At 37.4% G+C, this 144,179-nt stretch overlaps 1 protein-coding gene and 1 long non-coding RNA gene across 2 annotated transcripts; one reads left to right on the forward strand and one right to left on the reverse strand.

Annotated features, from left to right (window-relative positions):
• Positions 1-7,892: 7,892 nt before the first annotated feature.
• Positions 7,893-72,188, reverse strand: LOC308065156. The gene is made up of 2 exons (XR_013928686.1): positions 23,595-72,188; positions 7,893-19,769 (listed from the first exon to the last, which is right to left on the reverse strand). It is a non-coding gene; the product is annotated as an uncharacterized lncRNA (long non-coding RNA).
• SLC16A7 (solute carrier family 16 member 7) lies at positions 19,764-101,013 on the forward strand. The gene is made up of 5 exons (XM_080390781.1): positions 19,764-23,580; positions 72,195-72,437; positions 95,050-95,193; positions 96,769-97,581; positions 100,114-101,013. Exons 2-5 carry the CDS (start codon positions 72,224-72,226, stop codon positions 100,383-100,385), a joined length of 1,443 nt encoding a protein of 480 aa, XP_080246907.1. The 5' UTR covers positions 19,764-23,580; positions 72,195-72,223; the 3' UTR covers positions 100,386-101,013.
• Positions 101,014-144,179: the final 43,166 nt, after the last annotated feature.

Raw genomic sequence — 144,179 nt, forward strand, 5'->3', positions numbered from 1 at the left:
AACAAAGTATTGAACTTTGGGAGATCATAAACAGTCTGAAAAAGATCAGCTAGATTTGAGAATGAATCCAATATTTATTTAAAATTTGAGATTTTCCTGAACTCATCTGCCCTTTATACATGTCAGGTGATTGTCTTAAACATTAATATCTCTATGGAGTTACTTCTCTTTATATAAATGACAAAATATTCTTGGTTGAGAAAGGCAAACTAAGAAACTGTTCTGAAACTAGAATTCACTCTTGTGAAGGACCACAGTAAGGTTGAAATCTCTTCTTCAGTTAATAACTATATATGTGGAAAATGACATGCAACAGGAGATGTAGAGACAGACCTTTTCTGATTGTATAGCTGTCTCATGTTTTGGGTATTAATTTGAGAGAAGAGGCAGTGAGGTTCAAAATATATTCATTAATGGAGGATGGACAGGTCTCACTTAGGAAAGGAAAAGTATTTTAATGAAAAAGAATCTAGAATGTATGTTGTTGTGAATTATTTTTTATTGATTTGAACTTTTCAATAAACTGTTCCCTCAGAAGGATCCTCTCCTGTTCCACTTACTGCCCAAAAGTTTAGTTCTGAATTCATGAGAGTTTACTAACTCCTTGGAACAAAAAGCATTTTTGCTTTCTTTTTTGCTTTCTCTAACTTCAGTGTTGATGTCCCATGTATATACTGACACCATACTAATAATACCACAAAAAGCTACAAAAATACCAAAAGCAGTCTATAATAATCTGAAAAAAGAGAAGTCCAGAAAAGAACGATGTTAAATAGGGTAGACTTCTACTGAAAAAAATTTACAATGAAATTTGCTGTGGAAGGCACTTTTTCTCATTAGCAAGTAAAAGACCAAGACATTTGTTAAGATGAAAGATAATCTTTATTACTTAATAAAAAACAAATGTAATAGTTGCCATAACAAAAGGGACACTCCAAGAATAAAAATACCACATATTTCATATTTCTGATTTTAGCACAAACATAACTTCTCTTCTTTATACTACAAATCACTGCACATTTTCCCTGGTTCTTAACGGATATAGAGAATAGTAATGGCTTGGAATAAAATAACTTTTATATTCAGTGCTTAAGAATAAAAAGGATAATGTTCATTAATTCTACTCAATACTCTTCCATAGCTAAATCTGCACTCACTCCTAATGATACTTTTATTTTCCTCCTTGAACATAGGACTATGCTCTCACTGGACCTGGTCAAACTCCCGTATTTTTAAGTTGGACTTTTCCTACTGAACGTAAAAAGTTCAAGTTTGCAACCATACTGTGTTGTGCATAAATATACAATAAACGGCATATTTATGTACCTCATTTCACATCAGCTTTATAAATTCAGTTTAAGATACATGGCAATGCTAAGCTAAGAAAGACAAGAAGCAAAAATGTGTGGTAAGGGAGTACGGGGAACAAAATGTCTTTCTGTCCAAATGTTGCAAGGTGATAGCTATGCGTGGCAAACAGCTGACAGAGAAATGCCTCACAGTTCTTCCATTAAGAATATGCAAATGGTTAATACAAAAAAATGTTCCAGACCATTAAGCGTGCTAAAGTCAACAATAATTTTATTAAATCCTTCCAAAATCTGACAGGAAAGCTATGCAATGTCTGAAGGACAAATCGTACATACTTACAGTGGGGTGGTAGCATCACGAACAAACTATGTTAGAAATTAATTTCTCAGGTAACAATAAAAATGGAAATCCTACAGCCTTAAAGAGATAAAACCATGCAGGAAAATCATACTTACATATACAATGTGGTATTTTGGCTGTAGTTGGGTCTTACTACAACTAACTTTGAACTTTAATTATAATCTTTGCAACCAGGTCTTTGGACTTGGATTTTAACACTGACTTTTTGAAGAATAGGAAAAAGCACCATGGTTTGCAAGGAAACTGAAAAACTATTTCATTAACCCATGACCTGTTAGCCGTTATTACTATTTCATATCTTCATATTCTATTATGATCACACTGCTCTGAAAACATGTTTTCTTCAAAATAAGCAGACATTGTCCAGAGATGAGCAGTAGATACAATATACAGACTCTCCTCTCTCTGTTGCTATTGCAAATGAGTGCCAGAAATAGTTTTGCATCCCTAATTGGTACTGTTTTTTTCACTTGTTCTTGTTGTTGTTGTAGTATAAACTGCTGTCTAGTTGATTTCTCCTCTGTTAGAGATTTGTGGAATAAGATAATGGCCAACAGCTGATGACAAATTAGCCATCAAGAAGTAAAGTGACATCTGATCAACGTTCCATCTTTATAAAGGATTTCTTCCAGACAACGTTGGAGACCAAAGACCTACCATCTCTATGCATGCACCAAAACAGTCCTTGAGCTGTTATATGTATATTTTATATAGATGTTATGTCTAAGTTATAAAGATATGGATGCTGTATATACAGCAAATAAACAGGGACACACACACACACATATATATGGCAGAAACACCGGTAGCACATTACTGTAGCTGAGGCAGTCACTGTAAGCCATCTTTACAATTAATGGATGGAAATAGACATCTCAAGGGCAACTAATAGGAGCAATTTTGGATTAATATGTTAAGGTGAGGTGAATCTCTTGTAGTGTCTATTTTCCCCTATTGATTAGACAACATATCTATGGTGAACAGCTAAGGCTCAGGTGTCTAATTTTCAAACACTTAATTTGGAGCAAATAAATGTAATCCTAAAGAGTATAATGGAATATGCTGAATTATTTGTCCTTTTGAGAAACAAACATGCCTAGCATGTACTATGGAAGTTATATGTCTGAAGGGAAAAACAATTAGAATTTGGAAACCTCAAGGTCTTTATTTAATTTTTCACTTGTCCTAAGCAATTTATTACTCTTACCATGCCACACAGCCTTCTCCATGATTTTTACAGATATGGAGATTTTTATGTGTTTCCATTTCCAGAAATTCATGAAATATTTACAATTTGCAAATACCACTTTTACGCATTGGTGTAATTACATTTCCTGTTTTGCTCTATATTCCTTTGCTAATAAATCTTATCACTGTGATTCGTTTCTGACCATTAATGAGCATCAAGCTTAGATTGCCTGAGAGCTAACCAAAAAACTCCCAAGATTTCTTTCCAAGTGGAAAGAGTTACACTGATGCATGTCAGTGTATCTATAGCTAGGATTACTTTTCTTCCCGTGTGCATTTCTGTGCAATTATTGGTGTTGAATTTCATCTGCAGTCTGTAACAGTCACCTAGATCATTCTTCAGCTGCTCAGAATCACCTTCAGAAACATTTTGGTACAATGCTTGTAAGTCCATCTGCATATTTTTCCTTTTCTTTATATTATGTTCTTCTGAGGTTTTAATGTGGGGAAGTAATTCACAAACAGAAAGAAAAAATGGCTATGGAATTGTTTGTTCAAGTTCATTATTATGTAAGCCATTATTTAATAGATCTTTCTATCAAAGTACCTGCCCCTTAGTTTTTTCTAATTGCTTTAATTACCCATCTGGCATAATGCAATTTTTACTATTACCAGGATTCATTAACATATTAGACAATCTACCAATAAAAAGCTGTGTCATAAGATACACGGATGTTTAACATGAAGCTTTGCATTCACAGCTTAAACAATATATCAAGATTGTTTTAATAATGCTTATAGTGATAGCAATTAAATCCTTAGGAATTGCTAGCTTGTTAATTAGAAATATCAGACCTTTCTTGGGTATAAAGGTACTGTTTCTGTAGTTTTCACAACTTATTAAATAAATGTGGATTCAACTGTTACTGATCCTGTACATTTTTTCCTTAGTGATGAAATTCAATTCACATTACAAAATAAGAACGTTCTAGAAAATAATGGTAGATTTATTACCCATGAAAAGAAAGGTCAAAACTATTTGTAGAATGTGGTTATCTTACACAGGAAGCAAACAAAAGCTTCACTTTACATTTCTGAAGTTGAGGGCCACTGATTTGTTTACTGAGAAACATCCATTGAGATGCTTTTCTTGGGTACAGCCATAACGTGTAAAAAAACTGGTGATGTGCAATACTTCAGCTGATCTATTAGCTAGCGAAAGAATGCTGTGACTATACAGCCACATAAGCAGGAAAAATGCCAGTAAGTTTGCCACAAATACTTTCAAATACAGTATGAAACTGTTGTGTCATCAAGGAAGATATCTGCAGTCAAATATTAATTCCCAGTTACTTGGAAATGCAGCAGTTATTCAAATAAAATACAGGGCCAAATTCAGCTACAGCATAACTAGGCTTATTTACATAATTACAAAAAATAATAATTTCTCCTCATTGGAGTTTCTCAGAATGGGAATTCTGCTCTTAAAGGCAAAATGAAAGCGACATTTTAATTTCTGTTCTGAATTGCATGGAGCAGGAGGTTGAATGCGGCATCATCTCTCTGATGTTGAGCTGTCCCTTTCCTTTTTATTAATCTGTGTTTTCTCTCTCCTCCCAAAAATGATTCACACTTGTCCTGACAAGGCATTCAGAGCCTCCCAAACACCTTGAGTCAAGACATCTGTTGTGTGAATTGTATTCTTTGCTTTGTGAAGGCAATTAATACAAAGAACATTTCATCACCAAGTCTCACAACAACCCCTTCCAGTCCTTGTCAGTGCATTTTGGCCTTCTTGCTTCACCCACAGTGATATTTGTACATGTCATCTGACCATGTTCTCTTGCCTTTTAAGATGCAAGGACATAGAAATGTTTTCCAAATGTCGCTGTCAAATAACACCACCTGTGGAGAGTGCCTGATAACAGTACAAACCAGTCCGTCTTGCTATCTGAAAATATCACATAAGCCCAGCAAAAAAAGAGCTTTGGCAGCAAGTTGTTTAGTTCCAACATGGATTTACTTTTCTATAAGAATGAAAAAGATGCTTTTATAGCCGTGTAGGGCCAATATTTGCCTCTGTTGATTCAAGGTGGAGAACTGCACATAGGTGAGGAAATTAATTTAAATTATATTTCCTTGTGATTTAGGGTTGCCAAGGCAGCAAATCACAAAACGGTAGCAAGCAGAATCTGGATGCAAGCCATACTCTTAATAAATTACTTGACTGGGTGGCTAAGGCTGATCATCATCATCTCATCTATGCAGATCAGAGATCTTTTATGCAAGGCAGTTTAAAAGCCTTTTAATACAGTATACACACACTTCACTTAAGCTAAGTTTATTGAGTTTTGTGCTAGTAACCTGCCATCAAAAGAAGCAGTACAGCATCATTTATTCTACTCACAAAGGAAACCCAAATTTCTCAGGTTCATCAGTACGTGATTATAGTCCTTTGGGCTACATTCTGAAAGAGAGGTCCTTATGGTACAAAGCCCTCATGCTAAATCTGTTCTCAGATCTTCATCTTTAGATGTTAATGCAAAACATAGAGCTGCTATTCAAGCTTTTCCCACTGTCATTTTTGCTAGTAAATAATGTCCTTGATTCAGTACCTTCGCAGCTTTATATGGCTGTCAAGGCACTAAATAATGACAGGCTAGTGCTCCTGCCACAAGTACATAGACATACAGTGCAGGGATAGTCAAAAGAATTAAATGTGTTAAAGTTATACCTCATCCCTCCTTCCCTGACTTGTTTTCTTGATTTCTCAGCAAATATTCTCAGATTTGCTCATCCCCTTGAAAAATTAAAAAGAATATTTTTCAGAGTCACACTATGAAACCATGTCCATGGGATTCTAAAAACAGTGGGCTGATGATTTACTTTGCAATGACAAAAGGCTTGGTCACCACTTCTTCAGACCATTATCCTGTGAAGTACCTCTCATAGTCTCTTAAAAATCATAATGGAAGTAAAAGGTAAAAGCACTGCATGGAGAATGAGCTGCCAATGCAGTCCTTTACAGATCTACATTTCTATTGGAGCCAGTGCACCTGGCTGAGGGTGTAATCTTGGCACTAAATTTGTCTTATTGAAATAAATAGTATAAACTTGTAATTGATAATCAACTATAATGTTTTAAAAACTGATTTAACATTCATTTCAATAAATACAGCACAAAACCAACAACACAGAGTGTTGTGAGGTAAACGACACAAAAAGATTTTTTCAAGGAGCAACAACAATGTTCTGCATTTTTAAAACACTATTACAACTGAATTTTAATATAATTGCAATTATTTTGCTCTTCTTCAGGTATCACATCATTATACAATATGTATTGTTGCTTTGTTTTGTAAACCTGCCACCTGCGAAGACTGTTGTAATTTCTGTTGCCATTAGTAAATTGTCTACAATCATCTTCAACCAAAGATACACAAACAATAATAGTAAGAACAAGAATGTAGTATAAGAATATTTTGGCAATCTACAAAATTATCACTTAGAATAAAATGATAATGTGAAAATCCATAAACGCAGTAAGCAATTAAACTACTGTATTTCCTTGTTTATACTTTGAATGCATCTGGATAGTTATTATTTTATTGTACTTTATGGCCACATTGCCTCCAGAACTTTCAAAGAAACAGGATGACATGTATTTTCATAATTTTAAAATCAAATAGATTTGGAGTCCAGAGTTGGCCAAAGATGTATCAGTTCATTTTTAAAAATCAAGTCATTTTTCTGGTTTTTTGACATATATCTAGACTCATTTATTACTTTGATCTTCCATTTGAAGCAAACACCTGAATAGTAAGTATCACAGTATTACAGTCAACAGTCCTTCTAAAGTTCTATTGTGGAACTAGGTTGAAGGTGTCATTGCAGTCTTTGTTGTAGATATGAAAGCCCTACTCAGGACTCCTCTTCACCCATTTCTGTAGTTCTGGGTTTATAACATGTTTGTAGTTCTTTCTTTGCACCTCTGTGATCTGTTTTTCTGTTTTAATTTTTTTTTTCTGGACTGGTGTCCCTGCAGCATTCCCATTCTAATAAAATCCACAAAACCTGTACATGCAGCACAGGGTAAACTCATAGTTTACTTCAGCTGTGAAGGGGAAAAGCAAGTCTTTTCTGCTACCTTTGTTCAGTACTTGTTATTGAAACCAGCCTGATGTTATCTGCCTCTGTCTCCTTATCTAGTCATGTTTGAACATTTTTATTTTTCTGGATTAGGGGAAAATGAGCTCAGCAGTAAAAACTTATCTCAATTGGTTATGTCTACAGTGCTAAATAAAACAGGACTAGAGAACAAGATCAAACCCTGAACCCAACCACTTATACCACTTAATTATTAACATACTCTCTGACATGGTTTTCACCTGTACCATCTGGTACTCTCCTAGAAAATGCTTGGGATTGCATGAGCCAAGAGCCACTCCCACACCCAGAGTTTTCTTCACCCTGCTACTCCACCCTGCTATCCCCTACTAACCTACTACCCATCCCACCCACCTCCAGTACTATTTCAGAAAGTCTTGTATCTTAAATACACCCACAAGCCCTGTCTATGATACCCCAGAACCTGTAACAGATACCCTCAGTAACATGCCCTAAAAATGACATACTGGGATACAATGTTCTCTATATTATTTCAAGCATATTAACTAAAAAATAAAGAAAATGAGAAGTCGTTATAACTATGTGTCCAAGGATACCATCCCAGGCACAGGTTCAAGGTCAAGAATATTGCACAGATGTGGCCATTCTGTGTCAGTTGGCCTTAGAGCTGAAGAGCGTTCCCTGGCTGTTTACAAATACAGGTGTCACCACTTGTTGCTGCGGTGGGGACTCCAGTCAGTGCTATTGGTGATGCAGAAAGTTACTGAACCTTGCAAGTTTTAGCTATTTATAGGTCATGCATTCTCAGCATGGAAATCTGGAGGAGTCTAGAAGTCTGAAAAGGCTAAAGGAAGGTTAACAGGTATGTTTGACTGATCATTTTTTAATTAATTAAAAAAAAAAAAAATCTAAAGAGGCTTCCTAAGCATTTTGGATTCAGGTGCTAAGTCCTTTCCTTAGGCTAAATGCACAAACAAACAGGGCTCACCTTTTTTAAAACACGCCTGATACTACCTACCATTGAATGTAGCCCACTTTAGAAATATATTGCAAAGAATTATTTATTTCCCTTCAACTCCAACAAACCTGAATCCACAGCTTTCACATCTCAAGCAAATGCCCTCACAACAAGTCTATAGCTTAGCTTGGGGCTGACAGTGATACCCAAAGCATCCAGTTAGAAAATTTAGGGTTGGATCTCTCCATACCAGGTGAATAATTTCTGTTGTTGTTACTATTATTATTTTGTTTTAATCCCAAACTGAATTTCATGTGCATAAATTATCTAGGGAGCAGTGATTAAAACACAGGCATATTGCTTTCCACCTGATTGTTCCAACCTTTAAACAACATGCCAAGTACATGCACAACAGTAATCACATCTCTTCCCAGCCATGGTTTCTGAAGGAAGCAGTTGTGGCTGGGCATAGATTGAATCTGTGTTGCCAGTTAATGAGACTGTCTGATGTGCAGAAGTCACAGAAGAGCAGGTGCTTTCTGAGATTTAGATATTTGATCTGTTTCAGGTATGGAAAGCAGTGAACCCAAAATTCAGTCTAAGAGCATCATGGAAAATAATTTTGAAAAGTCTTAGCAACAGACCTTGCTCCATCAAATTAATATAAAGGCTACTATCTGAATTAGAATAGCTGCAGCGAATCTAAAACTCAGTGCTGAAGGAGATCAGAATTATGTTCTTGGTTTGCAAAGGAAGATGAAGGGAAAAAAAAAGTGCTGTGAGGGAATCTTCCTGGCCTCTGAAGGCAGCAAAGCATCACCAGCTTTGAAGGGAATAGCTACTTGGTTTTGGCATAATTTTTACTGTGTGCTTCCAAACAAGTTTTGTGCTTGAGTCACCTCAAGAATATAATTAAATCAAAGGTTGACTACTGTTGTGAATAGCCTCAATCAAGAACCAGTATAAACTTGATAAATTAATGAAGGTGATTGTATCAGTACACTTAATAATGGTCAGGTTGATCTAACTACATAGCGCAGTGAAGGAAAATATTTCACTCTCAAATTCACATCCTGAGTTCTTTGAATGAATAAGTTTTATCCTTTCATGAGTCAATAAGTAGCTAATGGGTCAATTAATTAAGGAAGCAGCTTGCAGCTTGAAAAAAAGAAAAAGAAGACGTCTTCAAAAAGGTAGGTCAGAGCTTAATGTAAAAAGAACTTTGTCAAAATAAGATAAAGATAAATATGTCAATAAGGAGCGAATGAACCGAAACCTTGGACATGGTTGATATTGTATCCCATTTGAGTATAAAGAGATCATGACACTTATCAGAGAGGAGAAGTTCCAAAATGCATCTGTCTGAAGCAAGGGAGTGTGGAAAGAAAACATTGAGGAACTCTGGGAAGAAAAGTTTATGTTAATATAGATGCCTAAGCCTCAAAATTATTGTAACAACATAGACAGCAATAGCAGAAGACTTAACCTGATTGCCAAAGATATGCTTTAAAATACTGTTTCTGAGATGTATAAAAACCAAACATCTGATGGTGCTATATATGCACACTTCCTCTCAACAAAAGTTTAGGTTCACAGTAAGAAATTTTCCTGACTTTCCTAGAAACCTTAAAACTGCACAACCAAGAGTTCCTTTACTTAAAAAAAAATAAAAAAATTACATTATTGTTGTTTCAAAAAAAAATTTTTATAACATTATAGGTTAAAATGACCTCTTGTTTCCCTTACCCATTTTGATTTAATCAAGACTCTTACTTTATCTACAAAGTTTTAAACCATCAGGTTATGCAAAACCACCTATTCTTAATTTTCTGAGTGCATGCCTGTAAGTGTAGGTGGCACATGGAGAGGAAGAGTTTTGTATTAAGTAGGTGCTAATGTAGCAGGAAATAGCATCTGTTGTAATTCTGAAACACACTGAGAGACATGACAAAGAAATCAAAGTCTGTCAAAAATAAAGTCAGGGAAGTCACTAGACCCCATGAGCAGAGGACTAGAGGGAGTGACTGCCATACTGCTAAATTGCCCTTGTTCTACAGTCATGTTCCAAATTTGCAATACATCAGCATCTTAACATTTTTTCCTGAATCTGCATTTATGCATTTCAATTTTTTAAGTCAAACAATTTAATTCTGTAACTCCAACGTTTGGTGCACTTGAGAAACTAGAAATAGTTCTTCTCCCCTTTCCTGTAACTGCAGTAGTTTAGTGACATGATGCAAAATGAAACCTATGCCATACCAAACACCCTTATTGTGCTAAGGGTTCCCAATGGTATCCCTTAATTTTGTTCCATCACAACCCATTGAAGGACTGCAGCTATGGCTTTTGTCAGATGAGCAGAGATGAGTAGAGATAATGATGATGTTGATGATGATTTGACAAAGTATAAATTCCTCAAAAAATGCATTTTCAGTCACTTGAAAATGATGTGAGTGCAAGCCAAATGTGCTCATTACCAGAATTTTGAAAATTTCATTACACACAAATGTAGAACTATCATTACGCCTGCTTAATCTAGTGCGCCTGACATTCATGCAAAATTTGGCAGTCCCTGCTTAAATTCCCAGCTTTTTCCTAGATCCTAGGTTAGCATCCTAATTTCAGAGTACAAAGCAGAAATGGGAGATCAGATTTACCTTTTACTGCAGGGGTCCTCCAACTACGGCCCACGGGCCGGATACAGCCCCCCCAGGGTCCTCAATCTGGCCCCCGGTAAATACTCCTCCCGCACCGAGGGTTGGGGGGGAACCAAGCAGCCGCAGATGACTGCCTGCCACTGCATCCGCGCACCGGACCCCTGTTTTACTGTGTTGTTTTATATTAGTGTTTTAAATCCTGTGGCTCTTGAAAGGTTTTCTGAACCCAATACTATCAAGCTCTTGCTCTATCTGACTCAATGGTGATGATTTACACAAAACGGAGTACCTCCAACACAGGGATATCCTACCCACAAATTTCCTAGGCATTGCATGCTTCACATAACACCTGTTATGGTGCTTGTCTGAACTCAGATCTGTTCTCTTTCTGATTGAGGGTAGGAATCTGAAACAGTTTATTTCATAGGTTAAATTAATACCTTCTTCCAAGGCTGTAGATATTCTAAGAGTAATGCACAAAAGAGAGAAGATAAGACTTCTGTTATTTCTAGAATTTTTCTTTTCCTTACAAAACCATTCACAGCTTAGCAGTTAGGATTAGAGGAGTTTATTTCCTTAAGATTTAATTCCCCTAAGGTGAACTGAAAACTAAACCTAAACTGCACAATGCAGGTGGACAGTCTAACACTCCAATAGAAAAAAATGTGTGGTTTTCTCCAGCAGCTTTGTCTGAGTCTGGTCCATCTTCACCTTTGCTTCTTCTTACCTGCGTTCCAAAAAAATGGTTTGCATAAGGCCACAGAATACTTTGATATCAGACTGATTGATTTTTTTTTTCATTGGTCTGGGATCTAAAGTAAAAAAAAAAAAAACGCACAAGCAAAACAAAAACCAAAACGCTGGCTTCTCAGAATAAAAACAATTTCTATTGCTTAATTTAGAAGCTAAACTAAAAAATCAATTCTTTGCACAGCCTTAAAACATAATCAGTTTCTCATTGACATAAATGTGCTGAAGTACACAAGTAAATTGAAAAGTATATTCCTTTTTTATTGCTGAGATCTGTCACAAGTAATTTTAGAATCGATTATTGATCTTTCATTATCAAGATTTAGAAAAGCACTCGTTTGCTAATCTGGGCACTTCTGACTTCATTCACAATAAAAACATTACCATAACACCACCGAAGTGAAACACACAGACAGACAGCAATAAATTACCCCTAATACTATCCCACTATAGAGAGAACTTTTCCCCATCAGAATTTTTGGTAGTTTTTTTTTTTTTTGAGGGGGGATGCCTGCTTGTGGTTTATTAATTTTTTTTCTTATTTTTTTAAGCCAGTTTCTCTTCACCTCTTTCATTTAGGGTATTGACAGGAATGTACAACAAAGAAGTAAAGAAGCACAGTTCTTTAAGATGCAAAATTAATTGTATAGTCATATATGCATAACAAAACATGAATGTTGGTTTATAAACAACGAATCAGTCTCATTGTTCTTGCTCAAAACAATTATCTATAATTTTTCTATCTTTCCTTTAAAAATTCTCACTGAGAAATAAATGGAAATTGAATTCATTACATGTAAATCCAATTTGGCCTCCTTTGAAAATCATGCTTTATTTTGTTTGATAATTCTAAATAATCAGTATCACTACAAGAAGACTGGTAGTTTGGGGGTTTTTTTAATGAATATTACTTCTTTTACTTATTTTTATAACTATGGTTAGCTAAATATTTGATGAAGGCTGTAAGAAGCAGAGAATATAGTTTTCATATGTGGGAGAAAAAAACCTCATGAAATACCAATATTTCCTATCAAAGCAGAACATAGTTGAGCATGAAATATTTCCACCTGTGCCAAGTCTGAATACACTTGGCAAAGAGATGTTGCATGCAGGAGAAAACTGTCTTCTCCACGAGTATCACAGATTGGCTGCCAGCTATGTGCAGGTCTTTGGTAGCAGCGTTGCTGGCCTGGGTTCATTAGCTGTAGCTTTGGACTTGTAAATGCATAAAACGCTCCTGCTCCTGCAGATCTTTATGGGGGTTCAAGCCATCTGTAAGTAGACTCTTTGTACCTTACACAAAATACAACTGCAGCAAAATTGTGTCTTTTTTTGGCTTCCGTTGTTACTGCATCTACACTACAGAGTCTATTCAAAGCATGCTTTTCAAGTAATAGCCCATATGGAGTACATAAAAGTAGTAACCTGCAGTTAAAGCATAGTGAACTGACCAACAAAGTTTTAAATCTTTATGTTTAGGGGCATATGTTGATGGGAAAGCTGAATCGGGATGAAATTTCTCTTACTATGTCTAAAGTAAAATCGGGAAAGCCAACACAATCCATGTCTTCACCATCTTTGTCATTGTTCAGTGTTGGGGACTACAGGAGAAAGTCCATTGCTCTGAAAATTCATAAGTTCTCATGTATAACTTAATGGCTCTTTGTTTTTATTTTCTTCAGCTTAACTAACAATGTGGTTATCTAGTGCAGAACTATCAGCCACAATTGGAAGGCTGTGATAAGTCATTGTACTATATATAGGACACAGAGTGAATATAATGAACTATTGAGCAGTCAAAAATCAGCTAAAGGCACTATGATAAATCTGTTTTGAGTCCACTGATCGTTTTTTCCCTGAAAAAGGGTGGCAATATGCAAACAAGGGAAAAGTTAGGATGGAAGTAATTTTGACTTAACTTTAGATTTTTTAAACTGCAAGTGTTTATACCTGTACTAATACCCTGGGTTGTCTTTGTAGTCAATAGAGACAAATGGGCAGTTCTAGAACACAATTCCACTGACTTATTTTAGACTTTTTTTGATTAAATTGTGTCCTTCAGATGCCTAGTTCTAACCACTGAGAATAAGGGTAGCCTAGATGCTTAGCTCTAATGTAGCTGCTACATTCCAAAAGTCCCATTTGGTCATATGAATCTCACACAAAATAACTGAAATTCAAAATGCTCCACCCCCCCCCCCACCCCCCCCCCGCCAACTGAACTCTTCAATGTGCAGTGTCTGGGACCTTGCTGGCCTTTCCTATGACCTTCCTGCACACACAGAACACTACAAGCCCTTTGAAAGGGACTGCTGTATTTCACTGTATCTGTCATCACAACAGATACCTGTTTGAAAGATAAAGGATAGGCACAGTGGCTTGCGATCATAGATGACAGGTCATTGTACCCATTCTTCTGCCCTCAGCCAAGATCAGACACAGTTTTTATCAAATGTAAAAAAATGTTTTTACATTAAAGTTGTTAAATGGTTTTATGAATTATTACTGAGCAAAAAATAACCATACCAGGAAACCTGACTCTGTGATGTTCAGCTACCTCAGATCTGTGAATAGGTAGGCTCTTGAGAATAAAAATCCTGACAGAGCTGTATTCAAAGGCTTTGGCCATTCTAACTGCAGTAACTGTAAAATGTTCCTACATTCCATTTTATGGCCATGCTGCTTTTATAAAAAAACCTATATCCATTGTTCCAGCAATTTGTATGGGACAGAAATATCTGTAGATCTATCTGGTTAATGTGCAAGCTAATGGGAGCTACAGGGTAATAGTCTGCCCTTAATTCACTGACTTCTTTCAAAGATCCAGCTCTCTGTGCAACCTATTCATCTACTAATGAGTCAAACCATTTCTGAAGTATACAGGCACCACTTCCAGACTTGCATTTGTTTGCATCTCCCTGGTTTTCATCAGTGTCAAAGTGCTGTCCACAGCATCAAGCTAGTCTATTTTAAGAAGTACTTTCAGAAAGGGTATCCTTATCAGGAAAGATTTTTGGGTTTAATAGGGGGAAAAAAATACACACAACGTACAGCACACATGATTTAAAATTTAATGAAAAAAATTCTATTGACATAAAAAAGTATGTAAGGGCTTTTCATGTTGGATACCAGAGGTCTATAGCATATTTTCATAATGGAAAATTGAAAAGATTTGGAGGACTGGTTTTGATATCATCTGTATCCATGGCCAATCCCACCTACCTGAGTATGTCTTACACAGAATAATGGGGAGAGTTAGTTGCAGACGGCTGTGCATCCTCTGCAGAGATCTTTTTGTACTGTATTTCTTCCCCTCCTTTCTGTTTAATTGTCTGGTTTTCAATTGCTAGGCCTTTGGGTCAGGGTCTGCAACTATTTTGTGAAGCAATAATATGCTTTATAAATAGGATAGGAAAAGTAACCTTTTTAGCCAGTGGAGATGCGCACAGCTCATAGATTATATCTGAAAAATGTACCTTCAGAGAGAAACAGGCCTTTTGTAAATAGGTTCAAAGAACAATTGAAGTACACCAGACAGAGTATACCATCATGACAAGGGAGCTAGTTGGGATACTAAAAGCAATATACCTGAGCTCACAAATCCTAGTTCCCAGCCAAAGAATGATAACTAGGATTATTTTTGCATAAACTGAAACATGCCTGTGAAGGCATGGCCTTTCTTTAATAACTCTGTATATTATGTATTTGAGGGCACAGATTGTTATGTACCTATTGTATAAATTTTTTAGAATTAAATATGTCTCAAAAGATACTATTTTTTAAATACTTTGGTTATGAGAATTTCTGTTTGAAAAGTTGCACAAGCAGCTTCAAGGACTTTGTTTCCAACTAGCTGTTGCAATTCTTGTCACAGTATATAAGGTTCTTATATAGCTTGTTTGTTCTGTATTAGAGCAGCTTATATCTGAGATTTAAGTCCTCCTCTTTTTGGCTTCATCTTCATCTGTTCAGGAATGCTGGCTGGCTGCCACTGCCCTGCAGCTGTCTAGGCTCTGTCTCTGTAGCTGTCCTGGGTCAGTAGCCACCCTGTGTAACCTTAGTCCAACCATACCTTGAATTGTGTCCTTTGCTATTGCTTTCTGTTTTTACTTGATGGTTGGATTCAAACCTTCTCTCTGGTATATCAGCTGCTGAACTTCAGATTAACCCAATGCTCTAAACCAATACCGGTTGTTGGTGCTATGAGAAGTAAAAATCTTTAGGCTAAGGCAGAAATTACTTCCCTTTCATGATATATACAATCACTGCAAAGGAAACAAAAAACTATGTTTACAGGAAAATATTTTATTCACATGGAACAGGTGAGAAAGACACTCAGACACCAAATTCAGAATAACCTTCTGCATCAACAAATACAGGCTACCAACTCAAATAATCCTGTTAATATCTTAAAAGTATTGAACAAGCCTTAGAGATTCAAGAACTGACATCATCACATTGATACACATTTTCAGCATAAAGGAACATAAAAATTACCCAAGATTGCTTTTACTTGGCCAAATAAGCATTACCAGTTTAGAGGTGTATGATGTGCAGTCACAGCCAATGACAAGAGAAGATTTGACAATTTCACAGAATTCTAATTTATCTTTGGAAGAAACTCAAGAAAGTTCTTCACACTATTTTTGTCAGAAATTTAATGATTACAGTAGAATATTTTTCCAGTTTCTGGGAGTTGCGTCATATAGAGAACTGTAAGAGACAGAAAATTACAGTACATTTTACAAGATGCCATAATTTTGCTCTGAGTTCAGATGGAGCCTAGAGAACAACTCATCTCATTCTGAAACATACGCAAAACAGCTCGTCAGCTGCCGAGGCACTGAGTAGGCTCCCCAGCTTGCATCAACTGTTGTCTAGAACAGGAGTTTATAAGTATAGCTTACACTTGAGCTTTTCCATATAGATGTCTAAGGCATCTTAATCTCCACTGAAGTCTCACCCTAGACTACAATAAACTGCTGTAGAATTGAAGCCATTTGATAAGAAGTGGATATTTCAATAAAGGATATCATACCTGTGTATCCAAAGACATTACTGGCAATAAGACAATGACTGACAATAAAATGGAAACATGGGAAATAAATTTTTATTACTGAATTTGTGGAATAAGTAAATCAGAACAGTGTGATCCCAGGGCACTAGCAGAAGCTCCAGCAGTCCTAATTGTTACAGAATAAGAGAGTCACCAAAAAAGCATGTGCAAACACATAGCTGCCATGCCACATATCTGCTGGGGAAAACAGGGTTTGAGTTAACAGTCTGAAGCCTTCCCCATAAATAGAGTTGACTTCTGCTTCCTCATACTTTCCTGAGGAACCACACACGTGTCACGTGGTTTCATCTTCAAAAGTCTCCCAGTCTCAATTTGTGTGTTGGAAGAAGGGCATGTTGGGTATATAGCCCCCAAAACTTAAACATATGGCTACATATGAAATCTTTTATAATACCTTTAGCTTGACAATCTACATCTTTGACCTAATCAGTAAAGCAAGTAAATACATGACATTTTGAGGATTTTTACAGCTCTGAAGCATGCAAAGCACTAGTAATCCAAACATACTTCTATTTCTTAGGTTTTACCCACTTTGGGAAAACATGACTATCCCAGAGGAGAGTTGCAAAGTAAATCATGATTTTAATAAGAAGACATAAAGCAAGAAGTAAAAGCTTTTCATGTATGACTCTGATCATATAGTCCAGTGCTTTCAACACAATGCATAACAAATGAAGGTACTGAAGATGAATTGTACATTCAATACACTCACAGCATTCAAAATGTTCATGACATTCTGTAAACCAACTCAGGAGTTGGGTTTTCATGTCACCTGAGTGCAGAATGTGATCCCATCAGAGTGTGCTCATTGACGCTTAATGTTTCTGCAAACCAATCTACTCTTAAAGGCCTTATTTAAATTATTATACCTGCAGGATGATTCGGATGTAGTTCCTTAGGCATCCCATCTCACATATAATCAGTGGGTTAAGTGTGTCCATGAGTGAATTCGGAAGCTTTAAGGAGGAAGCCTTCTCCTTTCCACTGACGGCACAGCAAATATCTTTGGGAACACTCAGCTATGAAGTTTGAACAGTTATTTAGCTTATGTTTCTATGTAGAACAAACACCTTCATCCCCTGAGATTCAGAGCACTAAATTAATTTTTGAGCACAACCAGATAATGAAGGATGCCTCCTTCCATGCACAGTTAGGGAACTTGACCAGAAACACATGCAAAGACCTCTCTCTATTTAGACCTCCTATAGCAGTACCTGAATCACAGAGTTATGTAGCCTCAGGCTGAGTTGAACTATTTATTCACCACTTTTCCTGTTGAATCTGGATCACAGCATAGCAAAAGACTGAAATATTCAAAGGCTTCATCAGAGGGAGAAAAAAGTATAAAAGATCTGTTTCTATCCTGATTACAAGGATGCTTCCCTGCGATTGATGGTTTCTTACTTCTGGCTCCATATATTATCTTAAGTATTATTTGCACTGTTTAGGACAACATGTTCTCAGCATCTTGTTAGTTGATAATTACTAATATACAGGACATATATTAAGGCATATGTATTAAGGCATACTCTAGAATTTTATCTAATAAGCAATTTTTTGGCCATTTCTCCTTCATCTTCTTTTGAGAACAAATAAAAATACCTAAGTCAGAAAAGGAAATTCTCCTGCTGCCTAAGAAGTTTGTAATCTAATTAAGTTAGGCATAATTTATAACACAACGGTAGTAATTTACTTGTTCTAACAAGTTGTGTAACATTTAAACTGAGAAATTGGCCCAGAGTCTATCATTTGAATTATACTGGCACAATGGAAAGATGAATCAGGCCTCAAAACAGCAAATGGCCATTTTAAACTTTTCATGTACGTAAGCTGTCATGTATGTAAACTTTGATCTTTTCTAATTTTAGCAGTCATAGAATGAGATATGAAAGGAAAAACACCCTCAGCAATCACTTAGAATCAGAATCTACAGAGACGCACGAGTAATTCATGCCCAGTGGCATAGTAAAACAAATATTAAACCAATACATAACAAATAAAACACGTACAACAGTTACTTTTTAAGAACTACAGAGACTGTTCAAAGGACTCACATTATTTATGCAACCAGTAACATGGACACATCGAAATTTTGTTAATGAGTTTTGTGAATTTTGTATTTTTCTTTCCTGGTTAGGACTTTATTTGACAGTGATAACTAATATTCTGAAAGTATTTGACACATGTCTTGCTTTATGCTCTTTCAGTGTAACTCTTTTGGTACAGACAGATATTTTTTAAAGCATTAAAGCATCTTTCAAAGCAAACTGAGCAGCAGAAGTATTTATTCCTTTTTTTTTCTTGTTTGTTTGTGTTTTTTTTTGTGTTCCGCTCCACAGGAATTCTCATTACACTGACATCAGCTACTTCCTGTGGTCCACCTGAATGGTTTAACAAAATAAAGACAGATGTCAGTGGAGTAATTTGAGCACTCCTCTGGTGGAAAGATGGCACTGATAGACTTTTCTGTGCCCATTCTCACAGAAATACTTCCTGATGCTATCTCCTTACCACCAATATAGTCCTACAAGATCAGAACCCAGCTGAAGTTATCACATGGTATGAGTTTCCTTGCATGTTCATGCAAGGTTTCACACTTTCCATAGCCAGGAATTCGAGAATTATAAGAGTGACTTGAACAGAAAGGTGTTTTGTAGGACTGTTTTAGTATATAGATACTAAAACCATTGCATTCTTTTCCTCATAGACATGGGTCTTTCCCTCTCTGTGCTCATGGCAGGGAAAGCAGAATGGTTCAATTATTTTAAGTAGAAATTACACAAAAAAGAAAACACGAGGACTATGCTCAGTATGGCAGGAATACTACATGATGGTTGTGGTGGCATTATAGACATGGCAGCATGGAGGATACGAAGTGGGTGTAACTAGTTTTCCATTCTGGTAACTGTGATTTCATGAAGGGTCATGGTGCTCCTGTCTTTCAGCAGCATGATCCTTCTTCATTCTACTGCAATAGTGATTTCTATAACTGAATATGTCAAACTGCATTTCCAACAACACCTTGAATACTACTTCAGAGCCGATAGGCATGAACTGCTACTGTATTTTCAGCAGTATTAGACACAGCACTGCTCTGGAAGTTGAGTTCATCAGTGACCTACCTGAGTTGTTACCTCCCCTCTAGAAGAGAGGTTTATTATCTCTCCCAGGTTTCCAGATTGCTTTTCTATTATCTATTTATCTTCTACACTTCTACTGACTACCTGCTTCAGCTGATAACTGCCAGCTGCCTCAGATTCTCTGTGATGCCTGATAGAGATCTTTTGCAGTCAAGTCTATTGCTGTAGTTACAATGTGCCGTGTTCTGTGTCCCCGGGAGCTGTAAAAGAAAAGAATTTTATTGGGGCTGGAATAGACATGGTTGATGCTTATAGAGAAAACTGATATCAATAGAAAGACATGCTTTGGCTATGTTTTATCATTAGAATTCTACAGTCTAATATTTATATGAATTTTATCACAAAAATTGAAGTAGACCTATCTCTTTCACTAACAGAACTAGGATTAAAGTTTTATGCTACCAACAGAGCTATTGGTGTGTATGAATGAGGGTGGAGACACAGGCTGAGAACGATTAGTTGTTGATATAAAGCCTACATTAGTTATTTATAAAAATTATATATCAATATAATTTTGATGATAATACTCTGTATTTGCTGGAGATGAGGAGCATGCACACCACACCAGCCTGCATATGGACATGAGAGAAGTTTTATTAGCATATTTATGGAATAGAAATCAACACAGGAAAAAAAACCAAACCCACACCATAATCAGAATGTAGTCTTATGTAGGCCAGAATGACACACAATCACAAACACACACCCTTTAGGTCCAGACTCTACAACTAGAAGACATAGACAGCAAAGCAGCAGAGAAATCGAAGCTTAGAAGAGGACCTGTAAAATTCTGGGTTCAAATGAAACTGCATGACAAGTGACTTTAAGCAGAATGCAGACACCAAGCTGTATCTGAACTTGTGCAGACTGTAGGCCAGAATCACACACCGTTATAACTGCAGCTAGCCTATGTTCAGGCTCCGCCTCGGGCTAGAAAACGCGAAACGTGATGAAGCACACAGTCACAGTAAGTCAATTAAGATGCATACACCTTTTCTAAAGAGGGTGTTCTGAAAAAGAGGTATGGAAAGAAGCTGCATGATGCCCATATGTATAGACAGAAAAAATATATATGTCTTCATAACGGTTAACATATGTTAATATAATATGCTATTTCTATATAAATATGTTAATGTATGCAGTAGTAATATAAATACAGATTTATTATATATAAACACAATACATCCATTTGTACTGCACGTAGCAGTTATACATGGGTGTGCATCATGTACTATGTAGTACAGAAAATACTGTGATATACCTTATCACACATATCACCATGTAAAAGTTGTCTATAATACATATTGTACACAGTTATAAATTAAAAAATATATATTTATATAAAATTATATTTATAGAGCTATATATAAATATAAATCTATATTTATTCTAGTTAAGGCACATCAGTGGAGGAAATAGAACCATGCAGTGAAAAACAGTTACCATTTCTATCTTCATGTATTTATTTTTCAGCTCCCTTTGAAAGTCACTTTCCTAACATTCTATAAACTAGTATGTAAACTGTAATATTACAGTGTAAAAGACAATGTACCCCATGCTCTGCATTTTACAGTAACTGATGTCCTGTACAGGCTATGATTTTCCTCTGGGCATACAAATGTACTTGAATATGGAAGAGAGTTTAACACCGGCTGTAATGCCAAGTATACAACTTTGATTTCAGCTCTAGCAGCTTCTCTATGAAAGATCTTACGTCAGATTTCATCTTAATTTACACATTTTTTATCCTGTAATTGTAGGCCTACCTGGAAGTGACAGTGTGTTTGACCATGGGTGTCTGTACCCAAGCTGCCTTTGCTTGCATGCCCAATAGTCACTGCTCGTTTGCTCTTCCCTCCGCTCGGCTTAGTTGGTCCCCCTTGAGTGCTTGTTGGTCTTCCAAAGCCTGTAGTACAACCTGCTGCTGGGCCATACACTGTGACCATGAGGATGCAGGACACAGGCTCCTTTCACATACTTGCACAAGAGATGACTGACACCACCATCTAAATTAATGCAGCTGTGACTTTCACGAGCTGCCCTGGCAGTCACCATGGACGTTTGCTCCTAAAAATGTCCCTGCACTCAGGTACGTAACTATTACTTGGCTTATGTGATGTCACGAAAACAACTCCAAACTCTTCAGTCTGTTTCAGGAATAAAGATGTTTCCTGTCTCTACCAGTCTACTACTTGCTGCTCCTTGTGACTGCAGTGCCAGAATCTGCCCAGAGACTGTAGTGACCTGGCTGCTTTACTAACATATGACACAGTATTCTCTCTTGAATCTGACGAACTTGCAGTGGAAGCAGATGATACATAAATTATAACAGTAATATCCTAAAGCAAGAAGGAATGATAAAATGTTACATTACTGACATTTCTGGGTGTGTCTCCTGGTTTAATGATTACAGTTTGAAACAGAATAATGCCTAACACTTCTCATATAAAAGCAAACAGATTCACAAACAACGGAGCCAAAGAAACCTGATTTCTACGAACTTGTGCTTCAAGATGGCAGTCCTCTATGGATGGATTTTTTGATGTGTAATAGGTATTGCCACTCATACTGCAGCTTTTTGAGGGATGTCATGCTCCTTTCCAGATTATTTTTTTTAAAAGTTTGTTCATTATGGCTGATGCTAGCTAAGGGATTAAAATGTTATTAATGGAAAATAAACAGAAAACCCTGTCAAGTCCTTCCTTCCTTCACTAGCAGCTCAGAAAACTGGAGTATCGTCAACTACAACCCAAGTTCTCCCTCCTCCTGTTCACACACAAGGAGGTTCAGCTCCTAAACACGTCTGTAAAGAACCTCAATGCTCTGGCTAAGTGAAACACATGCAATAAAGTGTTTTTGTTTTTTTTTAAATAAGATCACATGATAACCACATTTACTTTTGTACATGTTTTGCGACATAATGCCAACAACTGTAATTAATCCGGCCTCCTCACACTACTTTAAATGTTGCACATAATGTGCAACCTTTACCCATGAGAATAGGCATGTTGGCAAAGGCTTTAATCATGCGATTATAGGATTACGTTATATCTCTTTCCTTACAGGATTTTAGCCTTAAGGACAGAATTTCTGGAGAATTAAGTGGCCACTTTCATAAAGATGTTCATGACAGACGCAAAACAGTTCCTGTAACTTTTATTTTTTTTAATGGAGAGAAAAAAGGGGCAAAGGAATTGGTGACCAAGTTTTTAATCAACAACTGATTGCCAACTGCCCAAATTTCTGTTCCTGCTTCAGAAGACGAAGGCGCCGCGTCTAGCATAAACAGGTCTCTGTTAACTCCCCCCGCCCCCCCCCAACAGCAGCAACGTTTTGATGTGACTTTCCATAACTTTTTCCGCGGAACAGCGAGTGCAAACAGCGCTGTGATGCGCAATACTTGGCATCCCCAGAGCCGAAGAGGAGGAGAACGGGGTGGGGCCGGGGCCGGGGGCTGGCCGCGTCCTGCGCCGCCGGCAGCGAGGCGGAGGGCGCGGCACGCACCGGCGGGGGGCTCCGCGCCCCTCACTGCCCGGGGAGCGCGCACAGCCCCGGCCGCGCCTACGGGCGAGGGGGCTCGGCGGCGGCCCCGGGCAGGCGGCCGGGTGGGGAGGGCTCACGGCTCGCCCCGGCGGGCGCGGGGGTCCGGTGCTGCCCGCCGCGGTGCGTCCCCCCTGCCGCGCTGGCTCCGTCTCCCCGGGCCGGGCGCCGCGCCCCCGCCGGCCCCGCGGAGCCGGGTTGGGCAGCCCGGGAGGCGGCTCCTCCGCAGCTCCCGCCCCCCCGCGCCGGTGCTGAAGCGCCTCGGCCGCTCCCCGGCAGCACCCCCGGGACAGCGGTGCCCCGTCGGCCCCGCAGCAGCACCCGGGCCTCCCTCCCTGCCGCTGCTCCGCTGCCCCGCTGCCGAGGACACCTCATGGGAAATAAATAAATTAATTACCCCACTCACCCCCGCGGCAGGGAGAGGAGCCGGCGGCGGCCGCGGGATTAGATCCAGCCCGAGCTAGAGACCAGGTAACGTAACCTACCCGCCAGGAGGGAGGAGGAGGAGAAGCAGCGAGGCCGCTGAGGTCGCCCCAGCCGGGGAGGGCTCCGGGGGACGGAGAAGGGGCTGCCGCAGCCGGGCCGTGCCGGCGTGGCCCCCGGCCGGCGGCGTGAGGGCGGCTGCCACCGCGCCGTGCGCGCTGCACTGTCAGTCACACACGCACCCACGCACACACGAGCCGCCGCCCACGCAGGGACGGACGGACGGACGGACGCCGCGGGGGGCGCAGCCGCAGCCCCGCCGTGGGCGCTGCCCCCCGGTACCAAAGCAGCCACCGCAGGGAGACGCCGCCCGCCCCGTCGCGCCCCGCCGGCCCTTCAGCCCGCGGCGCCCCGGGCCCTGACAGCGGGGCAGGGAGGCGGGCGGCGGGGCCGGGCCGAGGCCGCAGCTCCGGGGGGCGCGGCGCCATCCCGCCCCCTCGCCGCTGCGCGCATCCCCGCGGGACGGCGAGCCGGGCGCCGAGGCCGCCTCTGCCGCATCCCGGGCGCGGCGGCACCGCCCGCCCCGAGCGGAGCGGCGGTTCGGGGCGCCCCCGCCCCGGGGGCAGCTCCGCTGGGAAATGTGGGCGGGGAGCCGCGGCGGCGGCAGCGCGGCGAAGCCGCGCTGCAGCGCTGCCGTCACCGGGAACGGGCCTGCGAAGAGGCTGGTGTCACGGCTGTGTGGTCGAGGTGACCTTGGGAAAGGTGGGTCCCGATGGACCCCCTGCTGCGCCGTGCCAGCTGCAGCACTAGTCACCCTGCTCTGGGCTGCGCCAAGCCGGTAGCGCGGGCGTTATCTCCAGGCTTTAGTCAGTGGTTGTGTGCTGAGCTCCCAGTGTAGCTGGTGCCAGAGCCAGGAAAACGCTCCTCCATCGTTCTCTTTACTCGACCTCTGCCATCACACAGTGGACTCAAGGCCCATGAGGGAAACGTTCCCAAGAGTCTCCCTGGCAAGGGGCAGTCATCCCAAGAGAAAAGGAGTTCTCTGTGCCCTCAGAGACCTCTGTGTCCTGGGTTCCTGGTTGTCAAACTGGCCCGTGCAAGACACTGCAGCAACCTTAGATGAGACTGAGAACTTGCCCTGTTCACATTTCAGAGACCAGGGTGTCCCCTGGTACTCCTAGGAGGGCACGGTACCTCTCAGGCCTGCAGCGATGCAGAACAGACACACGTTTCCCACTGCTTTTCCAGTCAGGTGGATACTTAAAACACAACAGAATGATGTTTAGAGATGTATTAGCATTTTTCAGAAGCTGTTTTGGGAAAAAGAAAGAAACTGAAGGAAGCCAATGCCTCATGGAGGCTTCCATCCTTGTTTCATTGGTCTCTATAATAATCACTCCTGTTTCCATAGTGACATCCATCTCTGGCTCTCAAGTTACTTATCAAATAGTAATGAAAGAGGTGCTTGCAGCTTCCGCTGCAGGAATGGGGCCATAAACCTAACAGCACACCAATCGAGCCAACAAAATATTGCCTCAGCTTTGTCTAGATGAATCATGATACAGAAGTTAGTCTTCAAGACAGAGGGATGTAGACTGATATTTAAAGGAAGGAGGAAACTGACAAGTAGTTCAATAAAGTGGTAAATGCTTTTATGTACAAGTATTAAATCTGGGAATAATGTGTGATTCCCTTCTTATTTTTAAAGACAGTACTCTCCTCTCTCCTTCCATTATTGTCTGCTAACTTTGAATATCATACTTGAGAATGAGTGCTCAATATCTACCGCTTCCATATGGTAGAATAAATTTGGAGGGGAAATTATACTCCAGATGTTTCTATTATTTGTGCAATTTATTACAGAACTGTAACTCTGTGTATCTGTAAGGGCCCAGCTAGCTTAGGTTGCAACGTAGTGTTTATGATGTACGTGGCTTCAGAGCAAAACAGCTAATCATTCTGAATAAGCAAAGGATGGATGGAGGTTATGGATTTTCTTTTATGGCAGCAGTGAGTAAATCTGGTTAATGAAGTTAGCTTCATTTTATTTATATGGTGGAGGTGTGGAATAGCCTAAATATCAACTGTGGTCTTCATGGAAGGTCTTCATGGATGGCGGAAAGCTGAATTCACAGGTTTTATGGGTAGGAAAACTCGTTGGGTTATGTAGTGATAGGACTGAAGCGAACAGGTATTTTACATGTAGAGGGGGAGACTTTGAAATATTATAAAGTGATACATCAAAGAAACAGCGTTAGTTAAACATTGTGGCTCTACAGCTGCAGTAAAGAGAATCAAAATTCTGTTTCAGCAATTTTCACTGTAAATGAATGCATCATTAATAGTATATTAAAACAAGTATCCATTCAGGTCTTTAACCTTAATTCTGTCTGTCACTTCTCTGGAGTACATATTGCATGTTGTATTTAAGCTCTCTCAGCTCTTGCTATGGCAAAATCCTCATTCTAGAATCTGAGTTTTATGGAGGCAGGACATGCTTTGGGCAGCCTTAAAGGAGGAGCTGTTATTTATGGACAGGCAGGTTATGGGAGGGAAGAGAGCACTTCTCCTCGAATCTTAAGCTGATGTTTTTTAAAACGTTTTTCTTTCATTACTTTTCTTTCTTGGATTTGGTTCACTATGTCATACTTCTCTTATTTCTTTATATATATATATATATATATGTATATTTCTGGCACCCATTGTTTTTCTTTTCATTTATTCTAGAAAATAGTCCTCTTTGGTATCCTTTGTTTCTTAAATAAATTACCTTGTCATTTTTTTATGATGAGCAGGTGGTTTTGCTTTCAGTAACTCTGGTTATTATCAGAGCCCTTCCAGCTCAAGAAAAGAGACCAGCTCACCTGATGGTTTTTTCCTATTGCAACATCACAAGATGCTTTTAAAGAGTTGCATTTTTCCTGAGGAGATGTTTGCTTTAGCAAATATGGTGTCTGAACATAATTCTCAATTAACTGTACCCTTACACCATTTGCTGGAGTTAAAGCTGTCCGTTTTCTTATATGAGCATCAAGAAAAGAAAAGTGTTCTTGTGCTATGCTAATAATCTGTGCTGTTAAATGAATTTTGTGTTTCAAGGTCGGTGTGATTATGAAAATGTAATTATCTTTTGATTTTTATTTTAAAAAGGTTAGGTCATAGCCATTAATCATTGATATGGAATAGTACTCTTTTCTGCATCTGTTCATGTAATATATATGGCCTAATATTTGCACAATACCAAGGAGGAGGTTAGATAGGAAAAGGACCTCACTGACCAACCGATTTATGTGTCAAACGAAAAGTGAGATGCAGGCTGCATCCAACATACGCATCTCAGTCCAGATATGCATTTCTTGACTTGCATGTATTGTGAGACGTTGTGCCAACTTTCAAAATGTTATTGTGAATCTTGGAACATTTGAAGAAAAGTTTGCATTTTTCAAACAAAAGTAATTGGGCTGTAGGAGTAAGGGGGTAATATTCCATGACTTGAGGAGTAGAGGATGTTGGGCAGGCTGACTTGGGAGCTCTATTTGGCTTTACAATCTGTCACATCTTTCTGATATTTCTTACAGCTGTTGGTCTTACAGTCAAGCAATCAAAATAATGTTAAGCTTTTATTGAAGAGCAAATGTCTAGCTAACCAGGTCATGGTGGATGACAAACTGGAAAGGGTCTTCGTTTGGTTTTTTCCCCCTGTAAATCTCAATATTATTAATCCTTAATATTTGTATGTATGTGTGTGTAGATTCATCATCATCAGCTCGTTCTTTTGTTGATTATATTTTTAATTTTAGTTTATGCAGTATCTTTAAGTAGTTCCTTTGTTTGTTATCTTCAAGGTCAAGCCCCCAGTTACATGCTAGTATTTTTTTCATTTCTGGGACATGGTGCATTCCTGTCTCATGACACTTGCAGCAATATGTAATCAGAGGTGTGCATTAAAAACATCTGCAGATAAAAAAAATAGCATTTACAAAAGGATAGTAACATAATAGGGCAATTAAAAAAGTTCCCACAAATGAAGGAGAAAAATTAATGGGAAAGAATGGGGCCTTAGCATGATACACTCTTTCCCTTTGTGGTTGTAAGACTTAAGATGTTAAGAAATGGAATTACTGTTAATTCACAAATCAGGAAGCACTAGTGAACAAACTTAAGCCATTGTTTTTTTTAGTTTAGTTGTTGATGCATTTTCTTTCAACTTGGTGAAAGTGATTGCTGAATGTGAAGAATTGAATGTGTTGCAGTTCCACCCAAAAAGCAAGCAGTGCTCTGAGTAACAGTGTAATTCATATAGAAGTGGCTAACTTTAGACTGTAGGAAACTTACACTTTTAAGTCAGCTATTGACAAACTGCAGAAAGCCCAAACATTGTAGAAGTTGATATATTTCAGAGTTCATGAATTTGATATTCTTTTCACATGTTTACTATGATTGGCAGCATCTGATTTCAATGGTCAAAGCATAAAACTGCATGGACTGGAGTTGCCCAGACTTGCAGGATTGTTTAAACAGTGTTTGCTTTCTTCCAGCCTGAGTATTTGTATCCCCCAAAGAACACTTCCCAGTTGTTTTGACAGCAAGCTTGGTAGTTACTTCACTTTATCTCTCTTTGGGGTTTTTCAGTGGAGTACTCTGCGGTAGGTGATGATCAAGGTGGTGTGGGAATGCTCAGAAAGCACATTGCACGGAAGACAGCTCAGAACACCTCCTGTATTTCATGGCTTTTCTTATCTTTATATATTTTTAAAATTTTCTGGTCTTTTAGAATAAGTCATCTTCCCACACCTGCTAGCAGACTCCCACTGCAGCTTCAGGCATGACCATTGTGTAGTGCCCTCCCATTGTACAGCCTCAGTGATTGCAGACTGTTGGCAGCACTTGCAAGTTTGGCACTTAGGGCTAGCACATGTGACAAAGCATTATAATGGTGTTCAAAATGTGTTTGGCATCAAAGAACTTTCGGTGTTTGCTGTCACTACAGTGGTGGTAATGATAGTGCAGTGATGTATGTTGCATGTGTTCCGTGCAATAGAAATTAGTAAAATCAGTCACAAAACAGCACTACATTATCCCAACAGATGGAAATGACTTTTTTTTTTTTTTCATAGAAATAGATTAATTAAGGTATTAGCATTCATGCTTGCCACTCATCACTTAGACACACTTGCAGTCTATGGTACAAGCAAAAAGGAGACAAAAAAAGATGAAATCTCAATTAGCCTCTTGTATTAGTTTCAGATTCATAGTGTCAACTTCAGACTTGTACTTCTCAGTGCTTGCTTTCTGCATTCAAGAAATAGAGACAAATACATATTTTACAGTACTAAAAACATGTGAAGAAAGAAACCAAAAAGAACTTACCATTTCTGTGCTGACAAAAATGGCAAAAGCATACACACAAAATGTTTATTCGATATTTTTAAACAAAATCAGTTCCTACTGTAATGCATTTGATTAGTATTGCAGATAAAGAAACACACTTTTAGCACACACTTTTGAAATTACCTGTATTAAGACTGGGTTTTTTAAGAATACAAATGAAGTGCTTTGTGGCATTTTTTTCAAATCTCTGGGATAATGATATAAATACTTGGCAGTGAAAGTTAGAATTTTTGAAGTGACACAGGAGTTCAAACTACCAACTATAACAACTTGTCTTCTGAGAGGCATAGCTGCTTTTCTCTGCTGACCTTATTGAGAGATGGAAATTGGAAACCTTAAATTGTAGGATGTCTCAACAGTTTGCCATGCTATTGAATTAAAATGCCGTAGGAGTTGCGATTCCCAAAATGAGTTCCTATAGTTTGTGTTCTTAATATGGCCCTCAGGGCAGGTTCAAAAAAGAAAAAAAGAAAGAACAAGTTAATGGTGCAAATAAGCTCCGCATGGGAATGTAGATGTCTGATTTCTTAACAATTGGAATTTTATGTGTTAAATTCCTTGACAATTTAACCTTTGCTGAGTACACTCTCCACCGAACAAGTCTTTTCTAGAAGTTAACTGCTTTTGCATGTTATGCCAGGGATGGATTTGGGTCTGCAACTGGGTACTGGACCCTGTGTTCTCAGCAATGTTGTTAGAAATGGGAATTGGTGAGTTGTAAGCTGCAAACTGGAACTGAAGACTGGATTCAGGGGCAGAGAAAATGTGCCTAGGACAGAGTCTCTAGCTCAGTGAGCAAGGGGTTGCATCTGGGAGCTGGTGAAGAGAACAGACCAGGCTGTGGAGGGAAATTAGTGCTGGAAGCTGAAGAAGGCAATGGGCCTATCATCCCATTACCAAACCTTTTTTAAGATGTACAGCTTTATAAGAATTTGTACATAGTGTAAATCTAAAGGCTTCCTTCCCTTCCTCAGGAATTTATAAGGTCTCTGCTCATTGTATCACACAGGGGTCCTAACTCCCTGTCTTCCATTAGGCACCCTCTTTCCCTTCTTCTCACCAACTCTACAAAAGGTGAATCAGGGGACTCAGTAGCCCATGATTAGAAGCCACAACACCAGATTTTAGCAAGCAATGACAAAAGCTTGTGTATTTTGAGACCTCTGGGTTGTATATTTAAGGAAAATAGGTAGAAAAGAATATGTTGTAATAGCCTGTATTTACAAAGCATGAAGTATGCACTGTATTTGTGAAGAATAAGAAAAAAGGAGATCCTGTTTTCTTGTTCATGTGCAGATACAATTATGTTGGTTAGAGGCATAACATAGTTTTTGTTCTCCTATTTTTCTGATGTAGTTACCCAGAAAGAGATGTCTTGATGTAGTTATGCTGGATATGAGGGTTATTTATTTCAATTTACCTTATTTCCTGATTCACACGTAATGATGTATTATAACACTAGAGCATTACGACTGCTGTGCATGGCCTGTTACAGTTTTAGCTATATTAGAATAGTGAAAGAGGTTTATAAGCAGAGCTAATGAATATAAGGGCCAAACTCAAATGCAGTAGAGAAACCCAGGAAGGGCATTTAAAACTGAGACCTAAAAGCACTGTGGTGTTTTCTCTCAGTCAAAGAATATGTCATTGTTGCTTGATTGGCATTTCCTGCTTCTGTGACTCCAGGTCCAAACTTGAGCTCCCCTCCTCTTGTACAGTTCCACTGGGTTAAAAAGGGTTACTCATGGTTCACACCCAGTAATGGCTGAGAAGACTCTTGACTGCTTCTGAAGACTCAGTTAGTCTGTCTTCCGGATCACTTGCTTTGGCTTGCCTGATGAGTTTAAATGGAAATTATTTCTCCTAATGATTACCAAAATGATTTTTTTCTGTTTCCAAACAAATACTTTCATGTGTCCATCTTCTCTGTCTCTCTTTTTCCATCTTTCCTTCTGTGGGAGCATTTTCCTTCTCCCCATTTATCAGAATAAAAACCTCAAGGTAAAGTATCAAGTTGTTATTCTGCTCTGTTCATCCTACTGGCATACTGGGTTTCCCATACTAAACCTGGAAACTGTCAGAGACATGCTTGCTTGTGGGACAGCTTTTATATAGCACAGATGATGCTTCTCCATGGTAACCAGTATTTATGTTTTATCATGCTATTTTTGTCTTTAGAGTTACAAATGTTTACATTCTTTGCCCTTCTGTTTTTTAATTCTGCCTTTCAGGTGTTATAATTAGGGTAAACTAAAAATGTAGCCTGAGAAGAATGACAAATGGAGAAGGTGAAAACAGAGTAGAAGAGAAAGAGACGTTAACGTGAGGAAATATTATTTTGAGGATTTTCACAGAGGCAAATATCTTCAAGCTAGAAGAAGTGGAATAATGTGTCATACTTTCAGTCAGTGTGGGTTTTAGTTCTCTTCAGATTTTTAATTTTTATTTATTTATTCTTTAGAAAGCTTTAAGAGAGAATATTGATCTCTGCTTTTATGATTTCTGTGTGATAATTGATGGCCATAGCAAGGTTTTGTTGTTGATGAATAGCTGTGTAGTCTGATCACCAAATGGGTGTCCATTCTTGGCAGTGTTGTCATGTATACCAGTAGATGCATAAAACAAGATGTTAATAAAGAAACGAACATGAAATATATGAGAAAAAATTAACAAACAATTGAGAAGTGCAGTTCTCAAACATTAATATTGCAACCTTAAAAATAAAATGCAAGTGCTGAACTTTATGGTCTTTGTTTAGCCTGGTGGTTGAGAATGTCTTAATTACAGGAGTATTTTTCAAATAATGTAAGATGCATTCAAAGCCATTACACTTAATACTGTAAAATTAAATAAAGGCTAGAAACATCATGTTGAGTAGTGATGGCCTGTCACCTCAGTGGGAGACAATATGGACTCTGCAGTATGGATTTGTTTGGGTGCTTAAGCAATGGGTGGGCAGAAAGGGGATGGTTCCTGACTTAAAGCTTGTGCAGCACCATGAAGCCACACAGCAGCATGCAGTCTGGTAACGCATCCCACTGCGCCTGTTTGTTAGGCTGATCAGCATGTGCGCAGGTGACTCTCTTTAAGTGTGAAAAAGGAGCTCGGACATGTGAAGTGTGAATATGACACTTGTATGTGGCTGTGTCCAGCAGCACCCAAATGCATATGGGAGTGTTGATCCTGTCGACAGTTCCTAGCTCAGAATTATTTTTGTGATTAAGAAAGTAATAGTGGCTTCCACCGTTTTATGCAATCTGGAAAATACAGTCATATTGTGATCATAATGTAACAGGATACAAAAGCCTGTCCTTTCCATGATTACAATAGGTTCTTCTGAATGTGATAGCATAGAAAGGTGTAAATAAAACAAGATATTCTTCCTTCACTAGCTAACCAGCTTGCACTTCTGGATATGCTTTAGCATTGCTGAAATATTGTATACCTAAAATGGTGACTGAAATTATATTGTTCTGAATGCAAATGTATTTTACCTATGAAGCCATGGTATTTTTTTTGTTCTTGTAGCTATTTCCCGAAAATTTAGCAAAGCTACTGTAGTGACCATGCCAAGCTTACTTTTAAATTATTATACTTAAATTGCTAGTCTAATAGAATAGCATTCTTACAGAATACTGAATGATATGTTTATTGAGGATTCAGAATATGTTTTTAATAAGGTAGTCACAAATTTTTACTTTTCCTTTTTTTTTTCCTTTCCTCCCATTAACCAGTTTTATCCCAGGTGTATAAATACAACAGTTTTTGTATGCAGCACAATAGTCTTGTGAAACCTAAATTAGCCACCTAAATTAGGATCTTTAATTTCAGTGTTACTGGATCCTGGGTAAGTAGGTTGTTATCTCTTAACAACTGAAGCTTAAATCCTACTTTTAAATCAGGCCTCTCTTCTGACTAACACTCATACAGGATGACATCAGAAGTTATAACCGCATGCTGAACGGCCTATTTTATAAGTATTTTGAACAACAGTTGTTTGATAAGCAGAGAATATCGCATTCTGGTGTAGTCTCAAGGAAGCATCTACTTGTTTCTTGTTATGGCAACTAATTATACATAAGTGAGTAGATAGTTTTCTAATAGAAATAATCGTGTGTATGTATACAAATACAAAAAAAAAAAAAAAGGAAGAAATATGCAATATGCCGTATAGTAGGAGATTAGGTAGGGGAATGAAGAAAGCACTGGAAGAAGTGCAGGTATATTCGTTTGATGTTTCTGGAAGTTCAAGTGTTGCAGTGTGGTTTTTACAGCTTATATTGATCTGTCGTGAGTACCATCTATACATGTGGATGTATTTTCCATATGAAACTTTTGACTCCTTTGGAACACTTCTGTGACCACGTGCATAGGAGTAGTAGATCCTGATGGATAAAAAAAGAAGAGCGTTTCCTACAAGGAGACCAGTGTGAAAGAAAGCACGTGATTGATGGAGGGGAGCCTGCAAGCTGGCAGTACAGGATTGTGAGGAGATGTGGAACCTGCACCCAGTAAGAAAACAGAGGGATCGAGTGCTTGGAGAAGACAGACATTTCACTGACATTGCTTTGACTTATCATGTGAACTGGCAGAACTGAATGGATGATTCTTTGGTCAGCATGTAATAGTAAATTTAGCCTCGTAAAGAATGAAGGACTCCTGTAATCAAGGAAGTTTTCACTCATCCAACCAAAGCAGAGCAGGGTCTGTCTTCCAGTGCCAAGTGGCTAAGGTTTTTTGCTTTATAGCTATTCTTGCTGCTCCGAAGGCGAGTTTGAACTGTTTGGTCAATCCCTGCTGGGTATATTAACTTTTGTGTTTGTTTCTGTTACCCCATTGAGAGGGAATGGTTTGTATTTGTGTTCCTAAAAGATTGGACCTGAATTATTTAACCAAACCCCACTGAGCATGGAACTTTTTGTATTTGGTTGAACTTGTGCTCCCAGGGTCATTTTCATCTGGTTCTCTGACCTTGCCAGAGGGAATCCCTGTTTATTTCTTCATTTGGTAGGACTGTTTATCTGGGCCCTGCTGAGGATAGAAATGGGCTGTCTACTTTCTGCTGCAAATGGGAACCATGAGGCACTATCACTTGTCCTAAGGAGAGAAGAGCTTATTTAAGACTCTTTTTGATTTATTTTCTTTTTCCTTCAGAGAATTGGTAATTTCTTGTCTTGGGAGGGTGTTGCAGTGATTCTTTAAGCTGGAGTAGAAAGGGTGGTGACAGCAGTGAGAAGACACAAGGTCTTGAAGGTAGAGGAAAAAGGAAAGGTATGTGATATGAGCTGTCAGGCTGCTGGGCTTTGGTTCTCAGGCAGTTCAGCCATGCACCAGCTTGTGTTCTGCCCTGCTTTTGAGGAAAGCCATAGTAGCATGAGCTGCCTAAAAAGACCTCTGTGCCTCAATGTGGAGGGAATACAGAGCACTGGCTTTAATTTCAGTCCGAAATGCAGCAGCGTAAGTATTAGAGCAGGTTGAACAGTTCTGTTGTGGACCATGGGCTGACTTTTGAGAGGCGGTTTGTGTTACTGCTTGGGGTTACTATCTTTAAAAAATACATGCACAAAATAGCTGCTATAGAGCTAAAGTGAACCTGTACATTGATCTGAATCTTTTACCTGTGGGAGCTAAAGGTGGTGTATTTATCTCAAATAGATGTACTCTCGGTGGCTTGAAAGAAGCTGATTAGTCCAGAGAGCAAAAATAAGTGAGCTGTAAGGGAAAGGTGCTGCTGTTGCGGTATTCAGGCCAGCTGGGAGTTGCATAAAATTTAGCTGTCTCCTGAGGAGCCTCAGTTGGCAGGATTTATGTGGATTTCTGCCCATAAAAATAAACCTGCTTTACCCTGGTAGAAGCTACAGCCAAGAGTTGATCCCTCAGGGGTGAAAGCTTCTGCCAGCACAGCTGCCCCTCTAGGCAAAGTAGAAAGACATTATACTACACCCTTTAATCACTATGGGTTATATCTCCATCTTGTCTTTAAACAAAATTACTTCATCAGTTGCTGATATTTTTATTCCTGTGCTTATATGTTAAAGTAATATATACCCAAGTACAACTGTATGTTCCCAGTATAATGTGCACCTACATTTATTGCTTTCTTGCTTTAAATGCCTCCCTTAATCACGTTCCAAATCTAGTTGAAGAGCTGAGTGTACCTCCAACAAATATAACACATATTTAGCAATTTATCTATTTGTATGCAAATCATAGATTTTCAGACTGGAGACCATCTTGTATGCTCTTAACAGACTTGAAAATATTTTTTGCTTAACATAATAAATATGCAACTATAAAAGTTTGCTAAGTGAAAGCTAAGAGTTACAGGCCTTCACAAGATGTATACCATTTTAAAAACTAAAATGCCAGTAAAGGCCCTAGTACCAGTCCATTCAAGCTCATTTTCCTTTTCACTTACATTTTGTAATGTCCTTATGGCATCCTCTCCCCTCTGAAGAGCATCCTTTATTTTCTAATACTCGGGAAGTGTCATGTACACGCTCAGTTCCAGTGAATTAGGCTCACATACATAATCTGATCAGACTAGAAAAAGGTATTTTTCTACTCTAAAAAACACACACTTGCCTGCAAATAATTTATGAAAGACAAAGGAAGGAATTTGGTATAAGAATCTGAAGTGATCTGAGTAAAACAGGAAAATTGCAAACATATTTTAGTGACTTCAGCATGTTTTCATTAGTTACTGCAGTGTTTTAAAGAAGCAAGAATGTTAGTGGCCAAGTTTATACTTTTTTTTTAAGGCATTAGGTGTTACTCAAATAGTCACAGCTTAAATCTGCCCTGATACACTAGACTTAAAATTTATTTTGCAGGTATTGCATTTAGTTTGAGTACGATTATCTATATATTCATACAGATACATTTAAATACAAGATAGTGAGGATGACTGAAGGGAAATCAGGGAACGAGGCGAGACAGGAACTATCAGTCTTGTGGTGAACAAGCCTTAAGTAAGTTTTTCGTTACCTTGGACTTTGTGTCCTGGTTTGTTTTTGTGTTACTAAAGTTGTTAGAGCAAGGGGGGTGAGTGAGCCTTTGAGGCTGGGGGATTAGAGGGGGGGCAGCAAGGGTTCCCATGGAGCAGGCTGAAGCCGCAGTCGCCGTTGGGGAGGGCTGGCAGGCTAAGGCAGGCTGAGGGATGGGGTGGGGGAGCATGGGTCTGTGCCACAGTGCCACTGCAATGAAGTACAGGTGTTGAGAAGGGAACTACCGATACTCCTCTTTAGTCTGTGTGTTTGCAACTTGTGTACAGGCAGCCTTTAACCCACCGATGTGTCTGGCTTGTTCTGAAAGGTGGTTTACAAGAGGGGAGAGGTATTGCCATTTTGGAGACAGATGAGATCTCTGTCTTTTGCATTGCCCAGGTAAGCAGGTCTGTTGTCCATTTGTGGTTCCTTACGGTCTGCATTCACTCCTTACTATCCCTTGATGCTAACCACTGCAAAAGAGTGCTTGCGGGAGACTCAGGCAAGAACCAGCCCAAAGGGCTGTGTGTTGGGCAATGTAACGTGCAACATGCCTTACAGATTTGCATTTTCTTCATACCTAACGCACTCAAACTTGTGCACTGTCACACCCTATGGCAGATCTTATTACTTAAGCTCTTGTGTATCTGCAGTTATCTAAGCCAACAAAACTTCAGGCCTGAATAATAATACTTTTTGAATAATTCACAGAGAATAGTTTTAAATTATTATGGCCTTTTTCTTCTGCAAACAAATTTACTATATTCTTGAGTGTATTCAGAAAGACTTGGCAGTATCTCTGGCAAACAGTTACTGTTTTTCTGGTCATTTGTGAGCAGTCCCTGACGCATATTCGGTATCTGCGTCATCAGAGACAGTCCTTGTTATTCTGTTGCCTTGAGTAAAATATATTCTGCTGCCTCTACTCCAACATTTGCAAGAAATCATATTTAATACCAAGCATTTTTTGTAGAATTTTAGAATGCCACATATTTGGTTATTATGAAATACAGTCTCACAAAATTCTGGAGAAATATGAGACAAAGTATTTATGTATTACAAAAATTAATGTCTTATTAGCAATTGAATCAGCACAGTCACAAATTGGCGCTAAAAATGCTGCCTCTCCAATTTTGCAGCTCTCAGCCACTGCCCAGCCTTTACGTAAGGCAAGCTGTCCTCAATGTTGTTCTGTAAGTCACGGAACATTGTTTCAAGTTTTAATTGGATGGTTTATGCAGTGACTTAGTTGAGTAAATTGTGAATTCAAGTTGCAGGTTTTAAATTTGTCACTGTCTTTTGTCTAGCAAGACAAGACTTGACTTGAAGATTTACTCTCAGAAGGTATTAGTTGCCTATGGTATGTACATAAAGCATGAGATAGTTTATCTGCACCTTCCATAAATTTTCTTTTCTGCAGCCACGATAGCCACAAAAATGTTCATAATGCAACATTCCCGAGTTGCATATTTTACAAACACAGCAACAAAATATGGGTACTGCAGCATATACTTTTCAAAGACTCATTGCTCAGCCAAACTGAACATATTTTTCTCAGCAATACAGAAAAGATTACAAAATTTCGGATTTCAACATTATACTGTTATGCTGTAGATCTATTTCAAAGAAGACAGAACATTTTTAGAATCTGGAATGTATATATTTCACTTTCTTAATTTGTAAGAGTTAAATAAACGAACTGGAAAACCCTCCTCCTACCTACCCCAAAACATGTATGATTTGAAAGTGTTAGACTGGAAAAAGGAACTGGGTTGATTTCAGTCCCCTGCAATACAAAGTACCTATATTATGAACATAAAGGGCTGGGTTAATCCAAATTCAGAGCTCAGGAGCATAGGTATCTATAATTAAGCAACTTATCTAGACTCATTTTATATAATACATACATACAGGCACTTGTAGGCCAAGTACCATTTCATTATGGCTTAGATGTCTAAAACAGGTCATTGAGATAACGTCCCTGAAGTCATTTCTGCCTGTTGAATGTAAGTGGAACCTAGGTATCCAGATCACATGCAGATGTTAGCGCTGTCGATGTCTGAATATGTCTGTGATGAATCCCACCCTTACATCAGAAAAAGTCACTAATTGCATGTAAACCAAAGAATATTTTACAGAGCTTTATTACAAACTTAAGTCTTTCCTAAAATGTGAAAAGCTACAACTATATACTAGTAGGAGAAACAGGAGAAATGGAGATTGTCACCCAATATCTAAGGTCTTGCAGGGGATTAGACTGGAAAAAAAAATACCACACCAACAGAAAACAGTTTGTGACCAAACCTTTGTTCTTAGAACAAACTGCTATATAGCTTTAAGTACTATGCCACTGCTAATGTAAAGCATCCATTCAAGAAAATCAACATCCTTGGATTGTGACTGAAGAAAAAGTTTTGTTGTACTGTTAATGATATCACTTGGCTGTGTGGAAAAGTGATGATTTTTTCAAGTGTCTATAAATAAACAGACAACGGACTGAAACAGATATTAGTGAGTAGCCAACCTGAGCTGTAGTTCAGATCGGCATCCAGACTAAATGGTTATGGTGAACTAACTTCAATTTTAACAGTTAAAGCTCCTGGAAGAAAACTTCAGCCTCGTTCTGGTGTCTTTCTCTCTTCCAGGAAGGAATAGTGAAATTTAATAAATATATGCCTATGTGTGAGTAGGCAGCAAGGTGAAGTAAAGCAACTACATCTAGGCACCTGTCTCAGAGGATCTTTCAAGTAGCTGAATATACATTTAAAAACCCACTACCATTATTGTCCACAAAATACACTGCCAGATTAGTATTGTATGGTGAGTGGAGTAATGGCCCTGCTAGTATCTCTACGTTTTTATAGACAATGGTCCGAGATGGTATTAACTTTTATTTTTGTCAGGGTCAAGCTGACGGTGAACTGCAGGCCAGCTGCCTGCCACTGGTGTGCCCTGTGCCAATTAGCTCTGTCACTCAGGAGCACACTTTAGCTTTAGCTCTGACCTTCTATCTTATGCTTGGTTCCCTGAATTCAGAAGATCAGCCTCAGTGTAGACACAGCTTTAAGCCCTTCTGTTTGCTCTCTGAAGTGGATGTACAAAAGGCAGCTGCAGTCTGCCAGTGTGATGCCAAGGTGGGGCTGTGCTTGCTCATATTGACCTTGCCATCAGCATCCTCAGACGACAGCTGCAAGCTCGTCTTCTAGGGATATTGCAGTGGTGCCTGCTGTTAATCCCTCCTGTGGCTGCTTTTCACGGATGCAGAAAACTTGAGGCCAGAGATGATCTTCTCTTCCCCTGCCTGGGGCGGGATGGGGATCCTGTGGAAGGAAGGATCTGCCACCAAAGGGCACGATGGGGGGGAGCAGCTTTGCTGACACAAGCGAGAAGCTGTACCTGGGACTAAACACAAGTTATCAAAATCTAACAGAGGGTGTCCAGCACGAACAATGCCTTGCTTCCTATTTCTCTCCAATAATAGGAAATGTGGTATTGTTGTCACCAAAGGGTCTCCATCAGAGTTCAGCAACCCGTGTTTACTTCCCTTTTTGTCCTCTTATGTGCTTGTGTCAGCAAACACATTGCCTTCCTGCTGTTGTCCTCAGTGCTGTGGCAAGCACCCCTTGCAAATAGTCCACCCCACAGTCTGACATTAGATGCCTACCCATCACTGCTACGTATTATCTCCAATATATTTCATTCTTTCCAAAGGAACCATTTCAGATTCAAATTAAAGTTTTAGACAGTATAGAGATCAATTAAATGATAATATTTTTTCATGATTAGGCTGGTCTTTTTCTTTAGGCAACTCTCACATTGGGTGTGCTTTCAGTAGTTCTAGAACTCGTCTTTTTGTGAGAGATTGCCACAGGTCTTAGAAATGCAGATCATCATTAGCATCATTGTTTTCAGATAAATTAAGAAATTCATTGAGAGAATTCTTTCCTTGTGAATATTCAAAGTGGTGGGCAGCGAAAGTAGCAGCAGTTTGCTCATAAAATCTGTCCTAGAGACTGCCTAAAATTCCCAAACAAAGCACTTCTAAGAGCTTTGAGGCTTTAATATCAGTTGCACAGTGAATATCTAGGGCAAGAAAGTTTCATTTTTTTAAACCTGAATTGTCAGAATGTTTTTTCTGTTTCGTTTGGCCATGTCGTTGAATCTTTTGGAGCATTTGTTGGGTCAAGGCAAGTATGGTGTGTGAGAAAGGTGACAAATAACAATTGTAAGGACACATACACCTTTTTGTTTACTTCTCCAATAACATAGTTAAGGTCATTTTTGCAATTAAAAAGGAAGGGCTTTTGATGGAACTTGTAAAATAATTTTGCTTAGAATTCCTGAGTGAAGTTATGATCTGAAGTACAACTTTTCTTTTATGTATGCATTTATTTTATCATCAGTATTGCAGATGATTCAGTTTTTTTTCCCATATAAAAATGGTGATTTTTTGTAAAATTTAAGAAATAATGAAAAATAATTTTTGGAGTTCTGAAGCAAGCTCTGCATTATCTCCAGCAAAATATGGCTTTTAAAATAATGTAGTGGCTAACATTGCTTATTAGTATAAATAATTTTTTAATTGCTCTGTAAAGCCTAATGCAGTACTTTACTGTGCCTGTTAATGGAGCAGTCTAAAAAAGTCTAAGTTAATTGCATATTTGCTGTTAATAGCTGGACAATTTTGTTCAAATGAGAAAAAAATTAGACTTCTGCAATTGTTAGCTGCACTGAGTGCCTTCAATTTTACTTGTAAGCTTCTGCTGATGATCTTTAGAGCATTTTTATTACATTTTTAATTTGCTGGAAAAAACCCACCTATTAATGCTGATCTTAACTTATATATGTTTTAAAAGGCAGGTTCACAGTCAACATCTCAGTATGTGCTGAACTCCTGTAGGCGTAAACTACATTCAGGTGTCAGCAGATATTAGCACTCGTTTTAAACGGTATAGCATCTAAATGCACATTTGGACATGCACAGAGGATGATAAGGAAAAAATCCTGCACATCAGAGAAAGAAACTGTGAAAGAGACCCTAAACAGATGATGTAGTATTCATGAACCAAGGATGCCCTTCTTTGGGATCGTGTTCTGAATGTTGAGCTTCACCATAACCTCCCGTACCTCAGTAATTTGAGATGCTGGCTGGTTTGACAATTGGTCACACAAAATAAACTATCCAAACATCATGTGTGAAAATCAGCCAATCAGGTCTCCAAAGAGTCTTTAAATGTTCAAACTGAACAAAGGCTCTGTATCTATGAAGTTCAGATTATTGTCTTGGACAGCAGCTCTCTGCCAGGTAATGTGCTGTTTTTCTATTTCCTTTTAGCTTGACTTAGTAACGATAGGTAGTTTCAGATTACTGTGGTAATCCATGTAAAACTAATTGATTACTTAAATGCAAGACAAGTCAATGCACCAGAGCATGTTGCACAATATTTGCTATTGGCTTTTGAATGATTATCTAGGATATATTGACAAAAGAGTGTGAAGCACTTTAAAGAAGAAATATTCTTAGACCAACTACTCCTAAAAATTTGTAACAAGGATTAATGACTGAATGATGGCAGTCCTCAGTTGTCAGACTCTATAGATTTGATTGACATTTTTTGTTCATATATTTTGCCGACATTTGTGAGAAAATAAAGAGTTCAAATATGAATCTTCTAAAGACAAACTTTAAAGAAAAGGAAGCATCAGTTTAGTTCAGGTCAGATTTCAGGACTGATGGATGTGAAATGTGGAGCAAAGGATGTGCTGGAAGTGGTTCTGTGGCTGTGTGACTTGGACTGAATTAGAGGAATGTAGGACAGTGACAAAGAGTGCAAGCAAAGTGTATGGCAGAAACACAGCTTTGAAGATGCTCAAGAAACTCACAGCTAATGCGGCAAAAGGTGAATAAGGCCAGTAGAAGATTTGAAGGCAGGCTGGACATAGCTGAGGCAACAGGCAAGGTAGATGATTGCTGTGGAAGCATGTGTGGGAATGAAGACTAAAGCCTGGGCTGGCAAGGAGAATTAATCCCACGTGTTCTGAAGTAACACATAATTTGTAAATGCAGTATCAATTTTACTTACAAGACAAATCTTCACGATAAACATCTTATTTTCATAAGGATGTGGGAGGGCAGCAATAACATAATCCCCCTGCATGAAACTGAATGATGGAATGAAGGATATTAAGCCTTGCTGAGCTCTTAACAGTCAGTTCTGCAGTGCCAGAGATTTTTATAATTAAGAATGATGGATTCCTTTAAAGCAAGCAATACGGGTGTATATTTCACTGACACAAGTAGCTCTGTTTCAGTCTTTTGTGACCTCAGAACTCAGTGTCCTATGTCTGGTTTTAGCCATAGGTACATAAAAAATACTAGATTCCTTTGACTGAAGCAAGTGCAAAAGTAATTTCCAAGTCTGTTTTTCATATGTAACAACCCTCTAAAACCTCCAACCAACCTAAACAGTTTTGCCAATAGTTAATACACTAGCAGTTTTACAATGGCTGTTGATTGGAGAAAACTTTACTGAGTTTATTTCATGGAGAAGACCTGCTGATTTTGGTGCTGTTTTTGTTATCCCTGTTATCAAAGTTTAAATCATCAACGTCTAATACTTTGCTTACTGAGCTCAAAACTGAGTGCAAAGCTGTCTTTGATTTCATTAGAGCAGGCTGATGGCTTAGCGGCCAGAATTTTGGCTGTCATCTTCACAACTCTTCTGACGTCAGGAGCACTTACCACATAGTAAGCCTGTGGGCTTATTATAGACTTCATGAGGCAAAATGCAAAATAAAAAATTACAAAACTGGTCAATGGTGACAGTTCTCTTGCTTATTCCCGATGCGTATTTTTATACCTTGCTTTATATTTTTTCATTTATATTTTGCTCATTATATGATTCTCTGTAAGTCTACATGAAATGTTATTCATAAATAATTTATGGAAAAAATAAAATATTGGAGAAAATATTGGGGACATAAAAGGAAAAGTAGTTTTTCCCCCCACCAATGACTGGGACTTCAGTGTATATTCACATAGTCCCATCCTTGTGTAGAACTGATGAAACTCTGTAACAGTAGAAACACTTGTGTGATAGCAAAAAACAGAAGGAGATAACAGAAAGGTATTCCTGTAGAGTAACAGCAGAGAGGTCCCCGAATCCTTATATAAAGGAATCATGTTTGAACAAGTGATTTTCATGATGCTTAGTGAAGTTTCAGTATGAGGACAATTCCTTCTGCTTTAACTTACCTCCTAAAATCTGCTTTTTCAGATTGTCACACAAAATTGATTTAGCAGTACAACTTCCTTTCCCCTTAAACAGTTAGATGATGGAAAGAAACTGAGGGGGAAAAAAATCGCTAAGTCTCTTCTGCCCAAAGTCACAGAGAAAGGAAGTGCCGTGCTTGGCTCACATAACAGGAGAAAGCAGGAGAGTGAAAGATGTGTGCGCAGTGTAGTTACAGACATTATGAAACAATTGCTGCATGATGTTTAAACATTACTTTAAATATTCCTATATGTTTCCACTGAGATATTCCATTAGTATGTGATGATAACAAATTGATTGTCCTTCACTGAGAGCTTTTGCCATGGCTGCATACTTTTCTGATTTATTTTTTTTTCTTGCTGTGGATTGCACATGGAAACGGGGCAGGGGGGAATTACTTGAAGCGCATAACCAGAATAGAAGCAATAAAACTATACTGTTACTTAGAAATGGACAAACTTTTCAACAGAGTTTCATTTCATTTTGTCAATATTATTTTATTCAAGTTAGAAGTGCAGCTTTAAATATTGTCTTGTGGGGAATGCGAAAGAATGCCTTTAAAACCGTCCCTGGGCAGTGCATATGTGTTGACAAAAGTGAAGGGTTTAAATTCCTTTTTTTTTCCACTTCTGTAGACATAGCTTGTCTACAGCAACTAATTTGAGAAAGAGCATTTTCAGCTAAAGAGAGTGACTGAAACAAGAAAAGTGCTTCTTTACTGGTAAAGCACTCAACATCTACAGCATCTGAGTTCAGCTGGCAATGTTTCTGCCAGATATAACTCCCACACGCTCAGGTGGGTAGGTCTTCAGGGCAGGGAGAAGTGCCATCTGGTGATTCAAAACAATACAAAACTGGTGGAATCAGCTTCTTGTAGATGACAAATAGAACTGGTCATCGACCTCAAATAAAAGTGCTATATGTGATGTTTGCTCTTGAAGATCCGGAAAGCTGACAAAACACTCAACTAGCTCCATCATCGGATTTCCATTTAAAATTCTGTTCTTTCATTATACTGCAGCAAATTAATATCATATGTTCAGCAGCAGTAAATCATAATTCATGTATTTCTGCAATCACAAAAATGTCAGTGTATATGACATGTGCTGGTACAAAATCTGTATACCATATATATGCCAATTATATAAATTATGAAAATTATAAATATATACTTACATTTGTCCTTTTACATTAGATGTTGAACTCTAATATAGGGATTGCAATTTACATGGGTATTATATAGCATGTGTAAAACAGTAACAGTAATGCGTGATGTATGGAGAAATGAGAGAAATAATAATATGTCAGAATAATAATTCAAAGTATTTTAATACTAAGTTAAAAAAATTGATAGTTGATAAGCTGATGATGCACCTTTAACTGTAGGACTCAAATTTAAGAACACGAAGACCACAAAAGTGGAAAAGGGTAGGCTGTGACTTTGCAGAGAAAGAGAAGACATAAAAATGGCAGTATTTCATTCAGCAAGTTCAACTTTTTCTGAGTAGCATTGTGTCTGGTTTATATTCTGGTTTGTGGCGAAGGTGAATTAATAGCTGAGAGAGTAAAGTAAACTCAATTTTAGCTCACTGCCTTTGTTTAAAGGCTCACATCTGTAAACATTTAGTCTGAATATTAAATTTATTTGTATGAGTACTCTGAATATCCTGTTGTTTTTTATGGAGTGCATTATGCAAAGTTGTGGGTTTTTTTTTCATCAAGACTCCCTTTAAGAAGCTCATCAAGTGAAATATAATGCTGCAGGGTCTAGTAAGAATATGCACAAGTACTAAAATGCTGTGTGTAAGCATTCACAAGAATTGCTCCTTCAGTTCAAATACTGAAATACTTTTTGATAATGAGGAAGAAGCTGTAAAACACACGTTGCTGTTCTTAGATTTCCTTTGAAGTCAGTAGGCATTTCAAAAGAGTCAGATTGTATATGTATTTCTGTAAAGTGATCCTTCAGGTTTTTTTAAAAGGAAATATATAGTACAAAAATAGCTTTTAACGAATATTAGATCATATCCATTTTTAATTCATAATTTGTGTGTTTAAAAAGGATTTACTACAGAGTTGTGTTTACACATCACTGTTAATATATAACATTTTTACTTGAAAGCCATTTTAAAAGAGAAGAAAGGCATAAAGAAAAAAAATGTCCCGCTGAACACTTAATGGCTTTGTATGGGATTGTACAGGTGCCAGTTGCATAAAATTTCTAATAATCTGCCAAGTATGACCTCAAGGTGTCTTGTCATACCCTGTGAAGTTATAACACTTTTTTTATGCAGTGCCACAGACAATAATGCAAAGCAGCAGTGTTTCTCAGCCAAATCCTATTTTGTAATCCCCTTTAAATTGCTTGTTACATTTTGTATATTCAAGTATTGGTTCAGCTTTTCCATTAGTTTATATTAGTGCCTTGTAATTTAAACCCTAGTGTGAAACTAGCACTACAAATGAATACTGTCCTCTGATACTCTGTGTATGGCATGGTATAGATAACTTTATCCATAATAGACAGTATCTCTATTTTAAGGAGGTAAGACGAGATAATTCTTTATGTCGGCACACAACAACTAGGTCAGGGTGAGTTTGCATAGTGGAATAAGCTCCCTACAACTGTGTCCAGTCACCTTGATAATAATAAATGGCATAAATGTGTAATTTATTAATATCTTCTCACTCAGAAGGTCAAAATGAACTGGTATCTTAATTTCTGTTTCCACAAGTTTTCAAATGAGTTTTACTTTTTTTTGTTTTCAAGTAATTTGAAATATCAGAAGAACAGAATTAAACTCTAGGTGTCTGTACAAAGTTAAGACAATGAATAAAAGATAAATTCAGTTCATTGTAAATTTCAATAACAACAGTCTAATCTTAATGCAGCTTAGCTATTTTAGAAGTCAATTGATGGTCAAAGCCATCTTACTGTAAAGCAAAGTAAGTGAAAGCCATCATCCTTGTGGTGACTGGGACGGATGATGACCTTTTTGTATTTATCATATGATTAGGAAAGCAAAGAATTTTCTCCTTCAAGGGCAAGAAATCTTAAGCTGTCAAAAGGTATTTCAAGTTCTGTTCACAAAACCGGAGAAGGTTACAGCATGCTTTCACCTTATCTTAAACAAAAAAGAATTTATAGAACTGACTAATTAATTTCCAGCACAGACAACTGATCTGAACTATAAATGACTGGACTGTTTAAGGAGTAGATAGACAATTTAAGAAGTTCTTTGAATTCTTGGACTTGACTGTGGCTTAAAGCCAGGCCTCCTTTGGAAGGCTGGTGTTGCATTAGAGTTAGAATTCCTTCTGGACAGCATGTGCTGCAACAGGAGCTCTACCAACCTGTGAGGTGGAACAGCATATCCCCATCTGTTGCTGGCCAGCTGTCCTATACATCCCCCTCCTTTTCATGAGATCAGCCTGACAGCAGTAGTTATGCTTTCGAGCCATCATGCAGCTGAGCTGCAAACATGAATCAAAAGGGGAAGGTGCGCTTCTTCGCAGTCATTTGCCTGTCTAGAATTCAGTCCCTGGCTGTGTTGGGCTTTCTAGCTCTGATCCAGGAAAAATACTTAGCATGTATTTGTGCACTGAATCACTGAAGAGTCTTTTCCTAGAGACAAGCATACAGTTAGGATAGATAATGAGATTGTTTATTGAAGTTCGTTATATGAAATATTGTTGGAAGATGCGAGTGCTTTCCTGGTAACTACTGGTTTACAATGCTTTACAATGGTTTACAATGGAATTTTATATTTCATTAAGTTTACCATTGCTTTGTGTCAAGAGAGCTCTCATCACTGTCTCCAAGGACTAACTCCCACATTTTGGAATAATAATTACTCTCCCTTTTTCAAAATGGTTAATTTTGCAATATGATCAGGAAATACTCTGACAGTAACTGCAAAATGTGGCAGTCTGCACAGTGTCTTCTGAAACCTAGACCTGTGTGAGAAGGATAAAATACCAAGAAAATGCCTCTCTAATGCTTGTTCTGAGAGAAAGGGATGGTGACGTGGCTGTCAGGATTATTTGAAGAGTAGGATGTCTAAGGGAAGGGTAGTTTTTGCTTGTTTGGTTTTTTCCCCTATGTTTTATGCAAGGTTCAAAGTTTATTTAGGGAAATAGAATGGAATGCAATTCACTTTTTGTGAGTTTGCCTTAAAAACATGCATCATTAAAGAACCTACCTGATTGTTTCTTTGAGCAGCTCCTCATCCTTGTGAGAAGTAGCAAGAAGTTGTTACCTGCTATCCTCTTCTCTACAACACTGAGTTTTTACAGTGTCACAGACACAGAGCAGCAAGAATATGTGATTGCTGTTACTACAGCATCTTTAGATTTACTGGGAAGAGCCTTCACATGTTTTCCACTTTATTCTATCCACAGTGGCTATCTGTGGTGGCTGTATGAAGTGTTAATTCATTTTTCCATTTTCCATCATTGCTATCAGATTTATTTGAGCTGAAGTGCTTGCCCTGGTTGACACTAAACCTCTGGTATTTACGAAAGGAGTACGATAGAAATGGATATTACGAAAAAGGGATACTCATTAGATAACACAGTGTGAATGTTTTGGGCTTGTGTGTTTGTTTTGCAGCCTGCACTTCTTTGGCAACGCAGCCATGGAGATGTGCTGGTGCAGCCTGGGTACCCAGGTTGCTGGTGGAAGGGAAGCCCCTGGCAGGCTGTACACAGCAGCCAGTGCTCCCAGAAGAATTTAGGAGATAACCTGAACACATGCTTATGCCATGGGTTAGCCCTTGCCTGAACACATCTGAATTAGGGGCCAGGAGAAGAAAAACTTAATCTGCAGTAAATGGGAAGTTCAGCCTGAGGTCATTCTAACTTCAGCTGACAGCCTGTTGGTGGTGTGCAGCTCAAGCGATCTGCACTGGTGGTGTGGTAGCTCTAGAGGAGGTAGAAAAGCAAAACTGGAATAGTTAATCTATGGGAAAGAAAGTCTTTTTGAGCCCCGTAGATTTTGTCCCTTTACACAAAGGGAGTGATGGCAGACATGAAGTGAGGTGATACCTTGAAACAAAGCAAAAGGACTGAGGAGGTGTCTGGGATGAAGAAAACATGATGTACACGACCATACAACACGAAGAAGTCTCCATAAGAGGCAGCCAAAACCCCCCTCCTTTTGGTGTTTTCTGGATTAAGGCAATTGAGATGATGTTACAAGAAGGAGAATCAGCTCTTTTTGAGCATGATTGAGTTCAGTTACTCAAATGCAGAAATCTTTAAGCTGTGAGAGAGAAAGCCATCCCCTTCTTCCCAGATAGTTTTATAACACCTGTCATCTTAAAGAGTAGAAGTCAACCTTTGAAAGGATCTGTTTGAATGAGGGCAAATTTGCATCTTCTGCAAATCAGAAGACTAAGCATAGTGTGAGGAGGAAGCAATTTTTCGATTTATGCACCTTCATCCCCACTAAACAGACACTTAAAATAAAGATGACGAGTAGTGAAATAAAGAAAAATGGAAATGGGAGAAGAAATCCCACCTAATGAGAAATCAGGAATCTTTAAAGAATCTGACATGACAGTCACTTTAAGTAACTAGTCATAAGTAGACTATCACTGTACTAAAAATACTGGTATGATGAAACAACCATCTAAGTGCTTTTGGGTGTCTATTTCTGTATCATAACTGCCTTGAATTCATTCATTCTGTATTTTTTTGTAAGACTTTTTAGAGAGTATCAATTGAGTTTAGTATCACTGCAGTACATAAAATTACTGATATATCCTCAATTTTCAATTCTACATGAGTTATTTTTAACTTGGAAATAAAAAAAACAGGTGAACAGGAATGTAACTCTGTAGAGTAGGAATTTTTGCTTTATTAATGAACTCTCTTCACATATTATTAGGAAACTAATTTGTATCAATCAGCATGAAATACACTGTTGGAACAAACATTAATGTTTTTTGCCTAGTAGTTCATCTCTGACTTATGAGGAAAACTTTCTATAATATATGAAAATATTAAGGAGTTAATGGCAGTCTACAAAAAAGCCTTGAGATGCATTGCATCCTTCACATAAGACACATTATTTTCTGTCCATCAGAAAGTACTTTATTTGTTCAAAATGATCCCATGATATTAATTTCTGATGTGACAAGAATGACATAGATCAACAGTATGTACTAACATCTGGCTGTACAGTGCAGCTGAATTACTCGTGTGATGGCAGTAAGGGAAGAAAATGGCATAGAAATATACATAATTTTAGGCTCAAGGGCCAAGTATTCTTGTGCAACGCTGGTTAAACAGACTGACAAAGCAGAGACACTTTGAGATGTTAATATGGGAAAATGCAATTAGTTCTAAAATAAAGTTACTGTAATTTGAGCAGTAGATATAAACTGAGGAAAATAGTGCTGGCCCTATGTGTAATCATATCATACCATAAAGCTGATGATCTGTTGGATATTGTAGAGTTGAAATAGAGATTTGAAGAGAAATTACAGAAGCAAATCCTTCACAAATACAAGTATTATATGTACCACAATGAAATTTATCAATGATAGAAATGCAGCTTCATTAGTTATTGCAACTGGCCTATCAGCTGAGTCACCAAATTGCTCCTAAGGACTCGGGTGACAATTGGTGTCTGTTCTTGAGGAGCATTTAATTTCTAACAGAAAAGTGTCCGAAGAGCAAGTTAACCTTAAGTTCATAGAAAAGCGGGTATTCATTAATTTCCTTATGTCACTAGGGAAATGTAGTTCTTTAGCTAAATATAAATTGCTCACCTCTCCTTATCTTTCCTTGCCTACTAATCATAATAGTGAAGAAGTTGAAACTGTCTTTCCTTGTCTGCCAATACTCAATGAAGAGCAATTAATTTTCTTCTCTCTCAGGTATCACTTTATCCACCTTTTTTTCTCTCCTTGGCTCTTTCTTGCACCTTTTTTCCCCTCTCTTCCTGTTCTTTCTCTTCCTTCATCAAAATACACACATTCACATTTTCCTTATGCAATCTAGGTACTATTAAAGCTGTTTTTCGAGATGCCACACAGCTTCTATTACCTGGTAATAGAAGCCATTGTCATTAAGAAGATGGATGTATTGGCTTTTTATTTGCGACATGAAATGTCCACATAAAGTACAGACTATCCTGATGCCTTTATGATGGCTGCTGGCCACATGATGGGGCATCAGACAAAACAGCATTGCTTGTCAATCTGGGAGTAATTTTAAACTGGTAAACTAGATCTTGGCCTTCGAGGTGTCTCAATCCAGTATCTCAAAATGGCAGGTAGGAGAGAGGCATACTTTCACATGAAGGTTTACTTCCACTATTTCTTCATTTCTTATGAGGACAGTATCTGAACTTGCTTTCAGATCATTGCTTATTTATTTATTCATGGTGAGTACTACAATTTCAGGAATATTTTGCCTCTGTAATGAACTGAAGAGAGGATTTTTCTTAGCGTGTAGCATGAGTCAGAAGCGCCTAGTGACAGACGTTTAGCCACTTCTTGATCTTTCCTTTTGTTGCACAGGATGAAGAGTACAAACGTGATTCTGCCTACTCAGAACTGAAAAGTTTTATCCAACATTAGAAGTGATAGATTTCCAGAAAATCCTCGTATATTCATAGACAATATTTCTGGCAGGAGATGTCAGAGAAAAATCTGACAGCATTAGAAGTTATAAAAATTACTTTGCATTACTTTAATACTGCCCCGAAGTTACCTGTTTTTATGTAAGCACTTTTTCTCATTTTTTTAATGCTCGATTTTATCTTTTAAACTTCTATTCTTTTTTTTATTCATTTTTATTTTCATCTTGATTTCTATTTTTTCCATTACATTCATACATTTATATATTAATAACTGGAAATGCCTTATCTATTTAAACAGGTATTGGGATAAAATGCAATTTTGCTTCATGGAAGTCTCAAAGACACATCCACCTTTTTCTGATTTTGATCATCCTAACATCTTTATGAACAGAGAACCCACTTTATTTCTTTCCTATGCCCTGTGAGGATGAAATCCATTAAAGATAATGGATTGATGCTATCATGATATAATAATCAAATATCGATGCATTCTTCTAGCCTAAAGCCTGCTGTAAAAATTCTCATTCCAGTGTCTAATATGTGCATACCTGTAATACTAATAACAATTATTTTAGCACAGAATTAGTGTAATGCACAGACTAACAAACAGTCATGGCAATACTTAGAAGAAAAACAGTAGGCCCAGCTTCAGGGAAGCAGTTATTTACTGTGACTTTCCTTTCAACATTTGTCACGTGTGATTTTCACAAGGTTTCTTTTATTACCCTATGCAGTTGCCATAATAACAGCATGTCTGTTGTTGGAAACCTCAGGCGGTATTTGTCACAAGCATGCCATGCAAGTAGGAAAATTGCACTTAAGCCTTGACATAATATGGCATGACTTGGTTCATTTATCTGGATTCAGCCAGCTGAGGGTAGTTCAGCATGCTACTCTGTTAGTATAAAATTTACTTCCTTGTCATTTTTGATGGATCATTAATTTTCCCTGTCAGGTAGTAGCAAAGGGTTTTGTAGTTTAAGTCCTGCAACAAGTTTGGTAGAATGTAGGGTTATTTCTGAGGTGTGTTATGTGGAATAAAACTAAAATATGGCTGGGTTTGTTTTGGTTTGGGTTTATTCCTTTTGACATAATTTCCAATGTTTGTCGCTGTGCTTTAGTTGCCTTGTTGCTCACATTTTATAAAATACTAGATATCATATGTGACATGCTTAAATTGGTTTTGCTACCTAGAAATCAGTGTCTTGGATATGAAATACTGTGATCCTGTTCTTCATTTGCATTGTCAAGGGGAAGTTTTGTATAATTCCTCAGAAAGGAAATTTTAGTTTTGAAATTGGAAAATGAATTGGACAGCATTTCTGCTTGATGAATTCTGAATGAATAGATAATTTGTAAATAAAATTATTTTGCCTTTCCTAAAAAAACCCAGATATAAATGCAAAAATAATTCTTTCTAAATGCTGTTTATTTTGTATATGACGAAGTGATGAAGAAAGGATGAATGATGGGAAATGGGATTGCCAAAAGCAAATTAAAACACAGCTGATAATATGAAATGTATAAATATTATCCAAACTATTAAAATAGGCAGAGGAAGGGTTAATCTGTGTATTTCATTGCAATGGGGTTATGCCTTAGTTCAGTACATCTAGAAGATATTTGTACCGTGATGTACAGGTCATTGTTTCTCATCTGGAAATCTTTTCAAGTCAGAATTTTAGCACTTTTTGCAATTATCCAGAAATCTCAGATATGTCTGTTGTTGGATGCACAGTGGTCTCCTATAGCTTGGTATCTGAGTCTTACTGCTTCTTTTTCATATAAAACCGATGTTCATATTCTGCCCAGAAAAATACCAGGCCTAGGCAGAATTAATCTAAATCTGGATATTGGACACATACATGGTCAAAGGTCTTTAAGCCTAAAGCTGCTGTAATGTGGAATCAGGTAATGGTGGGAGCTCTAAAAATGTGGATATTTGCTTTGAAAATACATTGAATTTTGTTAGTTGCTGCTTGACAAAATTGGTCAGTGCCATGGATACACAGAACTGGGTTCCTGTTGCCTTACACCTGTGTTACTTTGCACATTGTGTTTTCTGGTTTCTGAAAATTACTCTTTTTTTATCTTGACATGAGTTAATTACTCAGAAATTGAAACTCATGGAATAACTGGTCAATTTTAAGAATAATCCTTTCTGATTCATCATTTAAAGCTTAACTCTTGAAAGCTATTCTGTTTTCTGGAGCAGCTTTTTATTTATATGCATGCACAGGTGAGATAGATATGCTTCAAATAGAGCATGAGTCTGGAGAAGTACTTCTTAGGGTTTTAAAATCATATTGATTTCATTTGTTTACCTAATTCAATCAGTATCTTTTTCTTCAACTACTTTGTCATCAAAATTAACATCTCATATGGCTTTTGTCTCAGAGACATGTTGGGGATAAAACAAACCCAAAGCTCCAGTTTCAATAGATTTAAGTGTTGGACACTGCTATTAAAGGAATCTGTGAAAAGGTTTAAATAATTTGCGATCTGATTGTTCTAAGATAAAAACCAATTCTGCTGCTGTGTTTCTTTATTGCATCTGATCTTTGCTGTGCCAACACTACTCTGTTGGCCAGCAGTATTTTGGAAAAGGGGATCAAGCCCATGCATCTGTATTTTTTGCAGAAAATAATGAATCTGGTCATTGCAAAGAACAGTTGGAGTATGCTGGATGCCAGGAAACAAACTAAAGATTAAGAAAACAGTTACATTTTCTCCTAAAACTGGTGTTTATTCAGACCACTTGTTTAAGAAGGTATAAACTTAATTTTCCATGAAATTCTGTGTTGATAAATTCTATCAAATAAAACCCAGCAGTTGTGCCCCGTTCTACATTGCTTCCTAAATCTGTTGAATGATTTCATAGTTGAAAGTTGTTTGGTGCGGCAGTTCTTCTCCAGAAATTCTGTGGCATTCTGCACTGGTCAGCTGAGGCAAGAACAGCTCTTGGAAAAAGTGCTGCAGGGTGACAGCAAGCCACAAGCCACAAATAGCTTTTTTAAATGCCTGTTACTGTGCTATACTGTACAAAAGAAGATACCTTAATTATTTGTGGGAAAGCACAGAATTTTTGTCTGGCTTGACTAAGAAAAGAACAGAAATAAAGTGGCAGCTGAAAGACCACCGAGAGAAGCAAATGCAACTGAGAAGGGAGAGCCGAGTGCTTCTTTTCTAGGAGGTGCATGTGGTTATGCTCATTGCTGAGCCTGCCCACATTTCATTGCGTAATCCTTCCCACCTCCTTGCATGAATTAACTCAAAATATAGTAAGGCAGGGTCAATGAGGGTGAAGCCAAGCCTCTAGTCATGAGGCTAAAAGGTGACCTTGTTCTGCTGTGATGCCAAATACTCTGAAAACTCAGCAGAGTCCTGCGATATCCTGGAGTGTAAGCATAGATATTAAAGTGTTGGACAAATAAAAGAGTTTAAATAAGAGAAATGTGATGATACGGAAAGCAGAATGGATGAAAAATACAATTGAGGCTTAAAAAAATATTTTGGATGACATGTTAATGCCCCAGAATGCTTTCCTGTTTTGTTTATGGTGACTCTTTCTTTTTTTATGAGTAAATTCTACTTTGGCACAGAAAATATGCTAATCAGCTCCTCTTTCTGTGTCTTTTAACAAGCACTTGCTCATGCTTCAAAATACAAACAGGCAATAGCTTGGCTAGTGCTGAATGTGGGGACTTTGCATATATGATTTCAGCTAAGTAACGTATGTCACCCAAGTCAGCATTGATTTTAACTTTTCCAGTAAATCCTTACATTTTGGGATGAATGCTGGGTCCTTAATGGATTGTTTCTTTCATTTGTAAACAGTAAAAGGAAGAGGTTGTTGCTACATCATAATTTCAAATTTTCAAAATCATGATGTGTTTTTGCTGTAGAACTTGGACACTGTATTTCCACTTGGCCCCCTGAAGATGAGATATGTTGAATTCAGATTAACCAAAAAGATACATTTGCCTAAGAGAGAGAAATAATGGGGGATGAAATGTAGAGACTGTTGCTGTCATATAATCAAAAATTAAAACTGCTACTAGGCTTCATTCACTCTCAATTAAAAATGTGATTGGCATTGAAATTGCCAAGTTCATACTGAAGACAAAGGGGAAATTTTTTGCAATGTCTGAAACACTGGCTTTAATGTTTTGTGGTTTCTTATATCGATAAAAATTCTCATCTGAAGTGGTGACTTTAATGCTTTTTGTCTCTTTTTCAGCTAAAAAAAGATGGTATTTTTCAGCCTGCAAAATATATGCATCTATAAATCTTGAATGAGTGTACTAAATTAAATAAGAAACATACATTTAAAAATCTGAGGGGTTGTGTTGGTTTTTGTTTTTCTTTTTGAAAAAGAAAGTGAGAAAAATGTTTCTGAAATAGCCTTTTCCCCATTGTCTTCAGATTATGTGCATAAATAAACCTTTGATGCTTTTCCGTGAATATAGGAAAATAAATAAATAAATAATACTTTAGAAACGTTTTGCAATTTGGGATTCCCCACTATCACTCTCATTTGGGAAAGTTTTGTGCAGAGCCTAATTTTTTTGTCTGTCTGCTGTGATTGTTCCAGAGAAACTTCATGGTATCACAACACTCAGAACACAGAGATTCTACTGCCTACCTGCAAGTAGCCTGCCTGTTGTTTTTTAATCTTTGTACACCACTCTGGGGGCATGCCACAGTGAAGAGCACTTTAAAAATGCGGATATTTTAAATAGGTTTTGAGATTGGCTTGTGCAAAAGGCAGTTTTAAAGAGCAAAAATAATACAGTGTTAAAGACCTTACCATTGAGAAGCATACATATGCTCTCAGACTGAAGACTGAAAAAAGAAAGAAGCAGCTGATAGACAACATATTCTGCAAGAGTCCCACTCATCACTGAATTCCCTTATTGGACAAAATAAAGTCAACAAAACTATCATATATATGCACTTAAATGGCTGGAGAAAATGGTCTTGATAGCTGTTTGCATCAGAGATGTATTTGGACAGTTGTCGTTATCCCTCAATTCAATACAATAAAGTTTGGTACAGAAAGGAGTATAAGCTTCATATGTAAGCTTGATGTATAAGCTTCATACATACATGATAAGAAATACAAGCTTATATATAAATTTCAGAAATCAAAACCTCAAACAGCTGCTGTACGATAGTGAAGTCCCTTAAATTTCTTTTCCTAGTTGGAGTGCTAACAGTCTGTTTCTTAGCACGGTCAGAAATGCCCCAGCCCTGATTGTGCTGGAAGTTTGCTACCATTGGGGTCTATTGGGTAAATAACGTGAGATTATTTGATAGCTCTGAATTGTTTTACGTTTTTAGAGCTTACCTGGTCAATAGAGTGTCACACTGTTGGTTGTGTTAGGTGACACTGGCACTGCCTTTTCAGGCACTTGTCAATGATCAGAACATTACAAAATGTTCAGGTTTCTTTTTTATCCAAGAAGATTCTAGCCAGCATCTTTGCCATTTCAGGAGAGTACTTCAGTTGTGAGACGTTCAAGAGGACATTGTCATTTCATCTTGATAAAATTGTTCTGGTTTGGGCATGATAATCACATATTCTTTGGCTGCTGAAAATGCAAGTACTACCAAAATTTAGCCTCAGGTGGATATGTAGACTTCAGATTTTCCTGCAGTGACTGTCTTTCCACTACAGGCATGTTAGAAACCTGTAACCAGCAACCAGTTTGCAAAGCTCTTGAGCTAAATGTTTTGTTTGAAATAAAAATGGATGTATGCATTTCTTAGACTCTTTGTTGAACTGGCACATGAAAGGCTTCCCTAAAATTGCAAGAAAAGTTTGATGCAGAGTGAGAGAATGGGTCCAGATCACCTGAAGCCCAAATCATTGCCTTGACTGGAAGACTATGCTTCCATGTCATGCACGGAGTTAAAAATAGTCAGGTGTATACTTAGTATTATTGGTATGCTCATATGATAAATATAGATAATGAAAAAAACATCATTAGGATGAAAGACTAAATATAGTAGAATCTACTAAAAACAAGAAATTGCAAAAAAGGAGGAATTAAATGTGTCAATCAACTTGACCCATACCAATCAACTCATACTGCACTGGAAGTATGCCCCAGGGTGAAAGAGCTAATAGTGTACACCTTGAAAGACTTAATACATCTCTCTGCTTCATGTTTCCTGTCTTGGGTACAGCAACCTGTTTGTAAAACATCATACTTCAGAACGGCTGTTTATTTTTCACATTACTCAGCATTGACATCCAGAAGAAACAACAATCTACAACCAATTATTATATTTAAATTTATCCGTATGTTTTATTCTTCTGTGAAGTGTAATATCCTGGAATGCACATTATAATACTATTTTGGATAGTGCTTTGTTGATGAAATGTATTTTTCTTTGTAATTGATAAGGATAAAGACATCATCTCAAATTATATAGTAGCTAGTTTATGTCAGTCCCATGGTGCAAATATGCCCTAGAGCCATCTTTCCTTTGCTTAAATAAACAGTTTATTTCAAGTGATTTATTGGCAATTAACAATGGGTTTGCAGTTACTTGGCAGCAAAAGGTAGAGTAATGTTACATTATTTTACAACAGAGCAGGTATGTATAATACATTAGAGCAAATAAGCCAGTACTTTGCTCTGTTAACAGACAAATAATTTTCTTAAAGTAAGGTGTAGCTATGCATAACTTCATCATAAAGACTTGTGTATAGTGTATGTGAAATACGTAACTAAGTTATTTTTTCCTTACATAATTATGGAGGAGGCACAAGTACAACTTTATCTGGCTCATGTCAATCTCATTGCTATCCTTTAGTCATTTTCATGATTTTGAATGATTTTTTGACTTTATATAATGATTCACAAAGGCTGTTGTCTTATTTCACTTTCTTACGTTTTTAGAGATAGATACTGTTTGTAAAGAATTTTCTTTCAGACCATGTTAGCTTTTAAATAACTATGCTTTTGCTAATTTAAAAAAATTGAATTTTAGAGTTGTATGAAATTATTTGTCTAATGAACCTTGGAGGTGTTCCTCATGCAGAAGCCAAAAATACAGTGAATTTCAGTGAGTGATATAAGAGCTTTGAAGAGGGTGAACGTGGGTGATTCAAGGCTCAGGTAATGGTCAGAATAACCTTTTACAACACTTAATTAAAAGCAACCCATGGCAATGAAATGTGCAGATAGATATAATATATTTTTCAATAGGTTGGCTTTTATTTCTTGATCTTTAAAGAAATAAAGATAAACAGAAGCATTTACAAAAGCACAATTTATATTAGATGACCCAGCCAGTGATCTGAAATATATGTGCAATGCATTAAGTGATGAGTAATAACTCAGTCTTATCCTTGAGTCTACCAAAGTGTTGCTTTAATATGTTTTACATGTAATTTTATCCTACATGCCTCAAAGGATTTGAGTGCTTTTTTTTCTATATTGTAGAAGGCATGCAGCTTTATTTGACAAGACTGGTGGTTTGTTTATGTTTTCTTTTCTTACAGTGCTTCTGGTCACAATTTTGATCAAATTCTCTTACTAAGAACTATATTGTATCTCTGTGTTTGGCTGCTCTAATAGTGCAAATTCAGTATAACCAAACAAGTATACTGAGTGCAGAGCTTCAATCTGTTTATTTTATACCTGAGAACAATTCAAGAATTACAGTACCTGTTCTATTTAAAAGAGGTTTACTCTTTTTTTTTTTTTTTTTCCTTTGTGGGACTGATTTTTTGTGGCAGTTTTCCAGCTCAGAATTAATTGTAAAATCCAAATGAAGTTTGAGGGAGGTTTTTTTGTTTGGTTGGTTGGGGTTTTTTTTATTTATTTATTTGATTTTCTACTTCAGGGAGCACTCATGCTTAAATTTGCAGAAGATAGATACATAGTAGTTAGACTTCATAATCTTAAAAGTTTTTTTCCAATCTAGATGATTCTATGATAAAAATCCACTTGTTAGAAACCACTACTAGTTCAAATGTGGGGTGTGAGTGTCAAAAGTACATAAAAGTTTGCTATCACTCAAAATAATTTGCATTCTATTGTATTGCTTTTCTTCTGTTATACTGAATTGGCAGATTGTAATGTATGGAATCCCCACCATGTCTCTTCCAGAAATATGACCGAAGTAGTGTACATTAGTAAATATTTTATTCATTTACATACAGAGTTTGTACATCATCTTTGCATTACTATGTTGGTTTTGTTTAAATAATTGTAAAAAAATCGTGTGAACGAACATGTGAAAAACTCCTACAACAGCCTTACTTAGGGATGGTGCTGGAAAAGGTTTGTACTTTATTTTGATTGATGGAAAATTAACACTACTTTGTGTTAATTTTCCATTTTAAGTATGCACAGCTATCATAGGTAATAATAATAGCTATTTTGTAATGCATATACACTGCAAATGTATGCGTGACTTTATAGAATGCAGCTCACCCTACAAGGCAGGTTCAGGTCTGATGCATAACAGAGAGAAGCTAGAGCCAATTGAAAAATTCGTAAGTAGCCAGAACTAGACGACATCTCATGCGCTCTTCCTCAAAGTCCTATTTTTGTTTTGCAAAGAGGATGAGTCATAGCTTTACTAATTTTGAAGATGAAAACAGCGCTATTTGCTTCATCCTTTTGCACTCTGATATTTGCTCAGGAATTCTGAACAGGTATATTCTGTTACTGTCCTTTTTTCACTCCCTAAAAATTCAGTGTTTATCAGTGCTGCATCTTTTAACAGTCAGCTTATTTCTGCAGGGGCCAATCACACATTTCCCCATAAAAGGCAAAAGAAAAATTCAGTGCATTAAAATTTTATTTCATAGGTACTACTACCTACATACATTGTACCATTTTCTGAGGTGCACAGGCACAGAAACTCAATTTAGGTATACTTTTCCATCCTGTGCTGCTTTTGTCATGTAAATGGTGTGGTAAGTGTATGCGGCATTTTACAGACATAGTTTTTGAATCTGTAAGTTATACTAGGGAGAAGAGAAAGAAACAACCCATGCTCTTTCATGACATGAAAGCCATACAGATTTATTTGGATTTAGGGCAGAGTTTGTTTCACCTAACCTTTGTCTTTCAGTGTAACCATTTTGTTGACTGAAGAGGTGAATCTCACCCTACATAACTTACAGGGGGGAAAAAAACCAACAAACAAAACCTCAATTACATGTTTAATATACAAAATGCAAAATATCATGAAAAGGGAATAATAATATTAAGATTGAACAGAACAGAGATTTTGTGCTTGAATCAGATTAAAAGAAGTACAACCTCCCCTCGGGAACACCTAGCAGTACATCCAGAAATATTTTGAGAGATCCATGAAATATTGAGAAGTGTGTTTGGAGAAAAATCTGTAAAGAAAAAAAAAATGCTTACTTAAATCTCGTCCTCCCAGAGGGTGGTTGTTGTTTCATCTGCAGCTATTGACTGAGAAAGGATCTAGCTAAATGACAACTAGAAATACGGATTTGTAGCTCAAATCCATCTAAGCTCCTTTGAAGTCAGTTGGGCTGTATGTGAAAGTAAAAGTCTATGTATAGGAAGTGTATGCAAAGTCTATGCGTACCTATGGATAGGCAGAATAACAGTTTAAGACTTCAGCAGAAATAAGTAAGAGATGTCTTTAATGGTCTTTAAAAAACATAAATTCCAGGGTTGGGTAGTTTGTACACAAAGGAAAGAAGTATTGTCTTGAAGACTGAGAGAGTAATCTTCAGTGGACTATAATGCTTTTAGGCTCTGAATCCTAGAATTGTGTCACTTTCTCAAGGAAAAAACCTCGAGATTTAAAAAACTCCACTGCCACTTCCTTGTCTTGTTATCAAGACAAAATTAATAGATATGTGGACTGTGCTGCTCACATTTTTACACATTATCAACAATTTTACATGGAGAAAGTTCGGCTAACTCTTTGTTTTATGTGTAGGTTGGCCTTCAGCAGAAATCATGTAACAACCAAATGTGTCTATGTATCTGCTTTTCACAAGAAAAAGCACAAGTCAGTTTTTTGCCTCTGAACTGATTAAACTTTTGTCCTGAAAGGGTCAATAGAGTCTTTCCTTAGACTGATGCACTCATTGTCCTACATTTGATATGGCTTGTTCTTGATTTATTAAGATTCCAGGTAAATATGATTTAACTAGTCTCTTTGGTGAATATTTTTACTCTGCCCTTTTGCTAATTGGAAGCATGGAAATACCACAGAGATCTTTATATTTCTTGTCTTACTTGCTATGTATTTTGTGCTGTTGAAAATGTACTGTTTCCATTGCAGCTATTACAGTGAAATTTTGAGGATTTGAATTATTTTGATCTAGATTCTCAATAATGAGAATAATGAGTGTTATGTTATCTCAGTTCACAAGAGAACAACCTGAAGTGTAAAGATTTCATGTGATGATACAGAAATGTAAAAGCTAATGCTCATGAGACTGTTTAATTTTGTGTGGTTTTGGCAAAGAAGGGTCACATCCTTTGGTACATGGGATGCGTTTTACATATATCAACAAAAATGCATCTTGTGGATTTTTTAGGTTGCTTTTGAGTAATCACCATATTCTCTGTCAAAAATGAGTAATTTACCAGCTAAAACAGATCTGTTGCAATAGCAAGTTCATATCGTGTGATTAGCTGGCTACTGCACTCCAGGAATTCAGTTTTCTGCTTTTTGGGTCTGCAACCCCAACAGTGGCCTGTTCGGATCACCCATTTGTAGTAAGAAAATTACTTCCTCTTGTCTTAGTGTCTGAAAGGAGCACTTTCATGACGGGCTAAAATAGCTGGTAAGTTCTGGTGAAAAGGCTCATGTTCCGGAAGGCTTATGTTTCCCACTGTGATCTGTGGAAATGGAAGCTATAGAAGATAAATACAGTGCTGGGATTAAATAGAAAATCTATAATGGGAGCTTCAAATATGGAAAATAGGAAACAAATATGGGAAAAACTGGATTTCTAGATTCTTCAGAAATTCCTGATGTCAGGATGAGGGGGAAGTGGTTCCAGAATTATGTACCACTTCTCTTGCATCCTTCAGTGGCTGGTCTTCAACTCTTGGAGTGTATTGACAAGCACTAAACAGCTTTTCAGTGCCACCATGCCAGAGCAGAACCACAGGCTTTATGCATATATTCTAGATTTTCTATGGGGATTTAGTAAATGGCAGAATAGAAAAGTTGCAAATGAATCACCTAGGAAGAATATGATTTTTATTAACCTCTTGATGAATTCTAACACTTGTTGCAAATTAATCAAAGATTGTTTTAGCTCTAGCATTGTAGAACTATACTTTGGGAGGTAACAGCAGTGTGTTGTACTCTTTGGGTGTTGTGTACTGTGTTAGGAACAGACAAGAGAGGTTTTTTGATCTCCCCATGTCGAATTTCTCACAATGGGTGGAGGGGTACACATCAGAATTTGATTAAACCATCGTGGTCTTTAAAGTTGTTTTGTATATAGATATCAGCAGGTCACCTCATTAACACTTGGACAAAGTACATAGTAAGTTTGTAATTAAACATCCTCTTCCTTCCCATGGAAATCAAATACAATCATAGCTTCTTCCTTCCCTGTATTTGTTTATGCTAAAACATTGTCATTGCCTAAATTATATTAGTTTTGGTACCTACTTCAAATGAATTTTTTATCATCATGTTCCAGACTGGACAAATAATCATCATACATGTACTTATTTTATGTAGCACAATGCCATGGTACCCAACTAGAGCTAAGCTGCCTCAATAGGATACTGAGCAAACAGCTATTCTGCTCCTACTAGCCGTGTTAACCATCAAGAGACGGCATGAGTATCTGCGTAGTATTACATTGTACCATGTAAAAGTATACCTCCCTCATTTCTTTACCAGTGTGCTCAAAGTTATGGGCTGTCAAATAAGAGTAGACCTTTTACCATCATTTACCAGCACAAATACCAGCATAACAAAGACTGAAAGGTGAATGCGCTGGACATAGCTGTTTAATGCTAGGTGGTTAGAGATGTTACCTTTCCCTGTACAGTATTCAAGGTGCTATTAAAATCTATTTCTCTACTTAAGAAATGGGAAGTGCATCTTCAAGGACGGCCCCTGCATGGGGCATGGGGCAGATATGCTCACACAAGCACCAAGCTGGCATATCTGCATGATTATCTATCTGCCTGGAATTGGAGACAGCTGGAGCTAATAGCATAGCTTACTGTCATGTTTTGCTTTTTCAGACCCATGGGTATCACTGGTCATGAGATTAATAAAATAAAAATTAATGTCTCCAGCTTGAGAAGACTGTCAGGTAGACAATGTGAGAAAAATGTCGGTATTTTTAGAATTCTTCCACTTTGTTTTCTAAAGCCAATGATTCAGTTCTAAAAAATATTTTTTTTAAATGTATAAAAAGTTTTCATCTCTGTTAAATTCTGTTAAGGTGGATGAAGTTATTTTCCTTCCTTCCTTCCTTCCTTCCTTCCTTTTTTCTTTCTTTCTTTTTTTTGTTTGTTTGTTCTTTCATTCTCTCGTTCTTTCTCTCTTCTGACCTTATATATTTTAGTAGTTCTGGAAGGACTTCTTGACTACTTTATCTTTTAGCTATATTGTGCTTGGAATCCATGACTCATATTTTAACTTTCACTGGCAGAAAGAGCTCACACATCAAGCCTTTACGGGGCACAGCTGTATCAATTGGAATGTACAGTTTGAATTATCTGTATGTTTTTAATTTTATTTTATACAAATAGATGGCTTGCTTTCTGTACTCTCACACAACTTTAAAAATCTACATTAATCATATAGCTTCTTACTTATGATGTAAATCTTGAGAAGTTTTTTAGACTGAATACCTATAATTGAGGAAACTATTCTGGCTTTTCCAAGATACATTGGTTCCTGAGTAATTTCTTTTAAAAGCTCTCTTCCTCATTATAAGTTTTAGTGATTCTGCTTATTTCCTTTTTGCCTTATTTATGTAATTTTCTATATAGTACATAAGTTAACTGGAGCTTTGCTAACAGATGACTTATAAATTAATTCAGTTTCCCAGTTCACACTTCTAAAAGTGTCTATGTCATCAGAAGTCTTCCTAACTTTTTCCATTTTATTAATAATATAGAAAATATTTCTTAAACTAGTAACAATTTCCAAACAGGCAAGAATAAATGAAATGTGAAGCCTGTATAGCTTTTGCAGTCTGGATTTATTTTCCAGCCTTGGCCTGCTATGTGTTTCCTGTCATATGCTTTTAGGAACAGAATCCAGATCAGTTTACTTTCTATTACATAATCAAAGTAGTTGTCACTGAGACTTAAGCATTAGTAACTATTTCCACCCGTGGGAGTCATGTGCTGCATGAGAATAGAAGAAAAATATTTTCCCAGTATGTGTGAGATGATGCTTCCAGGCCAAGATTTAGGCGAGGTATAGGACATATACAGAAAGTACACTGGGCCTTTCACACTACTACAATAATATTGAAGTAGAGAGGAGAGCCAGGGGTTGGATTCTGATCTCCAGAGCACAGAGTAACTTCTGATGAAGTTTACAGAAATCAATGTCAGCAGAATTTGAATTGGAATCTGTTGCATCTTCATAATGTCAAGTATTAAGCTAATAGATGGATGTGAATATTATCTTAAGCAGTAAATGAATTAAATATTACCTGTTCCAAATTGTATGTTTATGTAAAAAGATACAGATTTTGTTTTTGAAAAACTTAAGAAATAGCACAGCCTAAGAACAGACTAGCTTTTCCCATCATCGATTTTTTTTTTCTTTTTCTGCAGCTAAGTATTGAGGGAATGATATTACAATGAATATCTGTTATTACTGATAATGGAAAATCTGCTACTTCAGAAAGATTATGCTATTTATTTTTCAAGCAATGTGCAGCAGCTGTGCAGACAACTCCATTAATACTGACTTGAAACCTTAGTTCTTCCACACATAAAGTATTACAAAGAAGTTATAAATCCACATCTTCCAAACATCAGAACTCTTAAAAATATGTATCAAACATACAGCTCCAGATCTTTAAGACTTCTGTTATTCTGAATATTCTTTTTTATAACATTCACTCAATGTGGATTTTAAAGATAAGTGTTGTGATGTACTGAAAAGGCTTACATTACCAAAAATGGTTCAAAATTGGTCTATACGAAGTTAAAATAGTAATCTTATACAACAGATTGTAAAGCTGGTAACTACCATGGTTAAATATGAGGGAGTGGCACTAAAATTTAAAGGATGGTACAATTGGTTAGAAATTAATTAATAAGTGGATCAATATTCTTGCAGTGTGGGGAACCACCACTTCAAGTTATAAAGGACAGGTTTAGCTGAGCTTATTAAAAGTAATTCTTTAATGGCAGAACAAAGTTTTGGGTTGGGATTTTTTGAAAGGTTGATTAGTTTGATGGTTTATTTTTTTCCAGGCATTCAGATTTTTTTATGAATCTCAATCAACTAATTGTTAAAACTGATTATATCTTCAGACTGGTTGGCTAGCATTTTCAATTTAGCCATCAACATTTGATTTCAGTGCACTTCAGTGTGGGTGGAGTGCCACACTCTTTAGACTAGATACTGTATTGACTGCTTTTTTTTAAGTAATTAAAACAGAATTGCAGTCACTTTGGTTGGAATTCATTTCACTTAACTTTAGTCCTCTAGGCATTTAGTCATCCAGAGTAAGCCAGTCATTTAGGTCTCCCTTAAAATCAATGAAAAAGGTAGTAACAGAAGACATGATGAATGGAAGTCCAAGCCATGACTGTGATTATGAATACAGGTTATGGTTTCCCAGGAGAATGTGGCAGCACAACACATGACATTAAAAAAAACAAACAAAAAAAACCAACCCACACCCCCCCCAACTCCAATGAGTTATAAACACTGCATTACTAATAGTTTTGACAAGTTACTACTCACTACTGACTCAGCAGTCCTCTGATTACAATGATGTAACCATTCCAAGATAGTTTAAATGTAATTTTTTTTCAGATGGGTGTTCCAGTTCTGTGAAAACCTGGCTTTAGTGATAGTAATTTTAGTAATAGCTTTTGGCCTCAACCTCTATTTAAACTATGATGAAATAGGGCCTTAGTGTGAATGGGATTTTAATTACAGTGTCACAGCATAATTTTAAAGTTTTTGCTTTTTATAGGGCAATATTTTACAGGGCTCACTTCTGTCTCTAATCTTGTTTTGAGTCCTCAAACAGGAAAAGGAATTACGTGACATATGCCCTTATTCCAGTCTTCTTGGTAAAAGTGAATTAGACCTTTCATTATTCCCACAGCCACCAGGAACTTACATCTGGAGTCATCCTGGTTTAACTCAGCAAGGTGTCTTTGCTTTTACATCCAGTTGTCTGCTCAGCTGATGCTGTTAGTAAGAATCGGCCTGTTACAATGCCAGATCCTAGGAAGAAAAGTTACTGGGATTGTTCATTTATTTTATGTGTGCCTTTCCCTCCCTTGTGCTTCCCTCCATGGAGCCCGCCTCTGCCAGCCTCCTAGGCATTTGGAGGAATGATATTAATATGCTTGCTTTGGATGTGTGAGGGGCTATTACTTTCTCACACTGCCTTCAAGCACATACTTGTCTTGTTACAGCTTCAGTGGGAGGACAAGTATACTACGATATTGATTCTTAACTGTAAATTATGGATGGGTTGAATAGCTCCATATTTGTTTCATAGATGTGAATATTTGGAATTAGTTCCTTCACCCTCTCTTCTTCTCTTCAAGAAAAAAAAAAGTTTGTTTTTTTCCTATAAGATGCAGCTTTATACTGAAAATACCTGTAATGGTATATTTTAATATTGTTTGATACTGAACTATTAACGACTGAAGTGAAGTAGGTTTTAAAATAAAGAAAGGCTGGTGAATTATTTTTTTTTTAATAGTTGCCTAGACTTTTAGCAAAAATAGTAAATCCTAACGTAAGCCCCATAAATATCACTTAATATAATAGACTATAAATATAATTTATGTTATTGTTGCATAGACCTCTGAGAAACATTCACAGACATGGCCCTTTGATTCAAGACTGTTAGAGAAACTTCACAAAACCCAGCAGCTTTCTAAAATGCCAGGTAGCCTGGGCACATTTTAGCAGTTTTGGTCTCACACAGGGTGTTTTTGTCCTGCAGGTTAGACCCTAGTGGAAAAAAAGCAATAAAGTCAGATTCCGAGTGTATCTTTCATCTACCTGGATTTTATTTATTGCATACCCCTCAGTCTCTGGATATAGATATGCAGACAAAATGGAGAGTGTTTTCCTCTTCCAGGACAATTAGCCATTTCTTTAAGGCTGGGCACCACAGCTCATTAGGAGCTATGTTGCCTCTGGAACTGAGTAGAGCTAAAAGCAGACAACAGGCTCTCTTGATCCCTTCAGTCAGAGTCTTTCCTCATCCTCCCTTTTGCCATAAAAAAATCCCAAGTCAGAACAAAACTTCTCACAGAACTAACAATATTTTTTTTTCTTCAAATACTGAATATTGCTCACAAGATAATAACAATAGCTTGTAGGAGTTGGTGAGGCAATGCCATTTGATGATACACAGTATTCTGCCATGCTGCTTGGAATTCATTAAAAATCTGTTGATAAAAATAGAAAATTGGTTTTTTTGCAGCTTTTAAGCAAGGATCGTTTACAAGAGTATAATTCCTATATAACTCATTGTTTGCTGATGCTACCACAATGTTGTTGATTTCAAATATAGCAAAGTTAGAGCAGCTGACTATTCCAACCTGTAAAGCAAACTTTGTACCCAACCCATACTCCTAGCTCAAGCATTAAGCTATACAATTAATCAGCATTTGCTACTTAATGAGCTTCTAAAACACACATGTCCTTAAAAATCTCAGTCATAACTCACAGCTTACTTGGACATAAGTCCACATCTCAGCTCTGCTGCTGAATTGGGACACAACTTAGGTTGCTTAGCCTGTTACTATATTTGTTTCCCATGTCTGAAAGTGGATGACACTTCTTAGACACCCCACAGGGATAAGACTGAATTTGCTCAAGTTTGCAAAGCTTTTTGTGGTTCTTGGCTTACTATGCGGAACTGGAATGTGGCACACACATGCCAAATAGTCCTACAGCAACTGGGGACAGATTTTTCACATACCAGCTCTTTTACTCTGGGACAAATGGCTGCTGAGTCAAGTGGTGATGGGGCACATTGAGGACAAGGCTGATAAAATGTAAGCAGGAAAGCAAACAGTTACTTTAATGTTGCAGAAAAACAAAACTAAAACTCCCAGTAAAATCACTCTCTGTAAACAAGAGAACAACATAACCCCTTCTCAGAAGACTTTGACAAGCTGTTGTATTGATAGCTGATTCTGGCAGCTGCAACTGCAGAATATTAATGAAGCATTGGTACAAGAGCAGTCTGAACAGGTTGATTATGACTGACTGAAGTCTACAGTGCATGATATCAAGATACATTATTTGTCTGTAGCATTTGCTCTTAGTTTGACCTTGTTGCTTGCTTGCTTGCTGCATTTTTCTTTTTCTTTGTTCCCCTTTTTTTCTTCCTTTCCCTTCCTTCCTCCCTCCCTTTCTCTCTTTCGTTCACTAGTTCTCATTTGCCTAATTAAATTCAAATGTGCTGAGACCTAGATAAGAAAAAACGTTACATATCAGATGTTTTAAAAGTGTCCTCTTGCTCTGTTTCTCTCCTATTATTCGTTAGTAGGCACATGCAGCACTTACTACAGTAAGCTATGTTCTTGTTCACTGCTTACATAAATGGGATGTATACAGGGGAACTAGAAGGAGCTTAGGAGAAAATCCCTGTGCACAGTCTGACTGAGGGTATAGAGAGACTGAGAAACCTCTCTGTATCTTATCGAGAGAAAGGAGATTGATGGCTTCACCCAGGATGCGCTTCAGTCACTGTTCCCCGGGTGCTTCCCTGGGCAGAGGGCAGGCAGTATTCCTCACCCACTGCTTGCCTATAGAAGCATAGGTATGAGTGGTGCTGGCTTGCCAGCTTTAAACACATGATGAAATTTTGTGTGACTGACTGAAAACACTGGTGGTGACCTTAATTTACTCAAGTGATGCTTTTTTCATTTTTGACTGGTACCATGTCCTTTAGATGAGCATCACACACACCTGCTTTTTATGCCTTCTGCCATATTTCTTTGTATTCTTCACAGTCCATAATAAGCTCTGAGAGCTCTGAAGTGGCATTTTGCTTGTCACTGCCATTCCTCCCTCTTCTGCCTCTTCTTCTCTTGTCAACAATTATATCCACTCATCTAAAATGCTGTTTTATTTTGGTTGCTAATGGATTTTGCACTAGTCTGTATACTGCCTATGCGACCCAAATCTGAACTAGTTAGGCTTAGAGTAGAGCTAGGTCTATTAAAATGTGCTAGACTGCTTTAGAAGGAGTTCAGTTTCAGTGATATTAAGTGCAGATTTTATAGGAGAAAGTTGATTTAGCTCAGGAGCAGGTAGGGGATGTTTGAGATACTAGATTTAATATTCCTGAAAAAAATGAATACTTTATTCTTCATGGTGCAAATGTATTTTTTTTTTTTTTTTTTCCTTTTCACCTTTTGTTTATCTGGCACTAAAATTGGCTCTCATGATCATAAAGGAACATCAGGGAAGCTATTATTAACTCTACCCTGTGGGATAAACAGGAGGTGTGAGATACAGTGATCCAGGCTCTTTGTGCCAGTGTCGTGTCTAGTGTAGGTTAGCAGACAGGGCCAGGCAGTGGGCTTTGCACAATGTGCCTCTAGGCTGGGGCACAGGAGCAGCCGGTGCCCCTTTGGCCATCTCCTGAATGCCCCCTTATTTTACTTGAAGATTTTGAAGGGAGGAAAGCACTAAACTGTCAGAGTCTGTTCTGCTGCCCTAAAAGGGCAGATATAATGCGTTCTTTCCAAAGCACCGACGCCTTAGGAATTCAGGAATATTCAGCATTCGTCTGATTTAAGGTGGTGACATTGATTTTCAAAGTGGTTGTATGTTATTTTTAGGTTAAGGAGTGCTTCCTCAATAAACTGATAATCCCTTTCCATTTCTGTGGAGAGCAATGCCTTGATGTCCTGTGGCATTACTAAAATTTATAATAGAGGTAGAAATGATGTCATATGAATATGAAATATGTAAACAAATATGCTGAAACCTTTGAAGTGTAAGAAAACAATAGTTAACGGGGGGGGGTTAGTAAATAACCAAAACTTTTCTCAGTTGAGTAGAACAAGAGCTTTCTGGGACAGATAGCAAATTCTCTTGTTTACTGTCATTAAATTCACAGAAATAGAGTTCTGCTTTTCTTGCCAATTTGGGGCTTTTTTGCTGTTGAAAGCAATTGATAATCACTATGTGTGTTACAAGTTACAGTGAGCTTTCTGAAATACTTTTCCTTGTAATGAATCCTGATTCAGTAAAACCAAACTGGTATTATCTGCTTTGCCAAAGTTAAGTCTTAGGCAACCAGAATTGGCTCTACCTGTCCAACTTTTAGCGGCAGACTCGGGTTTTCCTCACTTGTGTATTTAAGTGGATTAATACTAAGACGAGACTAGGATAAGTAGAAACAAAGTACATGACAGAGGTTCTTTCTGGACATGCATATATAAAGAGATGGATATGCTCTGTGTACCGAGCAATAGGTATGTATTGCTGCCAGCAGCAAATTTGTATGATATGATGCAGAAGTCAAACTACCTGGGTTTTTGCAACCTTGCATAGAAGCCAGATATTATAGTGGCTGATTTATCTTCCCCCTGGAGGTCTGCCAATATCAGGGTGATGTCTACAATCAGCTTCACTGAAGTGGAGAATCAAAAGTATGGTGGGTTTCTATTACAGGACTAGCCTAGCGATAGATAATCTTAAAAGGAACGCTTTGCTAGTTTTGTGGCATGTATTACACACAGTGCTGCATGGTGTTTACCCTGAAAGTGCTCCAGGCACTATCCCGAGAGATTAATATAAGGTGACACAGTTTGGGTTTTAGTTTTTGTTAAGATAATCATATCACTCCCACTGCTAATGCAGTTTGCTGCAAGAAATTGGAGTATGCCGTATGTGGCATGGAAGAAATCACATAGGAACTTGCTGGTAATCATAAGTGTAACAGCAACCTGCACACCATTATCATCCACAGCTTTTGATACTGGTATGGCAGGAGACCTATCAAGAGTAATAGCTGCCTAAATGCCCAAGAAAGAAACAGGGAGGAAAGAGGACTTTTCAGTTCATGCTGTCTGTGTAGGCGGGAAGAAAGCACAGTGGACTCCAAATCTGCATTTGACAATAAAGGGACTTGATAGTGCAAAAATCTCAGAATTACAAAATAGATTCTAGCTACTACATGTTTTCTAAATAGGTTATGCGAAGTGTAGAAAGCTTAAGATGTTACACATCAGGATAATAATAACTATATGAAATTTATTTCAGGCCTTAGGAGTTTTACATGTATTTACCTATGCTTTCTTCCACTGCCTGAGTGTGTTGATTGCACCTCTTGGAAATGCTATAAGATACCACTCTGTTGGCATCTGTTATGGTAAATTCTAAATTAGAGAGTAGCTGCGGAAAGTTCATGAGGTTATTAGTGGAAGACTTCCTGATGTCTTCTGACATGTGGAAACAGAGCAAAAATAGTACCATCAAGCTCCACCTTGTTCCTGCAGGTAATATCAATATCAACTAATGTGAAGATGAAAATTTTAAAACTAGGAGTGCAATATGGAGTTTTAATATTTTCTATTTTTTATAATGGATACACAGGAAATTTTAAATCTATTTAGAACCCACTTTTTTGATGTTCTCATGAGATAAGCAAGATTTATGAACAATGGTCAAAAGTTGAATACTGACAGCATATGATAAAAAACCTGTGTAATGCATTTATTCCTTGCTGTTGTTGCTGATGATTTTCCTGAAGTACAGATAAATCCTGCTAACACAATGGCATTATCACATTAGTGGTAATTTACTATAAGTTTTTTTCATTGGTTCATGTAAGTTCAACTTCCAGGCTTTTGTGTTGTTTTTTTTTTTTTTTTTTTTTTTTCATTTGATTCCTGTGCTAAACCCACACTGTAGATAGTAGAGTTATGTAAATTAGCCCACACAAAAATGTCACTTTCCAGTAAGTGACTAATTGCAAACACAACTTTAGTGACTGCAAATTGTAACAGTTGCCACATACTGAACAGGATATTGCAAATATTCTTGTGACAAGTTTTATTGCAGAACAGATTTTGCTTCTAAACACAGGTACTTGTGTTCTGCGGTCCCATGAAAGCAGGAAATTGGTCTTTGCTTTGCGGATTCTTTAGAATCCCTGCAGATCATGACTGAATACTGTAATTTGATAAAGAAAAAAGGAAAACTGTTTGAAACTTTGTTTCTTCTCTTCTTTTTCAGCCTGGTTGGAGACGAGACAGAGACCAAAAATGCCACCAGCATCAGCAGCACCACAGTACCCGCCTCCAGATGGAGGCTGGGGATGGGTTGTGGTCTTTGGGGCTTTTATTTCCATTGGGTTTTCCTATGCATTCCCCAAAGCCATCACAGTATTCTTCAAAGAAATACAAGAAATCTTCCACACATCATATAGTGAGATAGCTTGGATATCATCGATAATGTTGGCTGTCATGTATGCAGGAGGTAAGACATTTGTGAAATTTGGAAATATCATAGTTTGGGGGTTTTTATGGTCTTAAAGCATTTCAGGTTAATGACTACCTGATTTTATCATTATTACCTGAAGAATTTACCAAAATACATGCTTCATTTTGTATTATACTTTATCAGAGATTACTGGTATCCACTTCATCGTTAATGCACCATTTACTTTCTCTTTCAAAATATTTTGTATTATTTCCTTTTTCTTTTCCCCTTAGGGCCTTTTATTTGTTTCTCTACCTAATTCTATTTTGCAAATTTGCCCTAAATTCAGTTTCTGACAGTCACATTTTCCAACAAAGCAATGACTAAGTAACTTTTTCTGGGACTGGGGTATGTTTGCTCAGTTTCCACTGTCTCAGTGAGATCTCTCAGTAGGTCAGATGATGGATAAACACAGAAAATTATTACAGCAGTGAAGGTTCATTAGTCAGGCATAGGTAAGCCTCTGTAGACAGGGGGTTTATATCTCGTCCCTGTTTGCTCTAAATTAAAATCCTACTTTCCATTTAGGCCAAAAGCCATGTTTCATACATGCCATCTGTATGACAGCTAAAATACAATCTTATTCTTAGGACTGAAATGAACGGTGAACATAAATTCTCTGATACCTTTTTTCTTGTGAGCATGTAAATAAAGAACAAGACAGATGAAAAAGGATTTTAAAGTATAAACCCATCCTTAAGTACTAAGTGTCAAACCTGCTTTGGCAGGTTTTGTGTCTATCAGCCTCAAAGACTAACTGTTAAATTCTGCTTAATTCCTTCATTCTTTCAGATATATTTTTTTTTTTTTTTTTAAGTATTGGTGGGAGCTAGCTACTACTTTGGCAAAACACTTTTTTCAGGCAGTCCAGAGGTCCAAAAAAGAGGTTATATCAGGCAATAGATCTGGTGTTGCCCTGTCTTTGGATCTTATGAGGTAATCAATTAGAGCATCTCAGACTGTTTGCAATGATGGAGCAATTAAATGCTCCATATATATTGAATATTTATATGTATGTATGTATATGTACCTAAGTATAGATATATATACATAGGAACTGAAAACATTGTGCCAGTAGCACACTGAGATTCAGTATCTTTAATCACTGAAGAGCATCACTCCAGTATTTTTCAGAAGTGATATCTGTGTGATAGTAAAGTATGGTATTATCAGGTATAAACAACCTATTGAAGGAAGCATGGAGTCTTATTTTTAGCATGGTATTTTTTTATCTCTGATTTCAACCTACCTAAGTTTCAACACCTGAATGACCCTAACTCCTTTCAGTCAGGGAAGATAGGTAGATGCCTACAGAGAGGAATTCAGGCTACCTGAGTTGCTCTAAATACCTGTGTTTCCTCTCTGACTATAAAAATGAACCTGCAGCCAGCATAGCATTAGCATAAGCACCTCAGGTAAATATTTTTCAGTTAATGGGATGGAAAAATAGATCCTTTCTTCAAATGCTGACAGAGACAGGACCTTATAAAGTCATCTTGACAAGTGGTGTCAACATCAACAAAAGCTTGCTGTTCAGACATTTTGATCCCATTTTTATTCATATACTAGTAGAGAATCATAAATTATTCATAGATTAGTATAGAATTATAAAGGATTTTATAGGACCAGCAACAAAACCCAAGTCATTCACCAAAATTCACCAGGTGAAGAAGTAACTTGAACTAAAGGAATCAAAAAGAACAGGTATATCCCGTCACTCAGGTTCCCTCTAATGTAATCACTTCTTTAGGATACATCAGCATTTGCACTGTGGAGTGTACCTGTGTAACCGTGGAGGCCCGTGAACAAGCACTGGACCCATGCAGAAGAAGGGAAAGGCACAGGAGTTTGTTTCTGCTTTCCCTGTGCTGTGGCTTTTGACCTGGACTCTTTTTCACCACATTTTGTAATCGGAACTAAATTTTTTAAGGGTAGATTTGCATTATAGCACAGGTGCTGTTCTTTTGTTTTAACCTTTGAATTACATTTAATTTATGCCATTTCTGTCATCTCAGAGCTCACTCATGTTTTATTAACAGTACAGGTGCAAATCATGGGACATTTAGCTGTGGTCATTTTTACCTGTGAGGTTTAATATTCCAACTTTTCATGTAAAATATTCAGTATTTCTGCCTTTTCTCTGATACTTCTTTTACTGTTTTGAGTACTAGCATACTAACTTCACCTGGACATCAACATTAAACATTATAAAATGGTTTACTAATCATTCTGCTAACACCTACCTCAGTCACTATGAAGTTTATCAGCACAGGAACAGTAGACCAGGTTGTTTGGATATCTTGTTACAGACTTGTGGTTTTAAAATGCTAAGAATGACAAGCCTGTCTGATATAAACACTCTTTGAAGCCATAGCTTCTCTAGAACCACTTCCTAAAAAATAGGCCATTTAGACAATCACTGGCAGAATATGAAATAGCAATCAGGAAAAACATTTCTGAAGGAAATCAGTCCATTGTTTTTGCTGTCTGAAGGTTTGATTCCTTAGCATTTGATGTGCTGTAATGTGAAATACACATTCAGACCATGAGTACAAGGTGTATCGTTTACTATGAATTGTCATACGTACGTCTGTGATGAACGCTCTGTTCATCATACCACTAATTAAGGTAACCTGAAAACATCTAAGATCTGTCATCCTCATTAGTGTTTAGCATTCAACCTATTAATCATCACAGTGGGGTCAGTGAATAAGTTTAGAGTCTGTGCAGACACTTTTTGCTTTGGACGCTGCAGCCTCTTGCAGTAATTAGCTGGCATCTGTGTTTCAGTAACAAGGTATTAACTTACCTTTCAGTGGCTGAGAAAAAAAAAAAAAAAAGAAACTAATAAAAGGCATCCAGTAAGAAGCTAAAAGAATGTTAATTATGTTTATCAATTACTTCATACTTAGAATAAATGGCATTAAATTATAGCAGACCATCTGGCAATCCATATGGTCTCCTGCAGTCCTAGTTAATTCCAGCAAATAGGTCAAGCACAGCATTCACCCTGTTAGGAAAGCACTGAGCAGAGGTGACAAATCTGATAAATCAAATCAATATGAAACACTTTTCCCCTCTCAATCTGTTGTAATATGCACTTTCATAGTGGTTTTTTGTGGTTTTGTTTATTTTCTTATGCTTTCTCCCCCCCCCCCCCCCCCCCCCCCAACCCCCATCTCCTGGATGTTCATTAGAGTTTACTAAAAAGCCATCCCAAAAAGCAAGATGCTGTGGTGTGACCCAGGTTACCAGTATTGCACAGGCTCTACTGTTCAGCCCATGCCTAAAGAAGGCATTCTCTGGAGAGGAGCAATAGTTCTGTCTCCATGGCAACTCCTTTTTCTACCTCTCTAGAGCAGAGACTGTTTAATGGTATTAAATTAAGGGTGATGGTTTTGTGATGGACTCCCACACTCAGGGGACTGTGACTTGAGACCACCAAACTTTTGTTACTGTAGGACAGAAGCTCGGACAAAATGGAATTAGTTGAGTTATCCTGACAGGACAATCTGTGTTTCTAGATGTGTATGAACACATATGCCTATGCATATAAAATGTGCTTACATGTATGTATTCTTTTATACATAAACTATATCTGTATTCATATACTTATAGAGCCATATTTATGCTCTAACATACACAAGCATTAAGGAATTCAAGAAAAAGATCAAATAGATTTGACCTCAAGTTCTCTCAGTTCATTCTTCTCTTTTTCAGAACTTCAGCTCTCGCTTTGCTGAGTGTTAGCAGCCAAAGGTGATTAGAGAGCTTCTTATCAGAGCTCGATCTGTTTCCAGTAAAAATGTTTTCATTACTTTCAGTGTAGGTTTGATAGAAGCCTTAGTGGCAGCTATGAAAGCCATGTGACAGGTCTGGTGATTTCAGACACAACTGACCTTGAGTTTTAGATTTCCTCAGGGAAAAAACAGTTGGTTTACTCACTTGTCTTTAACTCATTTTTCCAAGGACAATTTCAGTTTGGATGTTTTGGGTTTTTTGTTTTGTTTGTTTATTTGTTTTTCCAAAACAATTTTTTGGGTGTAACATTGGTTTATAGAGATTAGCTTGAGAGCTGACAAATCCTTCAAGCCATACCCAGCTGCGAAATGTATGCTAGTCTTACTGAAATTCAAAAAAGAAGAGTTAATTTAAATTCTAGATAATATTTCTAAGTAAATAATTTAAAAAGCGCCTTTGGACCCTTTTTGAACAAAGATGCTATATGAGTGTAAGCAGTGGACATTACTATTTTTTGAAACACACTTATAATTTAAAAATGTGGAATTTAATAGCTTCCTCTCTTTTATTCTGTATTTCTTAAGTTACTCAAGTTTGAGGTTAAGCGTTTCCAAACAGTAGGGAAAAATCCCTGAAAGGATTTTTCATGTGACAACACAAAAGTAACCTATAGACAAGTTCTCATTTTGACTTTGTCAAATATTAATTTGAAAAATAATGTATCATATGGTATGTTCAAAATATTTGTGATTTTATCTCAGTGGGTGTTTTGGTGATATTGCTGTGAAGATGAAATGGCATGCACAGTGGAGATGACAGTTGCGAAATCCATGTAACACAAACAACAGATGGTTATGGATTTTTACTTTTGGACAGGACCTGGGCTCCTACGCTTTTTTTTCCTCCCTGGTAACATTTTCTTATTTTGTTTTTACAAATATACTGGCACAAGGAATTCAGTGGCCATGGATAAGGAGATTAAGAAGCTTTCTTAAATTGACCTGTGTCCTTTGTTGTCAAGGGCAAGCATTTTTCTCCATCAAAATATGCAAAGTGTTGAATTTTAATCACTTCATTTAGAGTGTCTTTGAAAGCAGAACTTACCAGCTTTCTGAATGCCTCATGGGCATGAGGAAATGCTTCACATTTAGCCTAAAATATATGTAAAACATCTATGTCAAGTTAATTTGAGACTTGCAGATAAAGGAAGTCATAATGAGGTGACACAAGAACAGAGCGTTTTGAATCTTACTAGCAAATGGAGATCAGTACAAAAAAAAGGTATCAAGAGTAACAAAAGTATTATACATTTACGTAGTTTTAAAGAAAGAAGTCCTAAATGCTAAGAAAGCCTGATAAGGCCTCTGAAGTGTAATACTGCCACTTCTTATGTTTCTGGGAAGGCTTTTAGTTCTAGTAAAGTTGTACCTTTTAGGGTGGTGTTCTGCAGTAGCAATGGCTAGTTAGAACAGAGGCCTTCCCTAATTTTCAGAAAACACTCTTTATAATGGTCATGGGAAGAAAGATGACAAAACCCAGATCTGTTGTGGGTGGTTTTATACATTTTTTTCAAACTGGTTTGTTGTCCTATCTTCAGGAGAAAGTTGACTTTTTAACTCTGCAAGTTGTTATACCTGGCTGAGTGGCTAAGATCTAATTGTTAAATATTCAGTGATTTTTGGGGATCCAATTTTGTCAAGTTTTCATGAAACATAGTTTTTACTGGGATCTGTTAAGCCACGCTCAGGAAGCCATTCTCAAAGTTAAAGACATGCTGCCACCAAAAGAAATAAGGCTTTTTTGTCTTTTGTTGTACGCTTATGTTAATTTTGAATAACTGTCCGAAAGACATTGTGCGTCAAAGAATTTCCAGTGTGCTTCTACCAAGCTCTTTCAGTATCCAAACTGTAGGTTATTAGTAATAATTTGATGCATATCATAGAAATATTTGTGGTCACTTAAATCTAATTAACTCAAGCCCTTTACTAAAATAGTTCTCATTTACATACAAGTAGGCAATGTGGATTACATAATGAATGTTAGTTAAGCACTCTTCCTATTTAAGGCTTTGTGTTTGTCTTGATCTTCATTTGTCTTTATAGACAGGGATTTCTATAAGCCAAGTAATCAATATTGACAGCTCTTTTATCTGCAAAGAAGATTCTTTTTTCTTTCCTGCTTAGTTTCAAGTTATGGGTCAAAGTCAAACAATAATAAATAACATGCATCATAAAATACATTTTCTAACCACTAAAACTTTGGGTTTGTTTAAGAAAGATATCAAGGGACAAACTCAGGCCTTTGATATGTTCATTGAGCTTGTAAAGCTTTGACGAAAGAATGCTTATTTTGTGTGTACTAATAATGTTGGAATAGTTCCCATATAGTTTTTCATATCACTGGATCATACAATGGTTGTATTTGTGATGTGTGTCGGGTAATTCAAAGGTAATAAAACAATGGTCTAACACAACTGGGAATCATGAGATATTTAAGCAGATACCAGAGAAGTACTGTGGGGAAGGAAAAGTCTGTGTATACCATTGTAGTCACACCAGCACTTCAAATGAAATAATAAACCCAGCACTTTACAAAGAACTTATTATAGAATTTTACTGGTCCATTGTTTTGGAATGTCTAAGAACTATTCCCTTGTTTATTTTGAAGGGTATATTCAAGGGAAACAGAGTTGTACTGATATGTTTAGAAAATATTCTAATCCAGTATCAAATCTCAACAGCTGAGACTTTTACTGATTCATAAAGATACGTAGATCTGTACTCATTAACAGAGGTAAGTGGACCAGGGACTTAGTGACAGATTTATGCTGATGCCAGGGGAGCTGCAGAAATCAAAGAATGAGGTGGTTTTAAATTATCTTTTATGATTACTTTAAACACCCTTTTAATTGATTAACTAGATTCGAAGATTTTTGCAGATATCACATATGACACAGGTACATAAACATATATACCGTATGAAGAGTTTTTGATCAGTCAGAGCCTTTTTAATCTTAACAGTGATATTCTATGAAGTTTACATATGTCAAAAAGCACAAACAACTGCAGCTTTAGAAGGTAATACACTTTTCATTGGTGCATACAAACAAAAGAGAAGCTTACTTTTCTTTTCCAAAATTTTGGCAGGATTTTTTTAATTGTCAAGAAATAGTTAAGCATTTTCACTGCAGTTTTACCTGACTTTTGTTCAGGTGAATATGTACTAGACAGTCAAATGAAAGAATGGGATTAAAATAGGAGACTGTGATGGTGACATAAGACGTTGATTTCCTCATCTAGTTCAAACACATCTTACAACCCTTAGCCACTGATGACTGGAACATGTCCCTTTTGGTTTTCTATGTGTACTGCTTTGAAACACTTATCATTAAGTGCTTTGACTTTTAGTAAACTTTGAAGGAAGCAGTGCTACCCTTACAGCCTTTTAACAATAGTAACTGGAGATTATATGGACAAGACTCATGTGTTTAATCTTCGTCAGCATAGGCACCTACATCTGATGCAGTTGCCTAGACATCTTCTGTTGTCTGTCACTAAAAACAGGAATTTCTGATTCATCCTTTCCTAACACACCAAATGAATCTTGTTTTAAAGTTCAGTGTCTTTTTTGAGTGCTGAAGTAATATAGAGGAAGAGTTCAGATGTCCATTTTGCACAGATCTGTGAGCGCCGCCACCCCACCCCCCCCAATTGTTGCCCTATACTAATACATTATATTTTGCTCCCTAGAGACCTTAAAATCTAACATTCCTGTTAGAGATATGCACCCATGATTAGTGGTTTGAACTTGTTCTGGTTAAGGTTTGGTTTTCTTCTTTAATCTTCCTCTCATATGTTGTATGGGTTGTAGTTCTCTCACATTTCAGTGACGCTAACTCAGTTGTACTAGTTGTGATACTATTAAAAGTAACTGGCAATTTTGAAATTACTTATTAGCTTGTAAATCTTCTCTAATCTTGTATTGACTTTCTTCATACCAGTAATTCCCTCTCTTCCATCACCAGCTAAGAAAAAAACACAACTGAGAGAATAGCTGGTTCGTCTAATAATTGACCGTTTACATTCTTTTGTAGCTGATTATAAGCTGAAAAAAAAACTATGGATCTGTTACAATTACTTCTGTTCTGTGAATGATTTGAAAGTTGAATCCACTTCAGCATCTTTGTAACAAGGTCCCCAAACACTTCCCTGTCAGTATCAGCTGGTGGTACCGATTTTGACACGGTACAAACCTTATTCATGCTGCTCTCCTATGGAGGGCTCCTTTGCTTTTCCAGGAACAGAACTTACTTGTCTGATTTTTTTTTCTTCTATTACAAGAATGAGCTGCTCTGTCCCACCCATGCCGCTTCCAGATTTGCATATGTGTCCTAGCTTTTACCTTCTTATTGCTTTCTACATTGTAGAATGTAAGTTAAAGCCAGGACTTCCCAAGGAGTCTGCAATGGCTTTCAGGTTAGGACTGGCACAAGAGAAGGTGAGGGTGTCCTGTGTGACCTTCCCTAGAAAGGGGGTGGGTGGATGTGTGTACTCTTGTGTCCTTGGAAGTCAAATTTCACTCAGAATAGCATCAAGAGCAGCTCTGTTCTGAGTTGTTTGAATTATTGGCATATACCCAAATGGCAGAATTAATCCCTCCTTATTGTGATGTTTCTAAACTTTGAGTGTGTGTAATTACGTAGCTGAATCTGTTACTATTTGCATAAGCACAACAGTTGTAATTTCCAAAGCATCAAGTAATTAAACAAAGTGCAGGAGGTTTTACTACTGGATGTTCTACTTAAAGACTGTCTTTGCAGAACTGTTCAATCCATAAGAAACCAAGACTGTAACTGTTACCATGAACATTTTATTAAGGAACATAAGGTTTTAAAGCTGGTGAGAAGCAGCGTGATGTTACTTATGGTGAAATAAGATTTTTTTAGATAGTTAATTAGTTAGTTGGTTTACCTGGACATCTATCCAGCAAAATGCAATAATGATGATGATGATGATGATGGTGATGATAATAAAGTAAAATAGCTACATTATTGCTAAAGAACTTTAGGTCATGTACTGCATATGGTGAATCTGCAGGTCTTCTTCGAATTTATAGCCAAATGTTCTAAAGTCACAGTTTGGCTAGTGACACTGGAAAAAATAAAAGGTGACAGTAGGAAAACTTAAAACAGATCCATTGACACACATGGTGATGAATGACAGTTTTCAATGATTATATTATGCTCTTACCAGAGACATGTAAAATAACTGCGTGGCGCTCCATTACAAGTATGGGCATCATGGTGCTAATCTGCAATATGTGCTTAATTTTAAATGCCTTAGTGGTCTCATAAAGTTCAAAGTTAAAATAATTTTTTCACCTGGTTAAAGTCAGCATATAAACATGTTTATATATTTATGCAAATATGTTTACCCATAGGTGTTTGTAACATCAAGCTCTCTTGACAGTGTACCTTCAACGACTTAAGTGCTCCCAGAGGCACTCATTAAAATCTCATTTTTATTTATATCAACCTTAAAAAGACATTATTCATAAATGATTCATGTTTCTTCCCCAAAATAAAATATAAATAAAATATAGATTAGCTTTGAGGATTTACAGTATTCAAGCAAAACTGGTGGTGTTCACTTTATTAAAGCAATCATTTGATTAAACTTTTGACTTATTTATCAGTAAGCTTATTTCTGCTTCATAAATAAAAAGTAAAAATCTAGGGACACAGGACAATTTGACCTTAAGTATGATTCTCCTAACTTCAATTTCAGTTTATTGGATTCTGTAGAGTTCCAGTGCTGCAAAGTACATTGAGGGGTGAAGAATCAGGCACCATGAGTGTAAGGATTGTTCTGATTATTCATTGAAGCAACGAACTTATGTAACATAACACTTGTAGAATCATAGAATCAGAATGGTTTGGGTTGGAGGGGACCTTAAAGATCATCTAGTTCACCCTCCCTGGCATGGGCAGGGACACCTTCCACTAGACCAGGTTGCTCAAAGCCCCATCCAGCCTGGCCTTGAACACTTCCAGGGACGGGGCATCCACAGCTTCTCTGGGCAGCCTGTTCCAGTGTCTCACCACCCTCACAGTAAAGAATTTCTTCCAAACAGCTAATCTAGAGATACTCTCTTTCAGCTTAAAGACATTACCCCTTGTCCTATCACTACATGCCCTTGTAAGAAGTCCCTCTCCAGCTTTCCTGTAGGCCCCCTTTAGGTACTGGAAGGCTGCTATCAGGTCTCCCTGGAGACTTTGCTTCTCCAGGCTGAACTTTGAGGTAGTGACCTGAAATTGTATGATTGTCACATGAGAAGAGAATGTTGTCAACGTTAGAGATAATTATAGGGGGCAGATGGCCTGAATAATCATTTTTTCTTAACACATTTTTATTGTCACAGAAAGTTACAGAAAATCTAAAAAAAAAAAAAAAAAAAGTTTGACAAAGCACCTCCACAAACCCCTCTCTCCTGTGGGCTGCACTTGCAGAAGGACTACACATTGTAGAATGTCACGGGGCAATTAATGTCAGGGTGAAGTCCAATGTGTGTTATGTGACTGCATATACAATAATGAGCAACATAGTCCTGCAATTTGGCTTATATTAAAATAAAAAAATAGAGAGCTGCAATGTTTTTAAGACGATTTGGTCATGAAATGCGATGTAGTACCGAATGACCTGAAACAAGATGTTTGTGAATATTTTGAAAAGCTAAGAGGAAAAGTTAGATCATGGGAATGCCAGATATTTGTATTAGTAATTTGTTTATTCGTACAACAGAAGACGTTTGAGATATTTCAAAGTGACTTATTTGAAGACTTTTAGTTCAAATGAAAATTCTGAGGCTTGAAATTTTTATTTCAGCTTGGGAATAAAATGGATGTTTAAGCCAAAAGAATGTTTCATGCAATGCTATTTCTAATTTTATGTATCATTCCTTAAAAATCAAATAGCATGTCACAAAGATAGTACACGTGGGAGTGATTGTCTTGTCTTTCACACAACACCATAATTTGTACCTGTGCAAAGAGTGTGCAAGGTTATATAAACCATTGCCGTTGTGATTTAGAAGCTTTTCATATTTACTTACTCAAATGTAAACAATAACCTGAGTGCAAAGCACTTGACCCTCTGCTCAGGGAAACAGAGCTGAAGTGGCAGATGGGATTAAGACAAGAACAGATTTGTATCATAGAATTTCCTCTGGATCATTTCTCCCGATGTTATAAAAATTTGCATGACAAGGTGTTCAGATATACATATTGCCCAGATCAGTCAACTTTCTAACCAATTGCTTGTCAGTAAGATGTATTAAAAATTACTAAAGAAACATAGTTCCTCCTGTGGGAAGAAAATAATTCTTTCATTAGTAAACCTAAGTTATATTCTTTTCACAAGCATAAATGTTAAATCCTTGCAGAAGCAGGTATATTTCAATGGATTATTTCAATATGTTCAGGTTCAAGAATACCAGCATAACTCCTTAGATGAAAGCTGGCTCCAGGAATGCATGATGTTCAGGCAGTGTCTGTAATACAAAACATGAGAAGCCTATATTTCAATGGGCACTAATTTATTTGGAATTTATGATGCATTACAATCATTAGAAGTAAGCTGTTTGGCATTATGCAGTGAAGAATAAGGTTTCTGCCAGTGGTGGGTTGTTTTATTTCTTTACAGTAGGTAAGAAAATATGCCTGGTTCAAAAGCCATACAAATATTATCTTCAAGTACAATAAGATGGCACTAGGTCACCAAGCCACTTCATGTTGCTTTTTGCAGCAGAGCTCAGATATCCCATGATTGCATAAGCAGAGCAGATCTAGGCTTCCCCAGCCCCTCCACCCCGCCATTTTCAGAAGAACTTGTCTATGGAGATACATCCTCTGCTGCTGCAAGGGAAGGGACCGTGCAGAGAACATTATACATGCTGTTTCCTCTCTAGTCCAGGCAAAACAGAAACGCCATAAATACCTTTGCCCAGATTCCTTGTAATATATTCCTTTTCCACTGCTTAAGTCCCAGGCTTCCTCTGCTAATTTTTTATGATTCTTTCACTCCTTACTTGGTCATATTAACATATGAAATATTGTTTTCATAAAGGAAGGCATACTTCTCCCCTCATTAAAGGAAGTCATGTTTTTATTGGTAAAAGTCCATGGAAAGTGTATTTGTCGGTCCAGCCCACAAAAGAAATGGCATGTGACTATACATAGGAAATGTCTAAATATTTGAATGACCCATCAGGTAAAGCTTTTCCCGTTGTAGATGCAAATCTAGAAGTGTCAACTTGATGACAAATTCAACTCCGATGACAAAAAGTATATGAGGAGGGTATGGGAATATGCAAAAATAAACTGACATCTGTTCAGGTAATGTACAGACTAAAAAAAAATGTATCTGGCTGCTCTTTCAGTTCTGTTGGAGAGAGTGTCAGGCATGCGCATTTTGCTGTAAAAGGCTAGAGAGAAACAAGGGAAAAAGAATAAGGAGAGAAGAGATTAGAACTCATTCTTCAATTATTGATTAATCAGTAAATATTTTATTGAAGATTATTGTTTCTAAAAAGCAGTTAAATGTAGGTTGCCTGAAGTTTAAGTAACCTGGAAGATGCTGTGATCTGAACCTGTGGGACACTTTTAGAGTTCTGGACCATTTCACTAAGTTGTCTACAAAGGTTCTGCTTCCTCTGGGGTCTAATAAAGGCTGCTGATGTGGGCACAGCTGAAATAAAGAAATGCTTTGAAAGATAAATAAAACTTGTTAATATTGTTGATCAAGAGGCTAATCATTTGATAACTTCTGGCTTTTCGTCATTCTACTTTTGATTTTTTCTTCATGCTTATAGCCATTATACAGTTTGTATTGCATTTAGTCTTTTTGACCGGGAAGAGGAAATGTTTAGTGTTACATTTACATATCATTCTATAATTAAACAGATTTTCTCAGTATACATACATGTTATTTTTTTACTTGTCTGAAAACAGGAAAAGAAAACACAAATGAATTCCCCCAAAGTTTCTCACTTTTAATTGACAACTGAATGTAATCATGTCTGTTGTGTGTCCGTCATGTTGTGTGTTCCCCCACCCCCTAGCCCCACCCCCCAGTTTCTCAGTCTCCCCTTTTTCAAAATACTGGGAAAAATGCAAATTATGTACCAGGTATGATCCCATTAATATTCTACATTGTCTGCACTTACTCTGAATACCTTCGGTGCCAAAACCTAATGAGAACACTCAGTTCCCATTTTATAGATCTTTGAAACACAGATTCCCTTCCCTCTCTTATTTCCTTTTCCCTTTCCCTTCCCCTCCCTCTTCCCTTCCCCCCCTTATGTCTCTCTTCTCATCCCTCTAGTATGTTTTTAACTAAATATTATGAAAATACATTTACCTTATGCAGTTCTTCAGACATGATCTAATTTATGGGCTGTAAAGGAATTTGGGAAATTCCCACTCTTAAGCTTCTAATTATTACCATTGAAAGTCACCATATGCATTTTATTGGATATTATTAAAATACAATTATAATGGAAATAATGATAAAATAATGTTTTAGAAAGTTGTGGGGGTTTTTTATAAAGTACATTTTAAGCTTAATGATACATATGTGTTAAGTAGCAAATGCATTTGGAAATAATTTTACAATCTTATTGACAATGACCTAAATATGATGACTTCTCAGGACACTTCCAAGTTATAAATACACCCAGATTTATACTTCTCATTACATATATTCTGAATATGTAGATGAGTTTTAATGATCCACTCATGATCCATAATTCACAGTTAGTGGTTCATGGAAACATCATAGGCAGCAGATTGAGTATTTGCAGTTTGAAGTTTAATTATACAGTGCAAAATGGAGACCAGAAAGTAATATATTAAAGGAGCAACTAGGAAGAAGCATGTCTTGTGCTTTCTCTGAAATTACATATTATTGCCTGTAATAATATATAAGAAATCATTTCCAAGTTGGGTGAGATAATAGTACTCTGGAAGAAAACAAATAAACTGTAGGATGATCTGCAGGGTAAAAATGGGATGTTGTATGAGCGTTAATATGATGAGCAATTTGTAGAAGACAGAGAAATCCAAATGACAGTATTAACTGAAGTTGGCTGGATTTTTCACAATGAATTCATTATCTGAAAAATGTAATGATTTGAGTTGCAGAGAATATACCCTAAGTTCATAAAAACTACTAAGTAGCCTGTGCAAGGTCTTTCCAAAGTGTTTGCTATGTTTTTTTGCTCTCTGTGATGTCTGCTAAGCTTCCAAATAACAAAGTATTGTTCTGCTTCCATGACAATTTAGATTCATGCCAACCTATGAAGTCCTGAGGAGTAAATTGCAGTTAAATACTAAGCGTTAAAAATTCATTGTCTTTTCTTCTGCAGGAAACTTTCATTTATTCTTCCAAGTATCTTGTATTTGCCACTGAGTTTTCTAACGTTCCTGTTGATACACTACATGACAGTTACTGCTTAAGTTACAAGCTGCTTGCATCAGTTTTCTGAGAAGAAAAGAACATTTTTCTGAGAAGACTGACTGCAATGCACATATCATGTGCTGGTGCTGATGCTATTTCCAGCTGTCCCCATTACAGAGGCATGCAGGCCACTTTGTGAGAAATATGTGCCTGGTGTTAGAATGCCTCTATTTATATGCATCACTCTTACATAGGTGCTTTGATTTCATATCGTGATTAGCTTGTTCTACCTTTCTTCTTTCATTTTTCTTGCCTTTTTCCAAATTGAAAGACTAATTTTTGCAAATATCTATGCATGAGCTTCACTTTACTGAGTGATACTGAAGGTAAATATAAGGAAAGTTTTAAAAATGTTAAAATATTTTGCTGCATCTGACTTCATTTCACAATAAATGTGTCAATGTTAAATGGGGGCAATTAATTTTGAGACAACTTTATTTGTAGTGGGTGAATATGAATGTTTCTAAAAACTGGCGAGTGGTCAGCAACTCAGAATTACACTCATTTCCCATTAAATATTATGAAGTTTCATATTGCTAATTTCAAAAGAAATGTCATAAATCATCATAAAGTCTTCTGCTTTGTGATCAAGCATTTTAGCCTTTCATGAAAAAAATGCTGTAGTGGAGCATGCAAAAGATAATTAATATAAAGCTTCAATATATATCCATGTAAATAATAATCAGCATGACTTCTCCTTGATTAAAAACTGGGCAATTTTCCAACTTTGAAAAGTGCATAGATATAGAGTAATTTGCTAGCTTGAAGATGTTTTCTAAATTACATGGTCCCTAACTCCATATACATTTGCACCCTGACAAACAAGTAAAAAACCTGTAAGCCAAACAACAGCTTTAATTAAAATAGGCAATGCCCTTGGTTCATGTCTCTGATGAATCACTGGGGGGAAAAAAACCCCAAACCCACAAACAACAAAATACCAAAACAGATCAAGGATCTTTAATTTCTACACAAAAGCAATGTATTTAGTGCAAGCACCAGTGCCACTGATCACTTACCGTGTTTCTTCTGAACATTTCAGGAAAAAGGCAGCCATAGTTGCACCAGGCATACATGTTCCTGACCTGAGCACATCAGTCCAAAATTATCAGATGCAACTTTTTTGGAGGGGGAGCCATGAACAAGCAATCAGTGTGCTGAGACACTCTACCATCAGCCAGAGCCCTATGAATTACCCCACAGGACTGCCGTATTTTTTAAAAGTCCTAAGGAATATCTGAAGGTCCAGTTAATCCAAATAACAGATAAAAAAACAAAAGATAGATACTTAATAGAATTCAAGGATCCTTCAGGACACAAGTGAGAATGTGTAAATTCAGGATAATGGTGCTGAGGAAATGTAGTTAGAGGAGAGGAAGTGGTGAGCAAAGTGTGACGGATGGTTGAACACCTGACTGCTTACCCCCCAGCATGCTGGGCTTTCAGCTGCTGAGCTACCTTAATGCATAGGTTGGTGACACTGACTCAGTGTTAGCCATTTCTTATTGGTGATATTTATTGCAAGAGTATTTTTTTCTCTTTGCTTTCTGTCAAGGTTACTGTATTATCTAGATTTATGGAATCAGTGCAGCCAGTTGTAGATATTATATGAAATGGAAAAATAAATACTGCCAAATGCATAGAGGAACTACAAATAAAGCTTTCCAGTGATTGTTGAACTATGTTAACTTCATTGCTGTTACACAAACGCATAGGATATGTCAGAAACACAGGTTACCATTCCCAGAAATGTGGTATAGAATCTACAATACAAAATAACACAAAAAATCTACAACAAAAAATAACACACAAACAGTTGCATGACATTTTAGTATTTTCAAATTCATTGATACCTTTTTATATTTTTTTCTCTCTGTCATCTCTAAATTCTACCCAAGAGTAAAAGTATTTAGCGAAAGGTTTTTGAACTAGAGATAAGACTGTCACAAAAATACTCAGTTATTTTTAGTTCTGCTTGAGAAAAGCAGCACATTTTTGAAGTGTTTTCCAACTTAATTAACAGGTTTTAAACATGATTAATTTTGAGTTGCTTTTCCTCTGTAAGCCAGAGATGACATTCCGATAGTAGTAGTAAGTACTTGCTTAAAGCATTTGTGGTTGAAGGAGTTGTTTTAAAGTGAAAGATAAGGCTCTGCTTTAGAAAAAATAGGGGATTCTTTGCCAAACAAAGCAAGTCAGCTCCTGCAAGCAGATCTTATATTTTGGGGGGAAAGAAAAAGAAAAAAAAAAAACAGCAAAAGAAAAAACCACCTCTGACTGATATTAGCAAGTAGGTTATCCTGGTGATAGTTCTTGCAGCTCCTCGGGTTTTTCCAGCTTTGTAGGAAACAGAAATAAAAAATAAAGCTGGACTAGAAAGATAGCTGTATTGACTCTGCAGAGCAGATGGCTGCAAATGTTATTGTGTTTCAATCACTTGACTTGACAGTATGCAATCTCCAATATTGCATTAGTGCAACTTGAAATATTATTGCGTTTATTTTCAACTTCTTTCAGCCATTCACTTTATTTAAATAAATGTCATATTGTTCAAACTGAGTCATTTCAGGTTGCTTTGGATCAATGACACTATGAACACTGTATGGCATTGTCAATATATGTTTAAGGAATTATCTTTATATTAGGAAGGTTCATCTCTAGTTCCATACTAAAAATAATGCAGGTAGCAAAGTAAAAAGCATAAATACATTGGCTGTATGTGAAACAAGTTACAGATGTGAATGATCTTTGATTACATCACTGTATTATAGCAGTGAGAAATCACACCAGAATGAATAAATTAAATACTGAAACCTAGATTACATACTTTGCAAAGACACTTTCATTCCTCCAGTGAATACAAATATAGAATAGACCCAAAGATAACTTTATTTTGGACATAAAAGACAATTACGGCAGCTTGATACTGCTACAGACCAATCCCTAGTATTGTAACCATTCTAACTAGTTATTATACATTTAAGTTGCTGAACATTTTTTCATCCCTCACAGAAAGTGGTGTCTATTTATGGGAGGACTCTAAAGTAATTTTTTTTTTTTTTTGTTCAATTTGGTAAGAAAAAAACTGATGGAAAAGAGAAAAGGCAGCAAGAATTCTAGTGTCCTAGATTCTTTTCCCCTTTTAAATTAATGGAGTGTACCTAATACATTAGGTCTTATAAATGTTATTCTACTTGAGAGATGAGCAAGATGTACATTTTATACCAAACAAATCTTCCTTTATTCTATTTCATGGCCTTAAAACTAATCTGCCTGTACTATTACCTCAAGGTATTATGAAGGGGAAATACTGTTATCTGGTTTGCATCCTTTGAGCTTTTAAGAGATACCAGATATGAAGAGTCAGATCATTTTTTTGAAGTTTATGTTTTCTTTAGGGCTGAAAAAAGCAAATAAATGGACAGATATGTGTATATGAGTGTGTGTGTATCTCTGAGAATGTAACTATAAGAGAAAGAATATTAAATTTAGAGTATATAGTTTGAGTCCTCTATTCATTTCCACAAAAATAACAAGCAGTGTATTTCTTTAAAAAGAAACTTTAGTGTTCAAGTTATGTTTAAACCATATTAGCAAAATAAACATTTTTTAAGGGGAAAAAAGGTGATTATTTCTTCAAACATCTGCCTTTTGAATCTACTTATTGTTCACTAATGTAGTCTTTTTTATTGCTTTTCATTTACAACAGTATGCCTTAGCAGAAGATGAGGATTTAAATGGTGATAGAAAAGATAAACTTGAAAGCGAGAGGAAAATATGGTTTATTGCTACTTTTCTTATTACAAGAAGTAATCTATCTCATGTGTATACAATACGTTTCTTCTGAGAAATCCTGGTATTCACTGAACACCAGAAAAAGCACCTTTGTCCTCACATTTTACGCAATACAGATGTGCAAGTGAATGTTCTGCTGAGCGGTCAAAACAGAACGTAGACATCACATTATTATAGGTTTTGTATAAAACATCATAAACAGCTCCCAGATGCATGAGCCAGTGTCTGCTTACATAGCTGAAATTACTTTTGCCATCTTTCCCTTGACATATGACAAACAATGTGAAAAGCTGCTATTTTTTGTGTTCTTCTAAGTCATTTGTGTCCTGCTGCACAGGCCTTCCTGAAACTGTTCTTCAGTGGCATCAGTTACAGTTGCTGCCTTATTCCTTCTCACATTCTGGTCATTTGCCTCAAACAGAAAGATATAAAACAAAAATACAGCCAGGAGACTGTTAGCATATTACGATAATGGTCTTAAATTTGGTTTAGGGAGTGTATAGTCTTATGTGGCTGATGGTTTGTAGGTGCTAAGGGAGAGATCAGATTAAATATTCTTGTGGGCTTCCTGACTTAACATCTGTTATGTAGTTACTTCAGGCTTCGTGAAAGTAGACTCAGAGATCCAGCAGTCCTTTAGTGCATTAATGTGCATTAATGTATAATGTGATTTTGGTAGTGTTACAGTGCTAAAACAGCATAATCTTCCTTCTGCTAAAAAGAAAAAAACTGCAAGAAATATAGATACATGCTGGCATGTGAGCATTGCTTAAATAATTGTGGAAGCTGTTAGATGTGAAATGAAATTTGTGTATGGCTATAAAATGTATGATGATAGACAAACAGCTGGGATTTATGTAGATTCATATACTTCAAGGTATGAATATGCATTATTTCATGAGACTCCAAAACCAGGTGTATATGCAGATGTCACAAGAAAATGTTTAAATTACTCATTAGATTGGAAGGGTTCCTGGGTAACTTAGGGAGTAAGCTTAAACTAACTTTATGGCTTATAGAACAATTAGTATTTCCCACATGCACAAATTTTAAATCAAAATACTGGAATGTACTAAAAGAAAACCCAAAATTAAATGGAGATGTGATGGAAAATGCACATCATTAATTTGAGAAAAACGTCTCAAAGAGACTATTAGGTTTAAAGGAATTTTAAGTTTATAATCCATTCCAGCTTTAGGTCATTTGAAAGTACAGAGCTTAGACCCATCAGACAGTTTTGTCTTTCCTCTGGTGTCTTCATCCACTGCCTACCTAAATTAATACATCCATATTTGACCTCAACTAACAGGTCTTGTAGGTGGAGCTAACATTACCTGCTTTGATCTGAAAAGCTGTAATTTACAGTCCTGGCCTAAGCACCACAGTTAAGATCTGCAAAGATGCTGTTTTCTTATTCCTGATAAGGAACTCTCTGCAAAATTATTTCCCTCAAAGGAGAGGGAAACCTGCCATTTCTGGACAACCTCTAAAAAAGGCAACCAACCAAACACTGAAAACAAACATCTCCCCGAAATCCCTAAACAAACAAGTATCTGGCTCATTTTTCTGTCCTACAGAAGGAAGGAAGGATTGACGGAAAAGTATTAAAGAATATTAATATTATAGTCAGTACTCTTAGGGGTGAATGTTACAGCGGAGCTCATCTTTGTCCTTGACTGTCGTTGCAAAACATTGTCAGTGCTGTGCAATGCTGTCTTTTTGATCCATAATTTTATTTACAATGCTAACAATATAGCGATACTGCACAACAATATTTTTTAATGCCATTCCTCAATTTCCAGCACTTGATAGCCTGCTATGTGTGGATTTACCTCATCTTTTTCATTTAGTTTCACACCTATCCTTCTGGCCTTTCAAGCTGTCTTTGTTTAATGAGAAAAGAAACAGATTGCTAACAGGTCTGTCCACATCATAACTGAAGCATTTATGTAAGGGTAAAACTCAAGTTGCCTGTAGTGAATAAATCTGTAAATAATATGGTCAAATATTTCCCTGCTACGATGCCTCTTTGCCGCATTTTTTCTAAGGATCAGCGAAGGAACATTTTAAGTATGACTACAGCAAGGCAACAGTTATTACAGCGGTAACTTGCAGGTAGGTCAGAATGATAAGAAATACTAAACAAATTTTTCATTTACAGTTTTGTAAATACATCCCTCTCATCATGGGAAGAAGAACTTGCAATAATTTTAGGAATCTGTATTTTTTTATCTTTGATGTAAAATACTGTTTTGTGTTTAGCCATTACAACTTCTTTTTTTTTTCCAGAAAATTGCCTTGGTTTTATTTATTTTCAAAAATAAAAATATTACTTGATATTAGGATGAAACTTTTTGCTTGAGTTAAGCAAAAAAAGTTCCAGTAAAAAGGTGTGTTTTTTTTTTTTTAACTAGAGAAAATATTTGTATTGTTCCTGTATTTCAAAAGGGCTTTCTTTTTAACTGAAACATGAGCCAAATACTGATTGTCCAAACATAGCTCTATAAATAGCAAAATCATGATTTAAGTTATTCTTCAGCATAGTTATGAGAGCACAAGTTTATTAAGACAGGAGGAGTAAGCATGATATATTTGCAAAGTGCTTGGAGTGCAATTTGTTCGTTCTTCATGTTTCACTGCTTTCTCCGTATGGTCTCAAAGGAGAAAGCCCACCTTGTCACAGTTCTGCTCAGTGGTCCCCCCAGATGGAAGTTAAGAAGTGTTAGTTATCTCATAATATAGGCTGTCAGTGAAATGTTTTAGTGCTTCATATGTGATTTAAAGTCTGTTAATAAATCTCTGGGCTGTTGTATATTTGGTGGGCCATTCCATGCTATGGGTGTTTAAGTGTGTTGGGTTTAATATATGGTTATGCTTAAGCTGCAGTTCAGTGAGCAGCAGAGCCTGATGTCCTATGCTTATGTCCGTAAGATGAGACCTAATGCCTTCAGCCTGAGCATCCTTTACCTTCTCAGTAAAATAGCCACCCTGTTTATCTTCTATGCCCCCACCTACCTGGAATGGTACAGCTGCCTGGGCAAGAAGATAGATTGCTTTTAGTGGTGACAAGCTGGGTGTACTGGCCAGTGTTTGTGCTGCCTGGACAGGGAGCCTGAAGGAGCTTCCCTAGACTCCTTGGGACCCAAGCTGTTTAATCAGTGCACAAACCATAAGATCTAAACATCACTCAAATCTTTGCTTTTCAGTCAAGTTAACTTCAAACTGACCTCTGGATTCATGAGCCATTAGAAAAAGACAGGTAGGCAGAGGGCAACACTATTGCAGAAGCTTATTTCTGCCAGCTAAAAACTGATCGTTTGGCATATGCTTAAGACTTTTGATATGTAAGTAGCAAATTACATTTACATTACAAACATAATAATACTTTAATACATTTAAGGTGATTCAAAAAGTGGGGTCTAAAATAACACTGTACCTATGAAAACACACTTTTAAATTTGGTTGAATTTGGCTTTTTCACATTATGGGATTTCTTGGATTTATTCCTTTAGAAATTTATAAAAATTAAAGACTTTAAACTGTTACCAGTACAGTGAATGATTTGCAGTGCAATCAGATACAGAGCTTGGCGTTCCACTTTATGCCAGGTGCCTGCTTTACCTTGAGTTTGAATTTTTTTGCTTTTTATTATAATTGTTTAGTGGGTTTTGTTTTTTGGCTTTTTGGGGTTTTTTTAATTGGATAAGTTTAGTTATTGCAAAAGCAAGACTATTTGTAATGGTCTGGGCCAAATATAGTGCAGTCAGATGGTATGCAGGTTTACCTAAAGAGCTTTGACAACCTCTTAATCTTGATATGTAGCATCACCGTCTATTCTAGTCATGGTCATTTAAAAAAACATATAATGCATGTCATGCTAAATTGCACACTAGCTGTTTGTTTAGTATGGCTGTAATTACACCATAAACTGAATTGCAGTTGAAACTGAAAAATGGACCTGTAGCAATATTTTCAAAGTTTATAGGTCTTTATGCTAAACCACATCTTAGGTTTTCCCAGACAACCTATAGTCATCTTACTGCCCATTAACGCTCCTTTCTGGATGAGGTAAGGGAAAACGAGCCTCAGGGGCCAGAGATTTACATTCTGATTTGATGATACTTTAAAGCCTATGTGTAGTTTTAAGTAGCGGTCCAGTACATGCTACAGTATTAAGGTCAGTTATTAGTTTGCTTGCCTGGAGATTTCTCCTGCTCTGTGAAGTGTTTTGTTATCTGCCTCATACTTTAAATTCTTCAGTCCTTGCACTTTCAAAACTTCCATTGACCGATCTCGGTATTGATTGCTTGTGAACTGTAACAATCGCTCTTGCTTGTCTGATGTCTTTAATCTTTGTATCCAGTTCCATGTCATGGAGGCAATATATCTACATCCAGGCTCGTGTATCTGCAGACTCACAGGGGATGTTTGTGAGACAAATCGCTGTAGAAACAGCTAAACGTTTTCCAAGATGGAGGAGGAAAGCATTCCAACATATCATAAATACGAAACATGTATGATGGAGTTACCTGTTAATGTATTTTCTTTTTTACCAACAGGTCCCATAAGCAGCATTTTGGTGAACAAATATGGTAGCCGGCCTGTGATGATAGCAGGTGGTATCTTGTGTTCATTTGGAATGATTGCTTCCTCTTTCTGCAATAGCGTCCTGGAACTTTATCTATGTATTGGTGTCGTTGGAGGTAAGAGTCCTGGTCAAAAGGTATTAATATATTATATTACATTATATTATTTCTAATACTGTTCTACCATTGAGCCTTACTGGTCAAGAACCCACTGTGCAAGGCACTGTACAAATACAAGCCAAGAAGGTAGCAAGATCAGTTCATTTCAGCTATCTGAACTATCAAATCGTTTAAATTAGCTGGTATGATGTTAAATTATTTCATAGGGTATTTCAGGAACAACCGATAATTTTATTCAATAAATGCTGTATGTATGTATTGTTCCACACAGCACTGTAATTATGGTATAAAAATTGATTGGCTCATGACAGCACCTATTACAGTCATTTTGTAGATGTAGAATGTAGAAATTCACATTCCTTCTTTCAGCTTTCAATCGTCGCACATCAAACAGAGTGGCAGAGGCTAGCAGAAATCTAGTGAAAACATGAAAGCTAGTGCCAGCTTTCTGTAGGTTCGTACATACATTTACTTTCAGTTCAATGGGTTTCTGTTTGAAATCCCCAGGGCCAATCCCCAAATAAAATTATTCATAATCATCCATCAGAGGCCTGGATATTGCCTCAGGCAATGAACTAATGTGATCATTAAGCCAGTAAATGAAATAGCCTTCTTCTATCAAAAGTTGTGGGTTTGGTTTTTTTTTTAAACTACATCCTCAGAATAAGGAAGGCAAGTGAGGTGAAATATTGGCAGGTAGTAAATGAATAAGGTAATACTTGTTCTTATATTCAAGCTTATCTTTCTTTATGTTGGGACTAAAGGACTCTGTCTTCGTTCAGTGATTATTTCTTAATGCTCTTATTTTTCACATCCTAAACCTGGGGTCTACTGAAAGAGTAAAGTCACAGTCCAGGAATGAGCCTATCTTGTCCCCTGTGCCATCCAGCAGATGTGTAGCTATGCAGACTTTATTGCCTAGATGTCCTAATACAGAGAGAAGGCCTAGAGGTTCAGCTTATACACTCGGCTGATGTGGATTGGTGCTCTGCTCCCATGCATGTCCTCTACAACTCTTCCACCTTTAGCAGTGACTTCCATACTTGTGGAAGTGTAGCTGAATGTGTCGCAAAACAGTTAGCCATTTTAAGCTCCACATTTGTACACAAGTTTGATCTTAAATAGACCTGGAAGTAAGAAACGAGGACATTTATTCATTTAAATACACCCTGCATTCATTGTAGCTGAAGTGACATTATGTTACTTTTGTGAAATGAGCCAAGAGAGAATTGCATTATAGCTTAGTAAATTTAAAAGTGGTGAGTCAAGGCAGTGACACCATCATTCCTCTGTGATTCCCCTGTCACTATCACTGCTGAAATACAGTAAGGAGTTTTGGCTTTTATTGCAGTGCTATAGGGGAAATGGCAGAATGCCACCACGACACAATCTTGGCATGAACACGCATAGGCAGCAATGAAACTGTCTTTCATTCTCTGATGCTGGTTGGTTTCTGTCTTTATTGGGAATCACTGGAATAGACACTGGTCATTTAAAAATAACTTGAAAGTGGTGTGATGTGTTTTTTCAGTGCATGACCTGCAATAATACTGTCTTTTATGTGTTTTTTAGGTCTGGGTTTAGCATTCAATTTACAACCTGCCTTGACCATGATTGGCAAGTACTTCTATAAGAAGCGTCCCATTGCTAACGGACTGGCCATGGCTGGAAGTCCAGTGTTTCTGAGCACATTGGCACCTCTCAACCAATTCCTCTTTAATGTGTTTGGCTGGAAAGGAAGCTTTCTCATTCTGGGAGGACTTCTTTTGAACTGTTGTGTGGCTGGGTCACTTATGAGACCTGTTGGACCGAAAACAGTCCTGCCTATAAAAAAAGATGTTGAAAAAGGCACAGGAGATTCTCCCTTGCACAAAAACAACAAGAAGTCTTTTTGGCAAACCATGAATAAATACCTAGATCTTTCCCTCTTCAAACACAGAGGGTTTCTGATTTATTTGTCTGGGAATGTCATTATGTTTATCGGTTTCTTTGCTCCAATAGTATTCTTGGCTCCTTATGCCAAGCACAAGGGAATTGATGAATATTCTGCTGCATTTTTGCTGTCTATCTTAGCTTTTGTAGACATGTTTGCTAGGCCTTCAATGGGACTCGTAGCAAACTCCAAGTTTATCCGGCCAAAGATTCAGTACTTTTTCAGTTTCGCTGTCTTGTATAATGGCGTTTGTCATATTTTGTGCCCTCTGGCAACAAATTACACTGGCTTGGTGATATATGCTGTATTTTTTGGGTTTGCATTTGGAATGGTTAGCAGCGTTCTTTTTGAGACATTGATGGACCTCGTTGGGGCTGCCAGATTTTCCAGTGCAGTTGGACTTGTCACCATCGTGGAATGTTGCCCTGTGCTCATAGGTCCTCCTCTAGGAGGTAAGAACCTCTTTTATACTGTTTTTTTCAGGCATTACAGCATAATCTTGCAATTTAGCATTGCATTAATATAAACATTGTTCTTAATGTTATTTAATGTTTTCACTGTGACTAGGGACATACTGTAGCAGTAGTGTACCACATCTGTTATCTTTTGGCTTTACAGCTGCAGATCCACATGAAAATCTAAAGGCATATATTGCATGCATGTGCAATAGATAGATTAAGAGTGTATCTCTACTGGCACATAAATCCAGGTGATAAATACATGTTTTCCTGATAGCACATAGTGCTAACTTTTCAACCTTGATTTACATGTATTCAGTTCCAATTTGCTCATTGCCAACATAGTTGTTACTCTCTTGAATTGATTGAATCCACTAGTAGTTTTGTGGAGATCTTACAGATCTTCTAACTAGATTTCTCTAAACTAGTGGCAGCTAGAGGAGCACACACTTAAGTTTAAAATAGCAACTTTAGTTTGTATAAACAGAGAGGATTTGCATTTCTAGAAAAAAGAAGCTAGCCGGGAGGTACTAGAAAGGACAGGGACATGCTCAGCAGCCTAGGCAGAGTGCACGCATGGTGGGATACCAGCATGGTGCTGTGGAGTGTTGTCCCCTGGCATAATTTCACACCACTGCCCTGCTCTCCGCCAGTCCTTTAGCCTGTTTCTATAGCCAACAGATAATGTGTAAGGCAATTCAAGAGTGAACTGGCTGAAAGATGATAATGTTACCAACTTTATTCTTTTGAGTGTAAGGGGAGCTTAAAGGGAGCCTATGTGTATACCTTAGACTATATTCATAACTTTTGGGCTTCTAGCACCAAAAATTTTGAAGAGTCTTATCTAAAGTGTTTTCTGTTTACTAGAATTTAGTCACTATTTAGTAATGTTATATTAAGTTTTGTGGTTTTAAGGTTTCTGATGATATAAGAAACTAAAGAAATAGATGGTCAAAAATTATTGAAAAGTACTGGTTAAGAGAGTGTGTGTGTGTGTGTTGCAGTGTAAGCCCAACTTGTGAACATATACTATACCCACGGGATAAACAGTGCCACAGAAGTCAGCAAGATTATGTGTGTCTAAAAAACATTTATACATATCAAAGTATTTTGAGGATTATTGTCAGTATTTCTATAAACAGCATTGTTGCGTGAAATTTTGAATATGGCTAAACAATTCCACTCACTTAAGTATAATAATATTTGTTAAAGTAAATTTTTAATAGTCCTCAAGATAGTCAGTGTTTCTCTCACCTTTTAACGTAAAAATTCCTTTTGGTAATGGTAGAACACAACAGATTCTCACGCAGCCTCTTGCTATGCCACCTAGTGGGCGGACTGAGCCGGTGACTGCTGGAGCCCAGCCTTTTCAGTCAGGTTCTAAAATCAATGTTCGTATTAACTCTAAAGATATTAAATTTAATATTTATGGGGCAATAGCACACGAAACTATTTATTTTTCAGTATATTAGCTTTTCAGGAGTTTTGAAAAGTATGTGTTTGTGCTATAACTCTATGAAAAATTGATTTATCTTATATTATGCTGAAGTAATTTTAATGCAGAATTTCATTTTTAATCATCAGTTTTATGAGTCTGCTCATTGAGAAAAAACAGTAAATTGTACTTTTTACGCTAATAGGTGAATTATACGCTTGCAGTGCTATTTGAGTTTTTCCTAATACTAGGCTTGTGAAATAAAGACTAAAATAATTTGATGGCTTGTAAATGTGTATCAGCTGAATAGGCTGACATTATGGCTTCAACCCAGTAAAAGCATCTAAATGCATACAAAATTGAAGTGTGCAGGCTATCCTGTGGATTCCAATGCTAGTGTAGCAGTATTCCGAGCTAAATACTTGGATACGTACAGATGTTGATTTGGGAGTTGGGAAAATCTGGGAAGAATGGCTCATAAAGTGGAAGAACAGTTATATTTTATTTTCCTTGTCATGACCCAACTAATCTCAGAGGTGTGGATGTAATTTTTAGGTACAGGTTTCATAGTTTAAAACTCATCAGTTGAGTATGATAGCTGAAGGGACAAACCTTTTTATCTCTTTCACCAGTCACAGGAAAGTAAAAATTGCAAAGTTGATGTACAATGACAGCAGCATAAAAAGACACATACCTCTTCATCCTATTGTCTGTATGCAGCCTCTGTGAGTGTCAGTCATTCCAAAACAATAGGAAACAAAATTAGGAGGAAAATAAAATAAAAAGTCAATGAAATAATGAAAATTAAACAACTAAAAAAATGTCTGTCATTATTCATTAAGCTTTACTTACATTGTTCTTCAATATTTTATCACTGTCAGTGATTCCAATGACAATTGCTACCTTGACTAATACAGGTTTTGTTAGAGTTCTGATATATATGTTAGACAATTTGAACATGTTGAAATGCTTTGCTGCTCCAACTCCAAAACCAAGAGATATATAGATATTTCTCCTAGGAAAGCATCTAGATTGTATTGGGCATCCTATTTTAAAGATGTTTTTTCTCTCTTCTTGTCTTTGTATTTCAGGTTGGTTGGTAGATGTTACTGGTGAATATCAGTACATGTATTTCGTCTGCGGAGTGATTGTGATTGTGGCCAGTATCTGGTTATTCATTGGCAATACCATTAACTACAGGCTTTTGGCAAAAGAAAAGAAGTTAGAAGATGAGAAGCAGAAAGCACAGAAGAATGCTGACTCAAAGGAAGCCGAACCATTAACAAACAATGAGAACGAAGATGCTGCCAGCAGAGCTGATAAAGCTCTTGAAGATCCTTCAGAAAGAGAAACCAATATTTAATCTGCAGTATAGCTCAGAAGGCAACATTTATGACTTCCATTAGAAATATGTCTTCAAGACACAGGCCAGGTTTTTTTGGTAATAATGATCAGTCACAATATTGGATGGGAACAGATTTTTGCCCCGTGGCAAGACTCTTAGTTAAATTACTATCTACTGTTTATTTATTTCAGTGATACAAAATTGAGATTAAAGAGGTACTGACTCCATGCAAATGAGTCCATCAGACTATGACTGGACAATCAAGAGTCAGGTAAACCAGACAATAAAGCCTTCCAATAACAGTTTTGTTTAAAATACATATCTAATACAAAAGTACCTCCTAGACTTATTTAGGAAGATACTTTGCTTTCTTTAGAATATTGTTAAAGTCTGTTGAAATCATCTGCCCAAACTGTATTTACCACTAATATTACAAAGAATATAAGCTCAAAGATTTTTTGAAAAGAGACAGAGTACCTGAGTGAAGCACACTGAAACTTTTTTCTCTTTTGTATGCCCACTAGATCAAAAAGGTACATTATGCCTGTATAAACAATTATAATATGGATGTAAAAATTAAGGTTAGGAGACGAACAATTGGTGGGCACCATCTCTAAAATACAATAAACAGCTGAATTACAATATATTCCAGAAGTTGTTTCCTCCTGTGATAGCTGACTACATTGTATTTCAACGTATATTTGAATCCAAAGTATGTTCAGACTTTGCTAATTCAAACAGAGCTAAAATCTGTCTGTATATAAAAGGATTTAAACCCAAGATTTACATTGCTAACAAGAGTGGCAATTAGGTGTTTTGCTTTTTTTTTTTTCATTATGTAGTCCTGTATGGCTGAAGGGTCTGCACTGGACTGTGAAACTTTCTTCCTAAAGGGACTAGACTCAGAACCTGCTGATGTTAAAAGGATGCTTACCCTTGGCTTTTGTGGCCCAAATCAGTTTGGTTTATTGGCACATCATTAGTTGTTTGATGGTCTGCTGGGAGGATATTTAAGGTCTAACTTCAGGTATTTGCAGACAGGTAACTTTGTACCAGTTCTCAGCTCCCTTTCCCAAGTATTCAGTGAAAAGCTACTTCCTTTTTCTAATGCCAGTTTGAGCAAAAATGCTGCAAGGCACATTGACAGTGCCAGTCTGGAAGCTTTGTATTGACATATCATTTTTGTGCAGGATACTTGGGTTTGTGTCTACAGTTTCACACAGACACTCCTATCAATTAAAATGTACACAACTGTTCCTCTTCCTTTAGGCAAAAGGAAGCAGAAGTCTACAATTTGACTTTACAGAAATCATTTAGCATTGCACTTGAAAGCTAGAAATGCAAGCTTCTGAAGGTATTAAGTGAAAATATTTCTGTTCTGTTTGTAGGTGAGGAAATGTGTTATTTGTTTCAGAGAGATGCCTGCAAATGACTCAGAAATTGTGAAAATTAAGGGTCTGATTCATAAAACATTTATGCACTGTTTATGTAGGATACACATACACTCAATTCCAGGAAAAGAATGTAATTCTTTTTAGTTCTCTTTTAAATCGCAAAAAGTTGCAAATATATTGGACAGACAGCTAGCGGTGTTAAACACACTTTGAAGCACCAATAATGAAGAAAAAATTAATAGTAAAATAAACAGACACAGGAGTGCTTTTAAGAAAGCCATTTCTTAATAGTAATGTTTGATATTACTATATCCACTCTTCTAAAAAAATTCTGGCAGAGCTTGCTTCTGTTTTGCTGGGTTATCGTCTTACATACTATGAAGTTCCACAGTAATGCTGAACTTTTTCATTATCTCAGCACTGTTTTGGAGGAGAAGCATCATGAATCTACTCACAGCATGGTACAGAAATTAATACCTACTTTTTACCTAATTATATGCAGGAAAACCAAATGTCTTCTACAAGTCCTGTAGCATATAGGCATATCAGCAACAAAATATGTGCATTTCAGAGTCTGGGGAGGAAATATGGGTTACATGCTCAGATCTGAGCAGTGAACTGTGTAAAGGAGAATGATTTAGTCCTACTAAAATCACAGTTCCTTGTTCAGCCCCCAGCTTCAGAGAAGTAATAAATACATTGCATCTCCTTCCAAATGTAGCCCTGCCAGCACCCCATGAGATGAAAACACTGCTTGGTTTTTAGCTATACAGACAGAGTGAATTCCAGGATCTATGAAGTACAGCCAGAAAGTGATGAGGAATTTCATAGACACCAAGTTTTCATACAGTGTGGAATATCAGTTAGAAATACTGGATTGTAAACAATGAACTGAAATTTTATCCAAAGAGTAGTCCTCAGGAACATCACTCTTCTCCTGACAGCAAGTGGTAGAAAGGCAGAGATTATTTGAAAAGAGATGATTATAGAGGCTGAACCAAAATTACGGAGGCAAAATTCTCGGTGCTTATTATCTCTTTGCAAAAACCATCATGATTAAGAATACAGGGTAGAAGACAAGTGTCAACTTTTGATTTAAGTCTGGTAAAATTTGCTGTTGTGTAAATAAAGGACTTGGAAAACAGATGATAAAAGTCTCTCAGGAAACGTGCAGGCAACTTTGCTGTTGTATGCAGGATCACAGAATACAATGCAACATGGTATAGGAGATAAGGGAAGAACAAGGTTCCTTGAGCCATAGACACACCTAACCACAAGTAACAAAAAATTTTATTACTATCTCAGAGGAAGTAAAAATTTATATAAACACAACCTTCTACAGAGACACCACACTTCCATCTCTGGTCAATTACGTTAAAAAATAATAGGAATGAAAGAGCTGCTTCAGCACCACTCACCAATATGCAATTTTTAATCCCATAAGGGAAAATGATACAGCAGGCAACTGGAGCAATATAAGGTAGTAACTGAATCAAGTGAAACATTTCCTTACACCTCTTTCATTACTTTTCCTCTTAATACTAGCAACAAAATAAAAACTGTCAGAATACTCTTGATATTACTGAATGTTAAAGAAGTTAAAATCCGGAGATGAATGAAGAAAATTGGAACCATATGCAAAAACTGCCTGAAATTAAAAAGCTGTATGTTCCAAATAACAGGTCCTAAAGAGGCAATTGCCTTCTATAGGTAGCTCTTATTTCTAAAAGTAGTAATAATAGCAGATTACCTTGAATCAATTCTGTAATGAGCAGCAAAGTAGCAAAATGAGTATAACTTGCCTTCATACCCCTGAATATCACTCTGCACTGAGCTATAATTTGTACTGCAAGTCATTTCATCATTACATTTTTGCTTTCAGGATAAGACCTGGGTATATACCATCTCTCTAAATTCCCTTGGTTTCTTTTAATTACCTCATCCCAGTCTGGACCACTGTAGGGTCAGGACTAAGAGATGGCCCTGCCTTACAAGGATGAAATGTACTCTCAAACTTCAAGACATACCACATGCATCTTTTATGCACTATGGACTCTGTAGTCTCTGTCAATCAGTGCAAGCAAATCCTTAATTGGTCTTAATCTCATTTATACTCATGTATACTTCATCCTTTTCATTTCTCTGCACAATATTGATCAGTCAATAAAAACAATGCCAAAACCTTAAAATTAGTAGGAAAGGAGATTACATTAATAATATTTTTCCTATTTAACATCCAGGTTAAATTTCATGTAGTTTCAGAGTACACATCCGGATACTTTTATTTTGACATCGTACTCTCTGGTAGCAGGAGAGGTTTTTTGTATTGCCCTTTCCAACTCCAGAGAAAGACTTCTCACCAGTAATTCCCAGTACTTTTTCAACAACATGTCGAAAGTTCACCCCTCCTGCCTCTCCTCATTGAACTGTGGTTGCAACCATTGCCAGTTCTGTATTTCCATTAAGTTCATAAAAGCATATTTTTATATGAATTCCTGTAGCATAACTAGTAAGACTACAATCCCTTTATTTCAGGAGTGTGATTTCTGAACTGTTTTGACAGAGTTAGAGAAGGTCTTATTTTATTTTCAAAGAATTTGTTTTGTTTTATTTGGTTGAGTTTTTTAAATTATGTTGTCCTTATGAGAGAAAGTTCAACTTTACTTACTGCTGAAGTGAATGGAAGCAATTTCACTGACATCATGATTCAAAATTCACATGAATTTTAATGGTCTTTTTGCATATCAGCATCTAGTGTGCTTAAAAAACATTTGGCAGTCTCTACATAATTGTTCCTCCCAGAGAACTCTCATTCCTCTCGAAGATCCCCCACCCGCCACCCCATTATTCATTTTGATGTAAGACACATAATTTGGACCTGGAATGCTGTGACTCTTAAATACTTACTTGTCATACTCTCCTGAAACTCCTAAGTAACATTTTTCTCTTGTTACTTTCAGGCCTGGATGGTTGTATTAGTAGGGAGGTAATGCTCAGATATATAATAATCTACAGATACCACATACAGCCATAACTGGGGCAGCCATCAGGATTTCAGTAAACAAAGCCAGTGACCATTTCTATAGGTGAACATTCTGTAACTGATACTGGCAATTTTGCCTATAAAAAAAATATAAATTGAGGCAAATTTTCTTAGTTTCTTTATAGATTACTATTTTTCTATTCACATGAGAGGAATATAAAGGGGATTTTTAAATACTTATTTTCAGAGGTGACATAGCAATTTTAACAAGGCACTCTGGATTTTTTTTGGGGGGGTGTGCTTTTCTGATACTGTGCATATATATGTATTGAAAGTGTTTGCATGAATTATCCTTTTGATCATTATTTGCATAAGCTTTGCTATGTAATTTCAACATAATTTCATAGAATCATGGAACAATTTGCATTGGAAAGGACCCTAAAGTTCATCTAGTTCCAACCCCCCTGCCATGGGCAGGGACACCTTCCACTGGGCCAAGTTGCTCAAAGTTCCATCCAGCCTGGCCTTGAACACTTCCAGGAATAGGATATCCACAGCTGCTCTGGGCAACCTGCTCCAGTGCCTCACCACCCTCATAGTAAAGAATTTTTTCCTAATACCTGAAGAAATCTACCCTCTTTCAGCTTAAAGCCATGCCCCCTTGTTCCACCACTACATGCCCTTGTAAAAAGTCCCTCTTCAGCTTTCTTGTAGGCCACCTTTAGGTACTGGAAGGCTGCTGTTAGGTCTCCCCAGGGCCTTCTTTCCTTCAGGCTGAAAAACACCAACTCTTAGTGTGTCTTCATAGGAGAGGTGCTCCAGCCTTCTCCAGCCCTCTGACAACCTTTGTGGCCATTGGACTTGCTCCAACAGGTCCATGTCCTTCATATATTGGAGGCCCCAGAGCTGGACGCAGTACTCCAGGTGGGGGTCTCACAAGAGCAGAGTAAAGGGGGAGAATCACCCTCCTTGACCTCCTGGACATGCTTCTTGTGATGCAGCTCAGGACACAGTTGGCTTCCTGGGCTCCAAGCGCACATTGCTGGGCCATGTTAAACTTCTCGTACACCGACACCCCCAAGTCCTTCTCCTCAGGGCTGCTCTCAATCCATTCGTGGCTCAGCCTGTATTTGTGCTTGGGATTGCCCTGACCCACATGCTGGACCTTGCACTTGGCCTTGTTGAACTTCATGAGGTCCACACGGGCCCACTTCTCAAGCCTGTCAAAGTCCCTCTGAAAGGCACCCCTTCCCTCCAGCGTGTCTACAGCTTGGTGTAGTCAGCAAACTTGCTGAGGATGCGCACAATCCCAGTGTCCATGTCACTGATAAAGATGTTAAACAGCACCAGTCCCAGTACTGACCCCTGAGGAATGTCACTTGTCACTGGTCTCCACTTGGACATCAAGTCATTGATGGCAACCCTGTGAATGCAACCATCCAGCCAGTTCCTTATCCACTGAGCAGTCCATCTGCCAAATCCATGTCTTTCCAGTTTAGAGACAAAGATGTCCTCCAGGACAGTGTCAAATGCTTTGCACAAGTCCAGACAGATGACATCAGTAGCTCTTCTCTTATCCACCAACGCTGTAACCCCATTGTAGAAGGCCACCACATTTGTCAGGCATGATTCACCCTTAGTGAAGCCATGTTGGCTGTCACCAATCACCTCCATAGTTTCCACGTGCCTTACCATAGTTTCCAGGAGGATCAGCTCCACAACCTTGCTGGGAACAGGGGTGAGACTGACTGTCCTGGAATTTCCCAGGTCTTCCTTATTTCCCTTTTTAAAAATTGAGATTATATTTCCCATTTTGCAGTGAGTGGCAACTTCACCAGACTGCCACGACTTCTCAAATAGGATAGATAGTGCCCTAGCCTCTTCTTTTGCCAGTTCCCTCAGGACCCATGGATGCATCTCCTCAGGTCTCTTGGACTTGTGTACCTTCAGGTTCCTTAGATGGTCTGAATTATAGTCTTCTACAGTGGGCAGTTACTCATTCTGCCAGTCCCTGCCTTTGCCTTCTGTGACATGGGTGGTGTAGCTGGAGCACCTGCCAGTGGAGACTGATGCAAAAATGTCATTGAGTACCTCAGCCTTCTCCATGTCCCGGGTAACCAGGTCTCCCATTTCCTTCCGGAGAGGGCCCACATTTTCCTTACTCTTCCTTTTATCACTGACATACCTGTAGAAACTTTTCTTGTTGTCCTTGACATCCCTGGCTAGATTTAATTATATCAAGGCTTTCGCTTTCCTAACCTGATTCATGATCCCTCGGACAATTCTCTGTAATCCTCCCAGGCTACTTGTCCTTGCCTCTACCCTCTGTGGGCTTCCTTTATGTTTGGGTTCGTCCAGGAGTTCCTTATTTACCCATGCAGGCCTTCTGCCATTTTTGCCTGACTTCCTCTTTGTTGGGATGCATTGCTCCTGAACTGGAGGAGGTGATCCTTGAATATTAACCAGCTTTCTTCGGCCCCTTTTACCTCCACAGCTTTATCCTATGGTACCCTACTAAATATATCCCTGAAGAGGCTAAATTCAGCTCTTCTAACTCTAGAGTAGTGATCTTGCTGTTGTTGAATTTGCATATTGTTGTTTTGCAGTTCACATTTTTCTTGTCATCTACCTCTCAATAGAATTTTGGAGACTTGACCCTGGAAGAATACAGTTAACAAAAAGCTTAATGATAAAGCCTGTACAGACTATTAGAAAGTCTTTCAAATATTTGAGGCCACTTACAGTTCTATTTTTAAGGCAGTGCATATTTATGACCAAATTATTTATATCAAATGACATAGCCTTATTAGGTCTAAACCCATACTTTTATAGTTTTTGCATCACTGATCTGGTATAAAAACTCACCATGACATTTAGATATCCAAAGTCTACTGCCCTTTCTGTGAGATGTTCATCCTCCTTTTTTTTTTTCTTTTCTTTTCTTTTTTTTTTTTCTTCTTTCCTTTTCTGAGTTAGTGGAATTAAATGGAAACATTACATAGTCAGAACATCCAAACAGCTAAAAAAACTATTACAGAACACTTTGCAGTTTGCATCCCTGACAAAATCTGTTTCTTTGGTTTATAAACAATAGAGAATTTTAGGTTGCTTTCCCTTTAGTGGGGTGGTTAGGGAGATGGTCCCAAAATGTTGGTTTGGGGCCAAGGAATAATGATTGTTCTTCATACGCTCTTTACAAAATGAGAGATGATTGTTTCCTCAAGTTACTCTTCTTCTTAGTCTACAAACCATTCTTGCCTTCTAGGACCTATTACAAAGTCCACTGAAGCCAGCAAAAATACCTATCAAAGTCAAAGAGCTTTGTCAGACATTGGAGGTGATGTGGCTTCAGTGGAGGCTTCAGCCTTATTTTCTCCATATCAAATCTCAGGAGTATCAGAACACAGCAAATGCAGGATTTGTTGCAACTGGCAAATCTAGCTATGTCTACATAATATTCCTAATGAATTAGTCCCTAACTTAACGCACAATAGGTGTTATTTTAATACTCTATATAAATAATAAAAAACCAAACATAAACTCTGAATGTAGATTATAAAATATAGAGGATATATTTAAATAAATATATGAACAAATCTGTTTAACCCCAAAGGAAATTATCTATTTCCTTTCAATCCTTCCATCAGCAGTTTATAATCTTCATTTTTCTTATTTCCAGAGAAAATGGTTTATGACTTTTGGGAATGTATATATAGACACATATATAAGGGAATATATATGCATATGTATGTATGTGTGTATATATGTATTCCCCTATATATAAAACTCTAATTTATATATATTATATATATTTATGTATATATAAAATATATATAATGTTTTAGAGTAAGTTGCATACTGTGCCTGATAAATGAAACATATTTGTAAGTAAATAAAAGACTAGCAAATGACAGAAAAATGTAAAGTTTTTCTCTAAGAGTATATGTTATTATTTTTCAGTTTCTGTTGGTTTTATTTATAGTAGAGATCCATTGAGAAAACTGCAATATTATGTAACACTGATATTTCAACTATGGCACATTTCAAAGTGGCCTAAGATCACTGAGAATTTTCATTGTTAGACTGTGAAACCTACATTGTTGGCGAAGGGGTTGGTTGGGTATTTCTGCTGTGGAAGTGTTAACTAGATGATCTCTGAACAGACCACAACACATAGGCTGAGTTTTCATCTCCTGTAGTATGTATGACAAGATCATAGGAAGTATTGATGGACATGGTATTCTTGTAAAAGATATGGAAAATTATAATAGTCAAGGCTCTGTAAACAATATTCTCATTAAATTATTATGGGAAACTCTCCAGAACACTAGTTTTTAAAAACACTGACAATTTTTTATACCTTTTCCAGGTTTGTTTTTGGGATTTTGGCTTTTGTTTTGTTTTGGTTTTTTTTCTTCAAGTAGGCAAGCCCATGAAAACTCAACATTTGTCTCTGACTGTAAATTTTCTACATTAAGGTTATTGAGAGATTTTTTTCAGAGTGGTACATAAAGCAGTTACATAAATACCCTTCCTGAAGTGTGACATAGGTGCATTTTCCACTTATAGCTTACTTGGAAAGTTCACCATGTTTGCAGTCTACCAACAGAACTTGGTATTGCTATGCAATAATTAAAAGTGCAGTAGCCATTGTTGTTGACTAACACATTTTTTTCTTTCTTTTTGTATTTTGCAATACTGTATGGTTTTTACTTGAATATACTGGCTAATTTGGGGGTGGGGTGGGGTGTGACAATCATTTAGTAGCTAGAGGTGCTATTTATGTTCCAAAAAGATCTGGGTGAATGGTAACATTCTCTTTCTAGATGCCAAATCCTTTTTTTTTGACCTGACAAAATTCATTGTTCATAATGTATATTAACCCTGTAAAATGCTTATGCACTGCATTACATAGTATTTAAATGCATTTTTGCTCATTATCTTCTATTCCATGCTTATACTAGTGTCTAATATGTCAAGTTTGTCCATATATATTTATCAAAAATTGCAAGGAAAAATGTGTACAATAAACAATTTAAAAAAATAAAATTTCCATGTAAAGTTTCTGAAAGGATGTAAATTCTGATTTGTTAGACTCTTTTATAGTAAGTTATTTACACTTTTAAAGTGTGCAAATATTCATTGGTATATTAATTGATTTATTATTCAAAGGGAACTAAGGTATCAAAATCACTTCTGCTTGCATACAGAAACAGAACTGGAAGATTTCCTATGTAGGAAAGATACTACCAGTAGGTGAACAAGCTGCCAGCCCCTTGCTGTTCCTAATTCCACCATAATTATGATTTAACCTCATACGTTACTCAGTTACTGTCTGGACACCCATGACTTTTCCCCATTACTCTGATCGGGATTTTTTCCTAAGTTCCATGTTCATGCAATATAATTCATTTATCTCTAAAGAAGATGAATTTATCATATGGCTTGGAATAGTAGACATAGATAACACTATTTCATTTCCTCTTTCTAGGTATTCCCAGATCCAATATATTTGTCAATTGACTTAAGGTTATGATTGCTTGCTGCAGTTAAATTGGTGTTTATTTATATAATGTGATTGGATATTTAAAATTAGAAGTATTAAGGAAGTATTAGAGATATGTATTAATATTAGAGATGCTAACATCCTTTGCATGCTATCTACATACGTTTTACACAGAAGCACAATAAGCTACTGGGACATAAAGGTGTAAAAGATGAACTATTGAATAAGAAAGAAATAACTGTCTATGAAAACAAATGGTCATTATTTTTGTATTTCTAATAACAGTAAATTTATTTTCAAAGAATGTTACCAATAATCTTCTTGATATGGAAGTGTTGATTCAATTACCAGAGTATATTTAAATTTTGTTCATATTCTAGCCTTGTAATATTTGTATATTTGAGTATTTGTAATATTCATAAATAATCCGTTTTCAGGGATTGACCAAGTAAAAAATAAAAATAAAGTAAAAAATACATAGTGACAAAATTGTCCCTATGGCAAAATGAACCAGCTACAGTATTTAACCCTGCTCAAAGACATTGTTGATATCACTTGCATGCCTAAAGATATGTTGTCTCACTGAATCTGATTGCATGACTAATAATACATTGCTGAGTAATGGACACTGAATTCAGAAAAATCATGCCTATTCGTGAGGGTTTGCATTTTGATAATTTGAGTGGCAAGACAGATAGAGACCTCAAACTGTACTCTGTCTGTAAGGTCACTGTTACTATGTTTTCCCACAAATGGTATTTGATTCCAGTAATGAGCCCGTTTACTCATTATTCCAAATTAATAGGTTACATTTACCACTGCAGCTCAGCAGTAATCACTTCTACAGTTTTATTCCTCTGATCAAGACTTAAAAGCATTGCCATTCAATAAAATTCCTAATCCATAATGTGCATATACTACAATACATATAATTATATCCCTAATAGTATGTATGTGAACATTTATTTCTCCTCATGCCTCCTCTTCATACGCTTTGATATACATGCATTTGCCATAACACATTATGCTTTGGTTCATCTGCTTAAATTGAGATAAGAAAATCCCTAGAGATCAGAGATACCGAGTTTATTTTTTAAATATAAAATCATAATCATAAGTCAAAAAAAAAAAAATTTATATATAGTGCATTAAATAGAGACACATAATTGGTAATTGAAATTCACTGGTTGAATAAGTAGTCCAATTTTCATTAAGTAACTTCTAATTTCCAGTGCCTGATAACACCAAACTGTAAGTATATCCCATGAGGAAACAAATAATTTGGTTAGAATATATCCACCTCTTCAAACAACTGTTTTTCTCATAGAAGCTTCCTACAGGTTCCTATTGTATAATGAAATGATGTTTTCACATCAAAACTGAGATGTAAAGACATGATTCTGTTGTTTCTTTGACTACCATGAGAACACAGTCTTGTAGTCTTTTCTGTACAAAGGAAATCTTGACCTAATCCACAGTTCCACACTTTTTCTCACAAGATACAAAAATGATTTACCTGGAGAAAATCCAGAAACGCTCAGGCAGCGTGTTACATTTTAAGGACACTTAACCTACTTTTTGTCCATTAGCAAAGATGGATCTTAAAACATCTGGAACTGTACCTTCTTCAATTCAGTTTAGAATTTTAGTATTGCAAATGCTAGACAAAGGAAAGACCTGGGAAACTCCAGGACAGTCAGTCTCACCCCTGTTCCCAGCAAGGTTGTGGAGCTGATCCTCCTGGAAACTATGGTAAGGCACGTGGAAACTATGGAGGTGATTGGTGACAGCCAACATGGCTTCACTAAGGGTGAATCATGCCTGACAAATGTGGTGGCCTTCTACAATGGGGTTACAGCGTTGGTGGATAAGAGAAGAGCTACTGATGTCATCTGTCTGGACTTGTGCAAAGCATTTGACACTGTCCTGGAGGACATCTTTGTCTCTAAACTGGAAAGACATGGATTTGGCAGATGGACTGCTCAGTGGATAAGGAACTGGCTGGATGGTTGCATTCACAGGGTTGCCATCAATGACCTGATGTCCAAGTGGAGACCAGTGACAAGTGACATTCCTCAGGGGTCAGTACTGGGACTGGTGCTGTTTAACATCTTTATCAGTGACATGGACACTGGGATTGTGCGCATCCTCAGCAAGTTTGCTGACTACACCAAGCTGTAGACACGCTGGAGGGAAGGGGTGCCTTTCAGAGGGACTTTGACAGGCTTGAGAAGTGGGCCCGTGTGGACCTCATGAAGTTCAACAAGGCCAAGTGCAAGGTCCAGCATGTGGGTCAGGGCAATCCCAAGCACAAATACAGGCTGAGCCACGAATGGATTGAGAGCAGCCCTGAGGAGAAGGACTTGGGGGTGTCGGTGTACGAGAAGTTTAACATGGCCCAGCAATGTGCGCTTGGAGCCCAGGAAGCCAACTGTGTCCTGAGCTGCATCACAAGAAGCATGTCCAGGAGGTCAAGGAGGGTGATTCTCCCCCTTTACTCTGCTCTTGTGAGACCCCCACCTGGAGTACTGCGTCCAGCTCTGGGGCCTCCAATATATGAAGGACATGGACCTGTTGGAGCAAGTCCAGAAAATGGCCACAAAAATGGTCATAGGGATGGAATATCCTTTCTGTGAGGAAAGGCTGAGAGACCTGGTGTTTTTCAGCAAATCAGTATTTCTAGTTAGTGTATCTGAAAGAAAAGCGAGTTGTGAAAACTAGTATTTATCTTAAATTATTTTCTTTTTAGCATTTTGTCATAAGAGTAAATGGGCCTGGAAATTAATTAATTTTCTTCCCCTCTTCTGTTCTCTTCTTCTTACTTTTTCACTAATACTGACTATGCTGAAAAAGTATCCATCAAGTATTATATATTTTAGCTACTAGACATGGATATTCTTTTAAAAAAATTACACCTAAACAACAACAGTAGGTTAAAAAAAATTGGAAACAAAATATTTTTATTTTCCAACCAGTTGTAAGAGCTTATGTTATAAAAAGCATCTTTGAGAAATTTCTTAAAAATGGAGAAGTCTCCATAAAGAAAAAACTGAACAAAAATACATGACTGGAGGGGATAGTGTTCAGCATTTGTAGATACCATCCTAAAATCTTGCACATATTATTTAAATTAAATATAAAATTAGATGGTTTTATCTGGAAATTGTCAATTTTCATTTGAGTGCTTTTAAGCACTAGCATCAATGCAAGGGTGGGGTTTTTTTGTTTTGTTTTGTTACAAAAGCTATTAATTTTGTTTCTTTTATATGTCTATTTTTTCCTGAATATAATTTTTTTTTCCTCTGGAAATTGTGTAACTGTAGTTAATCAAGCTATATATTTTCTGTACAATACTGTTGCAGGTTTATTATGACAGCAGAAGAATTTTGATGCCTTTTATCCCAATTATATACAGTTCCAATCAAGTATTATGGCTGTTCCCTTTCCTACTTCCCCTTCATATCATTTTTAATAAGCTGGAAATGTACACAATCTATTTGAAACCTTTAAAGTCTATGAAATTGGAATGGGAAATTTGCTAATGCCACTTTCCTTGTTTCCTAATTTAAGTCAGGCTGAAGTTCATCAGCACAATCTATTTTGTTTTTATTGTCCTCGTCAGAGTTTGTGGGCACTTATAAAAAACACAAGCATTTAATAAAACTCTTTCTACGGTATTTGAATTCTAAGCACAAAAGCCACATGAATTATTTAGGAAAATGAATTGTTCAAACATCTTAAAACACATTTTCTGTTAAAGTAAGTTTGAACTGAATACTAATAGAAAAGTTTTGTCTTACATAATCTGGTTCAGATATCCATAACTTGTAAAGGTGTTTGTATTTTCCACAAAATAAGTATTTTCAGAAACAGTCCTGTAGATCCCTAAAGCTGTAGCTAGGTACCAAAAGAAATGGCAAGTTTTCTGAAATATCAGACATGTATCAGTTTTCACTGACAAAAGAGTTTATTTTGGAGGAACAGTGGTTCATTTTGCCAACCATCATAATATACTTTGATTAATAACTGCAATTCCACTTTGGCCTGAATGATAGATGAGTAGCAGTTAGACACTATAATTATTCAGTTCAATCACTGAACTGAATAATTGGGCAAAAATGTTTGAGGTTGAACTGAAGATTTTTTTCCCCTCACATAAAATTTTTTTCTTTGCCTGAATTACAAAACAAAGCTTTTCAATTCCATCTTGGACCTTCTGAATGGAAATAAAGGGAAAGTTTGATACCATTTATGAAACAACAGGATTTGGCAATGTTCACATTATTCATCAGACAGACATACAGACAGGTTCAATTCTTTGTTCTACCTGACATGAATGAGCACATGATTCCCTCTTCTAAAGCTGCTGGGGATTCAGGAGTGAGTTGCTGTTCTGCTGATAATTTTTACTGCCACAGAGACTGGCAATCTTCTGTTCCATTTCACATGGCAGCACTCTAGCACCTGGTCTATATGTCTTCCAACAGAAAATATTTTATGCAAAGTGAAGGAGCACTGACAAAAGGAATTGCTAATACCTGCACACTGGAAAAATCCTATGCAATTGTTTTTGGGGAATATCATAGGAAATGCATTGGTTTGAAAAGATAGCATCCACAGCTTTTGAAAGACTGAAATAAAGTGGATTGGCATTGATAATATCCTCTTTCTTTTTACTCAGCAATATCCACTGCAAATAGAAGGGTTTGTTGCTGGGTATTAATAAAATCCACAGTCAGCTCTTTTGTGTTTACATGGACACTGGATTTGATGTATCAGAGCTACAGCCTGAGTCAATTGAAAATGACTGCCTCACAGGACTAGATATTTGTCTTCACATCCTCAAAACCCAGAGGTGCAGAATTTCAGTCTGGATACAAAATGTAACTGAAAATGGTAAATAATGATCCAAAGTAGCAATTATTTTCCAAAAGACTTAATCTTTCTAGCAATATTTTTCCCACAAGTGACTGTCACACAGTGGTCTTAATTTTGCGTTTCACTCGGGTTTATTAAAGCAAGATTTTGACTTAAAATTAATCTAGTGAAAAGACATTAAAAACTCATTCATAAACTCTGCCTTAGCAGCAGCAGCAACCTGGAGATTCAGTGTAGCTGGCACAGGGTGGCAAGTGGGCTGTTAACAAAAGTATGTAGTCCCAGGGTCTCAAAAATGTGACATAATTGCCCTCAATAATTTGAGATTAACAGGAGTTTGCAGCTGGAGGACAGCTTTAAATTCTGCAGTTGGTGTAGGGCATCAACAACAAGCATGAAACACCCTGGGACCATTTACAGCTCCATTTTGTGTATCAGTTAATAACTTTTTCCCATCCCTGTGTCATCAGCCTCGGCAATGTGTTTTCTGTTTACCAAAGCAACAGTCATCGAAAGGCCTGCATGATAACCTTTCTGTCACCTTCCTCCGAGTGCAGACTAGACAGCTGACTGGAGAGCCTGGGGTGGAAATTGCTGGCCTCACACTTTTTGCACTTTCTCCAGATTACAGTTAAGCATCCACAATACACAACAACTAAGCAATGCCTTGCTTCAGTGCTGCAAGGTGGTCATTCAGGGACTCATCTCACTGACTTATGCCAAGAAGTATCTGTTTTGAACACAGAACACAGTCTTCCTCACTACCCAAAAACATGCCAAGGGATGAGCATGAAACTTCTAAGCTGAACAGTTTCTGTGGTTCTTTTCCTGGTATTTGTAAGCTTCAGTGTGCATGAATATAGTCCACAGGGAAAAAGTAAAATTTTAATTTGTGAACTTCTCTTTCTGATGGATTTTCCAGAAACCTTAAGAACCTCACATGGAACCAATCAAAAAGCTTTGTGAATAGATTTTTCCACTTCAGGCTGTCTGTCCTTAGACGTGTTTCTCTGCCAAGAAATTTTCAGTCTCTTTATGGAAAAATACATTCTGGAATAAATTTTTTTGACCAACACATGTGACTGTGAAAATTCTAAGCAATCACATGCTGGAATTACCATTGGGTGGTGGAAGGAACACAAAAAAACCTTGAAATGTAAGAAGGCTCAGGAATAACATGTTCAGGAGTCTCTTCAGCTCCTGAAAATCTTTTCTCTTTTGGTATAGACCTTATGGGAAAGTTTGTATATTTAGAAAGCTGTCCTTTTAAACTATGGGCACAGGATAAATTAAAATAAATAAAATGTAAGATAACTGGAATTTGTTCCACATCTGTCCTGTGGATTATTTTGGGAAATTTCCAAGCAACTCTCTGGACTTGATTTGTCTCCATTTTCCTATGCTTTTAAGCATACAAGAAATCATATCTAGAGACCTTTGCAAAGAAAGGTGAAGCCTATGAATTCAAGGTGTAATATCAGTGATTATTAATATTTTTATGTTCTCAGAACACATACTATTTTACTTGTCACCTTTGTAGAAGCTGAAGTACCACTTCCCCCGTTACAGAATTGCAGGTAATAAGTTCTCAGCATGAGGTTGCTGCATCCCTGAAGAAAGAGTACCACACAGCTACTCACTTTCTAACACCTCTGGCCTAGAAAGAACTTTATAGTTCAGCAAAACTCAAAGCCTTAAATCTAATGCAACCATTTCTCTGCTCAGCTGCTTATTTCTGGTGGGGTTTACTTTCATGGGAAAGAATAGATATGGACATTTGTAACAGTGCTAAGGGAATAGTTACTAAAGAACATGTAATGGCCTATGAAGCTAAAAATATGAATCAAGCACCAGAGTTTCAGGAACAGTATCTGATCTGTCTGAAAAGTCATCTTGCTCAGTCAGCACATCTCTTTTTCTACTATGAAAACATGTATGTGTAAGTCCAGCTGGTTAGCCTTTCATTGTATTAATTAGTTGACATTATACAGCTTTGTGGACGTACACAAATGTGGAGCAAAGAGAAGGTCCATGCAGCCTTCCACTTCCTTGAGCCTTCCTAGCTGCTGTTTTGAAACATACAGCTCCTTTTTGTCACCAGTGGTTGGAGAGAAGGTCATATACTGCTAAGCTGGCCTAATACATTTTTTCCCACTAATTTTTTTCTTCCACTTCACAAGCTAAGGCATGTTATCTCATAGTTCCCAATCTCAAGACAGGATGCAACAAAGGGGAAAGACTGCTTAAAAAAGTAACATGTAAGTAGCACCTACCCTATAAGCTAGTAAGTGGAGTCTAGGAGCTGGTCATTATCTGCGTAGCTCTTCTTTTTTCCTTTCACGGGGGCTTTCCAAATGTACTGTTGTGTCTCTCAAAATGCTCTTTAACTGAAAATATACATGATTGCTGCTGAGTAGCAAAAATCTTACTGTAATATGGTTCTGCTATTGCAGGTTATGACGTGTAATGTTGTAGTCATTCAGTGAAATATTTATGTCACAGTAGCCACTTGCTTCAAGATGGAGGAGTAGATTACTTGGATCTCTACTAAGATATCATCCACAACATCTCTGTTCTATCTGCTATCCTTAAGCCTGGCTGATCCACATCACCAAGCAAATAGCTCTCTAAACCACATCATATTTTACTGTTTCCATCCATTTGAAAAAAACATCTTCCCATACAAAGGTAGAGCAACAGGAGGTGTGTTAGGAGTCCTTGCAAGCAGCATATGGACTAATGAGAAACACTTTCAACTAGCTTCTGTCTCTTCATTAGTAAGGCTACAAGGTGAGAGGAGATAATGGGAAGGTCTTTTAGTGCCACATACTGTGACTCCTTCAGTTTTCCAACCCATGTATGCCTGTATATTGTGTCATAAATGAGTTGCCTGTTGGGACACTACATTGAAAAAGACAGTGTCTGTTCAGGATCAGGAAATAACCTGCTCTCCAAAGCCTTAAGGATTTTAACAGCTCAAAGACAGGGAGAAGGGAGGAAGGAAACAATGAGTGCAATCCACAAAGGATGTGATCAACTCTGTTTGTTTCTTAGTTATTGTCTCATTTATGAAGTTCAAAGTGCAGCAGTCCCTTTGCTTCAATTAAGAATAATGTTTCTGAAACTTTTTGCCAACAGATGAAAATTGCAATTAGCCTCCTGCCTTCAGTTGCATTACATGAGTGACTCACAAGTGCAATGCAGAGGTTCTGCTTGCTGTAATATAATTCTGAATGGACTTTTTATCTAAAACATGATTTCCATTACAGTATAGAAGAGCTGAAACAAACTAACCTCTAAGAATCTAGTTTATGGCCTTCTACAATTAACCTTTTCTAACAGAGAAAGAATGAACACACCTATTCTGATGTGCATTCAAACCTAGCATTTGATTTACAACTGATTTTCTGAATACATATGAAAACATAGGGTCTTCATGGAACCCTGCAAATTTCATAGTTGCCCAACAGCTTTGTTGCTTGATTGCAACCTGTTTTTAATGAGTTGGTGATTCTTAGCTGGAGATATTAGCAACAGCTTTGAAAATACTAGCCATATGTTTCACTGGGCAAATCCTACCATTAAAATGTACCAGCTGGATAGGCAGGTAACAGTTATTGAAACTGCCTGTGACTGTAGTGAATTAGAATCTTAAATTAATCCCTGGGAACTTATCTAAATATATATATATATATATATATATATATATATATATATATATATTTATGTTATAAACATAAACACAAAAATACTCATACATCCGTAAAAGTTGTTTTATCACATTTGTATACATATTTTATTTAATGTTCAATAGCCTGTAAATGTCCCTAAAACCGAAAGAAAGAAAATCATTTGCTTCAGAAAGTAGATACTTCTCAGAGTTATTTACTTGGTCCCTTTCACATTTAACAAAAATAGGGTTACAAAAAAAGTCAGACAAGTTTTCACTCAGCACTAAAAAAATTTTCTCATCTCAATCCAATTATTTAGAATCCCTGTACTGAATGCAGCTTTTTTATCTCTTCACCTTCATTTTCCCTAGCATGTGTGTGTGAAGGTCTGTAGAAATCTGCTGTACTGAATATACATTTTCTGAGGAGCTCTCAAGGTAACTTTCAGCTGAATTTCCATTTCATTAATTTCAATTTTAAAATATTAATTATTAAAAAAGTGTTTCATATTTCAACTTTTAAAGCTTTCATGCTCATAGGGAACAATCCTCATATAATTCAGGCAGTTTCTCTATATTCATGATTAACTGTCTATTTTATATTTCATCTCCTTCAGCTGTTCTGTTAGGAAGATTATTAAAAAAAAAAAAGTATATATTAGAATGCCAGAAACTTAGTCTACTTGCACTGATCAGTAAATGAGATCTATCCTCATAATCCGAGTCATCAAGAGAATCTTCTTAGAAGATTAAAGGAATGGCTCTGAAATGTTCTGGTAATCGAAGCTGTGTAAAGTCAAAAAGCCTACTTGCTGCTTTGTTTGTGCAATCCATACTTTAACAAAAGAAATTAAAGGCATCCTTGGCCTTCTCAAACTTCAAGACAGCATCTTAGAATTGAGGAGAATAAAAATTTAGGTTTAAGCCTTTAAAGTGTGATGCAAGTCTTCCTGTAAGAAATCCAGTTGGGGCTCTACATCTTTTAAAACAATTTCAAAAAGGCACACTCAAGTACAACAAATTGTACCCACCACAGAAAAAAACCCCACCATATTTAAAGCTCATCAAAGGCCAGGTCAATGTGCTGGAGCAACTTTTTATGCAACAATCTGAGAATTTTCGATTTTATGGCCTGAATTTTCAATTTTTCTGACCCTTCAGCATGTCTCTGTTAACCTGATCTTCTGGTGTGCTGCACATTGCATTGCAGTAAATACCTGTGCAAAAGTCAGCAATCCTCCAGTTCTGATTCTTTTATTTCCATGGCATGATGGAAAATGTCACCACCATGACTCATCTAGCAATATGCTCTTCAGTGGCACATGCTTTTCTGTGAAATTTCTTGACTTATTTCTGCTAGGTATTTGTATTCAGCACTGTGTGGGAAAACTAAATTGTTGATAGAATGCAAGAAATAAGTTTAAGAAATAAGATCACCCTTCCAGAATTAAGTGAGATTTGACTGGTATATAAAAGAGCTATGTCACCTGGTGTCTGACCATTTGAGGAGCTCACCGTGTAAGTCATATATCATCTAGAGCATTCCAAGCTTGGTGTTAAAAGCTGTGAATTTGTCACAAATAATTTGGGGGAAAATGAGAGGATTTGATGTGTCACAATTCTTAATTGTGAAACTGATTGAATATATACAGGGAAGTGAAAGCATTTGTTAAGTAAAAATAGATCTATGTAAAACTGTATCCATAACACTTGATTAAATAATGTTTTTGAGAACCCAGATCCTCCTCAGATGTAAATCAGCACTATTACTATAGTTTTGCAGAGCATAGTATAGCATATACATAGAAGCATAGTGTACTTCTTTTTTTTTAGATTAATTTTTCCTACATCATAGTTACACTCAACTAAAAAGAAAAAGAGCAGAAGTTACACCACAGGTTTTATGAAGTTTGAAGTCATAGTAGAAAGCATTCCAAGAAAATAAATGGAGCTCTTAATCTCCATAAGCTCAAAAACTAAATGTAGCATTTTCACTAGAAATGCATGAGCTACATGATAGGTCTTATTTTGTATCCCTACTCACAATAAACCTAATGGTTATTTATGCATTTATTGTGCTATTGAACTACTTTTACACTATTTGAAAATAACTCTTTAAAGTGTACTGCTTGTATTTGATACCTCAGCCATTTGACACATAAAGCCACTTTTCTCTTTCTTGTCATTAATTCTAAAAGAGGATTTCTCCTGTCCTTAGATCTCTAAGTAAGGTGAGATTAATAGCTTTTTAGAGATGCCTGTCTCTTCCTGCACCCTGTGACTGTGGAATACCTCTCCCTCTTCCTCCCTCTTTTTCTTCTTGTAAAATTTAATTTTTCTTCACAGTGTTCAGGTTTCATTGAAAAAATACAAAAAAATAATTTTGTCCATCATCATAAACAACAAAAAATATTTTAAAAAGCCTTATCAAAGTGAAAAATCCTGTAAAAACTATTTTTTTAGCAAGCAGTAAAATCCAGTATTATCATAAACCCAGTTCACCCTGGGACACAGCTAGATCAGGCTGAGTTTCATAAATCTGTTTTTCGCAGAACCCTGATCCTGATGGTGTTTTGCAAGACCAATCTACCTGAACTGGTTTTGCTCTCATCAGGAATGGTCTACTGAATTTTGGAGTACAGTGGTCACCAGAACTGATGTGATAGTCAGGTTTAGGAGTCGTTTTCCCCTATAACATTAGTGGCAAGCAGAGGAAATGATGCAATAACCTTCACATTGCTCCCAAATCTTTTGAAGATCATCATGTTTCAACTCTTAGTTTTTTCTAGGCCTTAACTAAATCTAATACTAATATTCAGCAGGCTGAGAGGAAGCTATGATGTGGTACGCCGACTTATTCCTGTTGAAATATTAAACTGAAGTTCTACTATTTGTTTGCAGGTTTACTATTCCCCATAACTTTGCCAGGGAAAGGGATGACTCTAGGTTCCTTACCTTATTACAAATAATTCCAAAATTCAAGACAAGACATAAATAGGACTACTGAAGAGTAATGACTACTGCATTTTCTTCTGTATGTTCACATTAATTAAAGTACATATCTTTATACATAACAGAATATTGAAAGTAAGAATACAAAAGTTAAACATTTTCTACAAAAAAAAAAGAACATATCATTCATTAATCGCCAAGAGAAAAATACGTACATTTTCTGATGGTGTTGCTGATCTTGTCTTAAATAAACAATACATCGTTTACAGAAAATATCTGTTAATAAAACGAATTAAAGCAATTTCCATTAGGAACATTTAGACCTGGACTTTAAGCTTACGCTCCACTATGTTTTTGTTACCTTAATGTTTTTTAAACTCAGCCACAGAGAATAGAGCTGGACAGTCAGCACACATATTCCAGCTAGGTTGGGAACACTAATCAGGATCCTAACATTTTTAAAAGGTAAAGTAGCTGTAATTGAGCTAATACATTGATAATCTAGAGACAAAGCCATTAGCACAGCTGTCCAAGAGTCAACAAATGAGGACTGCTGCAACACATGTGTTTTGAAACTGATCTGCCTAATTGGCTCACAGAGACTCACTTCAGAGATGTACTTTTTTGTGATAGAAGACTCTTAATTACTAATTGTGAGATTGGGTCAGCCTTGGTAAGGAACAGAAAGAAAACCAAAACTGCTTGGCACCATATCTAGACTCTTGGTCACTAAAGAAATGACTGAAATCTGCATGACTATTTCAATCTTTTCCAGTTTGTAAATATTCTGCCTTCTCTCCCAGTCATGTTGCTATGCTTGCCTATTTCTTTTTTTTTTTCTTTCTTTAGTTTTGAACTTCATCTTTCCAACTCTGTAAGTGTGTGCTGTTCTTTAAAATCTCAGAGGTGAAAAGAAAATAATGGTAATTATTGTTCCCTCTTGATCATTGGTAGGAATAAAATTCTCCTGCACAAAATATAAATCAATAATTAAAAAAAATACAGAAATCAACTCACATCTTCAAATCAGAATCAGACTTAAGATCTTTAATTTTCAAGTTGCAAGTTTTTTTTTCTAGTAACTAATTTTCTCCTCAGTTTATTCTTATGCACCTTCTACTACAGAGTTATTTCCAGATCTTCTATCTCACTGAAATTATTTTCTCAGCAGTCAGTGATGTTTTATAGGGTGTGTAGATACTGGAGTTATTTTTTGTGTTTGTTTGTTCTTGTTTTCCTTGAGCTAGGAAAATAAAATTAATTTTGGTGGAAACAAAGTATCCTATCATTAAGCCAAATGGCCTATTTATCTACCTCAGAGGCACAGGCTGTTCTTTGTGGAAGAACCATTCTTGGGCAGTAGAGCACAGATACAGGATGAGCTAATGATGACAGCAGGAAGACTGAAGTGCTGGTTGATTTGTTAAACTTGTTCTCAATAACAGGTGCTTAAATTTGTCCATTATTTTTTTAGAAGAATAACATACCTAGGCCAGATTTAAACATCACTTTGAATGGCACATTGTAAGAACCAAATAGCAGAATACACTTAAGCCATCTTTGCATATTCAAAGGGAATAAAAAAGCTTTATTTTCACCTGTTCCTAATTTATTCTCACTTGTCACTCACACATGTAAATGACTGCAGAGTGGGAAGGACTGAAGGGTTTGAGAAGACCGAGCAAAGATAACTCCCTTCCGTGTACTGTGCTTGAATCCCTGCATTAATAGTTGAACATCTCTTTCCATCACTGGCCTTTAAGTCACTCCTCATAATTTATCCAATTCAAAACCAAAAATCAGTCATAAATTAATCCTTATATCTCTTAAGAGAATAGGTACTTACAAAACCCAATTTACTCACCTTTTGTAATAATCAGAAAGCAGTAAATCTGGAGTTATTACAGAATAGCATGTTAACATACTATGCTGCTTATTTAAAAAGATGTAAGTCTTCCTAAATAACGCCTTTGGAGCTGAGCTTTGTTTTTGATTAGTATGAATAATAGAACATCATCTTGGATGTGGCTCTCAACAAACTCCTAAGGAACATACGCTACACAAAAACACTTTTAGTAGAAAATCCCTTTTATTAGCTAATTAATGAATAAGGGATCAACCAACTCAGACACAATGAGGTTATTCTTTAATTTTAGTGAACGATACTTACAGAAAAATGGTTAATGCTTCATACTTCATGCTCACCTATTTGCTTAATTTTAAGTCTATAATTTTATTTTAAGTTATCTGTTCTTTTTACTTCTTTTGTGGAGTTTTCCACTGTTCCATTTTTTAAAAAAATATTATTGACTCTAGTCAGCCTCTAAAACTTTTGCTATAATGGAATCTGAAAGTTTTTGCCTTTAATTGTTAGTAAGAACAGAATACACTTACAGGATAAACCATGGCCTACAGGTAAGACAGAAGCAAAAAGTTTATTATTAACATTTCTATAAAATAATAAAAAAAAATCAAATACTGAAAAAGAGGTCCTAGCTATAAAAGCTATAAAGAATATCTGTTCTTATCTGCCATTTCAAGGAATGGGCGAATATAAATAGAGGAAAAAAGAATGTTAATAATTATAGGAGCATTCTTTTATGTCCCAAGGGGTTCTACTTAAACTCTTAAATGTAAGATCCTGATTTACTTTGGGAAATGCAGTCTCACCAGTTACATTTGATGGGGTTGTGATAATCACTTTCAAGACAGGACAAGAATATTACATTTGCAAACTGTATTTCTTCTTTTAACCAAAGAAAATAATGTATAAATGGTAAGGCACAGATACTTCTGTACTCTTCGTCAACTTAATTTGTGGAGCAATAAAGAGGTCTCAAATATGTTAAAAGAGTCCTAGATGAGACCTTTACAGATTCATATATACTTGGAATTGTCTCAATTTGGAAGACTGGTAGAAAAATGAAGTTTTCAGAACACCATTCTTAAGGTGCTTCTCCAGGCCCTGCCTGTATTAACCACAGTCTGATCTCATGCAGTGCTGAAAGGCTTATCCTCACAGCCAAGAAGCAGCACAGAGGAGCCATGACAGGGAGGACCCCAATGCTCCAGTTGGAGACAGGAGCGCTTGTCCTGGCCCCAGGGCTGTCTCAGAGCAGTCCCAGCCCCATGGGCCAGGGGACACCCAGCACCAGGAGTCAACGAGGAGGTTCCTTGGGTCACCCCATAGAACAAGGGCATTGCCCAGGAGTACGGGGCTTGCTGTGGGGTGCAGGGAAGAGCATGTTGGGACTGCACAGGACTTACTGTCGGATGTTTAGGAGTGGTAATGAAAGTGGGGAAAGGAAAGGATGGCAGTGGTTGGAGGAGGAACAAGTGTGGGAGAACAGAGGGAGAAGGGGAGAAAAGGAGCCAGTCTTTTGCAAACGGGTGCTGGGATGGATGCCTGTCTGTCCATGCCCACAGCTGACCAGCACAGTCTGTCCCAGCTGCTCACTAAACTCAATGTCTAGTGATTTTCCTGGTGGCAGGGCTCTCTGGGATGTGCCTGTTTGGAGGGAGGACCTGAGTGCCAGTACCGGGGTGGACTGCTAACTGGGATCCCACGTGCCTGTGGTGCAAGCACCTGGAGAGACTTTTGTGTGTGCATGTTGTGTGAAGGTGCACATGTCAGTGTGTGTATGGTAGCTGGAAATCAGAGTGACCACCAGTCTAGGCTGCATATTGGAAAGACAAGAAGTCTGTGCCATGAGGTCCAAGGCAGCTCCTGGAGAAGCCATGGGGCCTAGAGTTTGACTAGAGACCCGTTTGCCTGTCTGTGTATGTGTGTGTGCACATGCACACATGTGCTGAGGCAGTGCAGGATGTAATCCCAGCTACTGGACAGGCTGAGCATCTAAGACCATTACTGGAGGATCCACAGGGTGTGTGTGCTTGTGCCTATACCAGCAGCTGTAGTAGGACTGGTAGCCCTGGGAGCTCACCTGTCCCCAGGTGCCAGCAGCTGTGCCTGTTATTGGGCAGATTAAGTGTCTGAACCCAGCTGCTGGAGGGGTCCATTTTGTATAACATCAATGTATTCCACAGTGATGGATCTTAATCCTGATCAGCTAGAGAAGGGAATACGATGAGGCCATTTGTGCTTTCTGTCTTCACATGAATGCTGTGTGTCTGTCTGTGCTCATCTATGCCGTTGCCCATTTGCGTGTTTGAATGTTGTATACATGTATTTGTGTGCATGTGCCTATTAAGAGTACACACTTTGCTATCTGTTGGATCTGCAGGCACAGGGCTGTAGCAGCCTGTTCTCTATCAGGCAACCGGATTTGGCAGCTGCCTAACATTGCATGCTCCCAGTCTGCTCCGACACTGCTCTCAGTCTGACTGATGAGTGATTTGACTTGCACGTTCTTGGCTTCAGGAAAATATCTTTTAATCTGTGATGAAAATCAGGAGTCCCTTTTATGGGTATATTCTTAGATATGTCTTCTGTTTCTGAGAATCTTTTATGACAATTTTTTAGTTACTTCTTAGGAATGAATTCCATTAATAACAATAATAGCTGTGCATAAGTTTTCACTGTGTAAAGCACATACCTCCCACCTTCTCATTAGATGCTCCACATAAACAAAATTTCAGTAAACTTCACAGAAGGAAAGTCAAGATCATATCCTCTTACGTAGAAGAAAGAGGCTATTGATAATGTAAAACTAAATTTAATAATAAAAAATGCAAAACAGTCATAAGCAGGTTATTAATCCAGAAATAATGTTGTGTAGACATATTAGGTACCTGTAGTTTTGTGATATACATGAATTCACCATCTCTCCACTCTTTATTCAGGAAAAACAGAGGGAAGTATAAATTGTCCTGATACAGTAGTGAGACTCTCAGAGGTGTTCCAGATTACAGATGCAGTTTGTCCTGAAATTAGTAAGAGCTGTTAGCACTGGGGATAGTGTGATTCAGCCAACTTTTAAAGACTATGTTTCCTTGTGTTTCCACTTGGGGAGAGTATTAGTAAAGTTCCATCATGTGAATAGAACTTCATTTAGTGCTATGGAGCATCTGCAGACTCTTCTGACTTGCTTTTGTAAAATTCAGTGTTATTATGAAAGATCCTTTATTAGATGTTAAATATTTATTTACGTGTCCTGCAGCCATATTACTGTGGACTGTGATCCTGTCAAATCTTACAAATGATCTATGGAAGGGAGGAAAGGCGGAGGCATTCAGTCTGGATTGGAGACCCTTGAGGAAAATACACGTGATGCAGGAAGTAGTAGTGGCAGTTATTAAATAACACTTTTCCTTCAAGTCAGAACAAGAAATAATCTCCACTTGGTGCTGGATTAAATGAAAAGGAAAAATCTTTTTCTTGAAATAGTAAGGTATAATAACTTGACCAGCCTGTCATTTAAGGTAGTACCAATTTTTTGTTCTGCATTGTTCGTCTTTTACATTTAAGCAGAGCTTATTACATATTAGAAGATAGTCCTGAAAGTATCTTCTTTGGCTAGATTGAGTTAAATTCTTAGATACGTTTAAGTTAAACAAGGAAGATATTATGCCTTTAAACTATTCCTCCTTTTCAAAGTTAATCGTCAGACTTGGGCTACTGAGCACTACTCAGTACTGTACTTCAAGCATAACAACTACTGCTTAGAAACTGGACCCTGAAATTCATTCAGAGGATTGTTAGTCAGAATGCAGCTGATTTGTTTTTCTGATGGCAGTGGTACAAGAAGCTTGCCCTTTTTTATATTGTTACCTAAAGGATCATTAAGGAGAGTGATGCTTTTCTTCAGTGTTCCAGGTGAAACTGGGGTTCAAAGCTATGTTTCCTAGGAAAGTTTCTTTAACTTCCAGCAGGACTATCTGGGGACTGAGAATGTTTCTTTCCTGTGTAATCCTTGTGATGCTGAATTTTTGTCCTGTAGACAGAGGATGAGAAAAAAAGAATATGATTATGTAGTTTTATGTTATGCATTCCCTACAAAGGGAGTTTTGGATTTTGGTCAGCAAGTTCTTTTGTTTTTTGTTTGTTTGTTTTGTTTCATTCAATAAAAGTGTAATGTAAATTGCAGAAGTGCTTAAGGGGTTTGTGTCTAGTAACACTGAAGACAGTCAGTAGCCTAACCATTACACTGCAGTTTTTCACAATATTTCTGGAGGAGGAGGCTATCCAGCCTACTAAAGATTTTGTAGGAAATGAGAGGCAGAAACATAGATTTAGAACTCTTGATTCCAAGTAGGGAAGTAAATACATGCTACTTTGAGGCTCTAATCTCTAGGATGTGTAGGGTAGGTGGTAGTGAGAGCCTGTGTCTTCCATTCACGAGTGCCTCATTCCTGTTAGTGTCATTAGGTATGTGGAAAACTTATCTATAGATCAACCCAAGTGACCTTTGGGTCATTCCTATGGTCTTTAGAATTCAGTGATGCTTATGCAAAAGTCAGGTCCTAACCTGTAGGTGCATGCATCATGGCCAGATATGCAGAAATCAGGGGAACTCTCAGATAGAAGAGCATAAAAAGCATCCACAAAAAGACCTTTATATGTAAGCAGCTACTGTATATAGTTTCATTTCAGTGGTAATTTTGGACTTTGGTACGTTGTCTAACTAATCCTTTTGTTCCTCTTCTAGAAAGATTGATATTATGTACATGTCAAGTAGACACTCTGATATAACCGTATAACCACATGATAATCCTTCCTTTTTTTTTTTCTAGATAACAACCTGGGATCGGATGCATGAATTGCAATTCACCTGCCTGAAAGTTACATTTTAAAGCTGAAAGCAAACAAAAATAAATCCTGGAATTTTCATCTTAGTAATTATTGTTTTCAATAATTCAGAAAATTGTGGTAAATATTCCTTTACTACTGTTTGTAGATTGAAGGTTATTGTTAATCCCAGATAACAGTTGTTTACTTTTTATTTCAAAATATTTACATAGAATTCATCCTGCACTTTTTCATCAAATTAATTTGACATCACAAATTGTAAAGTGCAGATAGTCAAGATCAGTACTGAATATTAAATCCGTCAGTTTTTGTTGATTTGACAAGTTTCAGAAACAGTGTGGATACTCAAAATTATTATTAGGCCAAAGCATATAAATTCTTGTTGTGAGCTGATTTATTTTCATTGGACTGTAGAACCTAGCACATTTAATTAGAATATATTACAAGATCAGCTTTGTAGATTAGTGACAAGGAAAAAAAAAACGTTCTAACTGGCAAAAAATAGCTTCTCACAAAGGCAACAGCAGCACCCTAGTGCTTAAGCTGCGATTAGTTATTAAGCAGTTGTCTTCTCGAGTTTTTTCATTGCTGATAGAAATCTAATCTGATTTTTTTATCAAACTAATCCATAATTTGAATAAACCCTGGAAAAGACATCTAATTGTTTTTACTAACGACATAAATTTTTAAATACTAAATCTTCATCAACAGACTGAAATATTGTAAATTGTGTAGACTATACAGTTGGAGTGGGTGGAAATCAATATAGCATTAGCATAAATTCAGGAAAGGACTGATAACCACTGTACATGCTATGCTGATTAAAACAATTAATTAATTGCAAATTGCTATGCAATTGTAGAAATCAAAGTAATAGAAAAAGAACCCCCCCCCCCCTATATTTTTACATTCATATAGAGAAATGTAAGACCTCACCACTTACATCCCTCTCTGTCCTGTAAACCACACAACCATGTGTAAATATTTGTAGGGTCAGCATGGCAGGGCTTTTGAAAGAAGTTTTATTTAATTGAAGACCAGGAAATATAAAAAAATGCTATGTGTACTTCTTGCATAAAGAGTCAAAATGTCATACTTAAGAAAAGTGGGTATTAGTCAAAAATATTACCTGTTGGTAAGCACCTTAAGGAAAAACAAAAATACTTGGAGCAAGCAAAAACTCTTAAAGAAAGTAAATACATCTCCTGTCAGGTAGACTGACAGACTTCCTTTTAAAATTGATTGTAAGTATGCAACATGTAAATCAACAACTAGGTAATGCAGCTAGCCATTTAGCCTCTAGCAATTTACTCTGCAGTCATCACTGATTTCCCACTTCTTCCTGAAAAAGCTTCCTTTTTCACACCTGCCACCACCACATTCTTCCCTGGAAAATGAAATAATATTGTGCTTTCAAATATCCCCATGCTCCTGACTGAATTTATGGGAGCACCTAAAATATTCTGCTGAAGCAACAGATTTTTTTGCATGTAAACTTGCTAAATATGTTTTGTGAATATATTCAAACTTTATTCAAGTACCTTAAGATACAGATTACACAAAAAAGAGAATAAGAAAATATCTCAAATATTAGCAGATAATAGACTTCATTTCCTCTCCTCCAATAACACAAGGACATCACACTGACTATACATCTAAAGCCTATAGTTGAAACAAAAAAGAATGAGGGAAATGACTGCAATTTCTTTTGACAAAAAGTTGTTCTGACTTTCTTTCCTTCCATTATAGCATCAGGCAGATAATGCAATACAAATTTTATATGCAAAAAGATCCAATCACTTTCCCAACTCAGTTGCTGTATCTGCCAGTGTAAATACAAGATACATTAAATGGCTGAAGTTTTTCCTCTGTTTCAACCAGTGAAAAGGGATCAGTTACAATAGGTTGAGTGTTTTTTAATGATCTGGAATGCATTAACATCTTTCATATTGCTGATTTTCTTATGTTTCTCTGTAAAACTGAATGGTATTATAGATAATTTCACATGAGAAACATACAGAAACACAGGAACAGATGCTGTATGCAGACCACATGTCCATATTTCCCAATATTCTGTATGACCATTGTCAAACATATTTTCTGCTAGCTTTTCCAGTATATGAGCCAGATTTATTGAACTATAATTTCTGAGAAGCCCCTGAACGCTTTTATAATTAACATCACTCTTTACTGACTGCCATTCTTTCATACTGAAGCCAATTTAATGAACTGAGTACACACACTTCTAACTACAAAGTGACTGTTGTTAGTTTGGCAATTAATTCTTTTAGCTTTTTGTGGCAAAAAAATCTGGTTGTAGTGATTGCTACTGTCAATGCTATAGATTTCTTTTAAAATGATACATATTACCATTTGACACAGATCCTCCACTCACCACATAAAAATATATTCCATGAAGGAAATTTTTTTAGTGTCTTCATAAAACTCCTGGTGCAAAATATATTATATGGCTTTCTGTTTTATCCTTCTTTTCCCTGAACAGTCTTTGTTTTCCTGAGTACTGTATCTTGATCGTCTATTGGCTCTTCAGTCTCTATTATGAGACTCTTCTAATGTCTTTCAAGAAATTGTTACTTGCTTTTGATGTCATTACTGAATTGTTCATAAATAGTCTTTTAGATTCATGTATTATGTTTTTTTCATTTAACTTTTTATAATCTCTGTACTTTAATTGTTCTAAACAGAAATTCCAGCTTTGCAGGCAGTTATTTTAGTTTTAATATCCTCAATTACACTTCTTTTTACACATGCTGCCTTTATTTCTGGTTGTTAAAGATGCTTTATATTATTTTGGAGGGTTTGCTGTCATTAAGCATTCTCAGTATTGTATGCAAACACCATAGTTGTTTTGATGATCCTTTAAAACTCTTCCTCATTTTCCTGTGATTTGTTTCTTAGAAGTTAATCAATAATATAGTGATATTTTTGTTTGCTTTTCACTTTTACACAGCTAACTGAATTTTGTAACTTGTAATCACTAAATGGTTATAAACCAGTTCTCAATCAGTTTCAGTGTATAGATTTGGGCTTTGTGATTAATTACTTCAAGCAACAGTCTAAAATTTTATTGCTGAACTAAATTTAATGTTATTTATCTATATGAATAACGAGATCTTCCATTTATTCTTAGGAATTTTGTACTTTAAGCTTGACAGATCTGCAATTGTTTGGCTAATACTTAATATTACTTTTCCTATATTTGGAAATGTATTCCATGCTAGGTTTTAATAGGAACAAAATACAATTATAATGTGTTCATTATATTTGACTAAGGTCACTAAGCAGCAGCACTGCTTCTTCACTACTAGGCCTGTTTTGTTATTCCTGTGCATTTTGTGCAGTTGCAATGTGGTATTTTGCCAGTTGTATCACTGCTATTCAAATAGGTGGTGACAAAAATACCTTGCTTAAAGTCACTTCATTTGCTGAGCCTGTTCTTTGATAATTACAAGCTGCAAAGTTCAGTCTTAAAAAATTTCTTCTCAGTTTTTTTTTTTGTTTGCTTTTCATTTTAGGAAAAAGAGCTTAAGGTCATAGGGTGATATATATAATTCAGACTGAAAGATCAGTAGTTCAAATCTCTTGCTCAAAGCAGGGTCGGTGTCCAGGCCTGAGGGCACCCATGGGCCTGACTGCCCCTGCCCAGCACCCAGAGCACCACTGCACATCCCTGGGGACATTGGCTCTGCCCTAATGATGCCACAGCATGGCTGGTCTCCAGCTCTACACAGCCCTGCCCTGCCAGGCCACAGGCCCAGCTGATCTGGGCCCACGCATGAACACGTGTCCTGGCCCATTCCCAGCCCATCCCCAGGGAGGTGCCCAGGGCCCAGGGCTGGGTCTGCCCCAGTTCCCACCAGCTGCCCTGCTCCTGGGTGGGGTGGTGGGACAGGCCCTGGCTGTGGGGCCCATGCCCTGCTGCCCTCATAGGCTGCCCCCACTGATCCCAGCTCACAGGAGCTGCTGCCTTTGTGGCACCCTGACCACCAGCTCTGCAGTAAGGCCAAGTTGCTCAGGGTTTTATCCAGCCAGGTTGTGAAAACGTCAAAGGCCAGAGACCTCACAGACTGCTTGGACCACTGGCTCTATTGCCTGCCTGTCCTCATGGTGAAAAATGTTTTCCTATATCCAGCACCAAGCTCTCCTGTTTCAACTTATGCTCATTCTCCTGCCATGTAGCACTGTGAAGACCTCACCTCCATCTTCTTCAACATCTCCTTATAGGCTCTCGGGGGGTGCTTCTAGGTCCACTTAAAGCCTTCTCTTCTCCAGGCTGTACAGGCCTCGTCCCCTCAGCTGTAGGGTGACATATCCTACTGATCCGTCACTTCTCCACCACACTTCACTTTCCAGTACCCTATAAAATTTAAAAAGTTTAAGCATCATAAGGTGTATTCTGTTTTGGTTTATCTGAATCTTGTCCTTCTTAGGCAGCCTCAATCTACTTCAAGAGTTTCCCCATTATCTAATAAACATTGATAAACAGTTGGAAATCACTTTATAAAAGGAAATACAGCAAGACAGCATTAATCGCTATTTAAAATTTTGTCACATAGATTCAAACCTGAAATGTAAAATTCCCTGTTTTGGTAATTTTGATTTCATTCAGTAATATTACCATAGATGACTCAAGGGTGTGTACCAAAACTGTGACCTATTAAATAAAAATTAAACTTATAATATAACAATGATAAACTAAACATCCTATAAATATTAATAAGGCAAATACTGATGAAGCCACACAGACAATCAGCAGCTTCATATGGGTGTTTCTTTTTTCAGGCAGGCTCCAGAGTCCTCCCCTGGAAAAGAAAAGAAAACCAAACTCAGTTCCTTCAAAGGAATCGGAAGTAATTTGTTATTAGAATGATGGAGTAATCCACCTGGTGTTGATTTTATATTCTTTTCCATAAGCATCTTTGGCTTTCCAAGCATATTTATTAAGAGGTTCAGTGAGCACGAGAGGAACAGCTCCAATGGCTGGCATTTCTACCAACACAGGCTGTCCAGGAGAAAAAACTCGTTCTCCGGGAGTACTGAGAGTCTGAGACTTTGGGCTCAAAGTGGGGGGTTTAGGACAAAAGGCATTCAGTCAGGGACATCCATTTATTCCCCAGCAATCATTAACTCGGTAACTGCATCCCAAAGGTGTTCCATCCAATGTAGCTTTTTAAGAGTCCATTAGTTTGTTCTATTATCCCATTAGCTTAGGGATAATATGGGGGGTGGGATACCCACTTGATTCCCTCTTCCCTCACCCGTTCCTGCACTTTGGCAGCAGTAAAATGACTGCCATTATCTGACTGAATGGAATCAGGTTTTGGGAGGAAACTAAACCAAATTTTCAGGGCTCGCACTGTATTTTCCCCGGTCTTTCGTGGAAATGCTTCAGCTTGAACCAGGCTAGAAATCACTTCCATGCCTACTAATACATACTGCTTCCCTTCTGAAGGTTGAAAGGTCTGATGTAATCTATCTGCCAAGTTTCCCAGAGACACTTTTTATCTCTCAAATGAAGGGGGGAATCTTCCATAGGGTGTCTCTCTAGTTGGAGCCTGCATTGTTCACAAGCTGAAATACAGGTTTTGCAAGTTTCCCGAGTGACAGGCCAACCTCTGGCATGTGCCCCTTTGTATAAATCATTAGACCCTGAATGATGACACTTAATGTGTAGACATTCCAAAAGCCTGTCCCAGTTTTCCCTGGTTTGATTTTCCTGCTGCAGAGGGGTGATTCTGGCCAGCTCATCTACCCTATTATTCCATCCACTTGCTAGAGTGCCCCTTTCCTGGTGAGATGGTACCCATGCTACTGCAAAATCCCCATGTTTGGCAATATCTAAGATTTATTGCCACTTCTCCTTTTGCCACACTGGCACTAGGTTTACTTCCCAGTTATTCTGTTCCCAAAAAGGGAGCTATTCTGTGAATCCTTTGAACACTGCAAACGAGTCAGTGTAAATATACACCAGAGTCTTAGCCCCTTCTTAGCTATTAAACACACTCCACACTGCCACTAACTCTCCCACTTGGGCACTTGTAAGAGTCGGTCTAAAGAGAACAATATTGTCTCAACATTGCCAACAGAGACCTGGAGATGGAATGTGGTCCTCATGGACACCAAGACACAAAGACCCTGGGAAAGAGAACTGCACGGTATGAGGAGTACTATGCCGCTCCCTGCAACCTGGGACTGAAAGGAACAACTACACCCTGGGAAGGAGAACTGCACGGTACGAGGAGTACTATGCCATTCCCTGCCACCTGGGATTGAATAAAGCCACATAACAGCTTTGTGTTCCAGAAGATGGATCACAACTGTGGTCATAACAACGAACCAGAAAACAATACAAGAACACGGCTCCTGGTCTGAAGCTACCAGCCTCTGGGGCAAGATAACCTGGCTTGAGAGGGCGGAGACTGGCGGAAGTCCATGGACCAGAGGACGAGCAAGGTGTGTTGCTTGGCATAAAAAGATGCCTTCTTAACAACCGAACGCTGGAGATCTTCCCCATCAAGGATCACAACGATCGGAAGGACCGGCGGGACGCTGCCTGGACCTGGGACCATAGGGATGCCTTGGACCCGTGGTGGTAGCTATAATCCTCTTTCCTTTTCTTTTTACTTTACCTTTTATTCACTTTCTGTCTTTCTACCTATCGCACGCTGCTTTACGGGCAAACAATAAAATTGTGCTGTTTAATTGAAGCATAACCCCTTGGCGTGGTCGCCTTGATTTTTGCGCTTCGAGATCATAGTTAACGAACCATCACGAGTCCACTGAGTGGACTGTGACAGCACTGCCCTCACCTTCGGTAATAATTTTCCTGTTACCATCTACATTAATAGCTACAGCTCGGTATCTCTGTTGTTTACCCTCACTCTTAGCAGAGTAATCTGTAAACCACACATTCCGCAACTCCTCTGAAAAAGCAGGAGTGATTTTTACCACAGAAGGGGAAGGGGTATCCCTCTCCAGGGAATTTGTTACTTCCTCTTGGATATTTAACTGTTTAGGGGTGCCTTCAGTAACAGTAAAGACACTACAATAATGTTCAATCTTAGCATACCATTCTTTCACAGTATCTCTTTGGGCCACCCTGTCGGGGGTAGGGGGGCGGGGGGGGGGGGGGGGGGGGGGTAGCTGCTGCTAACACAGGTTTAATTACCTTTAAAGTTCCCCTTAAAATTAGAGGCTGTTGGCGTATGGCTCGCTCTGCTTCTCTGAGAGCAACACTCACTACAAACAATCCTTTTTCCCAACTAGGGTACTGTTTCTCAGCATCCATAAAGCTTCTGAAGTAAAATCCGATTGGATGGGTAGGACCTTCTGGTCCTTTTTGCCAAAAATGAATTGACAATCCTGAGTGTGCAAACCCCCACTCAATCTGGACAGGGTCAGTGGGGTGAATAGGACCCAAAGCCTGGTGAGTGTTTGCTTCAAATACCAAAAGCTGTAATGCTTCATCGTGGGCTGGAGCCCATTTCCAAGCTGCTCCTTTTCGCAGCAGGTTATATAAGGGCCGTGCAATTATTACAAAGTCTGGGATGTGTTTTCTCCAAAAGACCGATAAGCCTAAGGCATGCTGCAGCTTCTCTTTATTTTCTGGAATTTTTACCTGCTCTAGTGTTGAGAGGTTGTCCTGAGGAATACAGGCTGAACCTCCTCTCCACTATATCCCTAAAAATTTTACCTCATTTGCAGCAGTTTGTGTCTTTTCCTCTGGTATCTGGAGTCCCAGAGAATCTAAGTGCTGTATAATCTTTCCTTGTGTCACTTGTACTGGAATAATTTCATTCCCTCCTATCAAAACATAGATATATTGATAAAGTCTAACTCCCAGTAGAATTTGGGCTAATTCTTGTGCCAAAGCACGATGTGTTAACGTGGGAGAATGTTTATATCCCCTAAGGAGGCGAGCAAAGGTATCCTGTTGTCCCTCCAATGTGAAAGCAAAACGATCACGGTCCTCCTCTTGCAGGGGAACCATGACAAACATATCTTTCACATCAATTGTGGCCATCAACGGATGAGCCTGTTCCTCAGTGAGTGAGATTAGCTCAGCTCTGTCAGGCACTGCTGCTGTCAAGGGATCAGCGTTTGCGTTAAATCGACTGACTATAATCTACAGTCAGTCTCCACTTCCCATTTGATTTATGAACTGGCCACACTGGAGAATTGTATGGGGAGTGGGTGAATGTAAAATTGCCCTGTTGTTTAAGATCCTCACAGGAGCTATACCCTCCTGGGCCCCTAATGGCAAGGTGTAGGGTTTCACATTAGTCAACCTGGAAGCGGGGAGGGTAGGTGCTGCTTGCAACAGGTGCACTTCTGCCCAGGACCTTTCAGCTAATTCTCTGATCTGAGGAATGCCAAAGGACCATGAGTTTCCCTGGGTATCACACCACTCTCTGCCCTTCAATATAGCTATGCCCAAAAGATTTGTCCAAAAAGGGCCTATTGCAACTTTGGTGTTAACTGGGTCTTCCTCCCTAGGCAACCATAATGTTACCAAGGCCATAGGTACTGATTGAGTTTTCCCTAAAGCATTTAAAACAATTAGGTTTTTAGACGAAGTCAAAATTCCACATTGCTCCGCCTCACTCTGCATCAGTGCAGTGATTTGTGCTCGTGTGTCAATTAAAAAGGTTACTGTTTTTTTCCGTGTCCCACAGCCACTGTAATCATTAAATCTCCTCTCAAATTTAAGGTGAGTTGCCTAATAAACATCCACCCTCCGCTCCCCTCCCTACCTTTGAGGGACGGAGGATCTAGTTTCCCGTCGCACTCTTTACTTCATTAGCTTTTCCCCTGATGCCTATTGATGGTGGGGCACTAGGGGTTGGCTCGAAACTAATTTTGTGCCCTGACCATGTCTGTACAAGTTTCTCCAATTTCTGGGTTGGGAGCCCATCCATTAAATCCTTGGGAATACCTCTCTGGAGCCCCAGCTGCCACCATGCCTGTCAGCTTAGGGGTCTCCCTCTCCCAGGATCATTAAATCAGACCGATTTAGAATTCTGACTTCTTGGAGCCTGTGCTAACCATCGCTCAGCTTTTCCCACAGTTCGTACGGCTCTCATTTTTGGTCTTTGCCAGGATCCACCAACGGGACCATATTTTCTCTCAAAGTTAATTAGCTCTTGGGTAACTTCCCCCCACGTAACTCTGTCTGGTATGGGGGTATTTTGTATCTTTCCCTGTAGCTGGATCCCAATGGGTTTTAAAGAATCAGAAAGTCCTTGAATTAGGAGTCATCCCTTCTGGGTCCACAGGCATCATCATGTGAAAGCCCTGGAGAGATTCAAGCCTTCTGTCATACATCATCTGCACACAAGCTGCCTTTTGTACACTTTCTACCAGCTGATCCATCTTACCTGTTATGGCTAGGGGATCTCCTCTCTTCAAAGGGTTCAGTCCCTTGGCCCAATACACTGCCCTCTGTGTTAATGACCATGGGGCCTGGAGGGTTGCCAGTAGTTAAAAACACACCTGGACCCCAGTATCCTTCTGCTTCCTTCTCTGACAACAAAATCCCGTCTCCTCCTGACAAGGACACTTTCCAAACATATTCTGTTTTGGATTCCTTTGGAGTCCTTGCAAAGTCCTTCCTTAATTTTGCTAACTCAGTCCCTGTAAACGGACCCTCTTTAGTAACAATTTGGGGACAAGTGTCATTGTCTGTCTCATATAAATACTCAGTCTTTACTAGGGGATACATGTGAGGAGGGTTTTCTGCTGCCTCTTTTGCTCTCTGTAAATCCCCCTGGGGATATATTTTTCTAATCCCTTTCTCTGTTAACTTCGATTCCACCTCCCCAAATGAGCCACTTTCTTTCCACAATTATTCTCTTAATGTGTCTTTTAACAAAGCATTCTGGTTTCTCTCCTGCTCTAATAGCTGTTTTGTTTCTTCTAACTGCTCTCTCAGTGTTTTAACTGCCATTTTCAAGGAATCTACCATGGCATCATCTTGACACAATCTTTGACTCCTATCTTCTGTGGCTGCTGCCAAACTTGCCCCTGAAACTGCATAAATTATGGATTTTCCCTTCCCGGGTCTAACTTTAGCCTCCTTCTGCAATATCATGATCCTATCCACTATATTCTGCATTGGAACCAGTGTTTTTTTGCCCATTCTCTCCCTTGGGGAGCTGGCCGACTATGATAGGTTCTCAAAAAGTCATCCATTTTATATAAAAGGATATACTTCCCATACTTCAGCGGGGGAAACATCACAAACATCAGTAGAAGTGTGGGCACTCATTTCACCAAAGAGAGATTATTTCATCCTGAGAGGGCCTCACTGTAAATTCTCTATTACTCCCCTCCCTTCAGTCTCAGGAGGTCACACTTTTAAACTTCTTTAGAGACTCATTTCTTGTTCAATTCTATTGCTTCATCCTTCTCCGGCTGTTTTCCTCGTGGAGAAACAGAACCACAGATCTGGACTCCGCACTCACTTTGTACAAAGGTACATCTCAGGAACACACACACACACAAGAGCCTCTCATAAAGAACCTGGCACTTTCTGTTTCACTGAGAATCCTGTCCGTGACACCATTTAAAATGTCGCATGCCGGTCTGAGACTGGAGCGTGGTTCTGTTTGTATTCTCAGGAACAGAATTAAGACTCAAAACAGAGTCAAGAGCCAAGGAACTTTATTTGCCCAACAATAAATCTGCAAATGCAAAGGGAGAGAGTGAGCGAGAGATAAAGAGAAGAGAAGGAAAGAAAGAAGGAAAGAAAAGGAAAGAGTTCAAAGCAATAGATACCACCGCAGAGCTGCGGCATCCCGACAGTCCAATTTGTTTTCAAGTCTGCTGGGGAAACGTTCCACAAGATGTTAGCTGGTTCCATTTTTTTATAGAGCTGTTAGAAGCTGTTCTGCTTAACCACGCCTTTCACCCGGCAATGGTATACATGCCCAACATCCTTGACCACCCTGACCCCAAGTTTGGGCACATGCACTGGGGTTTGGTTAAGTTTTGCAGGATCAGCCTCCCCCATTGTTCCATGGCGTCAGTCGATTTCCTCCTTTAACAACGTATAGATAAATCTCTGCGGTGGCAGTGGTGTTATCTTCCTGCCTTAAATCTCTTCTGTGGCGGTAGTCATTCACTGTGGTGATGGCATGAGTTTCCTACCATATCAATGTTGAGACAATACATCTGCTGTGGCGATGGTGAGTAGTTTCTCACACTCCAGTTGTGGTGCTCCCCTACACTCTTTTGTGTGTGCGTGTGTGTGTGTGTGTGTGTGTGTGTGTAGCTGTTCTCACGTTACCTAACCGGGGACACTTTGTGATAGGGATGGGCAACATTAGATATACACATTTCTCAGTACAGAATTGTGTGTGTGTGATCATGTCACAAATATGTGACAGGAAAAATCCCACAGAGGTCAAAAATACTTTCAGATTGTCACATAGAGCTATGAAAATCAAACTTGCTTGATTCAATTTGCCAGAGGTTGAATGATGCAAGTGTGCTCTAACTCCATTGATTTACATATTTTTAGTACAAACCTCTGCATTTTTATAAGTAGAAATACATTCTCCAAGTCCAGACACTGTCAGTCAATACATCTTATTTAATCTCCAAAAGTCTTTGTTCACATGCTGTCTTGGTTTATGTGAATGACAATGAGAGAGATTAGTGTTTCCAACTTAATCATTCCTCACAGCTACATGAAAAGACCCTGAGAAGACATTGGGAACTGTTAACCTTTTACTGTGTGTCCCAAAGATGAATCACACTACAGTTGTCAGGGCAGAGTCCTGTGGTTGCCTTCAGCAGTGCTTGTACTTTGTGGCAATATGCATTGCCAAATTGTTGAAATTTGATTTTATTTATAGGTTAAATCCACAGATATTATAAGTTAATAAAAATAATAAATGGTACAACTTTTCTTTTTTTTTTTCTTTTTTTTTCTCCCCTGCAGCCTTGCTTCATTAAAAACTAATAGTTTCTTGATTAAATGTGGCTTAATGCCTTGTTGTGGAATTTTAAGACATAGAGTAAGCCAAAGATAAAAGTTCCTTAGAGTTGTGGCAGTGGAGTCATATAAGCAAAGTTATTTTATTGAGAAATGGTAGCTTGACATGTCTGTAAAATTTATAGGAATGGAATCGTCTTCAAAACCTCCTAGGAGTTGGAAAAGGAAATTGCATTCGATATAATGGGAAACATTTGTGATTTTTTAATGCAAGGCAATGTGTTCTATGCTTGCTATCAGGAAACCTTTTCAATCTTCTCCTGCCTTTGGGATGATACTTCTGAAGACTTTTAAAATGAGAGAAGAAGGCTTCATCTATACTGGGTATGTTGGAAATACTTGTATGTTTGTGATGGAAATCTGCTCTGCTATGAATTTTCACTGGGAAGTTCATTAAAAATTCTCCTTATATATGATCTGTTTTACACAATTACAGAAAACAATTTGATTTTGATTAAATCACATATATATGTGATTGTGCCACCAGGAAGTGAGTATGAAAAAAAAAAAAACAATGAAAATTATGTATTTGTAAAGGATTTTTCTCTCCCAAGGATTTTGTGGGTTTATTTAATATACTGAGCCTTAAAGTGGAGTGAAATGAGTACATTTTGCTGTGGAGTACTCTTGCATGTAGATCAAATGTTTTGTGGCCCCATAGAGATATAACCTTTGACTGCATATTTATGACTTTAAATTGCTCCTGAAATTGAGTTATGAATGCAGAACTCAGATTTACCTTTGGGTGTTGATATTGTTTTTTTAAAAAAAGATATGTGTTTGCATAATAAATGTTTTAGTTTTTCTCTATATTTAAAATATTTCTTTACTTTGAAATAACAAAACCCATGTATGATTCTGTTAACCTTTGTAAGAGGCTCACTGAATCTGAACATAATAATGCAGATAATAGCCGATTTAGATTAGCTAATGATATATCTGTGTGTCCATAGTCATGGTCATCTTTTCTAAGCACTTCCAGGTGAAATTGTAGAAAGGGGAAAGAAGGATAAAAGAAGATGGGCTCATAAAGTTTCCTTGTTCATTTCCATAGGAAGTTGTAATATTGATATCTATCCCTGAATTGGGACAGAATAAGGCTAAAACTCATCACTAATCACACATTCAATTGCTAATGAATCTCTCTGGAGACTTTGCATCCAGAGAACTTCTGCATCAAACAATGGCTTCCAAAGGTGAAAATGACATGCATCATACTGTACTGAAGTTGGTTTCTCTTTTTAAATCTTACCCAGGGATGGACCTAGTGCAGCTACTAACAGAGCTGTCCTGAAAATTACACTAAGACTCAAGCACAAACTGTTGTATTTATCAGCTTCTTGTTGCTGTTCTTGTTTAGTTTGTGGACTCTCACAGTTTTAACACCATGGAAATAAGATATTGTTATGTATAAACATTTTACTGTTCATTTCTTCTTCCCTCCTTAAAAGCCTCTGAGATTTCATAGATGTTAATTTCATTGGTGTTTCATTCCATAGCAAAACTTAGGTTAAAAACTGAGAAAAAAATTGGGTGATCTTTTCCATTTAGCACCAAAGAGGGGGAAAAAATGACCTTCTGAGCTGATCTCACAGATTTAAACATCTGAAAACAACCACCTTACTTTCTTAAATTTTGAATGCCTACAGATCCAAACCTGATGAATATTTGGAGACAGAGTTATGAGAGGAGTTCCCATCATTAACATTTAATAAACACAAAATAAATCATACTAAATAAAAATAATGCCACAATAAACTGGTGGATGGGGGAGCTTACCCTACCATATCCAGGTACTAAAAGGGCTATAAATATAAAGCAATTTATTTTTATGACCTTCTTTATTAATTCACCATTAAATTCTTTTTCTCTGATAAAATTAAGTCTATAGTAAATTACAAGGTATGGCTTTTGTTAAGACAGATAAAAATCTTTGAAAAGGATATTGGAATAAGACTTTATTTTCTCTCATTAAATAAAGCAGGGCCAGGGCTAAAAGCCAGGTTTGCTCATGGCAGGCTCTGAGAGTTTTCTTTCAGAGAGCAAGAGTTTCCCTGTATCATGCAGGGATGAAAATAAAAGATTCAGAACTTCTGTTGTTACCATCTGAGCAACACATGATGATTGCTTCTGGTGAACTGCTACCAAATGGAGTGAACTAATAGTGTATAAAAATATTCAGATTCATGCCCCTCTCCCTGGCAGAGGCAGCATGGGAAGGGCCTTTGCTGACTGCTTGCCAAATTCTGTATGGACTTGCCTTTTGAGAAGAAGAGTTCAGATTTTCCTCTCCTCAGCTCTTCTTGACATTTGCTGTTTATTTGGCTGATGCTTCTGATTTTTCTGTTTTGATTCCTTTGAGCACTGCAGAAAGGGGACCAGTTCCATGTGGGCCAGAGGATAACAGAAAAACAGGTGTTAAAAAATCTTGGAAATACTATATTAAATATTCCATTGGGTCATTGCACTATCAGTCAACTTCCAGCTGTGAGCAACTTAATATAACTGCACAGACTTCTGGAATATTCTGTTTCTCTCCACTCGGGTTATTTAATTATGTCAGTTACAAAAAAAGCACCATCTGCAGCTTTTTGGTCCATTTCTTCATCCCAGTGCAAAGGCTGTTCAGTTCTGATGTTAAGGCAGGAATGTCAGACGAGTCAAAGCTATGGCATCAGCACAAACTCCTTGCACATCTGTGGTTTGCCTTGGACTTGCCCTCATCCAAGCACTGAGCCTTGATGGAGATCATGACTCCAACTGCAGTCTACAGCTACTTGGTACTAGCTACTTTTTTAGAAGAGTGGGTAAAGACAGTAAGATCCGATAAATATTTTTCTTTGCCTTTACACAGGGGATCATCCATGGTAAATTTTACACAGTAAGGAGGTTTGACTGGTGCACTTCAGCACAAAATTGCATCCAAAGCAAGAAATGAATGGAATGAAATAATATAGTAAATTTTGTCTGGATTTGTTGGGATTTTTTATTTGTTAGTGTTTTGTTGTTTGTTTGTTTGTTTTGGCTTTTTGTTTGTTTATTTGGTTGGTTGGTTGGTTGGCCAGGGTTTTTTTGGTGTGTGTGGGTTTTCTACTTTTTTAGGGATTTTTGTGTGTGTGTGCTAATGCTGCTACAAATCCAACAAGGGTTCTGAGTACAAAAGCCTGAACTCCCACTGATTTTATTTCATTTGATAATAGCAGGCTTTTAAAGCTTTCTTTACCTAAAAGTGGCATCTTTCACACAGAGAATCGAGGTACCAGACAGAAGCACTCGTTAATGTTTACTATTCATTTTTCATAGCAAGAAAAAAAGAGCACAGAGAAGTTTTAACACTGTCATCTGTACAAGAAGATACATTATTGTAAAATGCAACTTGCTGTTATTGCTGGTATTATCATGAACAATGTATCCATTATCACTTTGTAGAGGGCTTCTTATCTTGCTTTAAGGCTAGTAAAGAGTACTTGTTGTGGAGGACTTGATTATTACTCAACTTATAATGTAATCCCACTTTTTTCAGTCTTTCTTTCACCTGAATAAAAAACCAAGAATGGGTATTTTGGTTGAGGGGCAGAGGGGTTGAGTTATTTGTTATTTATTTATTTACTTTCTCAAGTGTTTTATTATTGCAATGAGTTCAGAGATGAAAAAATAAATCTGATGTGAGGTAAAAAAAAGAGCAGTTTTAAGGGGATATT

The sequence above is a fragment of the Falco punctatus genome (genome assembly GCF_963210335.1).
Source record: "Falco punctatus genome assembly, chromosome: 6".
Lineage (NCBI taxonomy): Eukaryota > Metazoa > Chordata > Aves > Falconiformes > Falconidae > Falco > Falco punctatus.

Bases quoted from the DNA above. Each gene is read 5' to 3' on its own strand.
- SLC16A7 (XM_080390781.1), top strand. From the start codon at position 72,224: ATGCCACCAGCATCAGCAGCACCACAGTACCCGCCTCCAGATGGAGGC. The intron at 95,194-96,768 runs GTAAGAGTCCTG...TGTGTTTTTTAG, and splicing joins ATGTATTGGTGTCGTTGGAG to GTCTGGGTTTAGCATTCAAT. The intron at 97,582-100,113 runs GTAAGAACCTCT...TTTGTATTTCAG, and splicing joins CATAGGTCCTCCTCTAGGAG to GTTGGTTGGTAGATGTTACT.